Source organism: Cololabis saira, chromosome 18 (assembly GCF_033807715.1).
Source record: "Cololabis saira isolate AMF1-May2022 chromosome 18, fColSai1.1, whole genome shotgun sequence".
In the NCBI taxonomy this organism is placed as follows: domain Eukaryota; kingdom Metazoa; phylum Chordata; class Actinopteri; order Beloniformes; family Belonidae; genus Cololabis; species Cololabis saira.
The window spans coordinates 24,384,795-24,512,896 of record NC_084604.1 but is presented as its reverse complement, the minus strand read 5'-3'; the positions used below and the strand labels follow the sequence as shown (position 1 = coordinate 24,512,896).

The 128,102-nt window shown below is 38.5% G+C and overlaps 5 protein-coding genes across 8 annotated transcripts; 2 read left to right on the top strand and 3 right to left on the bottom strand.

Moving 5' to 3' along the window:
* Window positions 1-21,041: 21,041 nt before the first annotated feature.
* Window positions 21,042-24,460, bottom strand: tmem18 (transmembrane protein 18). The gene is made up of 5 exons (XM_061707142.1): window positions 24,282-24,460; window positions 24,027-24,144; window positions 21,991-22,045; window positions 21,802-21,895; window positions 21,042-21,708 (listed from the first exon to the last, which is right to left on the bottom strand). Exons 1-5 carry the CDS (start codon window positions 24,372-24,374, stop codon window positions 21,613-21,615), a joined length of 456 nt encoding a protein of 151 aa, XP_061563126.1. The 5' UTR covers window positions 24,375-24,460; the 3' UTR covers window positions 21,042-21,612.
* A 1,957-nt stretch (window positions 24,461-26,417) lies between these two features.
* si:dkey-126g1.9 (required for drug-induced death protein 1) lies at window positions 26,418-29,427 on the bottom strand. 2 transcript variants are annotated; one of them, XM_061746956.1, is made up of 3 exons: window positions 29,031-29,427; window positions 28,104-28,150; window positions 26,542-26,647 (listed from the first exon to the last, which is right to left on the bottom strand). In XM_061746956.1, the coding sequence occupies exons 1-3, from the start codon at window positions 29,346-29,348 to the stop codon at window positions 26,608-26,610; spliced, it is 405 nt and encodes a 134-aa protein (XP_061602940.1). In that variant the 5' UTR covers window positions 29,349-29,427; the 3' UTR covers window positions 26,542-26,607. The 2 variants fall into 2 exon arrangements, with proteins under 2 accessions (XP_061602939.1, XP_061602940.1); XM_061746955.1 differs by lacking the exon at window positions 28,104-28,150 and having other exon boundaries at window positions 26,418-26,647.
* Window positions 29,428-31,155: 1,728 nt separating this feature from the next.
* si:dkey-119f1.1 (Structural maintenance of chromosomes protein 6-like) lies at window positions 31,156-49,975 on the bottom strand. 2 transcript variants are annotated; one of them, XM_061747049.1, is made up of 27 exons: window positions 49,922-49,975; window positions 46,869-47,038; window positions 43,179-43,314; window positions 42,372-42,477; window positions 42,057-42,193; window positions 41,813-41,874; window positions 41,317-41,397; window positions 40,751-40,852; window positions 40,446-40,565; window positions 40,215-40,313; window positions 39,856-40,002; window positions 39,354-39,442; window positions 39,052-39,216; window positions 38,432-38,610; window positions 37,913-38,114; window positions 37,293-37,407; window positions 36,452-36,612; window positions 36,125-36,260; window positions 34,237-34,317; window positions 33,914-34,084; window positions 33,235-33,372; window positions 32,919-33,064; window positions 32,693-32,818; window positions 32,478-32,583; window positions 32,099-32,251; window positions 31,812-31,909; window positions 31,156-31,568 (listed from the first exon to the last, which is right to left on the bottom strand). In XM_061747049.1, exons 2-27 carry the CDS (start codon window positions 46,995-46,997, stop codon window positions 31,469-31,471), a joined length of 3,285 nt encoding a protein of 1,094 aa, XP_061603033.1. In that variant the 5' UTR covers window positions 46,998-47,038; window positions 49,922-49,975; the 3' UTR covers window positions 31,156-31,468. The 2 variants fall into 2 exon arrangements, with proteins under 2 accessions (XP_061603033.1, XP_061603034.1); XM_061747050.1 differs by lacking the exon at window positions 49,922-49,975 and adding an exon at window positions 48,722-49,682.
* Window positions 49,976-56,994: 7,019 nt separating this feature from the next.
* fig4a (FIG4 phosphoinositide 5-phosphatase a) lies at window positions 56,995-110,565 on the top strand. Of its 2 annotated transcripts, none has more exons than XM_061746683.1 (24): window positions 56,995-57,173; window positions 57,269-57,377; window positions 58,872-58,970; window positions 61,777-61,900; window positions 64,391-64,547; window positions 67,175-67,225; window positions 67,715-67,878; window positions 68,632-68,760; window positions 75,725-75,825; window positions 76,866-77,028; window positions 81,812-81,909; window positions 84,991-85,124; window positions 85,588-85,704; window positions 86,535-86,580; window positions 87,411-87,559; window positions 88,108-88,274; window positions 92,885-93,023; window positions 94,495-94,553; window positions 94,800-94,947; window positions 95,134-95,217; window positions 95,871-96,066; window positions 102,483-102,571; window positions 105,471-105,545; window positions 109,404-110,565. In XM_061746683.1, exons 2-24 carry the CDS (start codon window positions 57,315-57,317, stop codon window positions 109,579-109,581), a joined length of 2,730 nt encoding a protein of 909 aa, XP_061602667.1. In that variant the 5' UTR covers window positions 56,995-57,173; window positions 57,269-57,314; the 3' UTR covers window positions 109,582-110,565. The 2 variants fall into 2 exon arrangements, with proteins under 2 accessions (XP_061602667.1, XP_061602666.1); XM_061746682.1 differs by having other exon boundaries at window positions 95,868-96,066.
* A 6,496-nt stretch (window positions 110,566-117,061) lies between these two features.
* LOC133418415 (G-protein coupled receptor 6) lies at window positions 117,062-119,190 on the top strand. Its single transcript, XM_061707091.1, has 2 exons — window positions 117,062-117,094; window positions 118,158-119,190. Exon 2 carries the CDS (start codon window positions 118,183-118,185, stop codon window positions 119,188-119,190), a length of 1,008 nt encoding a protein of 335 aa, XP_061563075.1. The 5' UTR covers window positions 117,062-117,094; window positions 118,158-118,182.
* Window positions 119,191-128,102: the final 8,912 nt, after the last annotated feature.

Genomic DNA, 128,102 nt, shown 5'->3' with positions numbered 1-128,102 from the left:
TTTAATAACAGTTCATGTCTGGGAACCGAGGAAAACAGCCGCTGGATCTTTGGGAGGTGTCCAGTTGTGACAGACTGACAACCTGTTTAAAGCTTTACATACGCATTTAGCACGTTGAAAGCTGGGATAGGCTCCAACAGAACCCTGTATGCCGGATTAGGATTGAAGCAGAAATCTAAGGTTTCCCATTCTTGTCCGATATAAGAATCAACTCATCAATCTTGGTTGTGTTTTTCAAATTTTTCTGCAAATTCATGATGTGAAAAGTGTTTTCAAGTAGTGAAAACTCTGGATGCAATGGATGCAGTATGTCGTTAAGCAGGAATGTCTTGCAACTTTCAGCAAGACATTCCCTGAAAAATACATATCTTTAACCTGCATTTATGGATGGTACAGCCAACAATGTTTCTAGACAGTGATTCCTGAAAATGTTCCTGAGCCCATACACTGATTCTTAAAAGCATTGCTGCCTGAGGGCCTGAGGTTCACAGGCCTCCAGGATTGATTGTCAATGTTGAGTCCTCCTTGGCTTGAACCCACCCCAAAAGATAATGTTTTTATTCCATCTATACATCCATTATGGACAGGCTAAAAGTTTATTACAGGGCCAGCAGCCTTACAGGATTTTAGTTGCTCTCATGCACAACTTAGAATCACCAGTTAACCTAATATGCATGATTTTGGACTGTGGAAAGAAGCGGGACAGCTTGGAGCAAACCCATGCTAGCAAAGGGAGAGCCGTGCAGTCTTAGTCTTTTTAGTGACCTGTTTTTTCACAAGGTGGCTTTGCAGGTCAACAAAATGTTAACCTTCAAAAAAAAAAACGTTTGAAATGCACACCCTTCAAGAAGGTACAGAGGTACAGAGCAACACTGAAGTAAATCACATGATCAGCAATAGCTTTATAGTATATTAACATTAGGAAATCACTTTTTTTAGATATTTATGATATGGTGATGCTGAGCTTTTTTTTATTTTACTTTTGTTTCCTTCCAGATGATCAAGACATCCTTTAGTTTTAGTCTGTCTGAGTCATCATATGCCATCGTGGGTCTCAAAATATCAAGATGACTTCTTTGGTTTATTAAATAAGTGATGACGTCTTTCCTGTGTTCAATCATGTGAGTTTTTAAAAATGTTAAGGTCTCCTTTCATCCTCAATTCAATCTTTGAAATCCTATTACAGTGACGTGGGTGAAGCATACAACCAATATTTTTCTTTGACTAAAAGACAAAAAAAACATCAGGTGCAACCAACAAACCTGCAGGCAAGATAGCACTGCTATCAATCAGCCATGTATACTTGTGTGTACCAATGTTCCCATATGTGTGTTTGTGACTGATAAATTGGTAATAACATTTCCTAAACATGAGATATAGCATCTTAGCTTTATTTATCTATTCGACTATTATAACAAAGTCTTACTTTACTGACAAAGGGATTTTGGTATTTTCTGTCTGGCCAGTCAGCGTCCCAGCATCTTGCTTTCATCTTCCCTTTCATCTCCGTCTTCAGAAGAAGCACACCTTTTTCGGCTTTCAGAGGTTGCTGTAGGTTACCAGTGTTTGCAGTCTGTCTTGTTGTAGGAAATTAACCTGCTGACGGAAATGTCTTTGCGGGGGAAACATCAGGAAGGGAAGGTCTCCTCATCCCAGACGGAAACCTTAGCAAACACGGCTGGTGACGCAGAAAGGAAAGGCAGACCTTAACCCTTATTGTTATTCCTAAATTTGAAAAGAAAAAAAATCACTTACCTTTAATTAAATTTCCCTTTGATTGATAGCTGGTTCTTTGTCCAAACATCGTCTTGTATCTGGATTTATAAATCAATTTATAACAAGTCCAACTATCAATATGAATACAATTTTAGAAATAATAATTTTCTCAGTGATATCCCAAAGACAAGCGTGGGTGTGTGATAGCCTGCATTTTTGTATTGGTGATGGAATGGCAGACTACCCACACACACACACACATACAAACCCAATCCTTTTAATACGGTCGGCGCCCACAAAGATTAAGCTGTAAAGAAAGAAAATAAGCATGGTGAGTGATTGGGAGATTCTGAAGTTGCATGGGATTAGTTAAAAGGAAGCAAACAGCTTTTTCTGATTGCAGGATTTATATGTACCATCTATTCTAAATTGTCTGTAGGAGTGAGGGTGCACGGTTGTTTGTCTTCTTTGTCTCCGTGAACCCCCATATGACCCTAATGAAGGTGAAGTGAGTGTATGAAATGGATGGGGTGGGTAGATGTTAGCCAGTTTTTTCTAAGGACCAGACAGAGGTAGAAATTAAGGATTTCCCCCCTCATTTTCTGCAAAAATCAAAAAGAAAACTTTAGAGAAGTACTGAAACTTCTTAAAGGGATAGTTCATTATTTTGGATATACACTCATTACTGACTTATTTACAGGAATAAGATATAAAACCCGTTTCATTACATAACTAAAAATGTTTCTTCCAAGAACACCTTCAGTCTTTAACTCTTTTCCCCCTTTAACTTCCCGAGCTGCACTTGAATGTTGTCTTAGTGGCACTTAGCTGCAATTATAGTGTCTTATCTGCATCTGCTTATGCTTATTACTGATATACTACAGTATGTTGCTGTGGCTTGATTACATTCGTCTGCCGTAAGTCACTTTGGATAAAAGTTAATAATCATTGTTAATTTAAGCACACAAGTACATCCAGGTGGTTATCTTACAGTACGTTAGACAAACTAAGCATTAATTTCATATGACTTAACTAAGATGGCTTTTTCACTCCTTAACCCTATAATGCCAAATTTTGATACATTACATTTCTGAGACCTTTGTAGAATCTTCTTAATCAAAAAGGGAAAAAAGTTTCATACAAACCAAAGAATTAAAATAATCAGAAAATTAGAATAAAAAATACTTACATTTACCTAATTTATTCATAATGATGGAGGAACTTGTTATTTGAAAATAGTTTTAATACAAAATCTGAAGTGAAACAGTTTTGATTCCAATATATAATTAATACTTCAAATAAAAAGAAATTTGGGATTTTTTTGTGTTATTTCATATGTCAGGCTTTAAGGTCTTAAAGGTTCTGTCATAGTCTTGTTGTGTTTTGTTTGAGTTATCAAAGTCTTGTTCCTTGTGGTCCTTGTACCCGTCTGTGTGTCTCAGGTTCATCATTCTGCCCGTCTCTCTGCGCCCTGTGTTTTGTCATTTCTAGTTCCATCTTTTGGTTTGTGTGGTTTATTGGTTTGCTCTCTCTCTGTCGGTCTCTGGTCCATGAGTGTGAAAGAAGGATGGAAAAAGACTGCTCCGACGCCAACTTTTAAGTGTATAAATAAGGTTTATTGCAATAAAAGAAGGTATAAAACGGACTGAAGAATCTGGGATCTTTCTGAGCCAATTGTGAAAAAACCAAAGAACAAAGATGCTTTTATAGAGGTTGAGGCTGAAACCCTGCAGCTGCTGTTACCCATTAAAAACCTTACCAGGTCTACCACCAGTAAACTCAGGTTGTAATCTAACATTTATCTTTATTGTCTTAACAATTGTCATGATAAAAAAATTCCTTAATTTCCTTAGAGGAAAGCATTCATTTGATTAACAAGAGTTCAGACACCACATTTGCTTTTGCATATCTTCATAATTGATCTGTGGCAGTATTTTTCATTAGAATAAAGGACATTGTTTCTTATTCCTGGGAGTTTGCTCAACTTAAGATGCTGCACCATACCTATTCATACCCATAAACAAGATGCTTAATTCACATGGGGCTAATATCGAATCATATGGCACCCGTTTTTCTAGCTTCTTTTATTACCCATAGGTAATTTTTTTCTACAGCACAAGAAAAATGGCCACTATAATTAATTAAGGAGAAATATTTTAAAATCCAAAGACAAAAAACAGTCAACTCAGTTTACAGGATGTAGACAGTATAAAACAAACCCATGGGTCTTCTGAAGAGTCGATTTAAAACCTAAAGTTTCATTTCTTTAGGGCAACATGATGTTGAAGCCTGATATGGCTCTTTCTAACCCCACTTAATTCAAATATGAGCTAATAGGTGAAACGAGTAACCTCAGTTACCACAAGTTGGCTATTTTATCTTGGCTAAGCTAAAGCTTACCTATGATACTTTCATCCTGATTAAATCGGTCCATCATCCCCATTTCCGATGTTGCTACCAAAATGAGTAGTACTGCTAGAGCTGAAGACTGATGTAACACCAAGAATTTTTGTTTTCTTCTATTCAGAAATTAGGTGTTATAGCTATAGCTTTTTGACATGTTTTGATGGAGCTTCCATCTTCCAAAAAAAAGTAATCTGACTTAATTTCTTAATATAAAAACTCAAGAATATGTAAAAAAAAAAAACAATAATAATAATAATAAAAAAATGAAGATTTGATTAGCTTAATTGAACTATGATGTAATGCCAACTGAGCTAAGCTGGAACCTGTGGTCAGTTGATCACGCAGAGTGATAGCTCCGGTTGAGCTACCAGACACGTATTGGCAAGAAAATTAAAGCAGCACAATGTAACTTTCAGCTTTTGTTGAGTTTGGCGGCTCCTTTGGACAAAAGCGGTAGTGCTTTACCAGTAGTGTGGAAGGGTTCCTACCATCCACCTCCAAGTTACATAGTGTCAGTGAAGGTGATACAGACCCCTCAGACCATGACAGAGGTGTCATTAAACCTGTTGTAAGCTGATGTACCATCACAATGACTCTGAAAATACTATATTAAGGTGGAAAAGTTACATAGTGCTGATTTAACCTGGAAAGGTCGAGGATTGGTTGAGGACCATCCAGGCTCTGGTGGAAATTCTTGTCAGAATGGATGGACAGTAGTCGCGTTTCCTTTACATTTTTTTGGAGAAAAGAGTTAATCTCTGAATGTGCAATGACGGTACAACTGCAGGGGGTAAGTGTTTCCATTGAACAGTGTTTTTCTTAACCCTCCTAGTTCTCGCTCCATATCTCCGTAAATCTCTGTATCTCGTCCTATAAGGCTTCTTTTAAAAACAACGACTTTGAAGGCAGACAAAAGCATCTTTAGCCTTTGATAAAGAATTGTAATTGCTGCTACCACTGCTGCAAAATTAGTTAACAGAGGATGAAGCCGGAGAGGATTATTCATATGATTATTCAGAGGCAATTTATGTAATTCATAACAATCAAGTAGTGTTATTGCACAACTCCATTGTATTAATGAGGTCAAAAACAGCTGGAAACCAGATGTTAGTGACTGTAGATTGACAGACCGTGGCCTTTCCAGTGCTTCCAAAGATGTGAGAATGCTGAATTATGGAAAAACCATCTCATGAAAGTATTTAAAGGTTTTTGCAATATTTGACAGTTTTTTTTTTTCAAATTAGAGGCGTTTCCATGGCAGGTTTTTCTTTGTGATATTTAGGTTTTGCTCAAATCAAGGGGTAATGGAACCACAAATACTTACCCCACATTCTGCACCGACTCTTTCATCCCCTGACCTAGTTTATTGCAGGTGTTGAACCATAGGTCCTATCACTCCTGCTCATGTTGCTGCACCACCTTCCACTGCTCCTCATCTTGGGCCTTACTTCCTGTTTTAACTCAATGTGCTGCAGCCTGTTCCCCCTTCAACTGGGTGTGTGGTCCGCCTGACTATTCTGCCCCGCTCCACACATTGATCAGAATCATATGTCGCTCAATCCCAAACTACTGGGGGTGTTCCTCATCACTGACGTTGAACCCAAAACATATAGTAAAGCAGACTTCATAAAGATTGCAGCAGGAAAAATAGAGAAGCTAAACCATATGCTTGAAAAAAAAGTAAATAAATAAATTGAACTGCAATTTAAATATTTTCTTTTGGGTCTGAAGCTGGTCCAAAGAAAAATCATCGGAGACCTGCTCCATGCAAGTGTTTTTGTGCAGAAGTAAAGCATAACTGTAGTTTGAGCCTTCTCTGAACAGGTCATCCAGATCTCTGCGTGACGTTCTAACATGGAGACAGGTTCATCAGTGGGGAGCAGTCAAGTTTAATTCCACAGATTTAGCACTACGCTGACAGAAAAGGGAAAAGCACTGTGGATTTTTCTTTCACTGGGAGAAGACCGTATATCCAGCAGTTACTGCTTATGGTGCAAAAGAGAAGTCATGCAGAGGAAGAGCATCCTGTTTTCATAAATCAACCAATTGAGAGGAGAGTACATGTTAACAAAAAAAAAGAAAGAAAATACAGTGACAGGCTGACGGAAGTGATAGACAGAGTTTAAGCAACTCTGACACTTTTACATCTGTGCTGACTTGCATCATTTTTTAAAAACCCTTATTTTATTAAGTAACTGTAAGGTTAGTAATGCATGATTTATATCTACTGACTTATTGTTGACTTTTTTATTTTATTTTGACAATTATTATTGAATAATTGTGCTTTTCAAAATGTCCTGTCTGCACCTACGTGGTCAATACTTGGAAGAAAAAAAAAGAAGAAAGTCATGGCTTATTATGGCCCCACACAAAGACACCATTATGATATAATGCAAACATTTCTAGAGGATTAGTTTGCAGGGGTTTCTGGCAAAGCTCTTAGCCCTTAAGTTCCCAGTCAACCTAACAATATATAACAGACCTGTCATGGAACTTTTGAAGTCTTTGGGAAGCTGTATTAGTTTGTTGGAAGTTGTAAAACACTATCCAGTAGACGGGGCAAAGTAAGAACCAGATTTGGTCACGTATTCCAGAGAGTCCACTACGACGTATCGATGGAGCAAGGCCTTGTGCTTTGATTTCCACCATGTGGTTCCTCAGCTCTTCTGCATGAGTGAACAGAGACTAAGACCAAGTTCAAATTGGCTCCTGCACCAAACTGAAGGGTTGTAAACAGGATCAAACAACATTTTAATAATGTGTTTAGTTTCTCACACATTTTCCAGAAAATTGCACAAACAAACGAGTACTCCACCGGTCCAACATTTCATTGCAGGTTGTGCTTTTCTTAACAAAACTCTATCCACTTTTTAGACTTCTGACTTCCAGTCTCTATGTGTATTTAAGTATAACCATACGCTTGAACATACGTCCGTGAGATCACAAAACATGGGTGTTTACCATGACTGTGTTAAGAGCTGACTACGTCACCCTCCTTTCGTATAAAATAGAATTCATACTATTTTATTGATCGTTTAACTTTTGATCTATTCTCATGAACCCGGATAATGTTACTTTCATGAGCACATGAAATTAATTTACTAATTACTAACACAGCCAGGGAAGCAAGTATGCGTGTAAACGGTTGTTTTCTTTTGTGGGATTGTAACAATTAATAATTGAATCCAGTCTGCACAGTTGTGTTGATGAATTAAAGGCAACAAACCATTTAACTCTTTCGTTGTGATCAAATATCTTATTTTACTGCAACACTGCACAGAATGAACAGTTCTGGTGAAGAATGACAAGAACTGAGGTCGCCATTAAGATTTGAACTGGTCGTTACCAAATGGAATAATCATTAATTTAAGGTAAATAAATGTGCACTTCCCAGGATATTCTTACCTTAAAATGTAATCTTGTACAGCCAACTAACTTGCTCTTCAAAAAGATCTTGTTGGTGGCTGTTTTTTTGTTGTTTTGTGTTTTCCTATCATAACATTTGATCACAGGATCTGGTGTTTGAGAAGAGTGATTGATATGTGTGTAATTGTTTCTGTTTGTGTGTGTGCGTGCATGCATGTGTGCACACGTGTGCGTGCGTGAGTGTGTGTTTGTGTGTACCTCTCTGTATGTTGTTCCCCCCCCAACCCTCTCCAAATACCATTAAAGTACATTCATCCAAACCGCCAGCCAAAGAACAAACCAGCTCTCATGAATGTGTTGAACCTTGTGAGAGATGAAAAAAGGACTTTTGAATGACTGATTGTGTTTTAAAGGATAACATCTGGTGGAGGAAGATGGAGGATGTAGAAAGACATGCACGGAAGATGACGGTGATAGTGGAACTTGGGGGTGGGGGTCGTCAAAAATTGTATAGTGCTCCACTAAAATGTTGTTTTCTTTTCTACCATCCTTCCTGAGAAACGTCTCCCACGTAAGTCCAGACAAATGAATCTTCATCTTCATCACATGTCCGGGATCTACAAGTGTCACATTAGAGGCTCAACACTTTCACATTTTCACTTGAGCTCAGTAATTCACTCTAATCTTTCATCTGTGGTGACATTCATAGATGTACTCTCTCCTTCTTTGTGTTACAACGGACATAGATGCCAATCTAACACTTTGTGCTTCCTCTTTCCCAGAAAGCTCTTAAAAGGCCTGTCTGCTCACATGTATCTTGAACATTCATGTAGTTGTGAAGAGGAAGCAGATGGGGATGAAGATAGAGGTTTTGGCTGTTCACAGCCATCATCCAACTTGCCAGATGCCCGGCTGTGATTTGTTATGCACATATGTATCTACATTCTGATACTACAGCGCCTCCAGTCACTCAAATAATCCAAAATTTATTCAGTTTCAGCTTTACAGGATTAGAACCAGTCAAAGCCTGCCAACAATTTTTTTAGAATAAAAAGAGGGAAAAAACTATATCAAGACTCCAAGGAGGATACTTACATCCAGGACCAGTTACTCACATAGCTCAATAATGCCTAGATCCAGATGGGTTGTAGAGAAGATGTTGAGCAAGTTGGGCAGGAGTAAAATAGAGAGTAAGGTGGAGGAAACAGAAATTAACTTCAAAAGGAGAGTAAGGGTGCAAGTGCCTCCAGCAGCCCAAAGCGCTTACATGTGGAGACGTCCTGAGCATGTTCTGTTGCGTGGACTAGTACCCTCGTAGTGTGGTTTTTCTTTTGCTTTTGAGCTACTCAATTGTACAATATAGCAATGAATATGCATGTGTCAATAATGCAACTTGCTTGTGAGCATGTTTTATTGCACTCTTCCCGAAAACAATTCCATGGGGTCTGATTTTAAAATCTTTTTTTTTTTACTACGCTCAAGTCCATTTGGGTTACTCACGACTGAGTCATGCAACGAGACCTTCGGATCCTTTGGCTCCCTAAATTCAGAGTAGAAATCTTGCCACTGAAACAGAAACCCACTCTCTTTAACTGCAAATAAATACATCTGTAATTGATAGCAAATGATAGCAAAAAGTTTATTTATAAAGCACTTTAAAATAACAAGAGTTCATTTGATTCATTTAATTTCATTTATTGATTCATTCCAGACATGTCAAAAATCATTGAATAGAGCATAACAACGCTAACAATGGCAATCTATGTATATATATATATATATATATATATATATATATATATATATATATATATATATATATATATATATATATATATATATATATGAATGAAAAACTTTATTTCGAACATGCTAAAAAATATATATTTAAACCAAAGAACAATAGTTAAATAATAATCATGATAAATACAGTATAATACAAATCATAACAATCATAAACAAAAACATGCCTCACTGGCTTTTTTTTTTTTTTTCTTTCTTTTTCTTCCTTTTTTTGCATGCTCGAAATGGAGCAGGGAGAAGTTAAAAAACTTATTTAGCCCTGCCCCGGTTATTTACAACACAAAATATAATTTGTATATATATATATATATATATATATATATATATATATATATATATATATATATATATATATATATATATATATATATATATATATATATATATATATATATATACTATATATATAGTATAGTAGTAGTAGATATTTATATATATATATATATAAAATAAAAAAATATAAAAATATAATAAATAAATGCATAAAACAAATCTATACCAACTGTGCACACACTATATAGACATACACATGCACACGCATAACAAGACACATAATAACACATAGAATGTCAAACCCCCCCATCCCCCACACACACACACACACCTCCCCCAATCCCACCATGCTGCAGTCCGACATCAAAACCACCCAAGCCGAGTCTCCCCCCCAGCCCTCTATGACAGGAGGTCCCCCAACTCGGTTGATCAAAGTGCTAGACAAATGGCACCAATAAAATGCCGCAATATCAAAATAAATGCAAAGCTAGGAACAATAAAGCCTTGGTAATCAAATAGTTAAATAATATTTTTTTTAAACTGTATATCAAGAGTTGAGATCATGTAATAATTGCTTTATGAAATGTTTCAATTAAAGTATTAATATGATTTTGCTTTTGTTTTCTTTTTAAAAGAATGAAGTTTTTCTCTTTTGTTACCCTCACTTACTCACTCACTCACTCACTCACTCACTCACTCACTCACTCACTCACTCACTCACTCACTCACTCACTCACTCACTCACTCACTCACTCACTCACTCACTCACTCATCTTCTTCCGCTTTATCCGTTCCCGGGTCGTGGGAGCAGGGATGCCCAGACTTCCCTCACCCCAGACACTTCCTCCAGCTCTTCCGAGGGGAGTCCGAGGCGTTCCCAGGCCAGCCGAGAGACATAGTCTCTCAAGCGTGTCCTGGGTCTTCCCCGGGGTCTCCTCCCGGTGGGACATGCCTGGAACACCTCCCTAGGGAGGCGTCCGGGAGGCATCCGGTACAGATGCCCAAGCCACCTCAGCTGACTCCTCTCAATGTGAAGGAGCAGCGGCTCGACTCCGAGCTCCTCCCGGGTGACCGAATTCCTCACCCTATCTCTAAGGGAGCGTCCAGCCACCCTGCGGAGGAAACTCATCTCGGCCGCTTGTATCCGCGATCTTGTCCTTTCGGTCACTACCCAAAGTTCATGACCATAGGTGAGGGTAGGGGCGTAGATTGACCGGTAAATCGAGAGCTTCGCCTTTCGACTCAGCTCCCTCTTCACCACGACGGTCCGGTACACCGACCGCATAACTGCGGACGCTGCATCGTTCCCTCACTCGTGAACAAGATCCCGAGATACTTGAACTCCTCCACCTGAGACAGGCATTCTCCACCCACCCGGAGAAGGCACGCCACCCTTTCCCGGTGGAGAACCATGGCCTCGGTCTTTGAGGTGCTGATTCTCATCCCTGCCGCGTCACACTCGGCCTCAAACCGCCCCAGCACATGCTGAAGGTCCCGGTCGGAAGAAGCCAAGAGGAAAACATCATCCGCAAAAAGCAGAGATGATATCCTGAGGCTCCCAAACCGGATCCCCTCCGGCCCCTGGCTGCGCCTCTTTTGTTACCTGCATCAGTTTAAGCATAAGACCATGCAGCAGGCTGGGTGTGTTCAGTTACTGCAGTTTAGCTATTTCAGCTTTGCTCAAGCTTACATTCACCTTTATTCTGATCAAATCAATCAATCCATTCTTACTTCTGATGTTGCTATTGAAACAACATTTAAAATGAATGATATTGGAGTTTGAATTAGGATGAGTGGAAGTCCTATCCACCAGGACCTTGACAAACTGGTGCTAAATGACAACAGCCTTGCAGTCCCCCAGGGTCTCCTCACAGGTGGTGCCATGGTCCTTCAGCAGAAGAGCTGCAGAGCTCTCTGTGGAGGCCAGGAGCATTTCAAGCACCATTTCAGTATTGACATCAATAATGGCCACTGCATTAGTCGATCTGAAAGGATACCCTACCTGGCGAGTGGCTTGGACTCAGCAGAGGTTTGCCAGGCTGTGAAGGTTTAGCTGATCCCTGTTTAGCACAGTATGCCAGCTGCATTTACTCAGGCTTTGTCCTCGGACCCTCCCAGGCCAACCCACAGCCTGTGGGGATGGTTTGTAAGTGCAATTAATAGCACAGCAAAAATATTTTCTTTTTAAAATAGGAATGATTGTACTCTGTTAGGTCTTTATAACAGCTCACAATTGAGACAGTGCTAAGCAGTTCTAATTAGCTAAAGTGATAACAGCTAGATGATGCATTCTTACAGTACTGTTTGAACTAAGCTCTAAATGTTTATTGTCTATTTCTGCCAAAAGCCAATGGAGATGGGAGCACCTATATCAGTCATGCAGCTGCTGTTTTCTCACTTGAGCATTGACTTCAACTCCAAAAAGTGTATTCTGACCCTTATTTCACTTCATGATGGAGAGTGGGATTTAGGAAAAGAAGAGCAGGGTGGATAATTCTAATCTGATATGGGTCTATGACATCAGCACACTGCAAATCTGTGTTTCACAGATTTGGCAGTTTTTGACTTAGTAGTCATTTAAGAGACTTTTAGATACTGTACACTTTTGAGCAGTTTTTGCTCAAATCAATCATGTCATCAGGGGGGATATTTACAGCAAAACAGCAGCTTTCCTTCAAAGTGGTGAAGTGAGAAAGTGATTAAAAAATGCACAAGTAAAAAAAACATTTTTCAGGAAGCACAATTACAACCAAGAACAAGCAATAACCACAAATAAAATATACAGATCTGCCAGTGACAGTCTGAAAATGTAATTGTAACACCATCTCCCTGTCTTACAGGCGTAACTACGCAGTTGCCCTGATGAAATAGGGAAGCATCTCATTCTGACAAAGTTCTATAATTCATCACAATAATGGGCTATGATTCATGCGTTTCAGATGAAGCACCAAATTGGCATAAATGAGAGTGGAGACACTGTCCCTTGAGTGTACACGTTGTCCAGACAAAAGGATATTTTTGAGAATGGACTTTAATAAGCATATTTCATTCAGCAGATCTACCATCCACGGCTCCATTTTAATGCACCCTGATGATATTCTTCTCAAAGACTGTGGGATTAGTTGTGAAATTGACTGTCTTCATATTTTCCTTATTAAATACAAAGTTAATGACGTTTTATATTTATATGTGGATTTTTGACATTATGACATAATGTCAGGATTTTTGACATTATGTTGGGAGTTTAACACACTTGGCAGCATCTTTCTGGAAAGAGATAGAAGAAAACAGCAAATTGGCCTTTTGATAAACTGGGATCAGCAGCAATGTCATGCTCTCTCTCTCTCTCTCTCTCTCTCTCTCTCTCTCTCTCTCTCTCTCTCTATATATATATATATATATATATATATATATATATATATATATATATATATATACCAAAAAAAAAAAATTTTGGTATAACACTGACGATTTACACCTGTACTTTGGGTTATTTGTGTTGTGGAAATTGAAAAGACCAATAAACTAAACTAAACTAAACTAAAACTATAAACTAAACACCACTGGTTCGTTTTCTGGCCGGGTTGGGCTGTCTTCCCCAGCACCTCTTTTGTTCGGGCCTGTGTCCTGGCAAAGGATTGTTCCAGACAGAACAATAAAATCTCCTAAGTCAAATAGAGGAAACTACTGTATAGTTGATAAATTAGGCGAAAGGTGAGGTGTCCCATGGTTTTTGGTGCGGGTAAAAACCTCAGAACTGCCAACACTCATTTATGGTACTATGAAGAGGTAAAATGCAGGTGCAGGCATTAAAGTTTCATTAGATTATAATTTTTTGGGCTTAAAGAAGCATTCATTTTCCTATAAGTTAGTTTCAAAGTTACAGTTATCTTGCTGCTGGGCTGTGTTCGGCCTCCAGTGGGAGATGGGAGTGGTGAGAGAATGAGAATGTCCATGTCTTTGTCAGTGAGTGTATGTTAGTGTATCTGTGTGAATGGGTGTCTAGCCTGGGTTTGGGATTCTTTACTGTGGGGCTTGTGTGGGCGGCTCCTTGTTGGGGGGTTCTCGTGCTCCGTGCCCGTCTTTGCTTCCCCCTGCTGTTCTTGCAGCTGGGCACGCCTTTGGCTCTGTGGTTCCCGCTTTCATCGGAGCAATATATATATATATATATATATGAAAGATTGTGATTTGATATTGATACTACAGAAGATCATTATCATACACACATCTGATTGAAATAAACAGTATGTAATTTTTTTTTTAAAAGCTTAAACTATGATAGCGCTCCACATTACCATCTCTGTGTTACTTTCTTTTACTGTGTTGATGACAAACGGTGTCATTTGTCCTGTTAATCAGACACGATGACGACCCCAATGTTGTGATCTTACCTTAAACATAAATCCAAATATACCAGTTGGTCTGTATTTGAATATACACATCTGTCTGAAGAAATATTTACGTATTTCACCTGAAGCATAAATCCTGACATTTTCAGTTGATGTGGCTGTCCGAAAACTGCAATAAATAGGTTGTCTTTCAAGAATGCACATCTGTTTTGTAAATATGTTTTTGCATTCTTGCAAGAAGTGATCTTTAGAATAGAATGTACTTACACTTTGGAGTAAACCCATAAGACAGTTTCTTATCTCTGACTGAGATGGGAGATTTCAAACCTCAAAGCAAAGCAACCTCACACTTTCTCACAAGAAAAGGGCATCTTTATTTTCTTTGCTTTCTCATGTATTTCTTGAGTTTTGTGTAAAGCTAATAAATCTATATAGTTGCTAAACATGCTGTTTGATCTAAAGACTGATTCATGATCCAGATAAGAAATCCTCAGCACCAGAGGAACTTGTTGAATTTACAAATAGTATTCCAGGGTTTGTGTGTCCCAGTGAGGCATTTATTATGGTTTTCTTTAGTGGAAAATTTTTAAAATATCATTAATAACAGGATCTTCAACATCACTTGAAGTCATCATGGAACGACATTGCTTGTCACTGATTGTGTGTTTTCCAGGAGCCACAATAGAATCAAATGACGATGCAGATCTGATGATTGATCTGTCTGTGGACAATGGTAACTGATCCAAGCTGATCGATGACTCACTGAGCATGAGTTTGTGAGTGACTCATGACTTCCAATCCCTCTTTGGCTTTTATTTTAAAGCCTGGAGACATGCAATATTTGATAAAACCCAGAACACATTTGGACTGATTCAATCTTCTATGTGTCATATTGTGCGATCTTTTTTTAAGTATCTTTTCTCATAAATGGAGGCACATCCTCATGTAAGAACTGGTAATTGTATTTTAATTTTGTGTGGACTGGAGTGTGATTCAAACAGCCACCATGTGCATAATGTGTCCACTAAAATGTTTCTATATAATCATCCATATCACACTGACTTATTCATGGACAGGCACTGAATGACTCATCTGTCCCGCTCTTCTTCCTCTCTTCAAGGCATTACAGAGCATGCTCAGTCACAGTGTGACTCAATCAGCAGAGATGCTGCTCCAGAGTGCTTCCACCACGTTCACCAGAGTAAAGCATGCACTACGTGCCTTGAAGTAGCATTTAACGCTTAATAAAAGTTTATGGCATTCTACAGTCTTCTGGAATATTAAAAGGCCATTGATATATTTGTCGCAGGTCCCTCTTTGTAATGGACTGGGAAAATGATTTGGATGGGAAAGGTGCTTTTTATGTTGATTTTAAAACGATACCACCAAGAGAAGCTCCATGCTAATGCACCGCTAGGTGGTTGATGGTTAGATGTTCAATAATAATACAATAATAATGAAAGGAACATTCCAGACTGAAAACAAGTGTGCAGGTCTGTTATTAGACTACAAGGAGTTTAAACATTTATTAAAGACCAAAACAAAGTGAATCAAAGTAGTGATTCGCTACTGAATTTGATACTGAAATATCGATACTTCCGATACCAGATCTGTATGCTCTAAAATTGATTCTCAAATGAAAATGTCAATGCTTTTGATACTTCAGTCATTTGGTAGGAACTACTTTTTTTCATTTTAATTTTTATAGTAGTCTATTTTAATGGTTTTATTTTATTATTATTGTTTTACTTAGGAGCTTTTTTTAGTGTTGGAAACACCTTTTTCAAACACCCTGGTTTTTCTGTTGTACTACTACTACTTCTACTGTCATTTAGCAGACGCTTTTATCCAAAGCGACTTACATATGAGAGAACAACACAAGCACAGAATTCACATAGGAGAGTACAGCTGGATCAGTGCTGGTCAGACTGCTGAGAGTCCAGTTGGACACAGGTGTTGTCACGCCAGTGCTAGAATATCTAGTCTTTAGCTTGCTCTTAAAAGTGGGTACAGACCCTGCAGATCGGACAGAGTTTGGTAGGTCGTTCCACCATCGGGGAACAATGCAGGAGAAGAGTCTGGCTACTGATTTCACGCCACATTGTGGTGGAAGCACCAGGCGTCTTTCACTGGCTGAGCGGAGCTGTCGAGATGGAGTGTAGCTCTGAATAAAGTAGTGAAGGTATTGAGGAGCCGTTTGGGTAATTGTTTGGTAAGCCAGAAGCAGAGCTTTAAACTTGATGCGTGCTGCAACTGGAAGCCAGTGCAGAGAGATTAGCAGCGGATGAGCTCTCTTGGGTTGACTGAAGACCAGACGTGCTGCTGTATTCTGGATCATCTGTAGAGGTTAACTGAGCACACGGAGGCCGACCAACAATGAATTACAGTAGTCAATACGTGATATGACCAGAGCCTGAACCAAAAGCTGTGTCGTATGTTCTGTCAGGTAGGGTCTGATTTTCCTGGTGTTGTAGAGAGCGAACCGGTAAGACCGGGAAACTGAGGCAACATGCTCCTTAAAGGTCAGCTGGCTGTCTAACATGACACCAAAATTCCTGGCAGAAGATGTGGGCACAAGTGTGGTGGAATCTAGCTGCACGCTTATATGAGGAGGTAAGCAGTGACTGGCTGGACAAACAATGAGCTCAGTTTTGGACAGATTTAGCTGAAGGTAACGGCCCTTCCTCCAAGCAGAGATATCAGAAAGACAGGCCGATATTCGCATTGAGACGGCCGTGTCACCAGGTGAGAAGGAAAGGAAGAGCTGGGTGTCATCAGCATAGTAGTGGTAGGAGAAGCCATGAGAGCTGATGATTTGACCTAGTGAAGTGGTGTATAGTGAAAATAGAAGGGGGCCAAGCACCGATCCCTGTGGCACCCCTGTTGCCAGCTCATGCGATCTGGACACTCATCCTTGCCATGATACTGAATGAAAGATCTTCCTGCGAGGTAAGAAATGAACCATAAGAGGACAGATCCTGAGATGCCAAGTCCAGAGTCAAGTCGAATACCAATGTCGCACAAACTACTGTCAATAAACAAAAAAGGAGGCAAATTAATGGTCTGTGCCTATAAAACTACTTTGTCATGAATATCTAACTGGTACAAGCAGAGGCCATGAACTTCCCTGCTTTTATGTCTATTGATAATAGTATATTGTACTCGACTTCCATTCTCACTCAAAACTGCTTTGATTTACATTTGCTTGGTTCGGTTTCTCACTAATAGTTACAATTGTGTTGTTAAAAAAAAAAGTTAATGAACAAAAAGAGGAAATCCAGAACATCATGCTGCGGCTGCTTTCCTCCAAATATTCTCGCCACGTTTCCTGAGCTGTCATTTTCAACTCACATGACACACTCACAACGCATTTGTTTTACTGCTTCCTGTCTTGAAATCTTTTAAGAACCATAATGAAGCAATGGAGCTCCTGAGTTACAAATGATTTACTCTCAAGGGTGCTCTCAAGAACTGAAGACCCACTCCCACTCTTCTCAAAACTTAGACCACACGCCCCACAGCAAAAAGTAAAAAACTATATCCCTACACAACTAATCATGTTTATACAGCTAAGAATTCAACCATAAGTAGGCTACAGGAAAAAGGAAAAAGGAAAAAAAAAGTATTTTATGACTTTAATCAAGCGTCTACACATCGTATTTTGTCAAATAGCATGTTCCAGAGGGCTGTTGACACATACATCTTAATTTGAACGCTAGAAACTACAATGTGTTGCAACAATTAATTGTTTTCAGATGCAATTTAATTCCTAACTAATCATAAAAATAACTTTACATATAAAGCATGTGAAATGATGTTCCATCCCCAGAGTCACCTTTGTTATTTAAACCTCAAACACAGTGTAGGGGGGAAAAAAAATAATGTAAAGATATGTTTCGCCGTCATACAAGGAAGTACAGTCACAACTTTTGCAAGTTTCCTGGAAAAGTGGGGTGAACTGCTCTTAATGAGCATAACACTGAAATATACACAAAGTCTGTGCCAAATATCTTTATCAGTCTATTATACAACCATAGATGTTGAGATCCACAGTGAGAGCCAATAAAAGCTGTATAGAGAAGGAACATTTTGACAGGCTGTGAAAAAACTGTCCTCCCAATATAACCTCAAAGTGGTCTATACAACATCTGTTTATTCTCTTCCTTTTATATTGAGTACAACATGTTTTTTAAGGCTTGCTGGCACTTGGCCTGACATGCAACAGAATCAAAGAAATCATCAAGAGAAACATCCCTCATGTCTCAGTCATGTCTCAGGAGGTCTCTCTTTATGACTTTAAAATTGAACTTTAGCCAGTGAATTTGGACATCTGTGAATTATATGGAGAGCTGCAGGTGCTTAATTTCAATCTAGCTAAACACCGTATTATAGGATGTGTTATATATGAAAAGTGTATTCAAAGATTAAAAATCAGAGAAGTTCATGTTTATCAAAAAATACAGTTACGTTCAAATTGGACTCATTTGATAAAGTCTTTTCATCACATTATTTTTGAATTTGGGAAATGAATAGGCAATGCATGCCTCTTTATACACTACAGTCTTTTAACATTATCATAATTATAATGGGGGGAAAAAACATATTCTCCATTTTTCATTTGTTGCCTACAATAGTGAAACCTTGCAGCAGATGACTGATGGAACCAGGCAAAAAAACAGAAAAACTGTCCATTAAAAGCACAACTCCACTGACAAATTATACAATGAGCTCCGCTCCACGTGTGTATTCCTTGAACGGCTTGTCAGTAGTGACCACACACTCCCATACATGCCAAGCCAAACATACCTCTGTTCGAGGTCTAACTGAGCCAATTTATTATCAAACGGACCACCAGTGCATCGATCAGATGGAATTAAATTAGCTAATGACAAATGGTGATTTTTTTTGTTTTTTTATAAGTTATATTTGATGTGGGAGCTCATTCATTGGAATGGGATGTCTTTTGAAGTCAGAGATCCTTTGGTGCCAGCTCCCCTAGTGGCGCTCAGTGGTATTGCAGTCAGAAGCACTACAGCCGTCTCCTCCTTCAGACCTCACAGCTGATGTTTGTCATTTATTCAGTCTATCGGGCAAACTAACTTTTATTTGAATAATTGATGTGAAGCAGAGATGCTTTAAAAATGTCTTTAAAGACAGAACAATCTGGGACTTACATGCATGAGGAAATCAGATCTTGGCTGTGAATATTTAATTGTATGTAAATATGATACCCAAGAAATATGTTATAGTGTCATTCAGAGTGTAAAAAAATGATTTTAACAATGTTCCTCTGTGTCAGTGTGCAATTTTCTTGTACTAACAGGACAACATATCAATAATTATCACAATGATTTGATACAATTAGGCAGGTGTAGCACATGGTTTATATATGACCAAATATGTAAAGTGAACCCACATGCCCCAAGATTAAACTTTTATAGGCATGTAGTTTACTCAGCCAGACTTCCTAAACCTTTCAATTCCCTTTTATATTATATGTATTAAGTTTATAAGTTATATACGTTATATGTTACATAAGTTTACCGTATTTAGTGTTTGACTCAAACTGAAAAAAAAAAAAGAGGGGGGGGGGGGGGCGTGGGGTTCACCCCAGGAGTGTCTTTAACAACTAGCAGCCTGGGTGTTCATGAAAAATCCTTAACCTTTCATTGACATACCACACCTGAAATTGGTGCATTTATCGTGCTTTTTGTCTCTTAATGTGGCCAACTTTTCGGAATAAGTACCCAACCAACCACTGTGCATTTCTGGATTAAGTTCAGTGAACCTTGCAGCTCATCTGATTCAAATTGCAGGAAGTCTTGCGCTCTCTGGTGGATTGCCCAATGCTAGGTCATCAATACTGCGGTCGTCTCTGCAGGCCTGATTCTGTCAGGTATTTTCCTTCTTCTAAGTGTTTTCACCCACAGACTGGAAGTTGTGCAATGTTCATCAGAGAGGGAAAGCAGCCAGATTTCTGATTAATGAGCTGGTGAATTTGGCTGCAGTTTTTCTCCAGTCTTTAGGCGACCAGAACAAGAGAGCCCACCTGAATCTGGATTGGGGCTTTTACAAGCTGTATGTCTTTTGTTTCTGGAGAAGTGACGCTGGTTGCATCAATTAAGATGAACCTAAAAAAGTGGCAACACACATACATGTGCGGTAAATGACGCGACACTGTGTGTTTAACACCTGCTCTTGTGCACCAAAGAGAGGTCAGAGTGCAGATCTGTTCTTTCTGTGAAGAAGGACCTTCCAAACACTCACACCACCACCTTCAAATAAACAACACACCCATCCCTCCTTGTTCCTGTCCTGTTTGATAACTTTCAGTGACTACAGTCCATTCTTGAACGTCCACACTTAATGCATCCTGACAGATGGATGTGTGCAAAGCCTGCCAACATCTATCAGCTTCATCTGTAAAAACAAAGAAGGAACATTACAGATAAAAACAGCAGTGCATTTGTGGTTAGCTATCCTGTCAAATCCCAGCAGTGAAAAATGGAGTGTGAGTTAAGGGAAAAGTCTCCTGATGTATAGATAGCTGCACGTCTCAAGTCGTTTAGCTCATGCTGCCGTCTAGTGGTGCACTCACATTCTCATGCAGGAATCTTTCTGAACCCACATTTCATTATGGTAAATTCTGTTTCAGTTTAACACACATATTGTCACTGCTTGAGGTTACTTTCTCACAAAACACAGTAAAAATCTCGTGCCTCAAACTAATATCTGTGTATTATGGCTTGCCCATAACACATAACTACTACTTAGGGTAGTGTGGGGTTATATAAGAGGGAAGGGAAACTGATGCAGCGTTTCATTGTATGTCAAATAGTGTTTTCTGTACAAGCTTTTTTCTGACCTTCTTCTATGAGCTACTGTAATAATTACTCCAGTATGTGAAGAAGACCTGGACAGAAAAACAGAAGAAGAAACATTACTGTTTCTAGTTGTATTGTGGTACATTCAGTCCTGGAGATATCAGATGTTTGGAGTTTATGAAACACTACTGCTACTGCTACTACTGACAGGCTAAATGAGTTATTGTGGAGTACGGGGAATGGCTCCTGGCTTTCCTGTAAGATGCATTGAACTATATATGCACTGCAAAAAGAGCTTAAAAACTGTATTGTATGGTATTTTTATTATGTAAAAGTAAAGTTTCCATTCGTTGGTTTATGTTATGGATATGTCTAAAAAATAGTGATGACTGATGTTGGATACAAAACCTTAATCTGCCATTTTTGAGGGGCTGTAAACGAAACACTGTAATTTTGAAAAAAAAAAAAAAAACATGCTTCTAGCTTTGCTTCCTTGTTTTCCCTGCTGGTCATGTGTTAGAAGAAAACACACAAACATCTCTTTTCTGTATGGTTCATATGCTTAACTCAAGAAAAAGCTATTAAAAAATATTTTTTTAACTTGCATTTTAAAACAGTGAAGACAAAAATAATACAAAACAGTTAATGTCCTTTGGTGTCCATAAATCCAAAACGGCAGCATCATATGTCAATTGACACTGCAGAAAAGGAAAAAAGAAAAGAAAAAAAGACCCCCATTCCTGATATTATTGACATGACCGAACAATCCTTTTAAGTCACAAGAATCTGCTTTCTTTTTCCAAAATTCTGGATTAGCAGAGAAGCTATTCAAAGTTCCACCAAACGAAGCCCATGTACGGACATACGGAGAGGGATCAGTCATTCTTCTCTCTCTTTTGGCGGGCCTTCCTCTTCAGCTGAAGTGTCTTCAGTTCAGTCATGGCGGAAAAGGTCCTGTACACCCACACCATCTGTCAGTGAAAAACAAGAGCAGGTGTTTACGTTGGCAGACAAGCCATAACTCCAATTTCATTCAATGTAATAAAATGCAGTTTAAAACCCACCACAATGATCATTGCATTGAGAAGAAGAGGAATTGAGTAGACCAATGAAATGAACATGCCCTTGGAGTCAAAATACTGGAAATTTGAAAAGGACCTGCAAAAGAATAATGAATACTTTATTTTCAGTATTATTTGTTAACGATACACAATTTCATGCAAAGAAATACAAAAAAAGAGGTGAACTTTTACCTCCAGTTCATAGCTGCCAGCTCATTTAGATATTCAGCACTATAAACCAGTGCAACTGTGGAGAAAGGAATATATCAGGCCATGAACACAAAAAAAACAAACATATTTGTGCAAATGCACTACAATTTTGTCACCTCCATGCTTTCAGAACAGTATCCGTTCATTTATCTGTGAAATTAGCTCTTTTAAACCTACTCCAAACAAGCTATACAGGATTAACCGGCACTTGTTTGGCAAACTGTTGATCTTTGAATTTAAGCTGTATCTTCCCGTTTTAAAACTTAAAGGGGACCTATTATGGCATCTAATACCTATTTTAAACAGGCCTTGAATGTCTTAAAAACAAGCTTTTGATTGTTGATTTGATTGACTGTCCTAACTGGCCGCGAGCGACGCGGCGCGCCGTTTTAGAGCTGAACATTTGTCGGACGCCCTGCTTTTATTTTCTTCCTGTCTGTGGTTGAAAGCGCTGTAGGAAACGGTCACGGATGAGGAACAGCTGATCCAGTTAGTTGAAATGAGAAGTTATCTCTATGATACCTCCTCATTTCACTACAAAAACCTCAATAAAGTGGCAGCTGGCTGGAGAGAGATGGACAGAGAGGGTCCGATGTCACGCAGTGTGACGCGATAGTCGGACGCTCGCATGCAGTTAGGACACGGTGCTTATTTGTGGCCGTGGTTTGCATTTTGGTTACATAACGAAAGGGAGCAGAATCTGAACGGCTCGTAGAAGCCACATCACACTAGATGGCTGATCCGGGCGGCTGTACAGACACTGCAGAATTTGGTTGCTTTCCTCCTTCTCTGAGTTGGCAGGCTGAGGGGAGACCACTTTATATATGTTAAAGCAAGAAGAAACGTGTTTTTCATAATAGGACCCCTTTAACTTGACACCAAAAGAAAAAGAAGAGAAATCAGTATTTGTTTTTTTTTTATTTACTTTACAGAAAAATCCAATAAAACTTTAATGAGCACAATGAATAGTAAGACACCTGAGGAAGAAAATAGGAATTCTAATAAAGCTTTATGATAAGGTTCCCTTTATTATATTGCAAAACATCTACAGTATAAATGTACATCAAATGATGGTATGTATCCATATATATATATATATATATATATATATATATGGATATAAATATAAAGAAATAAAGATAACACTATGTTAAATCAACTTCGGTCTTGAAATGTTTGGGTAATTGTTGTTCCTCATATGGTAAGTATGTATTGTCCATTACCTTCTGGTAATGTTGTTCTGTCCATCACTGACGTGTATGTATGTACTATATGTCCATGTCCATTATGTCCATTACCTTCTGGTATTGTTGTCCTTACCATTGCTGGTATTTATTATAAATATAAGTTAATGGTGTATTATAAATATAAGTTAACGGTTAACTGTCACCCGTGGTGACAATATATATTGTTCCTGGATTTGCGCGCATTGTGGTCATGAAATGCATCTGCATTTCATGACCACAATGTGTGTACATTTAGGTGAGGTGAACTGTAGAATAATTTTTATTATAATTTGATATAGGTCTTTTGTTCATTGTTTTGGTTCAAATGCTGAAACAAGAGGAAGCCTTAAAAAAAATCTGTCAAATTGTTAATGAGAAACAGGGTGGGATTAAATACATTTTCTTTTTCCCACTCTCTTTCGAGTGTTAACGAGTTAATTTGTATTTTGAACCTGCACCTGATAAAGGTATTTGTTTAATTTTCTGTTGCACGTAGGTCACTTATGTTATGTTGCATTGCTCGAAATAAATTATGACTTGAATTGAATTGAATGATCAAGCTATTTTTTTTTTTAATCGTAATTTTTATCGTTATCGGGATAAATGCCAGAAATTATCGTGATACATTTTTTAGTCCATACCGCCCATCCCTATTTGCAATATATCATTTAGACCCTCATACTACGAATATAGTCCATTAATCCCTTTCAAAGAGAATTTTCAGTAGGAAACCTTTCTGCTTCGCATGATAATCTAAACTTGAGATGAAGTGAGACGCCTTTAAACACGTACCAGTGAGCAGGAAGTGGCAGATCTGCGCTCTGTAATACCTGCAGGTCACCGCGGTCACCAGCACACACCCCACATGAAACAGCAGCAGCCCGACCAGCCACGGCTCTGACCACTGAACCTGCAAACACAGACACACGCTGCTCTTAAACACGTGTTTACTGAACTAAACATTCATGCAACGTCCAGTTAGTAGAGGCAGGTCTGGTAGCTGATGGCTAACCGGCCTGCCGGAGAAGGGAGTAAAGGTTTACTCACAGACATGAGGAAAGTCCATATGGACGTTATTTTTAAGTGGCTGAATCCATCAATGGGTATAGAACTGATATTCTCTGGTTTTTGATCCGTCATGTTTTAGAAAACACTAAACAGGACGAATTAAATATATCGTCCGTCTCGGTCTCCCGACTGATGTAAACAAGGCAAGAAATGCGGAAGAAACGTCACAACAGCGTCATATACAGACGACCAATCATCTCCCTTCCAGCCTAAAGTCGCTCAGTGTAGATTTAAAATCACGTATGTATATATATATATATATATATATATATACATATATATATATCTATATATATCTATATATATAGATATATATAGATATATATAGATATAGATAAAGCAGTTATAGAAAATGGATGGATGGATATCAATCAATTAAAATACTTTGAATATATATATATATATATATATATATATATATATATATATATATATATATATATATATATATATATATATATATATATATATATATATATACACACACATAATACACATACACATTTATATGTATATGTTGTTTTTATTTTAAATATATTTTATAAAATATATTTATATAGAATATATATATATATATATATATATATATATATATATATATATATATATATATATATATATATATACACCCATACACATTTATATGTATATGTTGTTTTTATTTTAAAAATATACATATAGTTTTATAAAATATATATATATATATATATATATATATATATATATATATATATATATATATATATATATATATATATATATATATATATATATATTCAAAGTATTTTAATTGATTGATATCCATCCATCCATTTTCCATACCCGCTATATCCTTTGCAGGGTCACGGGGGTCTGCTGGAGCCTATCCCAGCTAATTGCAGGTGAGAGGCAGGGGTTCACCCTGGACAGGTCACCAGTCCATTGCAGGGCCACATATACAGACGAACAACCAGACACACTCACACCTACGGACAATTTATAATCATCAGTTAACCTACTATGCATGTTTTTGGACTGTGGAGTACCCGGAGGGAACCCACGCAGGCACGGGGAGAACATGCAAACTCCACACAAAAAGACTCCCACCGGGCCAGGGAGTCGAACCGGGAACCTTCTTGCAACAGTGCTAACCACTAAGCCACCGTGCTGCCCGATTCATTGATACATACAGTACAGTATATATATATATATATATATATATATATATATATATATATATATATATATATATATATATATATATATATATATATATATATATTGCATAAAATGCACTACACAACCTTTTGCAAAACACACCTATATTTACTGTCACTTAAACATATTATTTATAGTTCTTTGATGTTCAAAACTTAAGAATATATTTATTCTTTTAACAATTGAACAATGTATACATACATAATCAAAAACATTCAAGTTGCTCCACCCTTGGTGGAGTGTTAACCCTTCTTTCTCAATGTCAATGTTTACCTCGCAACAAAGTCTACATTTGCATCTTTTCCACACCTTAATTGCCGATCAGGTTCTTGTTTGGTCTTTGTCCTTCTTCTTTCTGTTGTTTGCCCTGACTTGCTTTATCCACGATATCTACAGTGTGGATGTCTGCATTGTCACAAAACCACACTACCCCACTGCACACATCCAAACCCCAGCTAGATACTTGATTAAAAAAATATTTTTTTTATTCTCTATGTGAAAAGAAGGTGGGATAATGTATTTCATCGGTGTTACTAATGGTTAGTAAGTGCATGAGCAACATATAAAACTTACTAGGTCAGTACAAAAAGCCTTTTCATAGATTACAAATGTAATTTTATGATCTTACATATGAAAAATCCTGTAGGTGTTTTTTTATATAGAAAATATTAAATGGGAGAAAATCTAATGCAAATAAGAAAAAAAATGTGACATGAAAATGATTTGTTTACAAAACACATTATATGTCTCATTGCTAACAGCTGAGCCATACCCACAAAATCATGATGAATCAAAATAAGACAATTTGATATAGGCATAACATTAAAAAATACCTGCCATCAGTGCAGTAAACATACATATCAGTGTACAATTCAATTATTTTGATTGACAATTGATTGAAATAGATACATATTGGTAATGTATTAAAAGTCTTTGGTGAGGGCCCCTGCTTTATGTGCATGGAAATTTGCAAAAAAACTGGAGCAGACAGGTCAGCTCATCAGCTCATCAGCTCAGGTCCTGTTCCCATGGTGAAAGTCAGGGACAAAAGTAGCAGCGACTGTGATCGGAGTGGAGTAGCCGAGGGCAAAATTGTGAAGACCAAGCATTAGACACTTCCAGGTGATGCGAAGCGCTTTTCCAACATTCTGAAAGTAGAGGAAAAGCATTAAATCAATTAGGAAATCAAATTCAAATTGTTTACCAATTAACTTCATAATCATTTTCTTTCTCCCAATATTCCAATGACAAATTATCTTTGGGTTACCAGTGATTATAGCAGATGCACATGAAAATGGCATTCAAGAATTTAAAGCACAGCATGATTTCAAGGTCGTATTTGTGGTGGTACAGAACAATAACACAGTGGGAAGAGAAGCTCCTGCCTGTGAACACTGTGAACACCATTGTCCTGAACACTCTGCACAGGAAAAGGTTGACTGGCGGCAAAGGAAACAGGAAGTCAGATGCCTTACAGAAATAGAAACCCAACTCCCCCAGAGTAATGAATTAAGTGTGTCTACAATTTGAATTTTCTTTAAAATGGTACATCCAAGCCTGCCGTCCTCAGTGTTGAACACATAATACTGTTAACTGTAACACACAATGTGTTTGCCTGACATTCGATGATCACAACTGACACACGAAGATCTACAGATCTTCATTCGCTGCTGTGGCTGTGATCGAAGTCTACAAGGTGTTTTTCAACTGTGAGCATTGGTTACAGAGTAGTTTATCAGTGTACATGCTGCATAAGGGATTCGCCAAATAGTTACTTTGCAGAAGAGGCGGGCAACATAATAATAAAGCACTTTTCTAAACAATGTTACAAAGTGATTTACAAAATAGAATTAAACTCCACGTTAGTCTAATTGATATAGAGCTACTAAAATAACAATAATAGCAATTGCTTCCCTAGGAAAGCAACAGTTTTTGCATCAAAACTATTTTTTGATACAATCCCCCATCCTGAGCAAGCACCAAGCCACTGTGGGGATCTAATAGAAAAAGCCTAATCCCCCTTTGTGACAACCGGTGATCTGGGGGTGGCTAGAAAGGCACAACCTTTGGATCTCAGAGGTCAGGAGGGAAAATAACAGGTCACCAGGTCAGAGATGTGGGTCAAGACCACGTAAGGCTCTAAAGGTCATCAGTAAACTGCAATTGGATGTGACAGAGGGAATGCCGACTGATACAATGAATTACAGTAGTTCAGACGAGAGTCGACAAAAGATTAAAAAACCTTTTAGAAGTAGCCATTGTGTGAAGCTGAAAGAAAGAAGACTGAACAACATGTTTGACCTGAGCATCAAAATTAAAGTTAGGGTCAAATATTACTCCTGGATTTCTAGAGAGATCCCCACGACTAGAAACAACAAAACGAAACGCATTTGGGTTAGCAGAAGAAATGACCTCTGACATTTTGTTATTGAAAAATGACAAAGAAGAAATTTTAGGCCATCCAGGGTTTGAAATGGCAGTATAGATGTAATCTGTCAGTTTTTCATTCACAGCAAAAATCATGAACAAAAAGCATCTTTTTTTTTATCTGTTTCTACTGGTATGAAATTGTAAATAATAAAAGGACCTTTTTTTTCCTCTCACCTCTTAAATCTGAAACTTGAAGCCGATTTTAAAAGCAGTCGAAAAAACTGGAAGGAGAAACAAGGTGAAAGACACTCAATGGCTTTTATGAACTGATGTTAACTTTAAAAAAGATTATTAATGATAATATTTTTTTTTAAAGAGACTTAAAGAAAAATCTATCTAATCTAAAACATTTGACACTGGCTTATCTTATGGAGGAATAATTTCAAATTACTTATGTTGGAAGTAGATGAAGAGACCAACATTTGATTCACTAGACTACTACGGCACACCATCATTACAAATCACCGTACTCCCAAGTTTCTATTTGTTTTCTGTGAACACTTCCATCATATTATTCCTTAATTATTTGTCCTGTAGTTTCAAGAAAAAAGCCTTCTCCCCATATCTATCACAGCAGTTCCCCATAATTAAATAATCAACAGGGAGGAACTTAATAACGAAGTTCCACCCAAGGAATCATTGATCATGGAGGGCAGGGCTCTTTCTGTCTCCTCTGCAGGACATACGACTTCATCACAGGATGATGTCAGTGTAGCCAGGTCAACATGAGCCCAGACTTTAGACCAACACAGGAAAAACCTGCGTCTAATTGTGTGTCCATAGCAACAAGAGTCCCTTTACTTTCTTTTCAAACAACTTGAGATCAGAAATCTCAGGTTGTTTCGAAGGATTGATTAATGAAACAACACAGATTTGTCCTGAGATTGCGGTTCATTTATCGCCTTCTGACATAATCTGAGGCTCTTTGAAGTCATAATGAAAACATATGACCTTAATCATGTAGACACTGCAAAGACGAGCCAAGAAAAAAGAAATGGAGAGAAAAAGGAACTTGATTGGTTTTCTGCAGAAGATTATGAAGACTGATGTAACAATATTAGCAAGTTCAAAACAGGTAAGATTAATAACAGTAACACCAACCTTCTTTACTTTTTTGTAGTTTTCTTTCTTCCTCTTTTTCTTCTCCCGATTTGCCCTGGCTTTTTCTTCATCATCTATCAGTGGCTTGTACCTCTCTGGCAAGAAAGCAAAATGTAATTCTCTATGCCACTTGTCCTTTCGTCCACTGTCATCAGTGGCTTGCAGGCCGTCGTCGTGGGAAGACTGATTCAGAGTTTCTGGGGGGTCCATGCAGTCAACATGCCGTTGATACTTTGCTGCACGACTGGTTGAAGTCTCCTCTGATGCTGCAGCTGAATTCCTGTCAAACAGCCTCGAAGGAAGAGATTTGGGCTTCATGTTCTCCGCTTGTAGATTTCAGAGACGTATAACAAAGGGCACCACTTTCCTCGGGAGGTCAGGTATGTTGTCAACAGGAGTTATGTGCATGAGTGAAAATGCCTCCTGCTGGTCTGACTTGTGTGAGGGATTTGGCACGGACCCCTTAAAGGTACAAATCCTTCCTGCTCACAAGGCTGACCTCAAAAGGTCTCAGGATTTATGGTAAAATGTTGATAATGTCCATGACTGACCGACCGACGTTTATAGCTGAGGCTAGTGTTTGTTTGTCTCAATTATTACACTTGAAGCTGCTACGAGCAGTAACTCTCACTGCCATTTGATAACCTGTACATTACCCACTTTTACTGATCCTGCCCCAAAAAGTAATTCACTTTTCTGCCCCAGGCTCAGATAATTGTTGGCAAAACTGCATAGGCTGGTTTTCTTTCTTATTTGATAATACTAATAAGTTATGGCTGAAGTTTTGTCACATATCAATCTCCTTTCCTTAATAAGAGTTATATGATTCATATTTTATTGTGACATTTTAATCGGAAACCTATTTCAAATCTCTTAAGACAGATGTTTTCCCCAATTACGCCCCTCTTAAAAGGAAATTTCAATATCACCTTTATATTTTTGGAACTGATTCTCATGTGACAACTGTACCCTCAGTACACGGTCTGCTTTCTTAAACCACTGTGCCAGCAGTCCAACAAGTGCAAACTTTAGAACAAAACCAAAGACCAAAGACCAAAACAATGTGAAATTAAGTGTACAGTGGGAACGGAATATACATCTGTAGCAAAATGGCCATTAATGGTTGTTCAGGGGGCAATCTGCGTAATTATAACTTTGTATTTACCATTTAACCATGACACTGGACTTAATGCACTTTACTTTTTTGTACAGGAATGTCTATGCTATGTTGTCATAAGTTTGTACAAGTCGAGTACTGATATTGCTTAGTATTGCTGAAAGTTGAAACAAGCAGAAACAATCAGGACTAAGAGGCCTGTTTCATAAAGGGGGTTTTGCAAAAAACATGACTAAGTTTAACCTGATTGAAGAAAACTCTGGCTTTTTAAGTTTCGTGTAGAAAGGGAGTGAAACCCTTTGCTGAAATGTGCTGCTGCCATCAAATTCAAAATGAGATCATGATTTTCATGAAATGGCAGAATGTCAGTTTCAACATCTTATGTGTTGTTTAGTTCTATTGGGAAGAATACAATATTTATGATTTATGAGCTATGCAAATCAATTCTGGATTCTGTTTTTACTTACATTTTACACCCTATCCCAGTTTTTTCTGGATTAAAAAAAAAGAAAATTGTGACTTTAGTTTCCTTTTTTCATAGTGTAGACAGATAGAATGGGGATGACATGCAGCAAAAGTCCACAGGCTGGGACTTGAACCTGCGACCAGGTCTGCGGGACGACTGCAGCCTCAGTACATGGGCTGCTCGTTTTAACCACTGTGCCACCCAGTGGCCCTTTTTCTGTATTTTAACTCAAATTTTTCTTGAACTTCCTTTATGAAACAGGAAGCAAGACAGGTACTGTAACTATGATGTAGAATAAACCATCAGCAAAGCATACAAAAATTAAGTCAGAATTAAAAATCCTGATTTTGGTGAAGTCACATTCAGATTGATAAAAGTATATTTTAACATCTGTCAGTTTGTTTATTTTTAAAGTTTCGAAAATGAATGTTTTCAAGCCTGTTTTTTGTACCAACATTAATGGAAACAAAATTATATAACAATTATACAGAATCAACAGCACAAATGTACCTTTGTTGTAGCCAAATAAATATTCAAACCAGTCAGTTTATAATTTATTAAAAAGAAAATTGCAAATATTCATTGTTTAAAAAAAAGAAATAAACATATATAAACAAACACTTGGTTTTGTCATCATCCATAATGCTGATGGCTTTTTTCTTTTTTTCTAAAAAGACTGCATTAGGTTTAAAAACGCTAGACATGTAAAACACAACCTTTTTTTTATGAACATTTTATGAAGTTTTAACATGGCACACAACCTCCTGAACAAAACTCAACCATCAGTGTTACACATTCTTACAACTGAACAATTTATTACACAGGGTTGAAACCGTTTTTTGTGCATCCTCAAAACTACTGCTGGTCTGCGTTTGCACTTTTTTGGGAGTCCTTTTGTCCTCGCTCTGGATCTTTGAGACGGTGGATAGTGATGAGTGGGGCCTCTGGAAGGGAACTGAGGAAGAAAAAAAACAAAACAAAGAGTACAATCTGGATGTGTCTTTTATATTATGTGAGCTCTTACTATAAACCAAGCAGGGTACTGAAGTAACACAATCTATCAAAAAAAACATTTATACGATGAAAGCTAATTCATTAAAATGAATATACAGCAATTAACTCAATAAAAGATATCTGGGTGGTCTAACCGATTTAATACACAGGCACATAAACACACAGAGGTTGTGTCAGTGGCTACCTCATGTGCTGTGGGGTCAAGAAAATGAACTGTCGGTACGGCTGACTGGCAGCCACCTTCAGCATCATGTCCATAGATATCCTCCTGTTTACCATGTCCTAGGAGCACAAAGGACCAAGAACGTTAGTTTTAAGCAAAGTGAGCAACTGAACTGTCGTATAAAATAGTTTTTCCCTCCATATCCTGTTTGTTATGACAGATGAATTATCTAAGATCCTAGTTTGGCCATTTGGCACGCTTGAATATATATACAAACTTAAAACATCATCAAAACTGTGTCATGTTACCATGAAAACATCAAACTCATCAAGACAGCGGAAAGGCGCCTCCGTGATGGCCCAAAGAGAGAGAACAAAACAAACAGTGGAGAAGGAGCGTTCCCCTCCAGACAGGGAGCGCATGTCACTCAAGTCTGCCTGGTTTCCTTGGCCCGGCTGCACCTAAACAGGCGTGGTAAAACAGTCCACGTTAGTTCTGTACAAGAAATCTATGCTGGGAAATCATGACTTCTGAGTGCAACCCCATCTGATAAGAAGGGAAATAAATTTAATTTTAGGCAGCTTATGCCCATTCTTTTACACTTCACATAAAGAAGCATCTACTACAAGCAGATGCCATAACAAATAAAAAATAAATGAACATTACTGAGCAATAAAATGATCTTACAGAGATGGACAGGGTTTCATTCTTGTGGTCAAACATCATGCTTCCACTGTAGCCTCTCTGAGCCAGCATGCTCATAAAGTAATATTTACAGCGAGCTGAAAAGAACCTACAACACCAAATACAGCACTTTGTCAACATTGCTATATATAAACTTGCTTAACATTTAGTGCATCACTGCTAAAATAAGCTAAGAAAGTTAAAGAATCGTAACTTGCCTCCTGAGTTCAGTGTAAACCTTCAGTCTGTTGTTTACGACACCTTCCAGGCTCTTGATGAAGCTGTTGAGGTTTTTCATTTGCTGCGACATGTTGTTATACTTCTCTGTGGCTTCATGGTACTGCCTTGATGTAAGAAGAGACCAGTGAAAAACTGAAGCGAACAGCATCAGTTTGGTGTGGTGGAAGTGTTGGGCTTACCCAAAATAATAATTAAGTAATGTACCTCACAATCTCTTCACGATCCCCCTGTTGTTCCTGCTGGGTATTGATCTTCACTTTAATGCGGCTGATCTCGCTGTCCAGACTCTTGCCAGAACGACGGACATCAATCCGTTCTGGACAGATCATAGAGGCCTTTGTCACAGATACCTGAATTAAAAAAAAAAAAAAAAAAATCAAAGTTACCATTAGTGTCCAACTTTAAGACACACAAATAACATGGGTGGTTATACCAAAACATTAAATCAATATTAGACTTGGAAGAAAAAAAGAAAAAGAGTAGGTCGTGTTTGTATTATAAATAGTACATTTCAACACACCTCTATTTCCTTCTCTTGGCTTTTAAGTTGGCCTTCTAGATTCTGGATGTTTTGGAGATGGGCCCTGCGCTTTTCATCGTAATGTTTCTTATGATGTTTGGATTTCATCACTTCATGGTCAGCTTTATTCAGATCCTCCTGCAGAGGGACAAATTTGATAATGACAAAATAAACCGATGAACACATATCTTGGTATATGAATAACTCTAGACAGTCCTAAAAAGTGTGAAAATTTTAAACTATGCCATTATGCAGTTCATTTTGTTGACCTGGTGTTTCCTTCGGGTCAGTGTGTGCAGATGGCTCACTTGTGGGCGTCACTGTTCAATGATCTCTAACTAAAACAACAAAACGTTCAATCTGACTGAATAAAATTCCATAGAAGTATTTAGTAAAATGTTTTTAGTTTTACTTTAGTTTTTTCCCCTCAATATGTCTGAGACTTTATAGTCAGAAATATCCTGGGCCGCTGGGTGGTTAAAGCAAGCGTCACATGTACTGAGGATACAGTCCTCCAGCAGCGGTCGCGGATTCAAGTCCTGGCCCTTTGCTGCATGTTGTCCCCATTTTCTCTCTCTACACCTTGAATAAGAGGCCACTAGAGCTGCAAAAAAATCTTTAGGAAGAAAAAAAAAAAAAAAAAGCATAACAACCTTCACTGTACAAGTGACAGCCTTACCTTGACTGAATCAGCCTCTTCAGTGATGGTGTTGATGCGATCTTTGTGCTGCTTGTATTCCCGCTCTGCGTTTTCGTACTCAGCCTTGAGGATGGCCATCTGTTGTTTTGCTTCTTCATGCTCCGCTTGCTTAGATGAAATCTTTACAACAATCTCCTCAAGCTCTTCCTCCTGGAGTTGACCACATATTACAGACCATCAGAAGACTCCTGTGCTTGCTGACTGAACAGCCCACGTTTCTCTAACATAAATCTACTAAACTGAACACAAGATGGGGTATAGTGTTTGTTTTTTTCGTATAAACACCAGTGAGCTGTACAAACCAGAGGCTTGAGGTCCTCTGACTGTGGCTCCTCCACATTCTGGAGATCTCGCTGCTCAAACTCCAACTTTGTGGCCTTGTCCTGTAACAAAGAGTAATGATTAATAGGGGGTCAAATTAGCATATTAATTGCGGTTAATTAATTACAGGCATATTTAGATCGTTATGTTTTTTTTTTTAAATCGCTTAATCTATTTTGTAATCTCTCACTTTTTCTGTTTGCAAGTTGCCTTTATTTTGAAATCTGTGTTTGTGCGGTGGGCTTCTTGTGCTTGAGCAACGGCCAGTCACACCTTGAAGTGGACATTGATTGGCTGTCACCGTGTTGAAGAGAGTAGTGGAGAAGAGACGTGAAAATGGAGGAGCATGTGAAAGTTGTCGGTCCAGTGAATGGGGAATTTACATTTCTAAAACGCCCCAACGGCACCATTGATAAAAGGTTCTTTGTGGAAAGGACTTTACTCACTATTGAAGCAGCTCAAGTTTAGCCACATAAACGCAAAGCACCCAGTCGCGATGGCAGCCACAGCTAACGTTAGCAGCAACGATGTTGCCACAGCAACGCTCTTCCCCAAACAAAACTCGAGGAGAGCAGCCGCGCATGCACACGTCTGCGACCAAGAGGCTGGCGAAGGTTCTTACCAAGTGGATGTAAATGACTAGGACTGCATCTGTTCAAGTCTGTTAAAAAATGAATAAATTACTTTATACATTTATATATCAGTGTTTTGATCTGCCACAATAATGTACAGGGGTGCACACAAGCTGGTACTCGAGGGCTACGGTAGTCTACTGCATGTTTTAGATGTTTCCCTGTCTTCAACACACCTGATTCTAATCACTGGTCGTCATTAACATGTCATCAAGGTTTACACACTCTGTTGGTGACACAGCCTTGTCTATCAGGGCTGTGTTGAGGCAGGGAAACATCTAAAACGTGCAGTAGACTGGCCCTCGAGTCCCATGTGTGCACCCCTGATAATGTAATGAATTTAAAAGGAAGACACCTCGAGTTGAGGGCTTTTCTCAGCAATTTTTAGGCGAGATTAAAAAATAGATTAATTAATTACAGATCTTCATTAATCAATCTCTCAATTTTTGTAATCACTTAACAGCACTATTAATTAATTAATTTTTGCATAAGAGGTAAACGTTTTGAGATAGAAATAATTTGAAGATTTGGCAACAAATACAGGCACCGTGTCATACATTAACAAAGATGAAACAAGCTCACAGAGCTACAGTAGACATCACGGCTGACATGACTAAAAACACTCAAAAAAATGATGGAAGAGAAAAAAAAAGAATGACCAACAAGACACTGAACAAGCATTATTCTCTGACACTGTAGTAAAACCACCTTAATCTCCATGTCTATAGGTACCTTTGTGTATACAACTTTGTTTTCATTTCACACGTGTAGTACTGTGCTGAGGTCTAAACCACAGCGTTTAATGACAGTTTTAATGACATCCATATGTATTTACAGTTTGGTCAATAACAACATAATTACAGCAATCTAGCTCTCTTAATCGTAATTAATATAGCAAAAAATTGTATGGGACAATCCCCTCGAAGCGTTAAATCTATGCTTCAGTCTGAGGGAGCATAGAAATGCTGACTTTTGCTTGTAAAGTCATTTTGTTCTAAAAAATTGTGCGGTTTCATTTTGTTTACATATTATCTTCAGATCGACCAATATGGATTTGTATATGGTCATTGGAGATTATCTTTAAAAAAAAAAAAAAAAGGGCAAATCTGTTTGCCTCTAATAATGTTGCTACATCGGAATCTTGATAAAGAGACGGAAAAAACAGAATATTAATGACTCTGACTTTGTTAACTTTAAGAGTACTGTAAGTGAATAGTGGTGAAACAGGAGCAGTTACCTTAGTGGACTTCTGCCCCACGTGGGCTTTTCTCAGTAACCCTTCATTCTGTTTTATATCTTCATCCAGTTTCTTCATCTGTTGCAGGAAACGGCCCTCTTGAGCTTTCTGGTTCTCCAGTTCTTTTTGCAGATGCCTGAGAGGAAAGTGAAGAACCAAGAAAAACAGAGAAAAAAAGCACATCTTGAACTGACTGATTCCAGAATATAAAAGGCATTCATGATATTTTTATTTTTTTTCCTAAACATACAGCAGACGTAAGAGTCGTTTTTCTGGCTCAGCTATGCCTACAGTATACCAAAGACTCACACGAAGACGCACACGCACCTGATTTCATCCTCAACGTCTCCTGACAGATAGAGCACTCTGGTCTGATCTGCAGTGTAAGTACGGTTAGTGAAGATCTGATCACCTTCCTTTGAGAAGGCCTGGAGGCAGTTCCGAGGCGGATTTTTGCCCTGCAACAATCTCCGAGCCTGTGTGCGATCCTACGCATGCAAACAGACACGCAACAAAAACAATCCATGTCAGTACATCACAATTTTTGAACACTGATAGGATTTTAAAGATGACATTTACATAATGTAAATGTCAAAGAAGAAATTATGGTTTTTTTTTTTTTTTTTCCAAATCACTACATAATCTTCTCATTGTTACCGTATATTTTACTTGAAATGTTGAGTTGTATCAAGATTCTGCATGAACCTAAATTGCTGACACATTGTGGTGTGATTACATGTTAAAATCAAAGAGATATCATTTTAAGAGTTAACTTAGTTGGAAATCACCAAACCACATCACCATAATAAAATGTTTTACATCAAAAGACATGTTGGATGATTCTTTTCTGAAAATTCTGTTCAGCTTGAATAGCTGTTACAGTACATGCTGTTTGTTCACGCTAAGCCTTTATCCTTTTCCTTATATTTAAGGAATGACATCAATAATAATGGATTAGATTTATATTGCGCTTTTCTGGACACTCAAAGCACTCACTATGGTTCTGTTATTCATTCACTCCATTCATACTCGGTGAACTACATGTGTAGCCACAGCTGCCCTCACTGGAGGCAAGGAGGGTGAAGTGTCTTGCCCAAGGACACGACAGATGACTGGGGAGTCATTGGATGACCCCGCTCTACCACCTGAGCCACTGTTGTATTATTACCTTAATGAGCAGGATGCATTCAATGGCTTTTTGATCAATGAGACAGTTAGCCACAACTGGGTCCTCAATTTCAAGGGCTTGTAGAACAGTGGGATATTCAGGATGATCCACAGCCCTGATGGAAGAAACAATACTAATCAATGTCATATTCTTGTTAGTTACATGCCATACAAATGTATTTATTCCACTCCCTAATTAGTCTCTTGCAATACTGCACATTTTTGGCGACGGGCACCAACACGCACTCCCTGGATACCACATGACAGTTTACAGACATTTTGCTCTATTTTATTAACACGGATCCAGCAATCTCACAAAGTTGAAGCGACCTCAGGTATGCTAGACTAAATCCTGTTTTTCTGTCATTCAAGTATAAAATGTGCACCAAGCTTACACCTCTCTTTTTACGCCCCACGTACAAGATGCTAACTAATTTTCAACATTGCAGGTAGGTCAGAAAACAGGAAAACATAATATGAAGCAGTAATATCAATCTCCTTTAACTGAACCTGACCAAGATTCATGAAAAAGAATGCTTTGAATTCTCTTTTGCAGGACTGTGTACTACTAAAACTGAGAACTGTGTTTGGTTTACTTGGTAAATTCTGAGCTCTTTTCACCTCCTTCTTGTGTCATGGACATGTGGAAGGAAACCGCTGGTTATGATGATAGGCCTGCGGCCTGTAGGGAATATTTTCACCATGAGGCCATGCAGCACCTTCTCATCATCGTGGTTGTCGCAGGTGAAGGCCTGAAGCAGACCTTTAAGACACACTTCCACAGCCAGGGCCAACTCTGGGTCCTTCAGACTAATGAGGTAACCTGCAAAAGGAACAAAACATGACAACCAAAGGCATATTAGAGGCAGTTTTCTGGCACAGGAAGCTGGACGACAGACAAAAAGCAAGTTAGAAAGTTAATCAACACTTGATTAAAGACAAAGTGAAATGAACATTGGTATACCTTTGTTCAGTTTTCAATGGAAGGAAAACAAAACATGTTACTGCATTTTTATGAGACAAACTGTTCTGGATGGTACAAAGCTCTTGAATATCCACTCTTGAGGGAGGAGTCAAAGCTTGTATGCCCCAAAGTATTTACACTCATTAACACTAATGTACAAATATACCAAATCTTACCAAGAGGTCCTCGGGGTTTGTGCCGGAAACGCCCCTTTGTGAAAGCTTCCTGGATGGCATTGAGCAGTGCAGGCATGTGTTCTCCAAAACGGCGAAGTCGATTAGAGCGACTGCTCTCCAGAGTCTTCTGATTCCTTCTGGTGGCTTCAATGGACCTCTGAAGCACCTTGTACTCCGTCCTGGACAAAAGAAAATAGGTCAGTGTTTCACTATGATAAAGGCTATTAGTGTTCTGGATATTTTTTTCCAGGATTTAGTGAGCAGATTAATCAGTCCATTAGTACCGACAAAGAATTAAAGCTTTTATTTTACTTGATCAATTTCTTGGTGCCTGGTAAAAAAAAAAAAAAAAACTTTCAGACTTGAAGAACATTAAACCCATAGTTTTATAATACTTGGATGTACATCAGACCAGGAAAGAAATACCGTAATACTGTAATTTAAAAAACAGATTCCCTCTTGTCCAAATACACCAAGATGTTTACACTGGTTTAACTAAAATCTTTTCTGAACAATAGTAGCAATAGAGTTGGGAAAAACACAAGTTGAAGCCACTAAGGGATCAAGCCTTAATGGTCATGAATGTATGATTTATTTTCCTTTTGTGCCCATTTCCTTACGTCATCTTTCCTTGTTCTTCTTTGGCACGGTGGCATGCAAGCTGAAACTGATCAATCTGCTGGCCAAGAGTGGAAATCTGATGCCTCAGGTTTTCAAGTTCAGTCTGGATCTCCTCCACACGCTCTGCCCTGGCCTGGCTCTCTGCACCTGTGGCCTGATTAATGCTAAAGCGAAGAAGAGATGATTCAAAACAAATAGGTGAAAAATACGTGACAATAAGTGAAAAAAGGGCATAGGAAAGCCTACAAACATCAACATGGAAAAACGGAACACAGGACATAAAAACAAGATGCAATCACACCTGATTTTGAGATCTTTTATCCGTGAAGACAGCTGAACTTTGTCTTTATCTAGGTCCCTAAGGTTGGCCTTGCAGGTGTGGGCGATGACCTGGAGTACACACAAAAGTGAGAGATAAAAATGTTGTCTATTAACAGAATTAAATAGCAAAATGTAAAACTAGACTGCTCTTCATCAATAACATAGTCCCTTTGGAGATTAATACAGTATTACCTGACTTTAAATTATTGAATTATATATTTTTTATTTTAAGTACTCTCTGCCTTAAAATAAAAATTACGGTACACTTATTGAAGGATATTACACTTAAAAATGTGGTTTGGTTCACTTTTCTTAAGCCAGATATTTTATTTATCATGGGGAAATTCCCCAAAACATCTAAAAAGTTGATCATTTTAACACACAATTTTTACATGGCACATATCATCAGAATATTTCTTCTATACAAACATCCAAAAGGAAGGCAACACAAATGTTTGAGCAACGCATTCCTAAATTCGGACCTCACAGCCCTTGAGGAGGTTATTGCGTCTCTGGGCCTCAGTCTTCAGTTCAGCACATTTAGGTTGAAGTTCCTGGACTTGCTGGGTGATGCCCTCCAATTGTTCCTGAATCTGCTTGTATTTCTTCTCAGCTTCCCCAACCTTACTCTACATAATGAAACAAAGAACATTTGGGGAAAAGAAAATGAGAAAAAAAAAAAAACAGGAAGTTGTGATGGTTTTCAAAAAAACAGGTCTGTGCGGACAAAAACCACATTGGGTTAAGAGCCGTCTTACAGAGGAAGCAGTTATTTCATTAGCCATAATTATATTGATAACACACACATTGAGATAGAACATCATTTACAGAAGTGTCATACCTTCCATTCATCCACTTTCTCATCATATTTCTCTGTGGACCGCCTCCCTGCCTCCAGTTTTTCCTTCAGTGGTTCCAACTCTTTCTCCATCTCAGCCACCTGCAACATTTGCTTAATTTAATTTAAAAAATACACTTCCAATAATTCTAGTACAAACTACGTCAAGGAGAATGTGAACCACTACAGACTGTTAAATTCTCAACAACCCTTCAGTGTGTTTGATAATCTCACCAAAACCCAAGCCATTTGCTTCTGTAATTCCTCCAGTTTGGTGCCCATTTCATCAATCGATGCCAGGCTCTTGAAATGGTCCTCTTTCTCCAAAAAATTCCTCTTCAAGTCTTTCAAACACTGTAATAGTACCGTAAACATGCAGGTTCAAATAAAACATGGTTAGAAACCCAAAACATTTGCTAGGTTGTCATACTGGAAAGGGTATGTATTATATCACATGGTCCTCATTATAATCATTATTATCCCCCAGCAATACAGTTATGTAGTATATGTATATCCTTGAAAGTGAAACAAATCTATACCTCACGGTGTTGCTTTACTTTATTTTCTGTGACAAGCTTGGTTTTTTCAATGTGAATGAAGTCTTCTCTCATCTGCTCCAGTTGAGTGGCTTTCATAAAAAACTGCAAGGAAAAACATCTATAAATAAAACTTTATAGAACAGATTCCAACAAAATGACAGGTCTTAAACTTGGGCCAACAACTCTTCAATATCAGTTAGGGAAGGATGTTAAGCTTGGAATCAAGCAAACAGAAGCATGTTAGGAGGAAAACAAACAAGAAAAAGAAAATTGTTGGAGCTCCTGCTAATGACATTAGTTTTGCAGGTCAATGGTTATTAACACAGGTACTAGACTGTTATGGCTTTTATGTAAACTTCACTGCAGCGCTCCAGCAAATCTGGACTGGAACTTAAAGTCTGGACTGCATTGTTTAAAAAAAAGTCGAAATATTTCACTCAAAGCTGAATACTTCATACCTACTCTTGAAGGACTGGAGAACTAATTAAAACAGCAAAGAAATTAGTACGATTCATTAAAGTTTCCCATAAACTGACCATTACGAAATGTCATGCATTTATACATACCTTATACTTGTCTCCCTCTCCTTTTGAGTGTAGGAAGCATTTGCTCATCTCCTGGGTGAGAACTGATACAGGATTGTTGATCTTTGGAAGAAAAAGATAATACAAGATCATTTCAGTAACACAGATGTGTTACTGTGCTGGCAGTCTAACGCTGATAGTTGGATGTCTATCATCGAACCTGAGTCAAATGGGCTCATGACTTGTTAAGTGCTACAGTAAGATTTTTTTGCAGCTCTAGTTGCCTTTATTCAAGGCGTAGACAGGAAGGGGGGTAGAGGGAGAGAGAGAATGGGGACGACATGCAGCAAAGGGCTGCGGGCCGGGACTCAACCTGCGACCGCTGCAGGAGGACGGTAGCCTCAATACATGTGCCGCTTGCTTTAACCACTGTGCCACCCAGCAGCCCTAGTGCTACAGTAAGATTTGATGTTTTCATGTTTGAGGAACACTAAAGTGATGCTTAACTGCTAATGAATAAGTCATGCATGTCCCTTACCTGAATATTAAAATTGTCGAGGATGGAATTGAGCTCCTCCTTTTTGGATGAAATTATATAGCCTATCAGAGGATAAAAAATACATTAATCAAGATTTTTGCCTTTATATATTGTATGAATATCGTTAAAAAAGAAGAAAAAAAGCCAACTAAAAACATACTTTAAATAAGTGAACCAAACTGTAGGGACTTATACAGTTGGTCTACCAAATGATATGTAAAATATACATTTTTATGATCTTTACCTGCTTTACTTTTCAGTTTATAGGTTCTTATTCCATCTCGTGTTATTCTCTGGTCAATAATGATGGCTGGACCGTAGATATCTGGTCTGTAGGCATCTCTACCTTTATTGTGCAGGGTGATTGACACATCAGCAGAACTGGAAAAAACAAATACAGTATATTCAGTATATGATAAATCATGAAATGTTATATTAATGGGATGCAGCTTTCCTATTACAAAAAAGGAATTTCTTGTTTAAAAAACAAACTAAGGTTTTTCATAAGACTACAAGATCAGCCAGAAACTTTTGCGTCACATGATGTAAAAATGTTCACCTCTCTCCTTCTTTCACAAACCCCTTGAGCGATAAGCCTCTATTTGTGGCTTGTGCAGTCCCACCTAAGGCAACTATAAGTGCTGTCAGAATGGCACTCTTTCCACCTGTTACAAAAAGGTTACAGATGAACAGTGTGTCAGATATTGTGTGAAACAGCGGTTTATGGCCAATAAGATATTAACCAATGTTATTAAACAAAGTTTATGTACTTTGACTAATGCAATATTAATTTCTTTATCACAAATGCATCTACTCGACTTAAAACCAGACACCTAAGAAGTCAGACAAAGTACAAATCAGTTAAAGATGGACATTTAAAGATATGTCCAATGTTAATGATAACAAAGTTGAATGTGTTGAGCATACATTGTGAAGCAGAACCTTAAACCTTTATGTTTGAGGACTTGTGTAATAACCAGAACCAAATAATGAGCGGTAATTTAGATTAGATCTTTGTTTAGTCGTTATATAACAACAAAATTTAAAGTGCCCTCAGTCAGTGCTAGTAGCTGTGCAGTGCTGAGTAGATTGAGTTTTGTTACAACTGTAGGACAAGAACTGTCTCTAAAACGGGTTGTTCTTGTTTTAATTGCTCTGTACCGTCTACCTGAGGGCAACAGTGCAAACGGAGTGTCTTTTGTGATCTGTTTTGCCTTTTTAATACAAGTCGTTGTGCAAGTCCTCCAGTGAGGGGACATCTCTATTAAAAATATAATTATACATTTATGTAAACTATTGCATTTACTTGGATAATTGTTGCTAGGGGGTATTCTCTAGGATATTCCAGATATGGAGGTGCACTTACTTCCGTTGTTGCCAACAACAAAGTTGACATTGGAGCCAAAGGCAAAAGGACCGAGGTTGGCGTGGCACATGAAGTTTTTCAGTGTGATGCTCTCCAGAATTCCTGCATCACTCACCACCTCAGCAGCACTCTGTAGCTGAACACAAGAGACGCAGTGGCTGCAATGAATAACTGAGTGAGACACAATGTAGCACATTATCTAAGAATATACTAAGATAACAAGAAATCAATCAGGCAGCTGCAGCTGATCCAGAACGCTGCCGCCAGATTCCTTACAAACACCAGGAAACTGGACCATATTACACCGGTCATGAAATCGCTACAAAGTGATTTGAACGTGGAAAGTTGCGGTCTTTCGTGCACAAATCCAGTCTGGCCTACGCACTTTTCTGAGGTTTTGTCCGTTGCCGACACTCACTGGTGATGCAGTGAAGTCCAGAATATGAGGAGACATGACGTCAACAATAAGTTCACGACCACATGAAGGACACGACAGTCCCCACATCCCCAAATAAGTTACACAAGAGTGGAGCTGCAACAATCTCACTATCAGCCACATGAACATGTAAAAAGGTAGGAGCACAACAATGTCACCCCCAAATCTCGATGGCAGCTTTGGCTCCGTTAGAGGAACCTGCTGATGCAGGATCAGGAGCGAGTCTTCAGGGTCCTCACTGATCTGCTGGTCCAGGACTAAGACTGGACCATCAGCTGGTTTAGGTACCAAGAGGATCTTCTGGATCTGCCCTGAACTGGACCAGCTGCTCCGGTTCAGACCAACATGATGCTGACGGGTCGGACATCTCCCAATCGCCATGACGACCGTATGGGATGACTACTCAAGATAAAAGCCAGATCCTAAAACATCCCATAACTGTGTCTGAACAGACAAACATTAAAACACAATTTGCAGCAAAGAACCAGTTCTGTAAAGTTGTCTTTTTTAAATAAAACTAACATGTCACTGAAAGGTTGGTTAGTACGAACTGATGTGACTCAGAAATATATAAATAATGTTTTTATTTAATGTTTAGGCAACTTCCAGAGTCTGATATCGAGTATGCTGCAGTATAGAAAGTGTTTCTCTGGTGATGGAGTCCGGGACACAGACCGGTCTCTCCTCCTGCGGCTGCAACACTCCGAGTTACAGCAACTTTGTTCTTTATTTCTCACGTTGGCACAACTTGTCTTTTTTTCTGCAGCGGAGGAATCAGATCGTGATGCTTCATGTTTTAAATGTAAGTTTATGTTGTTCACATTGTTATTACTTATGAGAGGTGACCGTGGACATCCACAATGTGTAAGACTCACTACAAGTGTACATTGGGCTTAATTAGGGCTGCAACGATTCGTCGACAAAAATCAATAATCAAAATTGTCGACAATGAATTCCATTGTGGACAATTGTCGCCAGACGTGTCTTTCCAATGGAGTGAGGCATCTCACTTTCAATACAATCTCTGCCGAGAGTCGCGCATGCACGATAGCATCTCAGCACAGCTGTGGGAAATAAAACTTCAAAAGTTTGGGAGCATTTTAGCCTCGATACGGCGAATAAAAAGATGACTTGCGAGGTTTGCAAAGCCGACGTTGCTTTTCACAGGAGCACGTCGGTAATGCATTTGAAGAGAAAGCAGGTCGGAGTGTTGAACCAAACGGACTCGCCTTGGTAAGATATTAAGCCTATTTTCATTTGTTAAATTAATTCCTTTCATTCGTTAACGTTGTTTAATTCATGTTATTTATTAGTATTATTTGAGCCACTCACAGCCTACTCTCGTTGCTATAACCTCAATCATAATTGATGCTGCGCGAAAGCTTGTGTGATGATGACAATGATGGATTTGCATCTAACTTTCAGTCAGATGCCTATGAACTGTCAATTATTCATCAAGCTCCACAATGATCATGTCAACATTAAATCATATAGATTTGTCTGGACATTTCTCTTGCGGTACGGGAGATGACACTAAATCTATTATTGTGCGGCATAAATTCTCAGTTTTTCCAGATGCGGGCGGGAGTGTAACACACACGTTGCGGGCAGTAATGGTCAATTCAGCGGGATCTGGATGAAGAAAACAGTCCCGCGCAGGGCTCTAGTGCCCATCTTTCTTGTGTTTATCATCATTTGCCACGTAATTAAAGCAACCTCATACTAAATTAAATTTTTTTTTTTACTAATTATCCGATTAGTTGACTCATCGTTTCAATAGTTGCTAACTAGTCGACTATTAAAATAGTCGTTAGTTGCAGCCCTAGGCTTAATCCGTTAGTATAAAATACGCGTGACAATAAAGCGGAACGAGGAGCCGCTTTTCGTCCCACCAACTTAAGTTATGTCTGTTCTTAAAATACAAACAAGAAAAGGAGAGTGTAGTGATTCCCTAACGCTAAATATTAACATTCACAAACCCTTACGATCATAATAAACCCACAGCTCTTCTTGGAATGGAACACGGGGCAAATAACAATACTCGGAAGAAATGCCCCCAAATAAATCAATTTTCCAGCCTCAACTTCTGTAAGTGTCTCCAGTTACCAGCTGATGTTTTTTTTTATTTGTTTTCCTTGTTTTTGCAAGTTCCTTGTTAAGATGAGTGGTTTTTAATGGATAATTACCCTCATTATCATATTCAAATGAATCTACTTAAGGGAGGAGACAGGGAGGAGTGTTGTGCTCCCGCATGTGCGCTCAATTCCACGTTGATTGTGATGTTCAAAGAAATGGATTTGGGCGTACACACAGTTTTGAGAATCTGAATTTTCTTTTGCGTACGCAAGAATTCCATGCACGGATTCACGTTGAAATCCACGCACTCTTTGTACATGAGGCCCCTCTGGTTTGTTGTGTGTCCCAAGAACAAGAACCAAGCAAGGTGAGGCAGCGTTCAGTTATTCTGCTCCTCACTGGTGGAACAAACTTCCTGTAGACCTGAGGTCTGCTCCAACTGTCAGCTCCATTAAATCAGGCCTAAAAACATTACTGTTTACTGAAACGTACTCCTAAATTAAATACTTATCTGCTGTACTCTACTGCCCTTACTTTTTAACAACTTGTGTTTTTTATTATTTTACCATTTTATTTGTTGTTTACTGTTTAATTGCTTTTAATATTGATGTGAAGCACTTTGGATTACCTTGTGTTGAATTGTGCTATATAAATAAACTTGCCTTACCTAAGATAAAACAGAAAACAAAAACACATAAAAGCCTGGTGTTCTGCCAATCCTTGCTACATGCCGAGACATGCTACTTTGTGGTTCTGCGCATGCGCATAGTCGATTTTCAAAGTTTGATTGGCACGTCCATCATTTCTTGCACCATGTAAAATTGATAATATGGAGGTTGAGTATTTGATCCTTCAAAATACACTACCCATGACATGAATTGCATTACACTTTGTGAACATTATAGCCTACGATAAAGAGAAAAAAAAAACAATTCTATCACTTTATTTGATATTCATTCAGTCATTGGCCTTGATTAAGCCAGGCAGGTCATTAATAACACATTCTTATTTACAATGACGGCCTGGCAAGAGACATGGACCACTTGGGGGAAAGGAAGTGTTTTAGGGAGTAAAACACAGTAAAATTGTAGCTCTGCAAAAGGTAGAAAACCATTAGGTAGCATTTTTTGGCAAAGCAGCAGAAATTGGCAGAACTTTTTGTATAAGACATTACATACCTGGTCACTGTCAGCTTCTTCCGACTGTGATCGATGTCCTTGATCGTGATCAGGAGAATCGGACCCGTTTTCTCCGGATCTCCTGCGTTTATCCGGGGGTTCGGTGGCCGGGCTACTCCGTTTAGACATCCTGGACACCCGACAACTTCACGTTCGGGGGCGAAACGAAACTGAAAGGAAAGGAAACACTGAGGTCGCTAACAGCGAGTCTAAAGGCTGATTTATAGTCCCAGGTTACACCGATTTAACGCGGAACCATAATTCAGGCTTAAAGGAGCATGACGCTCCTTTTAAGAAATGACTCTCTAGCGCCACCCTTCGCCAATACGGCCGTCGGGGGTACTGCAGCCAACAGTGAAGCCGGCACGGGAGAACGGGGAGAACGCGTATGCTGCGTCATGTGACGTCACATCCGCAGGACAGCGCGGGAAATTTGGGCCCGAATTGCAGCACATTTTGCAGCACACAGCCTGTTCAAGGCAACGGAGAGATATACTAGAGCAGTGGTCCCCAACCTTTACCGCGGACCGGTTTAATGTCTGACAATATTTTCACGGCCCAATCTAAAGGTGTAGCCGATAAAAACTAAATAAAATGACCGGCATTAAAAACTGTGGTATTTTCGCTATAGTAGTAGTAATAATAATAATAATAATAATAATAATAATAAAAAAAAACATCATTTTTGAAGAAATAAAATGAAATAATGGAAATTGTAAATTACCTATAATATCAGTGTTTCTATAAATGTGTTTTTATGTTTGTTTTCTCATTAACGCTATTTAAAGCCAGGCTTTTATTTTATTGTTATATATTAAGTAGACTGATATTTAGTGCTTTTATTTTGAAGGCGTCTCGCCGAGACCTCGTCAACATCTGGCGCTTCGGACTTTAACGGTAAAAGTTTAACGGCAGTAGAAAGTGTGTCTGAAAGACTAAACTAGTGTCAGGAATGCTGAAGTGGAGCCTAACTGACACAAAAAGCACCTGCTGATGAGGATTTGTGCAAATTTTATACCGTATTTATGTCCAGCTTGAGTTTGGTCGCTCATGTATTGTGGTAGCTTTATTGTCAACCGAGCGAGCAGCTGCGTCGGTCTGTATTTAAGTTAAACTTATATGAATGTAGAAAGACTATTTTATTTTATTTTATTCCTTTATAACTCTTACGGTGTGTTTGCAGTGTATTTACATCCAAGGAATAAAAACATTGTGAACCATCAGTTTGAGAGTCATCCATCATCAGTCGGGGATTCTACAGAAATTATTTTTTAATAAAAAAAAATAAAAATATATATATATATATATATATATATATATATATATATATATATTTTTTTATTTTTTATATTTTTTTTTTTCTTCTCTCTGTGCGGCCCGGTACCAAATGACCCACGGCCCGGTACCGGGCCGCGGCCCGGGGGTTGGGGACCACTGTACTAGAGGACTCATTATTTTTGGTTTGGAACGCTTCACCTGACATTATTACTAGAAAACTTGAAACATATACGAATTTTTTTCATAAATCCTGCCTCTATCCTGCCTCATGCTCCTTTAACACTACAAACAGCGCCTTCAGCTGTAAATAATGACAATTTTCCTGTTTGTTTTAAATAAAATTAATCACTCGTTATTACAAGGATTCGCCACAAATCTCCCTTCTTCTGCTTTCCAAGGGCGCTAAATTTGAGCTCAGCCTGCTTCAGTTATCCTCGACACACACACCTCGTAGTGACATTCCTTTCACGAGACATGTAAACAACAAAAAACACGGGGCGAACCACAATAAAATAACCTTTCATTAGTTTAAACACAAAATATGACAAATTAATCATTCGTTTGTATATTTTTACCAACTCTATCAGCGTGAAGATGCTGCCACACTCGGACGGGAACAAGACGTTAAAGCTCGTTAATAACGGACGTAGAGGAAGAACGGTACTCTTCAAAATAAAAGCATAAAATAAAACGTAAAACGACAGAAGTGCTTAATTGACTCTGCACGTAATATGCTGCCATTTACAGTCCCGGTCTCTCACACTGCCGGTGTTCTGCCATTCCATGCTCCCTACCTACAGGCCACCTACAAGAGGCTGATACTCGTAACTGGGAATAATCAAAGCCTCTACTGCACATCCCGCTGTTCCTTCTGATTATTGTTTCTCGTTTTTGTGTTTGTTTTGTTTTGTTTTCTGCTTTTGTTTTGTATTACCTAGCTTATTCTATTTGTCTCATCACCTTTTAGTCTCTCTCGGTGCAAAATAACAGTAATTCCCCCCTTTTCTTTTTTTTTTTTTACAATCTTCCCTACAAAGTACTGCTTCTTACCTGTATGTCATTCAATGTTATACTGTACGAGTTAAAAAAAAGGTCTCCAGTGTAAACAAGTGTAATGCTTTCTTGGAATAATGCCTTTTAATTGACTTTGTATCAGCGAATCTGTACTGTCATGAAACTGTACCTGATCCTATGCAATTCTTCTAATAAATTCTTCAATCAATCAAACCCTGCCAGAAAATGCTACTTTGTGGTTCTGCGCATGCGCACAGTCGATTTCAACGTTTGATTGCGACGCCAATCATTTCTTGCACCATGTAAAAAGGATAATATGGGATGTCGAGTATTTGATCCTTCAAAATACATTACCCATTGCATGAATTGCATTACACTTTGTGAAAATTATACGATAAAGAGAGGAAAAAAAACTATTCTATAGCTTTATTTGATATTCATTCGGCTATTCACCTTTATTTAACCAGGCAGGTCATTAATAACACATTCTTATTTACAATGACGGCCTGGCAAGAGACAAGGACCACTTGGGGGTAAAGGACGTGGTTTAGGGAGTAAAACACAGTAAAATTGTAGCTCTACAAAAGGTAGAAAACCATCAGGTAGCATTTTTTGGCAAAGCAGCAGCGCTAAAACGATAACAAATCCCGCCCGTAGCTTAGCTGGCTAACTAACAACAGAGAGTAAATAGGTTAAAACAGCAGCCCATTGTGTTTTGTTAAAGGACTGGTGTGGTGGTGAGCTGCAGAGTGCATAGTTACCTTCAAGTGTCAGCAGCTGAACTCTGAACACCAGACCTGTACCGCGCTACCGTCTGAAAACTCTCGCGTGAATACACGAGATCTTTCAGCAACCACTCTTTTTTTTTTTTTTTTGAACAGGTTGCTGGGACATTACGCTTCTCTATGTGGTTGCTTTATGAAGCACCACAACTATCTAAAAATGAAATAGAGTAATGCAAAATAAACTGGAGGGATAGGACTGGATGGAGAAGTGGGACAGACTCCCACACTGTCTCTCTCTGTGTGTGTGTGTGTGTGTGTGTGTGTGTGTGTGTGTGTGTGTGTGCATTTACATTTCATGATTCAGCAACACGAAATCATTAATTAAATGTGTCATTAATTAATTAAATGCAGTTTTACATTTCATGATTCACACGCAACACGAAATCATTAATTAAATGTGTCATTAATTAATTAAATGCTGAAATAATAAATATATATTTTTACTTAAAATTAATTGTATTTGAATTAATTAATGACATATTTCATTCTAATTTTAGGGTCAAAGACGTATAAGGTCTTTGAGTAGCCCATTTTTAAAATACTTAAAATAAAGATATTTTTGGCCATTTTCCAAGTTTCCCAAGTTTATTAGTGCGTGTGTGAATGAATAAATGAGACGTAAAACGTAAATTTCTTTGTAGAAAGGTGCCTTATGAAAATACTCATTCACTTGTATTAGTTTGCAGCCCAGTCTTGCCACATCCAATATCTTATGTTTTCAGTCAAATTCAAAGAGCTCTGGAGAAAGTGATTGAGTGGGCCAATGATTGGGGCTTTAATATATTTATAGATAAAACTAAATATATGGTATTTGGATACAAAAAGAAATTGCCAATACATCATCTGCAAATATACAACCAGACTGTTGAAAAAGTGAAAAACTTCAAGTTCCTTGGAATGTGGCTGGATGAAAGACTGACTTGGAAAACTCATATTGAGAAGATTTCTTTGAAGTGTGAGAAAATAATAAATGTTCTAAGGTGTGTGGCAGGATCTGACTGGGGGGCTGATGGAGAATCGCTATTAATGATATACAGAGCGATGATACGATCAGCTATTGATTATGGATCTATGGTATATGGATCAGCAGCCCCTACAGTGGTCAATAAACTTGATATAGTGCAAGCAAAAGCCCTTAGAATTTGTAGTGGGGCATTTCGGACAACTCCAGTACCTGCATTATTCGATAACTATTTTATTTTGAAGTTTGTTGCGCGCACTTCCGGTCCAAAACGGCCTCACGCTGGAGGTAGGCCTATAATACAGTTCTATAGTTCTATAATAGTAGTTCTATAATACATCCATGAGGTAGGCCTATTGCCAGATACTCCTTTATTTAGAGGAAAAGGCAAGCATAAAACTTTTTTTTACTTCTCAGGGAATATCAGTTACGAAGTTCTATTTAATATGCTATACATAAAAACAAAAAATGAAATATAAAATAAATTTATTTTAAAGATATAAATATAAAATAGAATATCTTGTGAATATATCTAGTTTAATTGCAGCAGCTGACCTCCTCATGTGATGTAATTAGGGCCAGAGCACTGACAGTGCGAAGGCCCTATTGTACCTATAGTTTATATTTGACATGTCTACACATTAAATTAGACACATTTGCAATACACTGAAATATACTTGGGTAATTTCATGGTTAGTTTAGGCTATTTAAAACATTATCTGACAAAATATATATTTTTGTATGAACCATTTTTGCAGTAACCCAAAGCAGCATACTAAGCATGACCATTTATAAGCAACTGTATACCTATAGCCTACTTTTGTGCCTTGTAAAGTGATAACAAAATATTACATTTTTAAAAAGACAATACACCAATAACTCTTATTTCTTTATTTGATTTACCAGTATTTTTATTTCAGAACATGAATCCAATGGTGTACTGCCAACTGAACACCACAGTGCCTATCATCAGGCAGTATTTTGATGATCCGGTTGACCTGCGCCCCAACCTCAGACTCTCAAGGCCTCCATCACTGCCTTGATTGCTGCCCTGGAGCTGGAGTCAGCCCATGGTTGGGCCAAGGACATTGAGGTCCTTGTATTTTTGTATTGGCTGGCTCATGCTGCCTCTTACAGGGTTGTGTCAACAGCATTTGACATCCCCAGATCCACCATCCACGACATTGTTCACAGGGTGAGCAGAGCTGTCCTGACCATTCTGGGCAGAGTCATCAACTTCCCCAGAGGTGACCACCAGCTGGAGGAAGTCAGCTCTGGATTCAGTCACTTGGCTGGATCTGACATGTTCAGTTTGGCTGTGGGGGCACACACATGCTCCGAATGCCAGAAGCAGAATGAGCCTCCTGGTGGCTCCGCCTTTTATACCCTCTGTTTTTAACCGTCTTTACCGGCTGTTTTACCCATAGACATATGGTTTTACCAGGAACTTTACACATAAATGATTTATTGTCTTACCCCTTGAATACTATGGAGGATTTTTTGTGCCAAAATTAAATAAATAAATACATCATTAATTAATTAATTAAAATGGGAATGAAATATATCATTAATTAATTAAATGTGTCATTAATTAATTAAAATTAGAATGAAATATGTCATTAATTAATTAAAAAACTATTCATTTTAAGTAAAAAAATATATTTATTATTTCAGCATTTAATTAATTAATGACACATTTAATTAATGATTTCGTGTTACGTGTGAATTATGAAATGTAAAACTGCATTTAATTAATTAATGACGCATTTAATTAATGATTTCGTGTTGCTGAATCATGAAATGTAAATGTAAAACTGTCAGTTTCACTCGTCAAACTCAGTGGGCGGAGCTAACGCAAATCCAGTGGAATCCACTGCTTTGGTCTGAAACTGGAGGTGGAAGAGGAAGCCGTTCTAAACATGACAACTGTGAGTTCGGAGGATTTTCGTGAACTTTGTAGAGAGTTGGTGAGCGATATCTTCGACCTTGCAGAGTATGTGGAAGCAGGACCTGCTGACCCCGAGCATGTAGCGTGAGCGAATCCAGCTCTGCTGGATTCGCGTTAGCCCCGCCCACTGAGTTTGACGAGTGAAACTGACAGTTTTACATTTACATTTCATGATTCAGCAACACGAAATCATTAATTAAATGTGTCATTAATTAATTAAATGCAGTTTTACATTTCATGATTCACACGCAACACGAAATCATTAATTAAATGTGTCATTAATTAATTAAATGCTGAAATAATAAATATATATTTTTACTTAAAATTAATTGTATTTGAATTAATTAATGACATATTTCATTCTAATTTTAGGGTCAAAGACGTATAAGGTCTTTGAGTAGCCCATTTTTAAAATACTTGAAATAAAGATATTTTTGGCCATTTTCCAAACATTTGAAATGTAGTGTACACATACATGTATGTGAAAACTTCAAACAAAGGTATTTTAGTGTTTTTAAACCTTTAAACCGTCATTTGGGGCGACCATTTATCTCAAAATTAATAGATTTCCATAACAAAATGTATATTTTAATAAGTATCAGTAATTAAATTAACTGTTCAAGAAAGATAGACACATTTTTCCTTTCATTTTTTGAAAACCATTTTTAAATACATTCTATCCATAATGGCAGTGTCACCCTCTTACTTACTCTAAAATTCATAAAACTGATTTAAAATGTGTACAAGGTGTATCCACTTATGCATGCTATACCAATAATTTATATTTGAACCAAAACTGATAGACATTCAATTTTGAATTTGATACAGAATTGCCATTTGTTGGTTACCCCACATGACAGGTGGTCACCCCACATGATGCTTTCAAGTTTAATCAAATATAACAGGCTAACAGTTAGCTATATGATCTAAGCTAGCTACTTCTCACCACATATCAGTAACAAATTTACCTTCAAAATATAGATTTGCAAATAAAACGAATTATTTACAGTTTTAGGGTGGTCACCCCACATGATATCAAAATGTGACGTATGACTGCAGCAGTTAGAAAGAGGATTTATTTGTAAAGGAGAGAGAGACTACTGACCTGCAGGTTGTCTCTCTGGGACCCTCATGGAGTAACTGGCTGATGCAACATCCTCTTTGAGATGATTGTCAATATAAAAGTCCCTCAATTGTATTTTTTTCATGGTCATCCCAGATGATAATTCAGACAATGAACATATTCGGACAAGATTAGTTTGTGTATTATGATTGAAATGTGTGTACAAATGTTCCATAACTTTGTCAATAAATCTAAAACAAGTTTGAAAGTATGCCCAATAGGGCAAGCATTATTTTTAAATAGTTTTAATGTGATTTAAAACCAGTTGTCCAAACAGAAGTCAAGGCCGGACGGTCACCCCACATGATGTTTTCACACTTCAGATGGCAGAAAATGACCAATAACCAACATGTTTAAATAAAATAAGAGTGGGCACATGTAGAAGGAACGTATTAGACATACATGTTATATTTTTTATTCATTTTTATGTTTATTATTAGGTAAAAAGTTCCATCGGACAGAAAAAGTAAGCGTCACGTCTTTGACCCTTTAATTAATTAATGACACATTTAATTAATTAATGATATATTTCATTCCCATTTTAATTAATTAATTATGTATTTATTTATTTAATTTTGGCACAAAAAATCCTCCATAGAATACTGAATGAAATATAATAGTTTTATTATTTTAAACCTTTTAAACTTGTTTTTAATAAAATGAATGTAATGTTTACTTTAATTACTTATTTCAAAATAAAGAACTTTCAACCTTGTTTTTTAAATAAGACTAATTAAAAAAATGAATGCCATACCTTTTTAAGATGAATATCTTTTTAATCCTGTTTTTAAATTAAATAAATCTAAGACTGGAATTTTAGACGAATGGGATTAAGGTTAAGGTTAGGAAAAGGAAACTGTCCCCCATAGACAGGAGGCGTACGGTCTGTCCTGGCAGCTCGGAATGACGGTTGTCATTCATCACCATTAGGATTTTTTTATATAATGAAAAAATAATTAGGAAAATGAAAAAAGTGATTAATAATCAATAAAATAAATGTGTGCCTCGACGCAACGTTTTAACTCTTTTACTCCCTGTTATTTATTTCTGAGGTGTACAGGTCCTTATAAAAGGACTTAAATTGATCATTAATACCCTTCTGATCTATAATTTTATTTCCCAGAATATCCCTAATCTCCACTATCCTACCTGTAGCTGCTGATTGTTTCAGTTGGTGGCTCAAGAGTTTGCGGCCTGCGCGTTCGCCATGCTCATAAAGATCCTGTCTTGACCTAATAGGTCCTCCTCATGTTGACTCATCAGTACATCGTATTCAGTTTGGAGCAAAATCTTCTTTCGTGTGTAACTCTTCAGAGGGGGCCATAGAGTGTGCCAGGTCGACTTCCTTTATTGCTTTCATTATATCAGTAGTCCGTTTCATCTTTCTTTTCCTTTCACCTGCACTATATGAAATAATTTGACCTCGTATATAAGCTTTCATGGTTTCCCATAAAGTGCCACAGCTTATCTCAGGGGTATCATTAAGCTCTAAGAAAAAATCTATTTGAGAGTTCATACATTTTGTAAAATTGTCATCCGCCAACAGTCTGGTATTAAGACGCCATGTTTGCTGGGGCGGCGTGTTCTCAGGAAAGTTTCAATATGACTGGACTGTGGTCGGATATTACTATACCAGAATATTCTACCTCTGTCACTATAGGGGTCAATTTATTGTCTAATAAAAAATAGTCAATCCTTGTATATGTCTGATCTGGTGGAGAGTAAAAGGAGTACTGCTTGGAAGTTGGATTTGTGAATCTCCATGGATCAAATATACCGTACGCTTTACAGAAAGAATTAATGCATTGTGCTGATTTACTTAATACCAGTGGAAGTTACTGTTCGTAGCAGCTTCAAGTGTAATAATTGAGACAAACAAACAATAGCCTCAGCTATAAACGTCAGTCGGTCGGTCATGGACATTATCAACATTTTACCATAAATCCTGAGACCTTTTGAGGTCAGCATTGTGAGCAGGAAAGATTTGTACCTTGGGGTCCGTGTAGGCTTGCCACCCGTCCCTTGAAATACGGAATTGTCCTTTATTTGAGAAAAAAATGTTGCGTCCCGTATTGAACCAATACGGACATATATTATGCTCTTATTTATTGATGTCATAATATACAGATGAAGGTCGTAAAATTTGAATATATTGCAAAACGTCATTCGTAGTAAATGTAATGTGCAAAGGGGAAACAAATATATTATTTCCCCACTACATTCAAAGTGAAATATTTCAAGCCTTTATTTTTTTATGATTTTGGTGATTATGGCTCACAGTTTATGAAAACCCCAAATAAAAAATAAATTAAAGAATATTTTATGAAATCAATAAACAATTCCATCATCAAAATTATAACAAATAAGGTTTAACATATCTTGCTTTGCATGTAATAAGACCAGGTAATATATTAGTTTCACCTTTAAATTGAATTATTGAAATAAATTAACTTTTACACCATATTCTAGTTGAATTATTGAAATAAATTCACTTTTACACCATATTCTTCACCTGGCTGATGTGGACATATATAGCATAGGAGGCTATTTCAGTTGCTATATAGTTGGCTGTCAGTCATGCAAGTTCAATGCTATTAAAGCACTTTAAACTTTACATCAAAGCATTTTGTTTTTCCATATAAAATAAACATTTCTATGCAGTTTAGACGTTTTGTGGCTTTTTTTTGTGGCTTTTTTGCTGAAATCAGGGCGTCCCTTATTTCTATTTCTTAAAGGTGGCAACCCTAGGTCCGTGCCAAATCCCAAAAGCAGCAGAAATTGGCAGAACACCGGCAACATGTAAGTAATTCATACTATGACTAACCTTTAGAGATAAAACATTTGAAAATTGTTTATTTCTTGATTACTGAACACTTTTAAATACCCAAGTAAGCTCTAGAGTAAAAGAACACTCAAGAAAAGATTAAAGATCGACCAATTTATTTATCGCGTTTTCATGACGGCGAGCAATTTGACTCTCCGAGCCACCGTATCAGCTGATCAGTCGTTCATGACAGTCACCTGACTTAAACAAATTCACGTTGCATCTTCCTGCATGCTAACCGAAATACATAGACACATTTCATTTAACTGCTGGCCAAAGTGTTCAAAATGGTTATTTAACTGTTGGAGGAGATGCGAATTATCACCAGTCGCGGCGATCTGGAGTTTAAACAGCGAACTGTCTAATTTAATGGTAAGTTTTGGATGTTAGGTTACACCCAAGACTAAGACAAGTATCAACACATCGTATTTGAGTTGTATAATGTTATTTTTGAATTCGCTTTGCAGTCTTTGCGTTGTCTCGTCTACATTGAGACCAATTGAAAAATCAAAGATGCCTCAGACAGCGGCTGTCATCAGTGGGATCCAGAGGATGGTTTTGTATGAAACCAGAGCTGTAAGTCTTATATGATCTTTATATCGTCGTCATGTCTCCCGGAATATCCACTCAGCTTTCTGTTGTTAACATTACATTTCTGTCGTGGTGAGACCAGATTTCCTGCTGCTTGCTGGCTCAGTCTTGTTACTTGCATGAAACAAAAAAGGATCTATTAAGAGAGCAAGGCAAGATAAAATAAAAAGGATTTTTCCAAACTTTTTTTGCCCAAATGACTTGAAAATTGAAGTGTGTGCCCGTTGAAAGCTCCTACTTATGTTTGTAATTAAAATAGATGGTTGGATGATTGAACTGTCATGCCTACTTACTGCATCATGTAGACGGCGGCCACGTTTTATTAGATGTATTAGATTGTTTTTCTAATCATATTACTGTAAACCACACTCGATCTATAGATTTCACATTAAAATAATAATAAAATAAAATCAAGTGTATTATGGAGAACTAAGGGTAACTGTTACGACAGGATTGTGAGCACATTTTTTCCAGCAAACACTGGATGGCAGTAAAAGCTTGCTTATGATAAAGTACAGTGCCAGGAAAAGTTAGTTTTTGCTGACATGAACCCCCCCCTTCAATTTGAAATAAACAGGTTGAAATTCAGATAAGCAGATATGAGTCCTCATCAGTCCTGCTTCATGCATTTGCTTCATGCAATTTTTCACAATGTTAGTAAACTGAGTAAAGCAAGCTTTAAAAAAAAACTATTATTGAAATGAAGGGCACGATTTAAAAGAGGTGACTGAAACATCTAGAAAGTACAGTAGAATAAGTCTTGCTGGAGTTTAGTTAGCATTACAGAGTCTCTGCCAGACCATTTCACTTGGGAGTGGATTTGCAGAGTGTGTAGCTATTGCGGAAAAGAAAAAGGCTCTGTAACATACTGGGAAGTGTGGAACAGGACAAAATGACACTAATGGTTGCAAAATGTACTGATACATGATGTTCCAATTTAACACTCTTTAGAGGACTGAAAATCTTGGTCCATTTTTGCTGCCCAGTATGAAGAAAAGTAATGACTTGAAAGGAAGAGGCATGGGAGATGGATACAACTCTCAATGAGGAATATATTAAAGCATAGCATTGTGGTCAAAGGATTTGCTGAATACAGAGAGAAACATTTTTCCTAATGCATCAAAAAGGTTTAAACACAACTTTAGAAATTGTAATGTAGAAATATGTAGTGACCTTTTAGAGCAGGGGTGTCCAAAGTCTGTCCTCGAGGGCCGGTGCTCTGCATGTTTTAAATGTGTCCCTTTTTTTTATCAAACCGTGATACAAGGAGCTTGGTCATCAACAGAACTATCCAGACTTTGATGACAAGGTGGTGACGACCGTTAATTAGAATCAGATGCGTCGATGCAGGGAAACAACTAAAACATGCAGGACACCGGCCCTCGAGGACCGACTTTGGACACCCTTGCTTAGAGGGCTGTGTCTGCACCATATTCATCATGTCTCATAGTGCATTCATGATTATATCTTTCTTTTCAGAGATATTTTTTGGTGGGGAGCAATCAAGCACAGACCAAACACCGAGTCCTAAAGATTGACCGCACTGAGCCCAAGGACCTCGTCATAATTGATGATAAGGTAAGTGGCAGGTTTTCCTCCAGTACAGTGCCATTGTGTATGCTTATGTAACACAGTGCAGCGTGCCTGAGGGAAAATTGTTCAGTCACTCGGTTTGTCCCAAGTGTATTGTTGATGAGTTCACCCCCTTTTCTTATTGCACTGCTCATTACCAGAATGAATGAACTGCTGGAAGGTGATTTGTTGTTCACGTCGCAGGAGATTATTAGAATGATGTTTGTTATCACGAAGCATCCATAACTAAAGATCCATCACCTCACAATCTCACTCTATCTCAATCTCAATCTCAATATTATTACACTGGCCTCGGGAAACTGGACCCCCCCCCCCCCCTCCAGTTTCACTATAATTGTTTTTTTTTTTCAAAACATTGTCTGAATTCTTGAGAAATTCAGAAGGAAAAAAATTCCCTCATCTTTAAGTTTTTTCCCTCACATTCAAAGAACTGAGAAACATACAAAAGGAGAGGGCTAATAAAGTTATACAGAAAGATGAAAATGCTACAGTGAGGTGCTGCATCTTGTGAAAAACCCTTTTCAAAATACAAAAGAAAAAACTATACCTAAAACGCATAAATACTGTAGCATTGTCTACAAGATACATGACTGCATTTTTGGCATGCATGAGCCTAGACTAAAATGTGTTGTTTAATTCATTTAGTGGTCTTTTGTACCAGTGTGCAATAAAAATGAGCACAGTATTTGAAAACAATTTGGGTAGCAGTCAACCTATTTTATTAATAATTGCCTCATTGAGGATCAGTGTAAATCATCTGGTAGGAAATTTTTGGCTATTGACTAAACGGTAGCCAGTCATTTATTTATTCCCCTATTATTGGACAGACAAGTGCTATATTTGAGAAAAGTTGCTTGCTGTAAAATAAGCTATAAGTCAGAGTTGTCACAACCATCAGTGGCATCTAATCGTTTAAGCTCCATTTTGTCTGTCTTTTAAAAAGAACAACATAATATGAGAAACATATTATAAATATTAATAAATATACATTTTTGTCCAGTGCATGTTGAAGTTACCTGCATTCAATGACTTTGGGTTTAAAGTGGTAACCTTAACCTTTACGTTAACGTAGCGGAAGGGTTTTGGATTTACAGTTTGTTTGTTTTTTTAATTATGTGGAAACATGTTACTTAAGAGCTCACATGTCCCTGGATAGTTTATCCATCAATCCATCAAAGAGGTGGCTATATGTTTAACAGTTAAATCATCAGTTTGGAGCTTTCTGAGAAGTAAATGATGCGTAAAGGTGTAAAAAGGCCTGGACGTTCACAGAACAAAACACGGGTGGATGATCACAGGATCGTTTTTATGGTAAAGCAAAAGAAAATCCATCAGAACATCCAGCCATGTGAAGAATACGCTCAAGCAAGTATTTAACTTTATTGAAGTTTACTGTAAAGAGAACATTTCACAAAAGAAAATACAGTCCACAACAAAGTGCAAACCATCCATAAACTTCAAGAAAACAAAAGGCCAGATTAGACTTTACCTGTAAGAAAATAACAAGGTGAGTCAAGTATGGCAAATGCTTTAAAGGCCTCTGCATCCAAGATATAGAAGGACATGCATGTCTCCCATGTACAGTATGTGGTTCTCCAGTGTTTATCAATGATGTGACAGAAGACAGAAGCATTTAGATGACTTCGTAAATGTAAAGAAATATATTGAATGCTCTTATTCAGCCCAAAGGCAAAAAAGTCCATTGTATGTTTCATAGTGTAGATGGGCAATTATTCAAAGCGTGCTCTAAAAGAGGCACTGGTTGCTGAAAGCAATACCAGAAGGGGGACCCCAAGGGTCGACCAACTTTGAATGGCAACAGAGGGACAATGAGGACAATTTGCAATGACAGTGGTCGCCGGCCGGCCAGCTGATAACCCTCTTAAGGGGCCCCGCCTCTACTTGCCACTTTCGCTGCGTCTTACGTAAAAAACCCTGAAAACCTGCCAAAATGTTCTTATAAACCTAAGAGGGGCCCCTCAGAAAAATTTTGACTGAACATATGACATTAAGACCCAACATTCTATTCATATTAATTTGACATTAAATTAAAGCTGAGAATCTCGGCCCAAAGTTACCTCACTTTAACTTGGATATGTACGGAGCCTGTGAAGGATCATGCAATATATTTTTAATAAAACGTGAGCACATTTAATTAACTCGTGTGCACGTTCTATCAACTCGTGTGCACGTTCTATTAACTCGTGAGCACGTTCTATTAACTTGTGTGCACGAGTTAATATAACGTGCTCACGAGTTGATAAAACGTGCACACGAGAGAGATTTTCCCAATCTTGAAAAAAACTAAGCAAATCTGTGCTGAAAGAAAGAAAGAAACAAACACACAGTTAGATGACATGAAGGGAAATCACTGCGCTGCAGGAGATGATTGCCAAACACTGACCTGTGAAAACACAGTGGTAATATTATTGGAGTTTTAACCCATCGACCAAATTAATCCCTTGAACACAGCAATACTGACAATCAAATATCATTAAACCGTGATCTGATCAGGTGACAATCAGTCCTGTCGGGCGGGGCTGCTCATCTCAGGGCCCCGAGGGTCCGTGTCTGGCACGTTTCAGATGTTTCCCTGCTTCAACATGCAGGGAAACACAGATTCACATGAAGTTTTGGTTACAACAGTCTTGATCACAAGCTGCTGGTGATCCACCCCCCCCCCCCACCCCACCCCCCTCTTCACTTGAGCTCTTACAGGCTCCGTAGATATGTCTAGAGGAAAAAAAAAAGAAATGTCAGAAATGCTGTACATTGTGTTTTCTCTCTGTAGCATGTGTATAATCAGCTTGAAGTACGGGAGTTGCTGGGCCGTCTGGACCTGGGGAACCGTACCAAGATTGGCCAAAAGGGTTCCTCCGGCCTGTCCAGGGCTGTGTCAGCTGTTGGTATTGTGGGTGAGTGCACTTCCTCCTCGCACCGCCTCTGAAGTGTGCAGAGATGTGAACAAGTGGCTCATCTCCAAAGCATTACCTCTATATCTGTACATATTTGCCCAGTTTTGCATTTTACGTGCAGGCATTAGAAAAACATGAAATTAAAAGAAGACCTGGCAGCATGATGCAGTTCTTTAGACAGGAATATTCAGGAGTTAAATCAACCCAAAGACTTTCACTAGATTGTGAAGAGTGTAAACTTTTGTTTGGGAACTAAACGACTTGAATTGAAAAGTGAGAAAAATATAATGGCTTTGATATTTTGATCATTTATATTTTAAGCCTCTGGTCAGACACAAAAACATCATTCCAGTTAAGTGGACGAGGTCCCAACAGATGGACCAAGGTAAATTTAACTTTCTATGCCTATAAATACCAGCATCTTAACTGTGTACCAATCTACATTCTACTGCCATTAAAAGCTAAATGAAGTGGACAGTTCACAGCCACGGCTTCCTTAGAGCAGTCATTCACAGAAACGGAGGTAGAAAAAGGAGAAATGAGACCATTTCTGGATGTGGTGAAAAAGGGACAGTATGGTTTGAAGAAGGAAGATGGAGAAGCCAGTAAGATGTAAATGGACCAGTCCGCCATGGCAGCCCCTAAAGGGGAAGCTGGAAGAAAAAGAGTTTTAAAGTGGCAATTGTGAATGTAGCTCAACTTTGTAGAGCTTGACAGAGGTTTTGCAAAGTAATTTCCTGCCCATGTGTTTCAGCTTAGGCTTCCTTGATATTCAGTTATTAACAAATGTACAGGTGTTGCAGGTGGAGATCTGTATCCCACTTTTGCTTCTCAAAACCCTTTTTGGATGTCACTTTTATACAAAATTATCGATTTAGAATCACCTGTTTGAAATAACATTACTATTTCTTTTTTAAACGTTCCCCTCTTTACTAGCTTTACATTTCCTTGTATGTAGGTTTTTTGTAATTTATCACACACCTTAAATTGGGGAAAAAAGAATAGATGTACTGTATATTAACAATTAAACTATATACAATTATTTATTAATTTTTTGTTCTGTGCCAACTTTTTTCTTATTTGGGGTTATATTTTAACACAAAACACTTCGTTATTCAGTCTGATTTAAAAGTGAGAACAAATTGCTGTGAAAAGGATGTCAGATAATAAAGTTTATTTCCTCTTTCCCTGCATCTTGGCCTACAAACCTGGTTTTTTGCAATTTAGAGTTTTTTTCTTTTTTTTTTGAGCTGTTCCAGCATCTTTTATCTTTTCATTCAGTTCATTGAACATGCGTTGCTCTCATTTTCTCGAGTAAACTTCGTTCTGTTTCTGTGTCTCTCATATTTGAAAGACAAAGCTGTGTTTCATGGGAGGTTGTGTAACTGATCACATGATTAGCCTCTGCCGATGGTTTATATTATATGTAGTCATAGATGTATGATCAGTGCTCAAAAGCACTGAAAAAGCTGGTTGCTTCACCAGTTCTTAACTGGAAATGTCACAATAAAAATGCTGTAAAATATCTTCCTCTAAGTTTAAATGGGGTGCCATAGTGTAATAATGTCCTTTTAAAGATTGAATCCAGCATAATCTTGAGGCTGCGGATAAATTGGTCAAACTGACACAGACAGATTCAGACTTTGACATGAGCTTATAAAAATTAAATTGCTTCTTTCCTAGTTCCGCCCTTGTTCACAAGCCACAAGAAATCAGAGTGGTGTCGCCATATAGAGAACAGTGTCTCTTGAACGACATTTTGCCTGCCACCTTTCTTATTACAGAATATAATGGCTACAATTATTCTAAGTATATTTTTATTCACGTTTGTTCAGTACTTTTGTCAGTCTGACCCATCTTTTCTAGAAAAAAAACCCAAAGTGGGCCGAGAAGTTATCAACATAACAAGTAATCTTTGGCAATGTGGTTTTGCTAAAATTCAAGGCTGTGAACTAATGATAACTTATCAAAAGTTTTTGGGACACCTTAGTTCCTATATGCAAGTCAATAAAATAATTTGAAATTGTAATTACTTAATGTAGATGACTAGTAAAATACGAGCTTAAAGAAAGACTTTTTCAAAGGTGACTAATCTTTTTATGATGCTTTTTTGGCTTTGAAGAGAAATGCTAAAAATATGCATACATTTTCCCTGTTACGCATGTCACAGATAAGAAACTCCAGCAAATGATTAACCATGTTACATGATGCTGTCTGGGTCAGGTTTTAATGATGTAACCATAATTGGTTTAGAAACATAGATGATATTAGGAAAAATGACTCAGAGAGCCTTATGATTGAGCTGCAAATGGAGGGATTTACTGGTTTGTTGTGTCTGCGCTGAATTGAGTCAACAGAGTTATTAACCTACAAATAAACTGTTTTTTTCCCCAACTCATGTTCATCTCATAATGGATTTCAGATTATGTCAGTGGTGACTTGATTTCTCTTATTCAGTCGGTGAAGGTTTTATTTGTTCATTTTTGACAGGGTTTGTACGTTTTCTCGAGGGCTACTACATTGTTCTGATAACCAAGCGCAGAAGGATGGCTGACATTGGTGGACACTCCATCTACAAAATTGAAGACACAACCATGATCTACATCCCTAATGACTCTGTCAGAGTTACACACCCTGATGAAGCAAGGTATTACAGAACTCTCTTCCTAACACCCCTACCCCTTTTAATGTACCATATCCCATGTGCGTGAATTTGTCATGTAGTACATTGGTATGTACTCTGTATTAAAGGAGACATATTAATGTTATTCTTATTTTTTATACATATTTGATGTTAGATTGTTGGATTTTGATATGAAATGTGGCCAATTATCTTGCCATCCTCTATGCTTTGCTGATATCAGCTTTTTATGGATTTCTTTGTATGATCCAGGTACAGCTAGTCCTCAGAGCCAAACTGCTATAGGTGATATGTTTCTTTAAAGCCACTGTATGAAGCAATACATTAATGTGTCATATACACCTCCACTGGAACACATGGGTATCTGCAAGAACAGAGAAATGTCTTCTTACTCCCAGCCCTGGTTTGGGAGTTCTCGCAACTGGTTCTCAACACTTTATCTGAGCAGGAGTTCTTTATCAATCAGTGTGCAAAAAACTACTGTGTGATTGGTCAGAAGTGTGAAGTATGTGTGGTTAATGCAGAAACATCCTCATCCCTGCTCTTCACCTGGTGCTGAAGTTGGTGCCACAACTCTTTTTTTTCTTCTTCTGCCTCCTCAGTAACTGTGAAGAAGTAACAGATCTTCATCCTCTTTCTTCATCCTTGATCAACTCATAATCTGTCATCTTCGCCTTTGTCACTGCGCTGCCGTTGTTTCTATTGCGATGGCTCCCAATATTAGTAATTATAAAGAACTTTGGCCCTGTTTTTTTTTGGTGAGGTCACTTTAAAATATCAGAAGTCGCAGGTTACGTGTTTTTGTTCTTCAGACGTGTGGCTTGTTTTGAGCTTGGACCTGTTTGCTGCCTCTCTTTTATCCTACATAGAATCTCTTTGCTTGGTATTCACCCGTTGTGACCTCGCTCGAAATGCAAGTGGGAAACGTACACAAATTACTGCAGCATGAGGCGGCTCATTGTGTCAGGGCATTTGAATCTCACGCGCTGTACTGTATCTACTGTATACACAATATATACACACCACACCTCTTCCCTTTTAAATAAAACCTGACATTGAATACTGTCTTTCTCTGAGTGGGAAAAATTATATTCTCACTGACTTCCGCCTGCCCCTCCCTGATATGTCGCAGTGATGCATCTTCACTCTTGCAGTTATGTTTGAAACTGCATTGATTTTTACTGATCCCTACTCTTTTAACTATTGTTTTCATCGTTCAAATGACTATCACTTATTTTTCTCCCGATATCTGGCAACCCTATACATGTGCTGCAGTGAGAGGCCCCTGTGAAACCTTCCAGGAGTGTAACACTTGAGTTTCTTGTGAAGTATGAAATGTCCTAGCCAGAATGACTTTTTTTCTTGTTCTTGCCAACTCAAGAAAAAGAACAAATTTGTCTGTTCTTGTGGAGTATGTAGCAACGTTTACGCTCATTTGTTTAGAGAAGGTGGAAGAACATTTTACGCGCTACTTTTCTCTTGGTAATGTCCTTACAGCAAATACTTTCAACTTCTGCCTGCATTTAAATTAATTTACACTTACAGTTTTAAATTGGTAAAATTTGAAGAATAAAGGGGTGCACTGCAACATCTAGAAGCTGTCTGTTTTATGAGGAAAACTTTAAAGGTAGGGTAAGCAATTATATTCCAATTATGTTTTAAAGCTGAATATTCAGGAGGAAACATCCTCTAGCTGCCCATCCCAGGCTCTGTAAACTTGAAACAGACAGTGAGTGCCAGTGGCCTGTCCCCCACAAAGCACACCAGACATTTCTACCGCCATTTACTGCCAGGTGGACGATTAGTAAGATAGCAGCGCCTAATACTTTGTTGATGTTTGTTCACATATCAGCAGATGTTGCATCATCCAGAAAATGCTTAACATTTGTTTTTGTCGTCACATAATTAGATCTAGAAGAACCAAGTCTTGTTGGGTAGTTTTTATTAAGTCTGTCGGAAAGGATAGGATATTCTCAAAAAGTGTTTTTAAAAGCTGCACCTGCTTAAAAAAAAGAAGCTGACTGCTCTCCATTTTGGATTGTACTTGGATCAATAGTGGACTTGATTTGTACTCAACTTGGATTTCTCTTTACTGACCTGTACTTGACCCAGAGTTGAACAGTGGGGAATTGAGACTGGACTCAGACTTGACGTTTGGTGACTTTACTAGTCTCTAGTTTACAGGTCTCATCTGGCTTCTTAAGATAGGTATACCTGAGTATCATCTGCATAGCAATGAGCATTTATGCCATGCATTTAATGAAAAGAGTGATATTCACAGTGCATGTACAGAACCTGTGGGACACCATGACCAACTGTGGTGTCTGAGGAGGACTTCTCCTGTGATTGTGATAGAATGTTGTCATCAACTGTGTAAAACGCCCCACTGAGATCTAACAAGACAAGTCCACTGTCTGAGGCCACAGAGAGATCTTTGTTGACTTTCACCAGAGTTGTTTCTGTACTATCATATGATTTGAATCTTGACTGGAACTCTTCAAACAAAGCCTTTCTATGTACATGTGCAACATGCATTTTTTCAAAACACGGGGAGATTGGATATAGTTCTATAATTGGCTGAACCTCTGTCTCTCATATCAAATGGTCTTACTAATTGTGTTTTCGTCTTACAGATATGTGCGGATTTTCCAGAATGTGGACCTTTCCAGTAACTTCTATTTCAGGTAAGACATATTTTCACTCCATTTTCTCTGCAACTGAAGCAGATTGTGAATTCTTAATCATTTATACATACAGTAATAAACTAAGAGATAGCCTTGTGTTGGGAATCTTTAAAAAGCTGCTTAATTGGATTTTTACCTCGATGAAGGAGGCTGCATTATAGCTCCATTTGCTCACTCACAGAACATTGTTGAATGTCTGAATATCTCCATGACAATTAATAAAGAGCTTTTGATTTATAAAAAGATTATTGTAAAAAAAAAATATGTTGTAGGTCTCATTTTGCTAATCATTTTTCATCACGCTCATTGAGTCTGACAAAAGCACTTTATGATGACGCATCAACCCTTTTCTGATCATAAAATACATTTGTCGACCCTTATTGTACTTGGCCGTGGGTAGTAATTTCTGTGGCGGTACAAGATTGCATGTGCATTGTGGGCAGGACAGCTTGTTCTTGTGTCTTTTGACATTGCTTTTGTGCCCTGCAGCTACAGCTATGACCTGAGCCACTCACTGCAGTACAACCTGACATTGCTGCAGAGACCTTATGAACTATGGTCGTCACCAGCTCCATCCAATGAGGAAGAGGTGCACATGCAGAGCAAGCAAGACAGCTTTGACATCTTTGAAGATGAGGGCTTGCCGACACAAGGTGAGTAGAGGTTAATCAGCGTGACCTTGGCTTCTTCTGTAGAATCTATTGGCTGGCGAAGGCTGGAGGGGGAATTCAGGTCATGTTGGCTGCCACATGCAAGATGAGCAGCACAGCAGAGGGAGGAAATGGCAATTAGATGGATGAGAAGAAAGATGAAGCTAAAACTGCATCAACAGGCTTTTTTTTTTTTTTTAAGATCAGTAGACTCACAAAGGGTATTTCACAGTGCAATGACTTCAGTAGACGTGACAGTGAAGGAAAAGTTGGCCTCACATTTCTTGTACAAGACAGATCATCAAAACGGAACATCAATAATCTATCATTCAACATTTTATAGGAATGTTCTTACAGCTTAATATTTGATATTTAGGTGAAAAAGATACAGCTAGATAAAAGAAAAGACATTTAACTTTATCTTTGCTTTTAGTTAGGGCTGCCAAGGCTTTAGATATAATTTGCTCAACTGGAGGTGTTAGAGCCATAAAACCATAAACTCAGCACCTCCTACTATTCTGTTCTGTCCTTAGATTTGTCTTCATCTTGTTAAATTCACTCATAATTATTAGTCTAAAAGTAGCTTCATTTACCTTCATTAATACACAGAAAAATAACTTTATCAACTAGATTCTGAGTAGGATTGACATTCACTCTTTCTTTTATCATTTGAAGTTGCCGAATGATCATTTGGACAAATCCTGGTTCAGTGAAATCATCCAGACTTTTCTGAGTGCATCTGTTCTTTCCCCGCAGTGGTTTACGGCCTCCACAACGAGCCGTACTACAAGTACGTGTGGAACGGGAAGCTCCTGGAGCGAGTCAAGGACATAGTGCATCCTGACTGGCTCATGTATATAATCCATGGCTTTTGTGGCCAGTCCAGTATCCTTTAAGCAGCGTCTGTGTTGGTGGGAATGCGTCACTTTTGCTTTTGTTCATTAGTTAGGGCCCGAGCACTTGCAGTGCGAAGGCCCTATTGTATTTGCAGGAATTTTTATTATTATTATTATTATTAGGGCCCGAGCACCTTCAGTGCGAAGGCCCTATTGTATCTGTAGGAATTTTTTTTCTTTTTCTTTTTCTTTTTCTTTTTCTTTTTCTTCTGACGAAAGGACGGCCTTTTTGCCCCCCTAAACGTGCCCAAAAAGTCACCAAATTTTGCATGCAAGTCAGGCCTGGCGAAAAATTTGATATTTAATGGTTTACATTAATGGGCGTGGCAAAATGGCTCAACAGCGCCCCCTTGAAAACTTTGTGCCTCAAGCCCCACGATACGGTTTGACGTACATGCACGAAAATCACTACACACCTGTATCAGAACACAACTTAAAGAAAAGTCTCTTGGCGACATGGCCGAAACCGAACAGGAAGTCAGCCATTTTGAATTAATCGTGTCACTTTGGCGCAATTTATGCCATTCCTTCGGCAGTTAATACGGCCCGAACCGTAACGTGCACCCAGGTGTGTTATACATCAAAATGTGCGTCTACATCCTGCGACAACACGCATTACTTTTCTCTTTCAAAAGCATTACCGTGGCGACGCTAGACGCCAAAAAGCGCGCCCACCCTTCATCTGGTTGGTTCAGACCGAAAAAACTTTGCGCCTCAAGCCCCAGAATACGGTGTGACGTACATGAATGAAAATCGGTACACACCTGTATCATTTGGCAACTTAAAGAAAAGTCTCATGGCGCCATGGCCGAAAACGAACAGGAAGTCGGCCATTTTAAACATTCTGAATTAATCGTGTAATTTTGGAGCAATATGAGCCATTCCTTCGAGAATTAATACGGCCCGAACCGTAACGTGCACCCAGGTGTGTTATACATCAAAATGTGCGTCTCTATCCTGCGACTACGCGCATTACTTTTCTCTTTCAAAAGTGTTACCATGGCGACGCTAGACGCGAAAAAGTGCGCGTCCCCTTCATCTGATTGGTCCATATTTGATAGTTCTCCAAAAGTCACCAAATTTTACATGCAAGCCAGGCTTGGCGATAAATTTGATATTTCATGGTTTGCATTAATGGGCGTGGCCTAGCGGCTCAACAGCGCCCCCTAGAATACTTTTTTCTGCCATAACTTTTGAATGGTTTGACATAAAGAGTCGTGGGTGGTGTCATGGGACTCGGTATAGAGTCCTTGACCATAATTGGTGAAAATTAGCCCCGCTCCTTCTTCTGATTGGTTGTCCCTATTTCCTGCTATAACATTTGAATGTTTTGACATAGAGAGTCGTGGGTGGTGTCATGGGACTCTGTAATGAGTCCTTGAGCTTCGTTGGCCTTAATTAGCCCCGCCCCTTCTTCTGATTGGTTGTCCCTTTTTTCTGCTATAACTTTTGAATGGTTTGACATAGGAAGTCGTGGGTGGTGTCATTTCTGATATGCTTATGGGGGGCGGTGGCCGTGAGTGCGAGGGCCCGTTCATCGCTGCTTGCAGCTTTAATTATTATTATTATTATTTTCCTGACAAAGTGAAGGCCTTTTTGCCCCCCTTAACATGCCCAAAAAGTCACCAAATTTTGCACCCTAGTCAGGCCTGGCGAAAAATTTGATATTTAAAGGTTTGCATTAATGGGCGTGGCAAAATGGCTCAACAGCGCCCCCTTGAAAACTTTGTGCCTCAAGCCCCACGATACGGTTTGACGTACATGCACGAAAATCGGTACACACCTGTATCATGGGACAACTTAAACAAAAGTCTCTTGGGGTCATGCCCGAAACCGAACAGGATGTCGGCCATTTTGAATTAGTCGTGTCATTTTGGCGAAATTTATGCCATTCCTTCGAAAGTTAATTCAGCCCGAACCGTAACGTGCCCCCAAGTGTGTTATACATCAAAATGTGCGTCTCCATCCTGCGACAACACGCATTACTTTTCTCTTTCAAAAGTGTTACCGTGGCGACGCTAGACGCCAAAAAGCGCGCCCACCCTTCATCTGATTGGTTCAACAGAAAAAACTTTGTGCCTCAAGCCCCATAATACGGTTTGACGTACATGAACGAAAATCGGTACACACCTGTATCATGTCGCAACTAAAAGAAAAGTCTCTTGGCGCCATGGCCGAAACCGAACAGGAAGTCGGCCATTTTGAACATTCTGAATTAATTGCGTAATTTTGGAGCAATATATGCCATTCCTTCGAGAGTTAATTCAGCCCGAACCGTATCGTGAACCCAGATGTGTTATACATCAAAATGTGCGTCTCCATCCTGCGACTACACGCATTACTTTTCTCTTTCGAAAGTGTTACCGTAGTGACGCTAGACGCCAACAAGCGCACCCCCCCTTCATCTGATTGGTCCATATTTGATAGTTCCCCAAAAGGCACCAAATTTGGCATGCAAGCCAGGCCTGGCGATAAATTTGATATTTCATGGTTTGCATTAATGGGCGTGGCAAAATGGCTCAACAGCGCCCCCCGGAAAACTTTGTGCCTCAAGCCCCACAATACGGTTTGACGTACATGCACGAAAATCGATACACACCTGTATCATGTCGCAACTTAAAGAAAAGTCTCTTGGAGCCATGGCCGAAACCGAACAGGAAGTCAGCCATTTTGAATTAATTGTGTAATTTTGGCGAAATTTATGCCATTCCTTCGGCAGTTAATTCAGCCCGAACCGTAACGTGCACCCAGGTGTGTTATACACCAAAATGTGCGTCTCCATCGTGCGACACCACGCATTACTTTTCTCTTTCAAAAGTGTTACCGTGGCGACGCTAGACGCGAAAAAGCGCACCCACTCTTCATCTGATTGGTCCATATTTGATAGTTCTCCAAAAGTCACCAAAATTTGCATGCAAGCCAGGCCTGGCGATAAATGTGATATTTCATGGTTTCCATTAATGGGCGTGGCCTAACGGCTCAACAGCGCCCCCTAGAATACTTTTCTCTGCCATAACTTTTGAATGGTTTCACATAGAGAGTCGTGGGTGGTGTCATGGGACTCTGTAATGAGTCCTTAAGCTTCGTTGGCCTTAATTAGCCCCGCCCCTTCTTCTGATTGGTTGTCCCGATTTTCTGCTATAACTTTTGAATGGTTTGACATAGAGAGTCGTGGGTGGTGTCATCAGATTCTTTATGGAGTCCTTGACCTTGATTGGCCTGAATTAGCCCCGCCCCTTCTTCTGATTGGTTGTCCTTTTTTTATAATTAAATTGCCGCGAGCCGCCAGTCGCTCTCGCGCTGACTCCCGCTTCCTGATTCAAACGTCTGCCGGCCCCGCCCCCTGACCAATCAGTGGCGAGTAGGGTGATGGCGGCCCCGCCCCCCGACCAATCAGTGGCGAGTAGGGTGATGACGGCGCCGCCCCCCGACCAATCAGTGGCGAGTAGGGTGATGACGGCCCCGCCCCCCGACCAATCAGCTCCCTGTAATGTGGTGACTTCAGAAATATTCCCGGCTCAGCCCGGTTACAACCTTGGCAGAATGGTTACAGAAAAAGTAATAATTTAAATAGTAGGGTTTTACTAATATTTATAACTTACAAATATTTAAAATATTAGGAAAAAAAAAAGTTCCAGACATTCTATCGCTATGTTGGTCTGTCCTAAGCCACTAGGTCAAATGAAAGGAATAGCTGAGACTTAGCTCAGCCAGATTATTGCGGTCTTTGCTGCCAGAGGTCGAGAGTTCAAGCCTGGCTTGATATGCCAAAATTTTTGTCAGCAATTTTTGTGTTTTTTTTACATCAAAATGTTCGTCTCTGTCCTGTGACGACGCACATTACTTTTCTCTTTCCCCTTCTTCTGATTGGTTGTCCCGATTTTCTGCCATAACTTTTGAATTTGAGTGGAGTTTGCGCGCGCAGCTCCCGCGGGGGGAGGGGCTGATGTTCAGCGCGGCCGCCATCTTGGTCGAGGCGCCGCATTGACTGCCTGAGAACGTCGGGCGTGGCCGCCATCTTGGATCGGTATCGCTTTAACTCTAGAGCGTTCACTTCTATTGTGGAAGGAGGTGTCTGCATAAGTAAAATAACTATAACTCACTTGATTTTCAACCGATTTTCACGCGGTTTGCTTTGTTACAAACGGCAGACATGTAGCTATGATACAGGATGCTTGATGTACGTTAAATATGCAAGCTTTCATGCTAAAATACGTTCTGCAGGTAGTCACACTTCAGGTATACACACACACACACACACACACACACACACACACACAATATACACAATACAAAATACAGTATAGCATATTAATGAATGTATTAATATATTTGAATAACAGACATAACAAGCTTAAAAACAAAAAACATAACGGATGACAGCATACAATTGTCATAATGGAGAAAAAAAAGAAACATTTGGAAGGAGTGTGTGTGTGAGGAATTGTATATTAGTGTTATAAATTGAAATTATATAATAATGCAATCGCTATGATATATCATTTTACAATATAATACAGTCAAAAATATATGAAATGAAGCAACATACAATGCAATAATACAATATGCTATATTACTGGGTACGCTAATATGAAATAACAACATGTAATATAATATGGTATAATAGATTAATATAATATCATACATTCTGGACCATGAGATACAGCTGTACTGTATGATCGTCGTTCATTTGAGTGATCAGATTTTTTTTTTCATGGTTTGCATTAATGGGCGTGTCCTCACGGCTCAACAGTGCCCCCTAGAATACTTTTTTCTGACATAACTTTTGAAAGGTTTGACATAGAGAGTCGTGGGTGGTGTCATGGGACTCGGCATTGAGTCCTTGACCATAATTGGTGACAATTAGCCCAGTCCCTTTTTCTGATTGGTTGTCCCTATTTTCTGCTATAACTTTTGAATGTTTTGACATAGAGAGTCGTGGGTGGTGTCATGGGACTCTGTAATGAGTCCTTGATCTTCTTTGCCCTGAATTAGCCCCGCCCCTTCTTCTGACTGGTCGTCCCTTTTTTCTGCTATAACTTTTGAAGGGTTTGACATAGGAAGTCGTGGGTGGTGTCATTTCTGATATGCTTATGGGGGGCGGTTGACGTGAGTGCGAGGGCCCGTTCATTGCTGCTTGCAGCTTTAATTTTTTTTTTTATTCCAGCAGGCACAATCTACTTTCTGCCAAGGTTTAAAAACTTTTTTTTTTTGTTGAAAATGTTCTTGTTAAAAACTAGGGATGCCCCGATACCGATACCAATATCGGGCCGATACTGCTCTCATATACTCGTACTCGCAAAAATTCTCCGATACCACGCACCGATACCACTTACTGGTTAGTTTAATTTCTGTTGCAAATAAATCCTGTCTTCCAATTCATTGCATTTTTAACCTAGTTATTTTTGTGGTAGAAGTATCGTCTCGGTACTCTGTATCGGCAAGTACACAAATTAAAATACTCATACTCGGTGTGAAAAAAATGGTATCGAGGCATCCCTAATAAAAACCAGAGTTCCCCATTTTTTTTTTAATTTTTTTTTCATCTGTCAGCATTGACTGGTATAAGTGAGCCAGAGGACAAGGCTATATATTTTTCTTTTTCCTCCTTTGTTGACACTATTCATCCTTCAGCCTTTTGATCAGTGTTTGAGCTGCACTCGACCGCCACCGCAGCACGTGGATTCCCCTTAACAGCAACATGTGATTCAAACTAGCTGCAACTTTGTAGAGCCTTAGAGAAAACAAATAAGGTTACATTCAGCAATTGTTATCAGGTTTGTGGACTCTGGTATTTGCTTTGAATAATCTCACCATCTGTTATCTGCAGGAAAAATGCAAATTATGTAAGCATTTGTGTGTGTTTTATTATACAAGCCTCTTTTTTTCCTATTTTGTATCAAAGACAAAGCCGAGGCTTCACTTGCATACAGACATTTTATGGTCGTTGTTTAATCCAACTTATCCTATAAAAACTTAAATTCAGTGATTCACTGCCTGCCTTTGCTCTTAAAGTGTTTCTGACTCCATAAAGGTGTATTAGCTCCACATAAATAATTTCCCCAGCATCTTTTTTTTAAAGCATTTATTATTTTCATACATGATTTACTGTTGCAGAGAGAAATGCTTTGATTTATGAGGCTAAAACGTTGCCCTCGGCTCAGGTTTCGGTTTTCAGTCATTTACCAAAATGTCTCCTGAGCACAAATTTAATTAGAATCAGAAAGTAAGTTGCTGTTCAGTGTTGTGCGCCCCTCCCCCTCCCTCCCCAAAAAGCTAATCAGCATTCATATGTTTGGTCTTTTGTATTTGTTTATGCTTCACAGTAAATCGTGCCAGACTGATAAGTTAAGGAGAACTTTACAGTATAGTGTGTTGGCCCAGAAAATACAAGGGAGAGATTCGATGATTCATGGATGGATGAGTGAGGGCCTGTGGGTACGTTGTAACAAGGTTTGGCAGGAAGGTTAAATACAAACGTTTGTGGCCACATATATGATATCTTAAACCTTAATACATCAAACAACTACTGTGTGAAGATATAGCGTTGTATTGATGTACCAGAATCATTTCACAAGACAGAATTTTTGTGTCCTGAGGGATTGTAACTGGCCAGGCTATGCTGGATCCCATCCCAGCAAATATCTATCACTAGGGAAAAGGTGGAAGATCAAATCAATTCAAAAATACCTTTAATAAAAAGGGAAATTGGTTGTTGCGATAGTCATGATTTAAATCCCTTCAAAGATTGTAGAGGTTTATTGCTGTGAGCAAAAAGCATCTCCTGCAACAATCTTGTGCTGCAGTGGATTTGAAGAAGACTTTGACTTAAGACAGCCTGTTGCTTTTTTTTCTTTCAATTTTATGTATTTACAGATGTGCTGTTGTGTTTTTTTTTCTTTTTTTATTATTATTGCTGTTATTGTTGTTGTTCCTTTACCCACCTACCGCAGAACTGCTGATCTACGGCCGACCAGTGCACATCACCCTCATTGCTAGGCGTTCCAGCAAATTTGCTGGGACCCGCTTCCTGAAAAGAGGTGCCAACTGTGAGGTACAGTAGTTGCCAAGGCAACAGGGAAAAATGAGGGAGTGGAGGCAAGACTGAGGGCTACCAGGATGACTGAGATGATTCAGCTTGATTGCGGGGGGGGGCATGAATGTCTGTGTGGGTGTTTGGTAGAAGGCAGGATTTAGGCACAAATACAGTTTTTCTGTTGTACTGGTTTTATTTTATTGGTTGATTAAAAAACAAATTTGACTAAGTTTGTTACAAGAAAAGTGAACGTTTATCCTCCTTTTCCAAAAAGTGGTGGTACTATGTAAAATGCAAAATAACATTTCTTTCCAGTTATTGCTCCTTGAAATATATAGCCTATTTTAATTTTTTTTTCTTGAGCTAGAAACTAGGGCTTCATGGGAAAATAGTTCAACATTAAAAAAATAAAATAAAAAAAGGAATACATCTTGATGTAAAAGTTTTTGATTTAATTATACATAAATGAATGAATGAAACAAGTACGAGAACCTGGGGAGAGATATGTATTAAAAATAAGACTGTTTTTGGAAACCTCCAATAGTGCACCAACAGTTTTTGGTGCACAGTGTTAGTTGCCGTGTCTACAAGTGCAAGTTGAGATTTTTTTTAGACTAAAAATCTTCTAAAACATGATCTCTCTTTGAAACAACCGTATAACATTTTCTGGAGACTTATAACCAACTGCAAAAGTTTTCAGCATTTTTTTAGAAATATGACCCAACCTTATAGATCTTAAAACCTCATATATTGTACTTTATTATTTTCGACCCTGCATCTGTCATTTAAGAGAAATTAATATATAATCTCTTGAAAATGGTGAACTGACTTTCTCAAACCATATGATCGTTGATCTAGATTGAGAAAGAGAAATATGCAAATATGTTGCAACGGGTCTGAATGAACTCTAGAGTTTAGACTTCTGGAACATTTTGGGAAATATCACAGTGACGTACAAAATTCAATCTTCCCTTTCTGACCTGATAAACATAAATCCACACGCTACTACAGAACAGCAACTGAAAAGATATTTCTATTTTCTTTTTTCTTATTTCCAGGGAGATGTAGCTAATGAGGTTGAGACCGAACAGATCGTCCACGATGCTTCAGTCATGTCTTTCGCAGCTGGAAGTTACTCCTCATACGTGCAGGTCCGAGGTTCTGTGCCGCTGTACTGGTCCCAGGACATTTCCACGATGATGCCGAAACCTCCAATAAGATGTAAGACTGCTGTTCTACATTTCATTAAAAAGTCTGCTATCTTTATTCTCCGGCATGAGGGAAAAAATACGGGTGAAACATCCAGCATCACGTGATGAACGTATACCTTCTGGCTTCTGGATATTTTAGGAGTCCAGCGCTATTCTACCGTGTACAACTGAAAGGATAAAGAACTGGTAGAGTGAACTTTCCACATTATGCTGCCAAGGATCGGAAATAACCTTTTTGGCACCAGGAGAAGGGCATAGTCTAATAGGAAAAACTAAATTGAAATAACAGATTAGCTCTGTACCAAGGAGATTTCTTTCAGAAAGACATTTTAAAAAACAGAGGGTGAGGGCAGGATGATCCCTTCTTCTTTGTATTTTACTTTCCAGTCTCGTTATGAGCAAGATAAAAACACAAAACCGGGGCCAGGGGAGGGGATGGCTCTGAGAATGATGACACTGGAGACTGATGTGTGTGCTTCTCTGTCTGGTGTGTGTTTGTCTGTGATGTCTGTGTTAAATGTTGATCTCCGTTCTGACTGATTTGCCCTTTTATTCATCCTCAGATGATATTTACTTGCATGAGATACACTCGGCATGTCCCTAAAATCCCTTTGATTATTAACTTGTATTGTGGTCCTGATGCCCATCAATCCTTACAGAATGTCCTCATTGGACATCTATGAAACCCGCTCAAATCTTGTTTTCACAGTGTGTCTGTGTATATGTACTTTGATATTATGCTGTGAATATTAATATACTTCCCAGTCATATTTTTCCCCTTTTTTTTTCTTTTGTATTTGCCAATTGTGCAACTGACTATATTAAGAAAAACAATTTTCAAATTGTATTTAGATTATTTTCTTGTATGCAGAATTTAAATTTGAGTGGAAAATAATTGCACAGCGAGGACTGGGAGGTGGCGATCATGGGAAACGGCTCAGATAATATTCAAAAGTGCTTATTTGCATATTTGACAGGCTCGATGCAGATTTCACCAAGAAACGGTGATGTCTTACTGGTGATGATGGGTTTGACATAAATAGGAGCTGGAAAGCGGCTGATGACGATAGATTTTATCCCCCCAAAAAAGCTAAGTATAGAAAGCATTGAGGGGGGGCACAGCAGAGGTAGAGAGTTCAGTATCCCGACGGCCTGGTGGATGAGGCTATCTCTCAGTCTGCTGGTCCTGGTCTGCAGTCTTCAGTCTCCTCCCTGGTGGCAGCAGACAGAGGCAGCTGCGTGAGGAGTGGGTGGCATCACCTGCAATGCAGAGAGCTTTGCACGTGAGTCGAGTCTTGTAAATGTCCTGAAGGGATGGGAGAGAGGCATCGATTATCCTTTCAGCTGCTCTCACTGTGCGCTGGAGAGTGGCTCCGTACCGGGGGGGATGCAGGTGCAGGATGCTATCGATGGGGCCTCTGTAGGAGGTGCTCATGATGGTGGCTGGGGCTCGGGCTTTCCTCAGTTTGCAGACAAAGTAGAGGTTGTTGAGCCTTCTTGGCCAGTGATGCTGCTCTCCCTCTCCACGGCAGCGCCATTGATAGAGGGGAGGAGCATTCTGGGTGTGAACTCTCCTGAAGTCCATAATAATCTCTTTTGTCTTGTCCACATTCAGAGAGAAATTGTTGTGTCTGCATCTCACTCTTGTAGTCTGTCTCGTCCCCGATGCTGATGAGACCTACAACAGTCGTCTCATCCGTAGCCTTAATGAGAAGGTTGTAGTTGTGTCTCGCTGTGCAGTCATGGGTCAGCAGGGTGAAGAGCAGGGGGCTCAAAACACATCCTTGCGGGGCCTCCGTGTTCATAGTGATGGTGCTGGATGTGTTGCTGCATAAATCAGCCTTTACCCAGTTGTCGCATCAGAAGTAGCCTTAAAGCAGGAAAGTCATGCTGAGTTTCAGCAGGCTGAAATGATTAAAAACTATCTCCGGGCTGCATGGATGAGGCCTCAAACCTCTCCTTGCTCTCAATCGAGAGGGACATCGACATCGACATATTACTTTTTATGTCATAATTATGACTTACCGTGGGGATATTTTTATTTTTAAGGCTAAGATTTTGTCTTATTTTTTTCTTTTACTGGTGGAAATGGGCTTCCATAGACATCACTGGATGTCATTTGATTTTTATCTCCAGTTTGATACTTATATCTTAAAGTCTGCATTAGGCTTATAATTAGGTTTGACACAATGACTGGCAAAATGCATGGTGCTAGAACCTCATGTGATGGTTCTGACCGTGTGCTGCTGCTGTGGTTGTGTGTCAGAGGCGCTGATCTGTGGCATTTTTTTCTTTTTAGCAATTTATGTTTTAACAGGGATGTTTAGGCCACAAGGGCCCATCAAGAATGCTCCGCCCCTGCACACAGTCTAGGTTTTAGTAGTTGTTCTGAAGCACAAATTAAAACACCTCAAAACGACTTGGTGAATCCATCTGACGTGCGTTTTTTCTTTTCAGTGTCTCTGCTGCTGCATTTACATCTGGACATTTTTGTGATCTTTGACAGCTTAAACTACTAATTTGCTGTTCTTCACCTTAGAATTCAGTATAAACAATTAAAAGAATTCTAAATGATCGTTTTACGTCTCTGGAAAAGAAACCCCTTGCTGTTAAAGCAACACAAAGGACCTTTCTTTTTTTTTTTTTGCAGTTTTTAATGCAGAAATGACGAAGGCTTTACTAGTCCTGTAGTTACTTTTATTACGCCATATTTACCTGTCTCAAGCAATTAGGGAGTTTGAAATTGTTAAAAGATTAAGATTGTATATGTTTGCGGAAAAAAAGCCAGTTGTAGTTGATCATAAAATTGCAGCTGAATACAAACTGAACTGTAAACAACTGTAATATTTATCTGATTCTGGTGCTGAGCACAGTTTAGATAAATCTCAGTGGCTTGGCTGAGACCGGTGAAGCTCACTGACTTTCAGACAACTGTCAATATGACCAGTACTGCCTTGCCATTGCCATGACTGTCAAACTCATTGTTACATAAGTACATTTTTAATGTGTTTTATGGCTGCCCTGAAATTGACAGACGTCATGATTGTGAAGGAGATGACCTGATTTTCATGCCTTTCCTCCTCCATCATCATCATTAAAGGTGCTCCCTCCCAAAACCTCGGAAGCTCTTATCTCACCTTAGATGTGAGCAAAGGCGCAGTGGAAAAAATGATGAGTAGATGTGGTGGGGAGAAGCTGAAAAATGGGAACTTTCAATTCTATTCCCAGTTTTGAAAGGCTGGCACCCATCCATGTGAGCCAAATGGCATTAACAATCTGACCTAGCGCCGTCTGTCTGTCCTACGTCAGCCTCACACGTCCAGTTTTGAGGCAGATGTGGAGCTCTCCATGTAAAGTGGAAGGAGGCAGTAATTCCTGTTTAGAAGTACAAAGACTGAAGATGGGAATTGATTCATGGTTTCATCAGAGAACCTGATGCTTATTTGGGTCCTTGAGCTGAGAGTACTTTAAAGCTGGGAAGTTTGAAGCAACTTTTCAAAATAATGCCATTAACTGTTTATTTATTAATATACAGTGATGTAGGACGGGGGGCATGATGGTGTGAGTGTACCCCTCTTATTGCCCACTAATAGTTGGGGGAAGGTTCCAGCCGGCCAACATGACCCTGAAAAGGCTTAAGTAGATGAAATAAACAGACTTGTGGAAAAATTATATTTCAAACAAATGAATGTAACAATGATTTGGTATGAAAATAATGTTCTAAAAAGATTTCGTCTTTGACGAGCAGAGGATCTCCATTTTGTCAACAAATGTGTGAGAAGATCATTTTAAAAAAAGAAAAAATGTTTCTCACAGACGGATCAGAAAGGGTAATTATTTAAGTCTGTAAAGGGGAAACGGCATCAAAAGAGATTTTTTTTTTAATAACTGATAAATCCACATGGATTACTCTCCAAAAGAGAACAACAATTTACAGTAAGCCATGTCCAGATATGACAGGATGGAAGCTGTCTGGGATGGATCAACACTTTTTTTTTTTTTTTTTTTTTTTTTTTTTTTCTGCTTTTGGAAGAAAGCAGAAATTAAGAGTTAATAAATACATGTAAGTGGGCATGGTTAAATGTTTTCCATTTCCAAAGCAGTAAAAGCTCAGCCGTTGCCCACTTACTGTGTCATTTTGCAGACTTGAAATACAAAAATGCATTTATGTTAGCAAATGAAATTGAATTAATGAGACCACATTAAATATCCCAAGTTTATAAGTAAACGTAAGAATCACTTTTATTTATTTTTTTTTCCATTTTCCACTTTGTCCAAACTGAAAATGACTCGACTCTTTTACACTGCAATGTTCATGTTTCCACTTGTATTGGCTTCATGCTGTCTTTATAGGATATTATCAGCACATGTGCAGTGAGGCAAGGCAAGTTTATTTATATAGCACAATTCAACACAAGGTAATTAAAAGTGCTTTACAACAACATTCAAAGCGCCAAGAAATAATTAGATGGTAAATAACAGATAAAATGAAATAAAATTATGAGAAAAGAAGGTAAAATGATAAGAAGCACAAGTTGTTAAAAAGTAAGGGCAGTAGAGTACAGCAGGTAAGTATTTAATTTAAGAGTACGCTTCAGTAAACAGTAATGTTTTTATCCTGATTTAAAGGAGCTGACGGTTGGAGCAGACCTCAGGTCTACAGGAAGTTTGTTCCACCGGTGAGGAGCAGAATAACTGAACGCTGCCTCACCTTGCAGTAAAGGAATCAAGATGCGCTTTATTCATTAATATCGAAAAGTAATCTCACCTCGTTCTTCCTCTCTTCTTTCCAGTGGACCAGGCAGACCCCTACGCCCACGTGGCTGCCCTCCACTTCGACCAGATGCTGCAGCGGTTTGGCTCTCCTATCATCATCCTCAATCTGGTCAAGGTGACATATTTTCAGACTCTTATTGAATTCCGTCCGATGACTCGATTCTTTCTTGTAAGGTGTAACCACCCCGAATTTCAGAGATTCCCCTCAAACATCTTCACACAATAGTACGACCAGCTTCATTGATGTTTAAACGAGAAAACCAGCCTTTATTAAGCGAAGAGCGCAGTTTATAGACACTGTCTCTTTATGCTATTGACATTCATATACAGAAATCGTATATAATTAAATCAAAATCTGAATTTTAAGGAACCAATTTTATGCTCATTTACAGGTTCATGATGTTATGAGGATGTAAAAGTATAGATTTACATGATTTCTTTTTTGTTCATCACTTCAGAGTACATGGCATTAAGGGCAGCATTAAAAAAAATGCAGACCATTTCTCTCATGGACCTGCAGAAATATGTTTGAGTTGTATGTTCTATGTTTCGACACTCATGTGCATTTTTAAACGTTTTCCACCATGGAAATGTCATGCCATAAGGTTGGGGCTATGGTAATGGTACAGCTGTCATCCTGTCATAGATCACAAAGAATGTGAAATAACGTAAAATAACAGATAAGTAATAAGTATTGCTACACGTGAAATGACTGCTTGCGCTCTGTGGGTTTCACAGGCCAGAGTGGGAAGTGTAATTTACCAAGCACTTAACTGACCCTGAGTGAGTTTCTCAGTGGTTTGTGATTACCAGCTGTTGAAAACATCTGATATTGATCTTTTCTGCACTACACTTCCAAGTCAGCAGCAATGACGGAAAAGAACGATCCTGGCCTTTTTCCCCCCTCTTTGTCATCCCCCAATATGTAGGGGTAATGTTAAACATGAGTCTTGATTTTGAAAAATGTATAAAAAAAAAAGACTTCAATATTGTGTAACTGTAAAATGTGATACTAATCAATACTTTAACCATTTCTGTGTGAAAAGAAAGTGAACAAAAGATTGCTTGAGTTATGATATAATAATTGCTTTCTTGCTGTTTTCGTCCTGGTGTGCATCACATTTAACAGCTTCTGTTGGGCACAGAGCCTTTGTAATTTGTAGCTTGGATTTCAGGCTCACGTTGTCACTCACAAGAGGAGCTGTGCCACGAGGAGCCAATCACAGACCTCAGATGTCCACACAAGCCGCAGCCATGTGAAATTTGCAGACCTTGGAGAATAAAAGGGCGGCGGGTTCCCCCTCCTTTCTCAATATATCCTCGCACTAATCACAGACAGACAGTCAGAGGGAGGCAGAAAAATGGAAATCAGTTCAAAAAAACAAAAAGAGTCCACGTCTCTCCGGTGGAAAGTATGCTCAGCCGGTGCATTGTCATTTCTGGAATATGTACACAATTGTATTCTTTGCAGCACGTTTCCAGGTGTGTAGGAGTAGGAAGGGGAGGGAGAGATGGGGGCACACATGGCCAAGCATGTGAGTGGCTTTTACAATCAGTAAATCTGAATATAGTTATTCCTCAATGCTGGGCTTAGCTTTCATTGTCTCCACAAAGGTAGTTTATGTAAAGTCAAGTTATTTATCCTTTTTTTTTTTTTCTCATTCTGAATGAACGAAGTTTTAATACTTCCAACACAGACCGAAACACAAAATAATAGAGAAAAAAATACGAGAAGAGCAAATGCATAAAACTAACATTTAACCAACGCTTCAGGTGTATAAAACTGTAGGTCAAAATAATTACTACACATATATCCATTGCTTAAAATGTCACATGTCTTTCACCTTCTCACTGGTCTGTATGAATGCTTCATAGTCCCGCCTTTTCACACAATAACCAAGGTTATCACTGTCTTAGTTACCTGTGATCACTACATGCATGCTTTTGTCACTGTGTTTGTTCACGTGTAAGATGCTTGTGGTACCTCATTCATGCTTTGTGAGGGTGCGTGAATGTATGTATTGATTGCCAGACAATGTGACATGGTCTGCAGTGGGGGTTAGGAAATGCACTGGTAATTTGACTGGCTGCTGTGCATTCATGCTGATTATTAACCAGAGTTATGGGTCATAAAGGTACAATGGGGGGAGGGATGAAGAGAACATAATGGTCATTGTGACAACATTACATAGAGAAGGTCTGAGTTCAATGTGTAATGCAAACGGTTTTGCTTATAAGAGGAATCGATATCAATTGAGGAAGTTGACATCTCTGTACAGCCAGTTTATACTTTAGTCTTATGCAGAAGTCAGTGAGCCCTTCTCGTAATCCTGTTTTGCTGATTTTAGCAGGTCTAAGGCAAATCAAACCTCAGATTAATAACGACATATAACTCTTTCTCAATTGGCAATTATTTAGCAAAAGTAAAGCCAAAAAAAAAGGTATTTTCTGGGTAAGACTTCATACCCACAAAAAGCATTTGAGGAAAGACATCAGCAATGGTCTTAGAGAATCAATTGTTGCTGTGCATCAACTTTGGAAGTCTTATTTTACTAAACTATTTCAAAACAATTTAAACTTTAACCTTTTACAACTGGAAACCATTCAAGATACTTCCCAGTCTTCCCAGTAGTGGAAATTGATCCCAAAGTCAGCCTGTGTAAGACTCAGAGAAATATAAATCTAAGTTCAAAACTCTGACCCTGTAGGCCTTGATGACCATGTTACATGTTAAAGTCCATGACGGTACAAGTATAAAAAAACTGAACGTGTAATGTTTGTTTGACTGGATGATGAAGAAAGAGTCTTTTCTCTAAAAAGAGCATGGGAACAGGTTTTTGTTCTGAGCTTTTTTTGTTTTTAGAGTACAGGACAGAAGGCACAGAACAGACAGTAAATATGTCTTTAATTTGTCAAAACAACCCAAAAAAGTATGACTGTGTTCACTCTGTCCATGTTTCGTGCTCAGATTCAACAGGAGCCTTTGAAGTGTTTGTCTTTCTCTGAGGACACTGTGGTTGACTAATTAATCAATGAAACCAAAAAATCTCATTATTGTATATCTTCTCCCATCACCATTGGAACACAAGAAGGACCAGGGGTTATAACGATTCATCAGAATCACCTAAATATAAGCCTTTTCAGGTCTTTCCAGTCATGCACGTGACTAAGCACGCATCTCTTTATTGTTGTATAGAAACGTGAGAAAAGGAAACACGAGAAGATCCTGAGTGAAGAGCTCTTCCCAGCTGTGGTCAACCTCAATCAGTTCCTCCCTCCAGACCACTGGATCGACTACATCGCATGGGACATGGCCCGCTACACCAAGAGGTTGTAACAGTGTAGCAATAAAGGCAGCTAAAACTTCCTTAAACGGTTCAGTTTTTGATTGTATTGTTAACAAGAAAATGTTATGTTTTAAAGAAGGAAAAAAGAAAGAACAAACTTTTGTTCTCTTGTTCTACCACTAGAAAGTAATACTTAAATGAGCAAGTTTTGTCAAAGAGTGAAAACAGTTAAGCTTGCATTCAAAAGTTAAGTTGTAAGTTGGGCCATCTGGTAAAACATTCATGCAAACTCTTCCAGCACTTTCATCGCACGGTATTAATGGTTTTCAGTTAATGCCGATAAGATTTAATAATTTACAACATGGCCTTGCTTGACAAGTTTTAATGTCTTGCAAGTAGAACTTTGAAAGGATAGTATCATATTAGGTTCAGTCAATAAACCTTCATGAAATCTGTAACTGTTTAAAGGCTTATTAATGTCACATTAATGCCTCTTTGTTTTTCAGTAAATTATGCAATGTTCTGGACCGCTTGAGCATGATAGCAGAGAATGTGGTCAAACGAACAGGTTTCTTCATTAATCGCTCAGACTTCTTCTGTCACACCCTCAGACCAGACGACAGGTGAGGCTAAATTACACCACGTTTTTGCTTCTTTCCCCAACGAAAATAGAGGAGGCTGAAACACACGTGATCGGAGTAGATTTAAACGTTGTTAGCCTGCAGTCAAAGATCTCTGCTGACAAGCTTGGTAAATTGTCATCCATATATTAAGACCATGGCTTCTCCCCCGTGTGCATATTTTAATTGCTTTCAGCCACCATCGCAATTTTGTTACATAACCTAACTACTATGCCACAGCCAGCCCAAAATAATTGCCCTTTCTTTTGTAATACACAGAACCCTTGCACTGCACATTCATGCACATAGCCAACGCTCTCGTGTACAAAATAGAAACAGGTTCTTCATAGTCATTTATAATGATGCACTAATGATACAGTAACAGCACCTGTAGCCTTCAACGTGCAGAAATGGCTCGTGCTTATTGCTGTATTCCTTGGGCACATGTTCATGCATACCGTAAATACTTTTGTTCCTTAATCTCAAACCATTTCTATCCTACCAACTACACTTGAAAATAAACCAACATTTCTCTCGTAAAGTTTTTGCAATTGTCTTTGAAACTCTCCTTTTAAATAATAATAGAAACTTAACATGTGGATCGTGATCATTGTTCAAATCATTTAAAAATATTTTATTAATCCCCAAAGGGAAATTAATTACTTTAATTATTTGATAATTTATAATTTAATTTGTTTAATCTAATTATTATCATAAATGTGAAAGACAATTTGTGAAAGAGAATTTAACTGAAGAACAGTTTAATTTATGTATTTTCTTTACATTTTTCTTTTCCTTCCTTCACCCATTTGACTTTTTTGTCATTTTTGCAGGTGGGGAGATTTGGGTGGACAAATTACATTCAGCGGACGACTGCAAGTATGTTAAAAAAAAAAAAGGAAATTAGTGTAATTTATGTTTTATAAATGTGAAGTTTAAAAGAAGGCTGCAGAGTTCTGCTTATCACTTGAGTCAGTTAGTTATGTGATTAAACCCACATATTAATGGGATATTCATGCACCGTTGTTTCTTCGCCAAGGAAATAGCTTTTGTCTCGGCTTACTTGAACAATATTCCACCTTTATTCCAACACTGAGCTAAAACTAGGGTGACGCAATTGCAGCCGGGGCATAATTTCATATTTTAAAATAAATTTTGAAGTTCTATCTTACAAACAGTGACCTTTTTTAATACGTTGTTCTAAGAAGACAATATGACTCCACATAAATGAATAGATTGTTAGGCTACGTGCCAGAAATGAAATATTTTAAAACTCCACAGTGGCTTATAAATCAATTTTACTGACTTAATGGTTAAGTTGACTCTTGTTGAATAGTTCCAGATCCACTGTAGAACCAGTATCTGGAAACCCAAACAAAAATACAAAATATTTGTAATCTAAACCATCAAGAACTGTAAAGGCAAGGTTTAAAACATTTTAATAATTTCTAAAATCCTCAATAAACAAATATAATCTGAGCAAGATGAGCAGTAGAGACATATTGACAAAAACACAATACAACTTTTTTTTTTTTTACCATTTTCTTTAACTGAATCTCTAAATGTCTGCATCTAATATTTTTATAATGTTTTTATAGTGCTGACTCTATTCGTTTCTGATGCTGTAAATCTATTCGTTGTGTTCTAATTTTGATACTTGATATAAAAAAAAAACCACTTGTACGTTAATTAAGTCTTTATCGTTGTAGACTGGTGTGTTGCGGACCAACTGTGTAGATTGTTTGGACCGGACCAATACAGCCCAGTTTATGGTGGGAAAATGTGCCTTGGCCTATCAACTTTATGCACTGGGGATGATTGACAAGCCCAAGCTGCAGTTCGATACTGATTGCGTGAGGTAAAGTTATAAACAATCAAATATGCTTCATTCATATATACCGGTATGTCTGTTTTTGTATTTGTTTTGTGACAAAGTATTTGTGTCCAACCAATTGGTTACTTAAATTTCCAGTTAAATTCAAAAGAAAAAAATTATCTTAGACAGGATTAAAACAATACACTGTTTGCTCCACAAACTCCCAAAAAATCTGCAGTTGTTTCTCAGTACCGTGCCACCTTGGCTCCGTTTAATTCAGATTGGACATTTGGTTTTTCCTCTGAGGTCAGTAGGGAGAATGCCTGAAGGCTGAACTAGATGTGCACTACAGAGAGCAAGGATCTGCCACATGCTTGACCTGCCTGTCTGCTAACAAGCTTCTGACTCATCTAGCAATAAAATTATCTTGAGAAGAAAACTTCCGCTAAAGACACTCCCACTTTTTTTTTGTTTTTCTTTTTTAAACAAATTGCAAATTTCTGTAAAGCCCCAGCTGACAAAAATCAAAACAAAGATTTCCTTGTTTTTGCACCAACCTGCATGTCTTTGCTGTCCCGTGTATGGCTCAGGTTGTTTGAGGAGCTGTACGAGGACCACGGAGATACTTTATCTCTGCAGTACGGCGGCTCTCAGCTGGTCCACAGGGTGAAGACCTACCGCAAGATTGCACCCTGGACGCAGCACTCCAAGGACATCATGCAGACGCTGTCCCGCTATTACAGCAATGCTTTCTCAGGTGTGTGTTACATACACTAACGGGAACATAAACAAATCCTTCATAATTAGTCACAATCATTTTCCCTACCTTTTTTATTCTGAGATCCATCCATATTTAAACCCAGTAAATTTAATCTACTCTCATGTTCCAGGTTGCCTTAGAAACTAGACTCAGCTGTTGAATACACAGATACGGTTCACTGTACGGCTAGATATTGTATAGACAAGTAACCACACACCAACCTTTTCCTACTTGAATGGAAAACAGGATATCAAGCTTGTAATAAAACTAATTATTTGAAATGAGCCGGTATAAGTATTTACAGCTAAAAACATGCTTTCAGATCCATTTTGGTAACGATATATGTTAAGTGCATGCATTTTTCATGGGTTGCTGCATATTTCATCTAACGAAAAAAATACTAGGTGATACGACCAAGTATTAAGAATATAAAATAAAAAAAAGAGAGAATAATATTCCAGTAAAAAGAAAGCCTCTGCTCAGTCTTTTTCAGCACCATATAGGTGAGAAGAGGAGAGTTAGAGTAACACATTTAAATTTGTGAACAAAATTTGAAGCCAAACCTTTAGATTGTCAAACCAAAACTACAGAACAATCTGTAGTTTTGGTTTGAAGAACTGGTGTGCTCTCCTCACTGTCATGTTATGTTTACAGTTCAATCCAAACCTGCAATATAATTATATTATATAATATAAAAGTTAATTGAGGGGGATGTATGGTACTGTAGAAGGTTATAGTAAAAATACTTCCTGAAATATATTTTTTTACTACTTATAAATCCTACTAAATGCAACCCTATACCAAAGAAGAAAAAAAAATGAAGCCTTTGTTTCTGCAGTACTACGTCAGCTATCCTCACTGTAACGTTTGTCAGTGGTTTATGTATTCAAATCCATTGGAAAGATTATTACAGTTTTTTCTAGAAACATTGATTGGGCTCTTGAAGGCTACAAACACATGACTTTTGAGACTATTTGATGTAGTAAATTGTTGCCAGGAGAATTCTTTAAATTACGCAATTTACAGCCTAGATTTTATGTCTAGTCTAAATGGCTGTGTGATCCGAGTCACTGAACAACAGTGTCCACAGGTGTTTTCACAGTGTACTAGTAACTGCCCCAGAAATGAATGGGAATATTATGTTTTAAGCCAGGAAAAACGGAGCTGCGTTGTTTGACCTACTTACTCGACTGCTGCCTCCTTTCTTTGCTTTGTACTCATGCATTACACTTAATTTTGAAAGGAAAAAAAAGAAAAATTGTATCATTGGTTGTTGAGCCACAAAAAGTAGCAGATTGTTTATCCAGAGTGAAATGTCAAGAGGTGCAGGCTTATACAACACACACACACACACACACACACACACACACACACACACACACACACACACACACACACACACACACACACACACACACATGCATGTACACACTTGCAGACACTTTGTTACACAAGTACTTCACTTTTGTTTTCCATGCTTCACCCTCAATTATCCCTTGACCTATATCAGTTCTTATGTTGTAAAGTGGCTGACCGAGATGACTCTTGGTCTGTGACTCTCGAAGGAAAAATGACGAAGGCTCCAAAAGGGAGGGAAAGCAAAATCAAAAACGCCATGTTGTTCTACACAGGTTGGTGTCTGCTGCCAAACTGGCCTCTTACAATGACATATCCTTTATATGGATCCAATTATAATTAACCTACTAGGCTTATTAACTATCACAGCTGTATCAAGAGTCAAATTTAGTTGGGCTTTTTTTTATTTTGCAATTACCAGTAAACCGAATACATTACATTTTAGTAATATATTTTTGATATTCTCGTCCTCAAATAATGCCCAAGGGAAATGATTCATTTTTACCACTAAGATCAAAATTATTGGCCTCCAAGAAACTGCAGCACATTTGCCCAAGTACTGACCAATAACTGCAATATTTAAAACTACATAAGGCAGTATTTAAGTTTCTTTACACATAATGTAGAGAAAATTGAGGTGGAAACTAAATTCAAACCACAGCTCTGCGGTCACAAGTGTCTCGTTTGGACTACTGCAAAAGTTTGTTTGCTTGCTTAAACAAGAAAGAACTGGCTCTTCTTCAGCAAGTCCAAAATTCTGCTGCAAGGCTGCTGACCTGCTCAAATAGAAGGGCTCACATCACCCCAATTTTAAAAACTATTCACTGACTCTCCGTCCCTTTTCGTTTTAACTTTAAAATTTTGGTGCTGACTTTTAGAGCTCTGCGTGGTCAGGCCCCCTCCTACATCAAGGACCTACTACACTCCATCTCAGAGGCTGAGATCATGTGACCAGAGCTCATGGTCCCTCGTACCGGCTTTAAGACACGAGGAGATCGCTCCTTCCAGGCCGTTGCACCGAGGCTCTGGAACCATCTCCCGCTGTCTCTACGTTCTCTGGACTCCATCAACGCTTTTAAGAACAAACTTAAAATAATATATAAAAATGTATATATATTTATAAAATAAATATATATGATATATTAAAATATATATAATGTATATTATATACTTAAAATGCATATATATATGCCTTACGTTTTTACCAACATGGTATTAACCATTAATATATATGCAGAAAAAAAAATATGAACAAACTTAAAACCCACCTGTTTCGCCAAGCTTTTAAACATTAGTAGTGAGAGGGTCGTTTTATGACCACCATGTTGATTTTATGTACTTTTATTCTAGGAGTTTTTATCGGTATTGTCTTGTTTTTATCGTATTTCTACTTTTATTGTCGTATTTTATTTGTGTTATTATTGATCTTGTTTGTTTTTTTTTGTGAAGCACCTTGTGACATTCTGTTGTCTGTGAAAGGTGCTATATAAATAAAATTGACTTACTTACACAAAACCTTTGCACCTGTTGTATTGGAATTATCTGGAAAATTAAGAGACTCAATTGCTGATAGAATTATGAGCCAGGGGCCGGGGTCAGAGGTCAACATTTATTTCCAGGGAAAAGCAGTTAAACAAAAACAAAGTTTAACTTAAAGGGGACCTATTATGAAAAACATGTTTTTTCTTACTTTAACATATATAAAGTGGTCTCCCCTCAGCCTGCCAACTCAGAGAAGGAGGAAAGCAACCAAATTCTGCAGTGTCTGTACAGCCGCCCGGATGAGCCGTCCAGTGTGATGTGGCTTCTACGAGCCGTTCAGATTCTGCTCCCGTCGTGACGTCACGACAGGAGCGATAAGTGAAACCACGCCCACAACTAACTCCGCCGGCCGGAGCTTCCGCTATTTTTTCGTAGCGGTGTATCACGTCATTCAGGCAGCCAATCAGCACAGTGCCTCATTATCATAGCAGCCCGCTCACTCAGATTCCCACATAGAGAAGGAGGTTAGAAACGGGAAAGAGAGCTTGTTTTTAAGACATTCAAGGCCTGTTTAAAATAGGTATTAGATGCCGTAATAGGTCCCCTTTAAACTGCCCCATTGAGTCCTACAACAAAAAGGTAGATGGCAACCACTTGCAGAGGAAAAGATCAAAAACAGAAAAACCAGGATTAAAAATGTTCAGTGCAACAACTAATCTCAGGTGTGGGGTCTTGGCTAATAAAATCAAAGATTCAACGGACTAGCAAGGACTGGAAAACAGGAGAAACTAAGAATCAAAGCAGCAGGGTAGATAGTAATGATGATGAGGGTCAGATGTGTGCCAGCAGTTCAGCCTCTGCCTACCAGGTGTAAGTGGAGCATCAGGCTGAGGTGATAGTGGGAAAGAGGGGGGTGATGTTGAGTTGACATGCTACAATGTAACGAAATCATCCAGAATGCTTTGTCTCATGCTTTTATAGACCACAATTAGATTGTAATTATCTAACGTGGCTGGTGGAGCAGGATGCACACGTGTGGCTCCACACTCAGGTGCTGGGTTGCAGGCTCTCGTAGCCCTAAATGTTTTACAGTGGTGGAAAGGAGAGGGTTTGAATGTTAGTTGCTGATGTGAACAGAATACAAGATAAATTCAGCATAAATGCAGCTTTAACAGTGATTAATAGACATGAACATGTCTTTTGTTTTTTCTTTGCTGTGTGAATAGCAGGGAAAGTGTGCCTTTTGAGTGTATTTTGAGACTGAAGTTGAAGAGAATGAGGGTTTAGTCTGACAATTTTATTAAAGTGCAATATACATTGATTTCTTTTTCTTCAAGATACTCTTCTATGCAGCAGTCGAGCTCCTAAGAACTCCACATGAATACTAATTGTAGCTCACTTTACCTGTCATTGGTTTTAAGGTTATGGCTGATAGGTGTACTATAAGAGTAAATCTCAAAGATTAACAGAAAATGATATCTTTGATACACCTGCATATAACATTTCGTTCATGGAAAAAGAGGTTTAATAGCTTTTAGTTTGGCTTCTGGTAAGCTGTTCCAACGATTTAAAAGTGCAAATCTTCATTGACCGGTAATTTAGTTCTGGTTTTCACTGGTAATAGTCAGTTTTATGTACTTTAGTTCACTGTTTATTCTAAGTTAAACCTGTGATAGCTCACCAAGCTGTTCATGAAGAAAAAAAAGCCAGCAAATAGACATTGAAGATTGTTTTCTTAAAATAAACATAATTTCCCTCACTGTGTCCAGATGCTGACAGACAAGATGCCATCAACTTGTTCCTCCAAGTTTACCAGCCTTCTGAGGGGAAGCCGCACCTGTGGGAGCTGCCCACCGACTTCTACCTGCATCAGAAAAGCACCATGGCCCTCCCCCAAGACAGACGCAGGTAAACATGCAACCCAAACTGGGAAAGAGTTTGGTCTTATAACAAAGGTCTGTCTGTCTGTCTGTCTGTCTGTCTGTCTGTCTGTCTGTCTGTCTGTCTGTCTGTCTGTCTGTCTGTCTGTCTGTCTGTCTTATAACAAAGACATGTCTGTCTGTCTGTCTGTCTTGTAACAAAGACATGCAGTGATTACTTTTATGAATCTGCAGAGTATGAACCCAATACATTTCATGTATGTACACACTTGCCGACAAATACACACTTGATTGCCTTTTAGTACTTGACATGGGTCAAGGAAGTAATCCTTTGGCCATGTTGTTAAATTAGCAGTTGATGCATGTCAGCTCTTGATTCAGTGCCATCTTAGGAATGGGAGAACATTGCAGCTCAGGCTTGCACCCTTGCCCTTTACTGTATGTACCAAATTTCCTGCAGATTACATTTTTTTTAATGCTTTTCATTGTAGAAGGGGAAGAACATTTTCTGTTGCATTTGTTGAAAAAGTGGGGATCCTCTTCCCATCTTTGCTCCTTAAAGACTCAGCCTGTCAAAATAACATTTTTTGGATTGTGTTTGCTCCGGGGTTGAAAAAAAAAAACAAGTAGATGAAACAAATAAATGTTTCACCTCTCACAGCGCAAACACATTTGCACCAGAATCTATAATTGTCACTGTATTCAAAACACCAAAAAAACCTGATTTAGTCCCCGGCAAAACACGCTGTTCACATGAGTGCGTAGGAGGATTATTATTGCTTTTGTGGTCAGTTTAAGTGGATTCAATCAAGCCTTTTCTTCAACCTGACAAAAGTCACAGCGTTTTGACCTCTTTTTAAGATGGATTCCATTGTGAACACACGCATCCATCTTCCCACCCCTCAACTACTGCAACAGCCTCTTTATTAGCTGTACTGCAGGAGGTAGACGCTACCTCCTTTTAAAATAATCAAATATTCCTCAAATCAAATTTTGAACTGATATTTCAACATGAAATCATTGCAGTGTATCTGTACTTTACATGATGTCCTAACTCCTGCTAAAAATCGATTGCATTTCATATCAGGCTTTGTCTCAGGATTGCTCTGTGATTGATGTTGTTTTGTTTATTTCATGCTTTCATTGTTTTGACCCGACTGTCTTTGACAGCCCACTAGTTTTTGCATTCACAATGGTTCCAGGGACCTTTCTCGTTATTCCAAGACATAACCATGACTGAAATAATACTAAATTCAATCTCGGCAGCCACACAGTGCACATTAGTTCTCAAAATTGCCGTAAGTAGCACAACGGACATTAAAGTAAACCACATAATCGCATTTATTCAAATTGAACACATTGAATAAAATCTGATGTATTCAGGTGTACAGTAGGTCAAAATCTAGGTTATATGAAGCCCCAAATGGGTCAGAAAACATATCAATCCGTAACAGGTTTTCTAAAAGGTTTTGTAAGTGTTTGTCTTTTTCCATCTCCAGCTACACACTGTGGTGGTCAGAGGGAATCCTGTCCTACCTTCCTGTTCCCTACGATGAAGGTAGCTGCAAAACTCTCATTTCCACAACAGGTCCATATAATAAAAGTCGATTGTGTTTGACTCATTAGGTTTCAAGGTCGAGGTGTAAATATTGAGGTAACCATTAAGTATTAGTAGCTGCTTTAGCAGGACTGGTCTTTTTATGAGACATCTGTACAATACTAACACGTACGTCTCTGTCTTGTAAAGTTTGTTTTTGAGTTTGTTCACGTACAATAAGGATTCTTTTTTCATGTGCTGATGCAGTTGCCTGTGAGGAAACGATGAAGAAGGTCAAAGTGAAGAGGGTGAACTACTTTGATGAAAATATTGACATCTACACAGAGTTTTTCAAACCTTACGAGCTCACCTCCTTTGATGACACTTTCTGCATTGCCATGACCAATTCTGCAAGGTGGATACACACACACACACACACACACACACACACACACACTCTCACACACGCATGCACAAAAACAACACGAGATGTCTGAGGTTCCCTGTTTAAAAAAACAAACTGTTCTGCAGTGTACCACACAATCTTTTGCTCTTCACTATGTTCAGTATTAAGGTTCCTCTTTAATTGGTTTTCATAAAGGGAATTTATGCCAAAGTCAGTGGGAGTGGATCCAAGTCCATTCACGGTTCGCAAGCCAGAGGAAACGGCGAAATCAGTGCTGGGGTGAGTGCCTCCATCTCTGCACTAGGGATGTTATTGTTTTTTTGAGTAATAAATCCCATGTCACCATGCCCTTACACACACACAGCCTCATTAGTCATCGTGTTCTCAGGTAACCAAAAACAACCCTATTTTTGCTGGGAGATCACACTGATGACTTGTATGCGTATGCATACAATTTTGAAATAATAACTAGTGCACGGAAATTAAATGTAAAGCTTGTACTTGGGCCAGCGACCTCATTTTCTGGTGGTTTTATTGGAAAGCAACATGTCCACTAGTACACTTGATTGCACTTGATTGATGATCAGTTTTATGTTCGTTGCTGATTCTGTTTCATTGTAAGGAGATAAATATGTCTAATAACTTTTTACTAATGATAAAATCCAGTTTTGTGATTGAATAAGTTATTAATGCGATTTGAATTTGCATACAGCATTTTAAAAATTTTCCTTAATCAAAAGAAACCTGCTTCAGATCTCTGTGTTTCACAATCCATACTTTACCATCCCCCCAGAGTCATGTACATTACATTGCCACTGCATTTGATAAATGTAATTATACCAGAATAAAGATTACAAATGTATGTTTTGACCTGATCTCATGTGTTTTAAACAAATACCTATGTGTTTCACCCGTGCGAACACTGACAGCAGCAAAAGCAACAAGGAGGAGACGGTGCTCCAAAGGAAGACTGCAGCCAGCGCACCTCCTCCCCCAAGTGAAGAAGCCATTTCTACTACATCGGAAGACGACTCTGAAGAGGACCGGGACGACGAGGGCTCTGTGTCCCAGCGCTCCACCCCCATCAAGCTGCTGACGGAGTCTGGCGAGGGCAGTCGTACGCAGGAGGTATGAAACCACACAGCGTGCCACGAAACAGGTTTGCACGCTGAAAGCCAAATGTTAACATGAGGGGAAACCTTTTTCTAAATTGTTTTTTAATTGAAACAATCGAATGTGACAGAAATATGTGAATCTTATCTCAATGACTAAGCTCTTCAGAGACCAGGAAAAAAATAAAAATGAATGTATAACTTTAAAGCTTTTGCTGCTTTTTTAAATGAGGATCTCCAATCTAGAATAGATAAGTCATTTCAAGACTTTAGGGAAATACCATGTCAGTTTTCCAAATACTTGTGTTTACGGCCTCAAATGTATTTTAATCTTCCAATTTAAGTATGTCACCCTCATATTGTTTCATCCTGCTCACCTCCCTCGAGTCTACAAACAGAAATGAGTTCTCTTTTTGTTTGCGTCAGTTGGAGGAGATGTCACCTTAATGAGTCTTTTTAATAGAGCAGAGACTCAAATTTGCGTTGGCTTGTGGTTATGCTTGTTTAGTCAGAAATACCCTTATTACATCTTATTGGCATGATTATAATACAACATGCACTTGATTGTTTTTGAGTTTTAAGTAGGTTTGTTTGCTGAGAAATCTTTAGGTTTAAATGCTGGAAACAAAAACATATACAAATAAAACTGTACGTAAGCATTCGTTGTGATGTCTCATAGGAAAATTCTCTGTTGGGCATCATCTTCAGATGACTTTACATCTCTGTCCAGGATCAACTGGCTGGCGTCCCACTTGATTCAAGGAAGAGCTCAGTTTCTTCTCTATAAAAAGAGTTGATCCAGTGTCGCTCATCATTAAAATGACCCTCTGTGCTTTACTCAAAAATCTTCTCTCCCAAACGGTTAATCTGAACAAAATACCAGGTGAGATGTTGAGAATGTGTTAGATGTCACAATACATTTAACATTCCAATTGGATTGTCAAGCTAACCACAGTAGCTACTGCGGGCCAACATGTCGAGCAGTTCATGCACTAACCACCTCAGTGTCTAGGTCGTTTAGTGTACCATATCTGCTTGACTCTTATTTTAATTCAGCATGCCAATCAAGATTCAAGATTCTTTATTTGCCATTGTTCATAAGCTAGCTTTGTCTTGCACATTGCACTTATGTGAACCCCCTCCCTGATTACACTGGATGTCCCTTTGCAGCAAGGACCAGATAATTTCTTGTACTTGGGCACGTGATGATTCAATTTTCCCTCTTATGGATTATTTAGATTCTACAGTGTAGTGGTTAGCAGCCTTGCTGTCACGTTGTGGACTCTTCAGGCTCACGAACAGCTTACAGATTCCTCCAGTAAAGGAACTCTACATATACATGGCTGTCTGTGCTGCTGTGACAGAGAGGAATGACAGAAATGGCACCAACTCACAATTCCAGTACATGGAACGTTTTGATGTTGCAAATCCTGCAGCTGACAATCCAAAATATCCATATGGTGAATGATAGAGATTTAAAAGTAGAAACTTCCTTGCATTTTTCCAATAGGTTGCATAGTTGTGCATAAAGCTGGGAATCATCACAGACCAGTGCCTGCATTCCAACAAGGCTGGTGTCCTAGAAGCACAATTAAGTAAATGACAGCTGAACTCTATTGAAACATTTGAAGAAATTGCTAAACACGCTGGCGTGCGTGTGCGTGTGCGCGTGTGTGTGTGTATACATATATACACACACACAGTACAGACGTGTATATATATATATATATATATATATATATATATATATATGACTTTTCAGGAAATTACTGTAGTTTTAGCCCAGGCATAAGACGTATAGATATGTTTTATCAAGTGCGCAGAAGACAACTGGTTATTAGCCTTTTTTAAAGATTCAGAGACATTGGCAACCGACTACTTCATAGATGTAGATCTAGGTGTTGCCATAAACTCCAAAAGACTGTTTAGATCCAATCCAAATTAATTTCTTACATGAATATTTCTGAATTTCATTTAATTTCTAGCTCACTTCTTCACAGATAATAAAATTACTACGCTCACATATTTATTCATTTGTAGTACTAAATTACATCCTGTTTAAGTATGCTTGGACTAAAAGGTCATTCCATTATACGTATTGCACATGAGAGCATTTCAGAAATGTTGGCATCACTGTTGCTGTGTCAAATGTGCCATATGTTGCCATATTAAAATTACTGTTCCACAACTAGAGGGATCACCACTCAGACTGGTGATATCCTGGTAGGTGATGATAAAAGACCACAGTCTCAGAGGGTGCACAGCCTTTCACAACCGAGTAGAAAGTTTTCTATGTGGTTCACCATATGTTGTATGTGTGTACATAGCAGTTGTGACAGATTGTCCCAACCTGCCATCTCTACATCAGTATTTATTTTACACCCCATGTGCTCTGGTGGCACGTTTACCTCCTCTCTTGACCTAGATTTTATAGAACAGCAGGGACATAAAAGCACATTAATCAGGACAGGTAGGAAGTGAGTGTGTCAGTAAAGTGGAACAAATGCACCAGCGAGGGTCATTTAGTCTCATTTCAATTTCAGTGATGATGGTCCCCAACCTTAATTAATTCCTCAGCTGGTGACTCAACAAAGAAGCCAAACACTGGAAGGAGTGTGTGTGTAAGTATGTGTGTGTATATGTGTGTATATATATATATATATATATATATATATATATATATATATATATATATATATATATATATATATATATATATATATATATATATATATATATATATATATATATATATATATATATATATATATATATATATATATATATATATATATATATATATATGTGTGTGTGTGTATCTGCCAGTTTTTTTTTTTGTTTGTTTTGTGGATCATGTGGTCTTAGCATCTCTACTTCTAAATGGTATCCCTCTTATTTCAAGACAGCTCTGATTAAAAATGTCAGTCAGTGATGCTTTTGCATCCCACTGTCAACCACTGTCCACCTCGTCAAATTCAAGATTTTCAGCATCGTGTAAAAAAACATACTTGCAAAGAAAGATGGAGTTATCAGTTGCCATTTTAGTGGTCCACTCTACCACTTTAGTCTTGGTCAACTGCTGAGTTAAGCTTTCATCTATTTCGTTTTTTGTTTTTTTTTGAGCGAAATTCCTCAACACTTATTAGATAGATTGCGATTAAATGTAGGTGTCCTAGTCAGCTCCAGTAAAAAAGCTTTGTCCCACTTAAAAAAAAAAAAGGCTGAACTTAATTCAACAAATCTAAAGGTTTTGTTTTCTTCATTTTAAATGTGTACACAATCATATATTGGCAATCTAAACTATAGGAGGGAAAGGCTATGTGACAAGTCATGAATACATTATTTTAGCATTATATGTTTATATATTTCAATTGTGTAATTGCTGTTGATGTTTCACAAAATATTAACATATAATATTAACACATTAAATGTACATTTTGTGAAGAACTGTGATTTATTAAACTTCAAGACGGTTCAATGTTATTGTAAGAAACTGGGCTCTGAGCATGGCCTCATCGATGTTATCTCTACAACTAAACAAAGTACACTTTTTGTGTACATTTTTGTTGTGGCAAGGACTGAGAAATTAGTCAGAGTAAAGGTGAACGTGGACATAAATGAATGTGCTCCAAGAAAATGTCTATTAAGGTACTCCTGGAAAAGTCTATGGCTGTACAATTCGGTCCCGCCCATCAATTCTAGTTGAGAAATCATTTTTCTGTCACAAAAAAAAGAGAAACTGTTAAAAGAATCAGTCACGCCTTTTGCGGGATCATTTTTCGTGCTGTCAGTGTTGCAGAAGGTGCTTCAACGAAATAAAAAGTCAAAGGTGTGAACACTTATATGAGTGTGATTTAAATTTTAAGTACAGTAAATTAGTGAAACACTTTTTTTTGTCATAAAATTTGATTGAATGTTTTTAAGATTAGTCTGAAAGATGATAATATGAGGGAAAAAAATCATAAAGTGAAGTCTTAAAATGTTCCTGCAGATGGCAGATAAACATGCTTGGATTTATATATTTATTTTTCACAAATGCATAAAGTATATAAGCAACATTACACCCACATAATTTTCTTAAACTTACTTGTTTTGTATTAACTGAGCACAAAGACTATGCCGCAGAAATCTCAAATCTCTGACCCTGCTTCTTCTTTCTCTCCATCCATCTTTCCCTCCCTCCTGATTTATGATATATTGTCTCTCGCTTCTCTGTCTTGTCAGGGCCTTGAGCAATGAGCCGCTCATGAATATTTGTGTTTCGAGTTGGACATCTAGCTCACGTGTCGGGCTCACATATCCCGTGTTTCTGCTTGCAGGGCTGTCCCTGAGAATGGATTGGGTGGCAGCACAACACACAGCTGCTGAAATATTTAAACATTCGATCATTACTCCGTTTGCCATGAAATTACACACGCTCATTTATTATTCCAGCTCAGTACGGGCATGTGTGTGCTTGTATACACCTGTGGTATATGCAGAAGAGCAGACACATGCTCCGTATGAAGGTGTTTATGGTGGAGCGTGTGTTCACACACAATAAGAACGTGTGTATTTTTCTGATCTTGTTTAATCAGTTGTGTTCACAGCTGTCACTCCTTGGATGTGGTCCTGTAATTCCCCCCTGATCCAGTCTCCCCCACCCTGCAGCTCAGATCAATACACAGTCAGTGAGAATTGAAAGCATCAAATGGAGCATTTAGCTGCAGTGTCATAAACCAGTCAAAGAGAAAAAATGACAAAGCAGGATGCTGTCGGGGGATTCCTGAATGTGCTGTTACATAAAACTTTTATTTTTTGCACTTCCTAAAAGTTTAGAGGAAGAAATTCAAATGAACTTCTTGTCTTAAAGACCTAAACATCTTGCGTAACATGGAGAAAATACTTGTCCAGCTGTTAAAACCCACTCCAGACACCGTTGGGATTAGTGTACATCAAATTTGTTAGATGTTGGATAAAAGGCATTTTAAGGTTGCAAATCGGCCTGCTTCTAAAAGGTTTTTGCATAAATCTGATCAATATCTTTATGGCTGCAGGTGCTTCAATTATATAGTTTACCATAGATAATATGATTGTCTATGTTCATTAGACCACATTAATCTAGACCTGTTATCTTTAACATTTAAAGGTATTGTGACATCATTTTTAACATGCTTTTAACACTATTAAAAGTCTTGGCCAACATCCCTCAAATGTGTCTAAAAGAGTGTAACAAGAAAAACTTCACTCTTGTACTCCATTCCTGGCTTTTTATTACAGTGTTTTTTTGCGCCGTGAAAAATGCTTCCTTTCCCCCCTTTCCTGTCAATCATTGCTCCGCTCCTCCTCCAAACCTCCTCCTCCTCCAGCCATACGCTCACAGCGGCGTCGGAGAGTTAAGCCGGGAGTGACAGGCGAAGCATGCACGGAAAAGCAGCAGGGAGAACCACAGCAAACAATCATAAAAATAAAGGCATGTAAATAAAGTGTCCCCTTATCTTAAGTCCAGTCAGTGGCCGCGGGTCTTTTTAGCAGTTTTCCTCCGCTGATGAGAACAAAAGAGGCTGTAAACAGCTCCGTGTTAAGCCTGATTTATGGTTCCGCGTTAAATCGATGCAGAGCCTACGCCGTAGGGTTCAGCGTATGGTGCGCGTCGCCGCGTAACCCTTCGCCGTAGGCTCTGCGTCGGTGTAACGCGGAACCATAAATCAGCCTTTACGGTGCACTGGAGAGGAGAGGAGGCAGCGAGCTGGGTGGAGGGGGCGGTGATTTAGCGGATCGTTACGTAACGATCCGCCAGCAAACCAGATGAGCCGTTTTTGCACAGTTATGCGGAAAATCCCAGAAAGCACACAATACACCGAATGTTAAAAGTTCGTTGTTTTTTGGGTGTAATTGATGTCAAGACACACAACAAAACACAAAAAATCAAGAAAAATGTGTTTTTCATGTCACAATCCCTTTAAGGTATTTGCTTTCATATGTTGTTCAAACTTAAATATTTTTCTTCTTCTTTCAATGAATTGTCACATCGTGAACCTGTTGTCCTTTTGCCTCCCAGATGTGTCGGCTTTAACCGCTCTGACCTTTTTAATTTGATCTCCTGTTGTTGCGATTAATATATCCGTACAAACGGTGGACTCTGCGTGCGAGAACCCCAGGAGGCCGCTGGCCACCGAGTATGAAAGAACACAAAACCACCTCATCAAACACCGGCAATCAAATTACTGTCAAAGTTGCTTGGATTACACTTCTTCGGCTACCCAAATGACTGAATCAGTTGTGGAGACGCAGCTGAACCTGATGGCCTTGTCCGGGTGGTTGAACCTCCTGACAGGGATCACGCTGTACCACTTTTTTAGAATTAATTTTAAAACGTATGAATAAACCTATTGTCGTTTTTCTGTCTTGTTCGTATTCACATGGACCTACTTGTCTCACATTTCTATTCAGGATAGCCAGTCCCAGCAAATAGTGAAGGAGCCCTATGGACTCAATCTGGCTCAATTCCCTGCTGAGGAAGACCTGTTCATTTACAAGAGGTAACTAACACAGTGCTGCAAAGTTACTGATACAGATGATGGGTCATTATGCTGGAGCTGGCTTCTCTTTGTTTGTCTTCACCGCAGCTCTTTGTGTGTCCGGCATATCTTTATGTTTTAGTTCGGATTCTGCCAAAATAAATGTAAAGTGTTTGTTTTACTGATGGAATTTCTAAAAAGCGATATTCTTTGCAGTTCTCTGATGTCTGCATCACACCTCCAACATCACTGCTCTTTTTCCACATATGTCCCTTTATTCACATTGAACCATGTCCTCTTCATATTTTGTTTTCTTCCCGATTTGCTCCCTGTAATATTCTTCAATAGACATTCAAAGTCTCTAAAAAACGAACATAACTGTCTAACGCACTGTTTGATGGCGGTTGATGCTTTTGATCGAGCTTTGACAGCTTTTTTCTGGTCACTCTCTGTCCGAACAGGGTAACCGGTCTAGTTTAGTGTTTGGATACTTCTTTGAAGCAACATGTGGCATGAATGCATGCATACACTCGCCTCTTCATGAGGTGTACCTAATATAGTGGTCAACTCTGAAGAGAGGGACTCGGACCGCAGCAGGATATAAAGCCTTCAAACGCAGCTCAAAGCTTTGTACAAACTGCTTTATAACCAGAGGACCTCCTCCAAATCACCTCTGACCTCTTCTCTTTTAAAGAGTTACAGACTGAGATTCTCTGAGACACTCCTGGAGACTAATGCATAAACAAGGCTTACACACAAAACACAAATACACACACCCTAAAGAATGTGCAGTGACCATATACTCATGTCTTACGTACTACAGACCAAATATATTTTTGGAGCACTTTAAGCCTGATATGATGAGGGTGAAATGGAAAGAATATGCAGCTGAATTCAGCACAAAGCAGTTCCACTACAATTGTATTAAAGTGATTGTGTTTTCAGTTCATCAGTTGTAGATAAATCATGAGTTGTTGCTCCTCCTCTATCCTTAATGCTTTCAGCTGATGCACTTTTTGGAATCTCATTTGTGATTTAATATTTTTTTTTTGACCTTTTTTAAATCCTTCAGGCTACTTTTACAAAGCCAATTGCTTCCTTTCCCTCCCCATTCAGCAGTTAATTCTCTTTTTTATGGCTTCACAACTGAGACACTAAAATAAAATATTTAGCTGTGCTGCAGATGAAATCTCTGTGTAAATGACAAGGCAGAGAAGTGTACATGCAATCTTGGATAAAAACAGCAATTGAAATCAGAACAAATAAAAATGTATCAAAGAGGATTTTATGTGTGCACGGCTTTAAAAAATGTAGAATAAAAGGCAAATTCACATTTTCTTACACACAGTTTTTATATGTGAAACTTCAGAGTTTTAAAGATACGTTGTCAGGTGTCCACCGTGTTGGGACAGAGCAGGTTAACAGGCGTGAAGTCCACAGAGCTTAAGAGTTGCTGCCACCTAAGCAGAGAGGATGCCTAAAAAATACTAAGATGTTCCAAAATGTGTGTTCCTTTGTTCAAATATTAATGTTTTTCGCTCAACATGTTGGCATATTATTATGATATTCATGAGGTATTGGATTAGATATATGTTCAAAATGGAAGTATTTTGACAAGTGGTCTCAGACTTTGCACCTTCTTGTAGATTACGAGCATATCATGTTGTGGCTTGTAACGAAATGATGCTTTTGCTCTCCCATTAATCCTCTGCATAAACCAGTTGAACAGCAGTTCTGGTAAACAAACCTATTTCCAACATACATTTGACTTTTGATACATATAAAAAGTCATTGCAAGTGATAGAGCGCTGTTGGGGCTTTTTTTAAATGTAGAAATTGCCCATTTTTAAACTTGCATTCCAAATGTATATGATTGAACTAATACAGGGACTATGAGTCTAGGGATTTACTTAAAAAAAAAAAAGTCAAACTTAATTAATTAATTTTGCCATTTGATCATGAGCAAGCAGGAGGTGAAGGACCAACTCATTAATGGGACGAAACTTCCATCAGAACCAGGTTTGTGCAGGGTTTATCAGGAAATTAGATTATTCAGGCCTTTTGAGACATGTTTGTGGCCCAGATCACTGACTGGTGTCACCTGGTTTCACGGACAGTATAGCTGAGTATCATCTGCATAGTAACAAAGATTGATGCTACACTCAAAAACCTTACAGGATCAGTTGTTTTAACGTTGATTAAATGTACAAATGAGACATGTTTGACTCTCAATAATGACTTAGTGTTTCTCTAAAACACTGGGTCATAAGATAACATAAACTCGCATACATAAACTAATACCGATATAGATTCTAACATCTCTCATACAGTAAACGTGATGGTAAGGTACTAAAAGCAGCTCCTTAATATGAATCAAAACAGCATGCACATGCATTAACTGATGGTAATGACGTGAGTGACTAAGATTTTAAAAATGATGAAAAAAAGAAAATGTTATTGTGTTTTGTCAACACCTTCAGTGTGTTTCTTTGTTTCTCATCTGCCTTTGTGGTGGCCACAGAAGTGATTGAAGCGCAGGAATTACCTTCCAAATTCTAATGAAGAATGTTGTTAATATCCTCCCACTGTAGTGACACATAATACGAGTGAAATTGCATTCATTATTGGAGCTGGATGTTGCTACGGCTCCAAAGACGTTAGCCAGAGCTCTGCTAATCAGTGCATTAATATTAAAAATCATAAGCGAGTAGCAGCACCTCTCAGCTACTGCACATGATTGTATCCTTGTGAGAAAGAAATGAACGGCAAGGGAACCTTTTGAAATGCAACAATGATGAGATTGTAACATTGAAGAGCTCAACAGGCATGTTTAGTAGAGACAATATAAAGCTGATGTTGTCTGTCGGGTTTTTCTGTAAGAATATTTTTCAGTATGTATATTTTCTTCTTCTTTCTATAGGTTTGCACATCTTGGGGAGAATCAACACAGAGTGGAGAGAACTGAACGCATAAACTTGGCAAACACCATATGTCTGTGAGTAAAACACGTGACATTTATGTGTGGGAGGGCAGAGAAGAACAAAAAAGGATCCAGAACAACCTTTTCTCACGTTAAGCATTGTCATATTGGTTTGTACTCATTCGGCCCTTCAAAGTACTGTACCTTGCAGGCTTATTTTTTCTTCTTTGTTCGAGTCGCCTTGGGGTAAGAGTTGCAGGAAAGCACTTTGTGCAACTCTAACCCCAAGGCAACTCGAACAAAGAAGAAAAAATAAGCCTGCAAGGTTTCTAGCTGCTGTTTGGCCACGTCTTACGACCAGCAGCACTTTCTTCATCCACGCTTTCACACTTAGTGCAGCCTTCTCCTTCCAGTGTAGTGCAGCCATGACCCAGCACAGAGGGAGGGTTTTTTTCTTTCTTTTAAAGTTTACAAACTTAGAACAGCACGTGAGATGGCAGTGTGCAAACACAATAACACCTTTTCTTTTGTTATAGAATGAACTGAGCTTTAGACAGACAGTCATCTCATACTTTATATTGATATGTGTTCCTCTTCTTGAAGGGGTCATATTTTCTATTAGGCTCATTTTCTTTGTTTGAGTGTATGAATATGCTTACCTGAATTGACCACCAACCCAAAAACATAACTCTTTGGGGGCCTCCTGGGTCGGAAGCAGACGACTGGGGAAATATATTTGAAACGTATTTGAGAATCTGGTGGGTTGACGCTCTTGCTGACGCCTGAAAAGTTAAAGTTTTCTCAACAAAGCAGCAAAGCTTCCACAAACCCTGTGGACGTGGTGGGAGAAATGGAGTGGAGTTGTTCACTGAATCATGTTTTTCTTAACTGAATCATGTTGGAAATGACAAGTTCAGAAATAAAGGTTACGTTATAAGTATACCACTGGCAACGTGTGTTAGGGGGGGAAGTTGTTTTTTTGTTTTTTTTTTATCCTTCTCCCTGACATGCCTGTTGCTTGTTAAAATGTTCACTATTCTTTTTAATAGCTGAAGTAATTCAGGCAATAATATGACCTAACAAGGCACGTAAAGTGGTTTCCAAACCCTTATTCAGACATGAATCTAAGGAAATATGATTGTTTTCTTCCAAGCACTAATTGAGAGGGTTTGTCAACAGTGTCACTGCTATTATTTATTTATTTATTTATTTATTTATTTATTTATTTGACCCCTTTCATATCTGTATGAGACACTATGAGGCTCCGCTTAAGTTCTTCTGTCATGACAAGTGCAGTTGGGAGCTGTACGGAGCCGGATAAAAAAATAAATGGATAAAACAGCGAGAGCTAACAAGCAACTCTCCAGTTATTATTATTCTATCGTTGATTCTTCATGAAGCTGGTGTTTAGTCCAGGAAAGGTTCTGTGTATGTCTGAAAATAAATAAAGAATGCTCATTGCTAATTTTGGGCATTTCAGGAGGGGCTACCGTGAGAAAGTCAAATGTTGGATGAATTTACACAGCATTTTCTTCTTAATCTCATCAAATTATGAAATTGATCTTAAAAGGCACCAGTGGAATAGGGGTATTATTGATCCAGTGTTGATACAAGGTTACTGGAAACATTCAGATTTATTCAGATTTATTCAAAACTATCTCCACTTTGAACAGCATTTAAATCCACCCACCTGCATCAAAAGTAATATTCCACTGATAACAGAAGTCCAACTCTGTTGTAACTTCTATCTGCATTGGAATATTGGTCACCTGAAAATATATCTGTCTATTCCTTGAATTCTTTGTAGAAAAACATGAAAAGAACTTAAACAAATGCTTTAAAAACAAAATATTTATTGTTGTTGTTGTTTTTTTTTGTTGTTTTTTTTTAATCTTATGCTCACATAGCCCGGTGGACTTTGATAGTTTGTCGAGTCCATCGTATCTGGATGCGTGTGATACCTTTCACCGAATGACAAACCAACAGAAGGAGCCCAACAATAACAACGATTTTCGGCCTCCTGCGTTGCACAATTCTACACCATTTCTTTATTGTGTAATAAATGACTTCTTTAAATCATTGATGACTTATTAAAATACATGTTTGGCTCGCTGTCGGCATGAAATACAGTTGATTACACATACATGTTGTGATTTTTTTCCTTGAGACTTTCAAAGGACTCTTTTCTTGTTTTGTAGTCATAAAGGGGATGATATTACTCAGACATCACAGTCATTAATTATTGCCTTGCAATGATTATATCCATAGAACTTGGAAGCTTCAGGAAAGAGATGAAAGGGATGTTTTGAAGCCTCCCTATGTCCATTTAGTGTTCACTATGACATTAGTAGATCAAGCATTTCTATTTGACTCTATTTTATGGTAGTTTTTTTTAAACATGTTGCTCCTTCATTTACTATTTCAAATAGCATAGGTGGCTCTTGATGTAGTGTTCTTTTATTGTGTGTTAGAGAAATATTAGACAGCTTATAACTCCTTTTCACGTGTCTCCACGTGTCATAGGGTCACTGATCCCTCCATCCTCGTGTCAGGTCCACCGGCACCGGCAGGTGTGTCGGCTGTTGTGCAACAGTGCTATTCTAAATTGTTACAGCACCCCAAACATGTGGCCTCCTGTTAGGGACATTTTAGCTTGCCCCCACCATCTGGGTATCTTCCCTATGGATCCATCAGGAATTGCCAAAGCTGACTCAACCGGTGGTCTTTACGCCCAAAAGGATATGAGTGGTTTGGCCAGTTCCTGTTGAGAAGTCGTGCTGAGGTGTAGAGTTGCATTTCCTCCTTCAGGTATCATTGCAGTGCAAAGAAAAGGTTTTTCATATGGTGGACCAAAACTGACATAATTAGAAATAAAAGCAGAAATATACATATTTTGTTTTTGCTTTTCCTTATACGTGCATTTAGTCTTTTTTTCCGCCTGATCCTGCTTCTTCCTGTTTATTGACCAATAGTAGAGGAGCTGGACCATCAGCCCTCCTCATTTGCATAATGAGTAAGAAATGCATAAGGTAAAGTAAAAAGAGGAGACAAGCGGATGTAAAAACAAGGAATGCATTTACAAGAAAAAGGAAAAACAAAATGTATATATATTTCTGCTTTTATTTTTAATTATGTCAATTTTGGTCAAAAGATGTGTTGGAAAAGTAGTTTTTTGATGTTTACAGGCAAATTTATGATTTCTTAACAAACAGTAAAAATAACAAAGTAAAATATAAATGAAATCCGTGAGCAGTTATGGCTCATTGTCTTTAGTTGACTCACGATTTTCGTGACAAACCATTTTGTTTTTAATTGTAATTATTTAAAGCAGAGCAGAAAAAAGAAAAATAGTTGTTCATTAAGTATAATTTGCTTCCACAACTCGGGACTCACATTGAATGAACATGTGCCATTTTACAAGGCAAAACATTTTCTTTCTTTATTTTCTGTGGTGCAGATGTGAAGTGCTCATCACACTCTACTCTTAAATTAAAAACCTGGGTTATGACTCATCTTGGAGCTTCTTCGATCAACCAGCACATCTACTGTGGCTTTCAAACAACCCATTGTCATAGATGTGAAATTCAGCCATGTGTCTGAGCAGGTTCTCGCTGGGGCCTCAGCTGTTGTTGAAGTGGCTGACTGAGCGGCCGACCTGACAAGCACACAGTTGTTAATCCATTCTGAAGATGATGAGACATGCTTTACAGTTTAGCTTCTGAGAAAACATGAGTAATTCCACTGTAAGAGCACCCACCTCCATCCCCGTGTCGTTTCCATTAACATTCTCTTAATCACGCCCTTTCAGCAGCAGCTATTCACACAGATTTGATAGTCAGAATAAAATAGTCTTCAAGGAAGATGTTTAAATTGGCCAATATAGATATTTTTTTTCTTTTCTTAAATACAATACATTTTTCCAATCTGTTTCAGAGAGCCAGTCTCCCGCTTCCCGGAGGACAGCACCTACGCCGTTTCTCCTCCACAGGTGGACAGAGACGGTCACAAGGTGTTTGAAAGCCATGTGATGATTGCTCAAGGCCAGGTGAGGGTGCTGTGCAGAGAAGACATGTTGATGTACAGAGAGTACGTCAAGAACAGATATATGTGAGGCGCATATTTACAGAGATGGCGCTCTGTTACCCGTGTGGAAAGACTTGACGATCAGCTTCATCCCTTCATCATCAACGGATCAAAGAATTTTATGCTTCAGATGCAAATGAGAACAAAACACGTTTTCTTGCATTAGGAAATTCTACAGTTTTCTTTTTGTTAATGATGCTTAAAATAAGGGTCAAGGAAACATATGCAGCTGTATTTGGACTAAATCAAAAACAAAAATCTGATCTATTTTTCGCAATGCAATTTTGTTTTAAAAATCTTCAACTGTTGTTTTGTCAGTATTTATTGAAGCGCGCTTGCCTTAAAAGTCTACCTGTACGGTACTTTACATTTGTTTTTCCACATCAGTTTTATTTTAATCCCTGCATATTTTTTTTAAAACACACAAAAACGAATACACACTGTTTATGCTAATTACAAAAATGTAAATCGATAGAAAATAATGTTGCCTCTTTGCAGTGTGTGTGTGTGTACTATTTCATAGTGTAACTATTTTACTTTGAAAGGAACTTGAAAGACAGCCTTGACTTTGAATATTTTCTTTTAAGAATTTTTTTAGAGAAATCTTTACTTTAAAAACTGAGTTTTACAGAATTGTTGTCATTTGAGTCATCGCCTGATTTTTTTTTTTTCTACAATTTTTCTTTCATTTCGCCTCATTTCCTCTTGCTCTCCTTCAGCTCGGATGAAATACATAGCATTCACACGAGGCAAATGATGCTTCAAAAAATAATATCAGGACTTTTGTAACTACGTCAGAAATTACAGCAGTTCCCATAGAAACAAACAGGCAAACAGACATGATTGCACAGAAGCAGGTGGAAACGAGGCGTTGGGATGTCTGAAATTTAATTTGTCCAAGTGTCTTGTTAAATTTGTCATATTTTTAAACCATGGAAATATAATTTGCAATGTTAATCACGGATTTTATTTTGTAAAATACATTCCTGAGGTGTCAACTAATGAATGTGTACAGAACTAAATTAAACTTGTATTTATGAATACAGAGAGTCTGTGTTTTCTGTAGGCTGTTTCCTTCATTTTCTCCACTTGCAAAAATGAAATATTACTCCTTTCATGCAGCCTGAGTAATTGTTTCTTACCAAGCATCTTTCCCACTCTTTTCTACTGTCAGTTCTTGTATTATTTGTCTTTCACCCGTCACTTTTCTTCACTTTCTCCTGGCTCACACGTTCTCTTTTTCTCACCACCTGACGGACTTACAATGCTCTGCTTTCAACCACAGGTGTCAGGAAATGTGGATGTGATGAATGCCACCTTCCGAATAACACGCACACATTCAGTCGGCATACTGTCTGACCACTGGTCTCGCTATTAGTGCCGCGTGAGTGCGAGAGTGGAGGGCTGGTGAGGGGGGTGTTCAACATGTGATGTGATGGAAAAAGGCTCTGGGAATTAATGAAAGGAGGTTGTTGTTTTTTTTATAAAAGAATAATCATTTATGTAAAAGAAGGAAGAGTTGAGAATAGGAAATGAGTTTCGTCCATGCAGACTTGTCATGATAATTAGGATTTGTAAAGATTTCTGTGCAGACATGCAGAATCCCGTAATGACATATTTCACCTGAGGTGACAAGAAGGTCTGAGCTGAAGGTTTTATCCTGCACGTCTGCATTTTTGGCAGCTCCCTTGATGAGAGCAGTAGAGATTTTTGAATGATGTCAGGAGGCTTCAGCATCACATGTTTCTCACAGTTATTGTTTGAGGGGGGATGCTGAGAAGTAGTGAGCTCACTACTTCTCAGCTCATGCTCACTTTAATGATTGTACATTTACTAGGTCATGTCATACGAGTTTATGAATTAGACGAAACAACAAAGGAGCAATATTTTAGATGACAAAGGACATCTCTGCTCCTTAAATTCAATAAGCATCTGACTTGTTAACTAGGTAGATGTAAAGCAGATGTAGATGAATTTACTTCACCATCTTTTCATCCGCTTGCCTGAAAGTAAATACACTGCAAGGAGTAAACTTGTGCACGATGTGACTTAAATGTAAAATGATGCAAGAGTATTTCCTGTTAAAAGGGGCATGTTAAAGAGAAAGTGAGGGAACAAAAACATATTTTGTGCTAGAGATTGTGTGTGGGTGTCTGAAGTAACTTCCACCCCAAAGCGTTTGAGATGATGTTGTCACCTTGTTTGGGGCCAGCTACTGTAAGTATCAACATACATACTGGGCTGTTCAGATTTTCAGTATACTGTGACATCACAGACCGGGATCAGATCAGAATTCATGAAACTCCTCATCTTTGTCTTTAAGCAGTTTAACATGTTAAAAATAGCGGTTCAAAATTAGAATTCCACTTTCCACATGCTATTTTGTATGGCAGTCTACTTTTGCTGTGTTTTCTAATATAATGGCATAAAAAATAAACATATGTATATGACTACCATGCTGCTTTGGTGTCCAAATCACGAGGCCTGTCAGGTAAACAATTATATGATATTGTTGCTATATAGAGAAGATCTTTAATTTATACCTTCAAAGTAAGCCAACGCTGCCACTGATTGGCCAAGCACACATATCTCGACATCTATAATTACCTATAACTCGGACTATGAGTCCCACCTTGTTCATGTTCATGTTCATGTTCTGTATCTCTGGAAAGTCTAGAGACAACATCTGTTGTATTAGACGCTATATAAATAAAATTGAATTGAATTGAACCTTAATTTCGAGGAAGAAATCGAAAACACAAACAGCTTTTAGCCGTCATACAGCTTGTGTTTCCCCCTATAGTTTTACAGTATTTGTTTTCTACCAAAGGGGTGTGATCATCCTGGAGACAGGAACATGACTTAGAACTGTTGAAAAAAGTGGGTGAAGCTGAGTCAAGTATCTGACTCCACCCCCTAAAAATGGCTGTTCAGAAAAATGCTACAAAGACGAGGTAGAAAATTGAGCTTTTGTATAACATCCCAGTTATATATACACATATACACATACACACCACGGTCTGTGTGAATACTCGATTCTGATTGGCTGGCAGGTGTCGGTTATCACTTATAACCTACACCTAGAAAACAAGTTTGGTCAAATTGCCTGATAACTTTAATATCATTGCACTGAATCAACTGCCAGGTGGTAACCACGGCAACAGAGACGAAGAGCCGGCTACCGCAGGACGGCGACATGAGTGATTTTTGGAATTTCTTTTAATTTATTTGGTGAATTTAACAATTTTGATGACTGGGATGCAGAAGAGGAGAGAAAAGAAAATAGCCGAGCTGAGCTGAGCGGACTAGAATATCTCCCGTTACCAAGGAAACTGAGTTATGGCTTGTTAAAAAACTTTGTAACTTACCAGCAATGGCTGCAGACGAGAGATTAAATAGTCTGCTCAGCTGTGGCTTGTTATAAAACTAATGATTTCAACTGAAAACACATTAAAGCATGAATAACTGATTTAATATTTATGTTTTTTGGTAAGTGACCGTGGTATAATGCCCTTTGAGGTGTACATTATCAGAAATATATGCACCTCGTCGGGCATTATCCCTTACATACACACACACACACACACACATATATATATATATATATATATATATATATATATATATATATATATATATATTTTTTTTTTTTTTTTTATATTTTTATCCCCGATGTTTTTTTTCCCATTTTTATCACCCAGTGCTCCTACCTAAGTCAGTCCTGGACATTGCTCCCTCTACCAACCCCCGGGAGGGCCCTACGCTGAGCTCAGGTCTCCTCCTTAACCTGAGGAGTGAGCAGGCCGCTTCTTTTCACCAGACAGGGTGGGGCTTCTCCGGCCGGACGTAGCGCGTGGAAGGATCACGTTATTCCGGCCAGATCCTCCACTCCCCGGACTGCTGCATGTTTTTGTGAGGGTAGCTCACATTAGCTCCCCAAGGGAACACGGGGAGAACATGCAAACTCCACACAGAAAGGCCCTTTCACCAACCCCACCCAGGGTGTGGGCACTGAAGTCATGGGGGAACTTAACACGCACTCAGTAATATTTTTGACCAGACCATGTCACAGATGTTTCACCACTACCTCAGGAAAGTGGGACATCTTTTGAAACATCAGAATATTTCTCCTTTTTAAAAATGCATTCTTTTTAAAATGTCATCCTGAAACGTGGGATCCAGGTCATGATTCAAACAGTTGGTCAGACACATTCATTCTTTTGTGACTAATCTACCTATTTTGTGCGACAGTACCAGTAGGTACATAAAGTGTGTCAGAATTTATGGATGGATAAAAGAGCTTTCCATGCAGAAAGTAGGTCAATTTATGAGTAAATTGCAGTGTTATGTCCTTGTGTCTTGCCTCAGCTCTCACAGGCAAGATCTATTTGTTTTTCCCTCCCCCTCCTCTTCTACATTGACCTGTCTTTTGTAATGTTTCCTCTGAAACTGTTGAACCATAACCATTTAAAAATCCATCCATCACACCTATGTTTGTTACTATGTATTATTTAAACTTTCCTGGCCTGTTGTCCCTTGTTAATGACCTTTTCTCAGCCTATTGGAGACATGCTCTGATTATGTTCCTGCTAAATACCGCAATAAGGGGTTCTCTTATTGAGGATTGAGTCACCGCATGTGTTTATGTAGAGACGTGTGAAAACAGGTGGGTGCTCATGTGCAGACCTCGCTGTCAACAGTTTGTTTGCCGAAAGTAGATGTTTTGAAGAAATAGGTGAGGGGTTTTATGTATAGTGTGTTTTTCCTCATGTTTTTATATCTCTAATGGCTGGTGCCTCATTACAATGGTACCTCTCAACAAACATGGGTGTGGGTGAATAAATGCATCTGATATTTTCGAGCAGTTTGTTCCTGGTAGTCCTAACAAAAATAGAACAGAGGTTGAATATTTTCATTTGGCTCCAGCAATCCTATGGCTCTGTTTTGTTGCCATTTTTATTAGTTTTGTTGAGTCATAGAAGAAAATCGGAAATTAGTTTGAAATGTGTGTTTTTGCATTCGGTTAGATATCTGCGGAGCTCTTTGATATGAGTCACTAGGCACTTCATGTGACTGCTTAGCTTATGAATGAAGAGAAACCCTTCTCCAGCCCGGGTCCACTGACAAAGGGTGACCAAACAGCTGTTGCCTGGAAACCAGAACTGGTTACCATATTGCTTTGCTGCTTTGAATCTTCTAGAATCTCATCTATTGTCGGTTGACATTTACTTGATGTTTAAAACATCCCAGAGTCCATGAAAATATCAGCCTAAAAAAAAAAAAAAAAGCACTGATGAAAATCCTACAGCTCTGCAGAAAAAAGATTTTTTTTTTTTTGTTTTTTAAAATCACCACTTCCTAACCTTTTTTTTGTTTGTTTGGGCATCATGTTCACTCTCATATCTGATCAGAATGAGAAACTAGTTTATCTATAGCTGTCTGCTGTGGTTTAGATATGTATAACGGCAAACAACAAATTATATTTTGACACCATTTCCACACATTTTCCTGAATTGTTTGAATCTGAGATGCAGTAACTAGAGTTACCGGTAGATAAAAAACCATACTCACAGAGACTGATCAGACTGAGCTCTTTCACCACACACATAGCAGTACTATATAAAAAATCTACCATACATACACTTGCATAATATGTTGGTTGGATACTTTATTGGATATTTAAATTAAACTTCCCTTCTGCGCATCTGATAAACTTTTTAATATGTTTCTCCACCTGGTTATGCTTTCTAGATTGATTTGCTTGTTCCCTATGTCTTTGATTCTACTGTTTATCACCCCCACCTTTTTGCCACAGCAAAATAAGAGGTTAAATGTTGTCAGTGTATCAGTCGCATGCCCCCATGTTTTTTTGTGCTTTATTATCACAAGATCTTGACTCAAAATAAAAAGAAATTGGGGGTTTAAATGAATCTAATTTGATTTTATTTTCATTTTTAATTACATATTAAAATGTGTATATATATTTAATTTATCTGGGAATAAGATACATGAAGGGGGTGGCAGGGCGGTGGGGTTACAGTGGACATTGTTTCCCTCAGCAAAAAGAGGAGAGAGACCATCCAGTGTGTTGTTAGAGCACAATTTTAAGTCAAGACACCTTAAGTTTTGGAAATACATTTGTTGCCACCTACTCTTTTTAAGGGATGATCTTGCTCATTTCAGCAAGACAGTACCAAACCATCATAACTTGAAATGAATCCAAACAAATTATTTATTTGTAAATAATGGTTTGACATGCTTTTTAAAAAGTAATTTAAAAAAAAAGAAAGAAAGAAAGTCCTCAGACCATTTGGCCAAGTAAAAGTAGCAGGTAGACCAGGATCCTGGGCTAATTTACTGCATAAACAACGGGGTGCAATCAGAATTTCAGAATTTATTAAAGGATAGCCCCTTGAGATGTGCCATCTCATTTTCAAGGGGTCCCAAGAAAACGTACAACATTACAATACATCACATTACAGTATAGACATACATGACACAAAACAAACACAGACATCTTGCTCACCCCCTCCCACACACAACCCCTAACCACATAAGTCTAGTGACAAAATAGACAAATAACCGGAACAATAAAATGAATATAACATAACAGAGACAAAAAATAGAAAAAAATGAAAAAAGAAATACATAAATAAATTTTAAAAAAAGGGAATTTGTTTTAAGATGAGAGTATAATGAGTCCTCAGACCATTTGCCCAAGTAAAAGTAGCAGGTAGACCAGGATCCTGGGCTAATTTACTGCATAAACAGGGTGCAATCTTGAAATGAAATTACAGACCAAAATATTTTCTCCAGGAAAATATGATATGAATATAGTGGAGGACTTCCTCCAAACTAGTATTAGGGTTTGCTTTTTTTTTTTTAATCAATTTTATTTAAAAAGGGACGGTGTACAGTTAAAACAATGTTGCCACCTGATGCACTGTACCAGATTATGGCTTTAAACTAATTTGCATCTGCAGTCCCTTGGCAGGTCACAATAAAAAAAATACAGTAACAAGTAATATAATAACAAGAGAAATACACTGATGTTTAAAACACAATTTAAAACAACAATGGCTGCACCTTCCTCGGGTTCTTTAGGCAGCGTTCAGGATAACGTGGAGGGAACCTTTGGAGACCGTTTCATTTTCACAGTTTGATTACTGGAAGGGAGGGAGGGACGAGAGTCTGGTTTGAAGCATCTATCTCTCCCTCTCTCAGCCGTGACGTTACGGGGCTTTAAAGCTCCAGTCGCGTGTCTCCGATCTCTCCCGTCCGGTATCCTCCTCCTCCTCCTCCTCCTCCTCCTCTCCACCTTCACCTTTCTCATCGAGCTGAACAGCAGCCAATGCTTTGCAGCACTCCTGCCCTGGCTGTGTGTCCCATGCCTGGGAAGCACAACAAAATCAAAGGCTTCACTTGATCGGGACCGAGACAGACAATTGTATTATCAATCTGTTGTGATTTTCCACATGTTCTCCTCGCGCAACGGGCTCTGATTTAAGAAAAAACTCATCTCATGACGTTTTGCGAAAGAGGTATGTGTTCTTTACTTTTTAGAAGTAATATTTGTTGAAGTGAGATGCGAGAAAAACTTATTTGTGTTGGCTGCAAATGGTTTATTTCACTTTACTTTTACTCTGCAATAGCAGAGGAGGAATTGTAAGTGAAATAACGTAGAAAACATGCAAGTTAGAGTAGACTGGCAGTTCTAAAGTGTATTTTTGTTGTTTAATGGATTTATCATATCAATAGAACTTTATTGGTACTGAGAGTCATTATAACGACGTTACTTATTATCAAAATGTTTGAAATGTATTCTATTTAACTTGGAAACAGACTCCATGGTCTGTGATTGATTCATCAGCCTGTAACAGCTGCTGATATTTCAGCACCAAGGACAGATCCTCCATCATAGAAGCTACTTTATAAAGAAAATCAGAAAAAGAAATGTGATTCACTAGCAGTAATTAATTAATTCTTTTTATGTGGTTTATTCTTTCTCTTTTCCAAATAGTTACCTCTTTGCATTCCAAATCAGGACAATTAAAATTAATTGCTAGTGATAGTTTCACTGATGTAAGCTATTTTTTTCTTATCAGAATGAGGGGATTTCATGTGGGAAATACAAATAGAAAATATTTAATTGAACTATTTCTATCTGTCCTTATGGTGCAGACTTCTGTACTAGCCTACACAATCAAATCAGCAAAAGTGAGCATAAAAATATAACAATTAGTTTTAGAGTGGTTTTTCTTTGCTATTGCATGTCTAACCTCAAAGAGTCGAGCTACAAATGATGCTAGAAATTAACTTAAACTGTTCCCCACACATTTTTTATATATATATATATATATATATATATATATATATATATATATATATATATATATATATATATTTATAATCTGCTAGAACGCTAACTCTTTTGAGTTTAAGCCTTTATACACTGGCAAGTAAGACTGCTAAAGACTTTAAACTCCAACAGCTGTGTCTTTTCACCTCCTCAGAAAGTGTTTAAAAAAGGGGGGGATGAGGTTGTCCTTCAAACAGTCCATTGTCTTTAGTTGATTAAAGTGTTTGCTCTCCTTCTACCCATAGGACAGAGGGAAGACAGTGAGGAGCTATGAACGAGTCGCTGGTGGTCAACGACTCCTCTGCAACTCCCGTTGCTGGAGAAACTCTCCCATGGATGGAGGCTGAGCCTTCAGACCACAATGGCAGCCTGGAGTTCTCCACCTCCCCATTAGAATTTGCTGTCAACCCATGGGACATTATGCTGTGCATGTCAGGCACTGTCATAGCCTGTGAAAATGCCATTGTGGTAGCAATCATCTTCTACACGCCCACTTTAAGGACTCCCATGTTTGTGCTGATAGGGAGCCTGGCCACAGCAGACCTGCTGGCTGGCATGGGATTAATCCTGAACTTTGTGTTTCAGTATGTCATCTCCTCTGAGACCATCAGCCTCATCACCGTAGGCTTTTTGGTGGCATCCTTCACTGCGTCCATCAGTAGTCTTTTAGCCATCACCGTGGACCGTTACTTCTCCCTCTACAATGCTCTGACATACTTCTCAGAGAAGACTGTGCAGTATGTACACTTAATGTTAATGGGGACCTGGGGGGTGTCTCTGTTACTGGGACTGCTGCCAGTGCTCGGATGGAACTGCCTTGACGAGCCGGCCTCCTGCAGCATCGTACGTCCTTTGACACGAAGCAACGTCACCCTCTTGGCCATCTCTTTCTTTGCTATCTTTGCACTCATGCTTACTCTGTACTTCAAGATCTGCAAGATCGTTTGCCACCATGCCCACCAGATTGCCCTTCAGCAGCACTTTTTTGCCACATCGCATTACGTTGCCACCAAGAAAGGGGTGTCCACATTAGCCATCATCTTGGGGACTTTTGGTGCCAGCTGGCTTCCCTTTGCCATCTACTGTCTAGTAGGGCAAAGGGGGTATCCGGCCGTGTACACCTATGCTACACTGCTGCCAGCGACGTATAACTCCATGATCAACCCCATCATCTACGCCTACAGGAACTCAGAGATCCAGCGCTCCATTTACATTCTTCTCTGTGGCTGCTTTCAACCCAATGCCGCCTACCGGTCCAGATCTCCAAGTGAAGTTTAAAAGGGTGCTCTTTGTGTGTACGTGTGAGTGGAGAAAGACTGAGCAAAAACAGGAACCATCTCTTGACTACTGACAATCCGCTTACTGTTGACAATGAATGCTTTACAGACACAAAGGGGGCATGCATACTGTACCTGCACTTTAATGAGTCTCAACATGAGTTTGGATGAGAGTTTGAAAATGCTGTGAACAAAACTTTTTGTTATTAAAAAGACATAAAGAAACCTTTGAATGTATTTTGATTAGAAAAAAAATGAATGGAGAATAAATCTTGCACTTTATTCAGTGTTGTTTTTTCAAATGCCAAAGCAAGATTGTACAGCTTTGATGTGTTTACGGGTTTGAACTTGTGTGTACCATTTTTCTATTTTGTATTGTATTGTCTTTGATGTTCATTTGTTACAAGATAAATAAAAGTACAAAATCCACCTACTGTATAACTGTCAAGTGTCTTTACTGTTTCTTTGAATGGATGTGCCCCCAATGAATTTTCTTCTTTTTCTGCATCCTATTTAGTCTCATGTCAGCCTCTTCCTTTGGGGGCACAAGTGGGTCTTTTTTGAAGAGATCTGTTTCAATTTGCAGACACATTTGCATTTTGTCTGGTTAGTCTGTGTCTGTGGACAGTAGTTGGAGAGACAAACATAATAAGATAGTGGAAATATGCTTTGGTAGGATCAGCATTGCTGAGCACTTGATTATTCCCCTTAGGGTTAAGAAGATAAAATATAACCTTATGAAGTAAAAGCTACATAACTTAACTGACCCCAGTATGCTGTTGCATTGATAAGACACAATGCACTGGGAAATTAAATGATATGAAAAAAGCTGTTCAAACTGTTACCCAGCTCCTCTCATCTCTTCTGCGTTTCCACTTATTACTCAGGAGCAAAGCAGCCACAGGCACGTGTATCTGTGTGTGACACAGCCAGTTGAGTGATGATAATAAGCCCACTCTCCCTGTCGGCTGCTCTGTAAAGACTCTGCTGCCACAAAAACAGCAGTTTATCTACCAGGCTGTTTAAACAGACAGCAATTGGCATAAGTGTTCAAACAGGGATGAGGATATTGTAGACTTGGAGACTTGAAGGCATGTTTGGATAAACAGACACATTTCTGTTATTTGTAAATGTAATGTAGCATCTGCAACTACAATGTGATGTAGTCTGCAACTCCCACCATGTGTGGGTGCTAATTACTTTCCTAACTGCGGTGCACGTTTTAACAACTTGGGTTGGTTTCAATGCATGACTCAGAACAAGACTGTACCCAAAAGATGGCTCAGTACCAGCTATTTGTGTCCAAACTGCAGACAAGGGAAATGAATTTGAGAATAAAATTACCAGTAATGGTTTTCACTTTGGTGTTTGGTTGTGTGAGCTCAGTTTTGTTCTGCAGGTGTAAACACTCAGGCTTGGCATGTTTTACTCTCCCTCATATGATAACATATTTGAGGGGGTTATCGAGTGTCCTAATTTACATTTGTATAGTCACACAAAACTGATTTTGAATAAGGAATAGCCCATAGAAAGGAAGGGTGGAGGTGAGTGGATTGGCCCTGTGCACAGCAAGACCAGTTTCTATGAAGTGTAAAGATAAAGGATCTCTCAGAAATCTCATCAAAATATGAGGAAATGGTCCTGGCTTTCAAATAAATGCATATCCTTTAGTGAAGAATCCTCATATAGGATATCTTTACATGCATGCATGTTTTAATGAGCATTTCAACCTTTCTGCTGTCAAACTTTAGGCTAACCTTCAAATAGATTCAGTTATTGCTTTCCCACATTGATCTACACAATATTCCACTGTAACAGAAGACAAACAAGTCTTTACAGTCTACTGGGGACAGAAGACTGAACTATTCTATTAACATGAGTGTTGTTGAGAAGGTTCACTCGGTAATAAAAGTACATAATTAAATCACTTTTGACATTTACATTTGCCATCACCTTACCTTTAAGAACCTCCCACGTTCTTCTTGTCCAAAGCATTCAAACTCAATGAAGTTTAATGGGGGAATGAGTACGCAGCTACTTCCAAGTCTCTAAACAGGGCGTAGGTCCATCCTGGATTAACACGAGTGCATAAAACTGTGTGTAGTGTCACGACTAAAAATGTGCATGCCCATCTAAATATGTTTTTCTTCTGGCAACTGTTCCAAACAAACCGTACCTGTTGGGTTTTCCTTTGATTGTGCTATCATGGAATTTAAGATGTTATGTGCTCATCATCTCTTGAGTTTTTTCTGAATTTCTCTGAGCATTTGCATGGTCTGATTTAGGGCTGGGCGATATGGACCAAAAGTCATATCTCGATATTTTCTAGCTGAATGGCGATACTCAATATATATCGATATTTTTTCTGTGCCATAATTGGGGTTTCCCCCAGAGCATTATAGCATAGCATCTCTGTTAGCTTCATTTTTTTCTGAGGCAAACCCTTAAAAAAACAGTCAGTTTTAATACAAAGCCACGTGCCAAATGTCACACAGGTACCTTTATTAACAGAGGTCTGCACAATATCAAAATGTATAAAACAAATGAAATAAAAATAAACTGCCTGCATATATAGAATAAAAATGCTTCTTGAATAAAACAAATATCCCTTTCCTGCATAACAATTAAATTAAAATACACTGTGCAATTAATACAATGTAGACAGTAACAGGCAGACTTTTCCACTGAGGTTGACAGTTGTGCAAATTACAAAACATTTGTGCAAATCTCAACTAAAACATTAAAGTCAATTTGTCACAAAATAAGCTATATCAAAATCATTAAAAAAAAAAAAAAATTGTAATCGATATAAACAATATTGTCTCGTACCATATCGCATTTGAAAATATATCGATATATATTAAAATCTCAATATATCGCCCAGCCCTAGTCTGATTTTAAGGTAAATGTGCTGGGGTATCTACTCCAGGGAGGGTTGGCAATTGTCTCAAATGCTTTGGACAAGTGAATAATCTTTCACATCACCAAACATTGTAGTAATTGAAGCCCAATTTGTTCAGACGTAGTTTGCTCATGGTTGCTCACCATCGCTTTCAAACAGAATGTTTGTTTGTTTTTTCTATAATAACTTTTGTCTTTTTGTGATGGATCCCACTCACAGCTCAACAATAGATCTCACACAACATCAGAACAGGGGTCAGTGCATGGGGTCCTTGTGTACAGTATCAACTCCCACCGTCTCCAGTGTGAAACCAGCCTGAGGACAAAGTGGGGTAAAGGTAAAGGATGCTCGAGGCCACTAATGGACCAAACACTGAGGCCTGTCCACTCTGAGAGCAGGAGATGTTTGTTCACCCTGTTTTTTTCTCTCCACCTCAACAGATGTTGCTACTGATCACCCACCAAATCAAGCAAAACCGGTTTCTTTACAGGGCTATAAAGTCAACCAGAGGGAAATGCTGCAATGCACACACACTTTTTAGGGCTTAAAATCATAAATGGTTTTATTTGAAGTATTATTGGGAGGTTGTTTTGATTGATTATTGCGTTTTACATAATTGTAAATATAATCGTTCTAAAATAAAAGTGATTAGCTGTTTTGGTTATTTTTCTTTTGGGGGTTGAAACTTTCTACTTTCTTTTCCAAAAGAACATTGCTTTATTCTTACTTTATTATTACATTAATGTGCCAGAATAAAATACCTTCTACTGAGGCTTTAAGACTAGTTTAAGCCTCATCGCTCCAGTTAAACTGTTAATCGCATCTATTTTGATAAATAAATTACTTTCATGAGTGTCATGAGACTTCAGTTTTCAGTTGAACTATATTTAAATGTATTATTGTTACTTATAGGTTAGATCACACAGCACACATAAGAAATGGCTAACATGTAGCGAAATAGAAAGAAATGATCAAAACCCTTTGTAGTGACCTAACTGCTTGTTCCTGGTTCACGCCTTTGATATCTGTAAGCAGCTACTGAAGCAATTTAAAGCAGCACAAAGGAACATTTACTTTCGGTTCCTTTCTCTGTTACTCGGTTCGGAAATTGAAACTGCTCTTTAAACATAAACAAAAGTCTTTTTTTCTGCTTGAAGACGTGAATTAAAACCTGTGGTGCATCATGTTCTCCTCACCATTTAATAACATTATATTCCCCTGTTCTCAAATGATGTAGGCTAAAATGTGGTTGATGGAGCATCTACTAAGCAGAGTAAACTAAATGAATAAGAGGAATCCTGAATGTGGGGCACCCTGACATCATTAGAAATATAAATGTATCCGGTGACTCATTTCATACTATTTGTATTTGTTGTTGTAGATTAACAGTTCCAGCGCAGGCTAAAATGCGCTTGATGGTGCATCTACTAAGCAGAGTAAAATTAAGCCCGCTAAATGAAGAAGAGGAATCCTAAATGTGGGTTACCATGATATCATTAAAAAGATACATTTATTTCGTACTTGTATTTCCTAGTTGAACAGTTCGAGCGGTATTCATCTTTTTATTGGTTCTATTGACTGTTTAGGGTCAAATTTGTGAAGCAGGTTTCTGAAAAATGAATGCTGCAGAGCTGGATCTTCTGATTTTTTTTTTTAATGAATTCCTTTTCTGAGATGTGGCACAAGGGTTTTTGTATGTATATATTTAGTCAATGCATCAGCTGGATTTCTTTGGCATTATTACGTGGAATGCTGTATTTTACAGCAAATTCTGTGAAGCCACAGTCATGTAACACATTTGCTTCAGTGATCTGTTCTAAGATGAAACCATAATCATTCATCGGTCCAGAGTTAAACGTTGACACTGAAATCCACCCTTAGTCCTTCTCACTGATATTATATCCATCACATCAAATAGAGGCTCATAGCCATCTTTGAATTATGTAATGGTTGATCAGCGCAGACCTGCGTGGCTCTTTGGGCAATTACTTAAGTACACAGTTGAACGATTCCCTCATTAATAACATTAATTACAGTGGCATAGCAAATGCTCCTTAGGAACATTACTATTACTGAGCTGGCTATTAGTTTGATGGAAAATGCTTTGGTGTTACTTATTGTGTAATCAGACAAACAGCTGGTTTTTACTCCCCTCCTGCATGGGGCCTCTTTTCATATTCATATGAAGAGGTCACAGAAAGTTTGAAATACAAGGGATACAAAAAAAGGCAGCTGAGAAGGAAAAATCGAACTCCTCTGTGGCTTACAGAGGAAAACCTCATAATAACCACCTACTGAGTGATTATAACACGTTTGATTTTACACGCATCGCCCTATAATGTGATGCTTTACATCATAAGAACTTGCTTTTTGTGGCCCAGAATGATAAGTCATCTTCGTGTGAGTGTCTAAACAGATTTTGGTTCCAACAACATGAGTAACACACGACCACATACATGAAGATTACAAAAGCTTTTATTGCAAGGCAGATTTCACGCATCTGGCAGCGTGTCTGAATCTGCTAGGAGATACAGTGTGTGTGCGTGCGTGAGTGTGTGTAGGCACGTACTGGCAGAAGACTACCGTATGTCTCATGAGTGTGCCTGTTAGCAGTATTGCACCTTTGTCATGGGTGAATTGTCGGACTAAAGGTCGATGTGACGTGTGTATGCTGCCTGTAATGTGTGTGTAGCACACAAAAAGGTGTGTGAACATGAGTGAGTGTGTCTAGAACAGAGTGAGAGTGCAGCCATGAACTCAGATCCTCTCCCCTGCTTTCTTAGAAAAACACTACGTGACGTGATGAGTGAGGAGGGACATTTTTTCAAGGTACATGGGGCATAATAAGTGTTGTGGACGCTCATGCTGTTTAAGCCTAGTACTCCCGGTTCCTAACTATGTTTACTTTAGAAGTTAAACAGCACATAAGAGGCTAGAATGTTCTCTATGAATAGTTCGTACTCTGGGTTCAGGTGCGCTGTCATTACATAAGGTTTCAATAAAATTGTCATTGCTTCAAAGAGGAATATTATTTCATATATTCAGCTGAACCATATGGACAACTTCATTAGCATGTTCTCATCTTCTGAGATGACAGGAAAGGGAGACCAACAAACACAAAGAGATCAGTGTCTTCCAATGAGAGAACAATGTTAATTACAATAATAATGACATTTGCATCCAAAAAGAGTAAAGAGAACAGAGTGAGGAAAGGGAGCTCCCTGGTAGCAAAATATGAGTGAATAAACGTTAAAATAATAATAATAAAATAATAATAATAATAATAAATAACTTTATTTATCCGTTAGGAACTTCATTTGTGGAAAAGCATCAGCATCATTGCGTGTACAGATAACATATGCAACAGGACAGTACAGAAACAAACCAAACAATCAATAAAGCAACATACATTGGGCAATCACAAATACTGCTGGACTTAGATGCTGTAAACCATAGCATAGATAAAATACGAGAGAGAGAGAGATAAAAAAATATAAGTCCCCCGTTAAGTGCGTGATAAATACAATGATTTTTAAAAAATATGTATAAAAGCGGGTAAAAAAGTGAATAGGTAAGATCAGCTGTTTATGAGTCTGATTGATGAGGGCACAAAGCTTGACATGGCTCTGTTTGTCCTGAATTGTAGTGATCTGTATCTGTGACCTGAAGGGAGGAGCTTATACTGACTGTAGAGTGAGTGTGTGATGTCTGAGGCTATTTGTTGTCCCTTTCGTTTAGTCCTTCTGTTATAGATGCTGATCAGTGATTCCTGATTCTGTCCAATGATTTTGCTGCTCAATGTAATAATTTTATTTAATGGATTACGGTGAATGTTAGATAAGGATCCGAACCAAGCTGTTATGTTGAAGGTTAAAACTGATTCAATAAAACACTTATAAAATGCTGTCAGAACTGATTGGTGGACTTGAAGTTTACGGAGTTTCCTAAGAAAAAAGAGGCGTTGCTGGCACTTTGAAAAAATGGATTGAGTGTTAGGTTGGAAGTTGAGCTTGTGGTCGATTACTGTCCCCAAATACCTATATGAGTCAACCCTCTCTATAGGCTGATTGTTGACAGACAGAGTGGGGATGCTGGATGGACCTCTCCGAAAGTCAACAACCAGTTCCTTAGTTTTAGTAATGTTGAGGTCCAGACAGTTCTGCCTGCACCACTCTGTAAAAATGTTCATCTCAGCCTGCAGCTGACCCTCTGAGTTGGTAGTGTCCACAATAACAGTATCATCAGAGTATTTCATGTATGTTATACCAGGGCTCGTACTCCTACAGTCATTTGTGTATAGAGTGTAAAGTACCGGTGAGATAACAGAACCCTGAGGGGCTCCTGTGGAAAGTAACTTTGATGAGCTGAGGTGACCATTGACCCGAACCCTTTGATGTCTGTCTGTTAAAAATGAGAGGACCCAGAGGATCAGATGTGGATTGGTGTCCAGTTGCAACAGTTTCCTGCCCATCAAGTGGGGTTGCACGGTATTGAATGCACTAGAAAAATCCACAAAGACCAGTCTGATTAAGGACTTGGGCTTCTCCAGATGAGTGAAAGTTTCATGCAGCAAGGTGAGAACCGCATCATCCACACCCCTGTGCCGCTTGTAGGCAAACTGAAGAGGGTCAGCACGCATACTGAGCTCTTCCTGAAGCTGAGAAAGAACAAGCTTCTCCAAGCTCTTCATAACCAGTGATGTTAATGCCACAGGTCGATAATCATTATTACAAGTTGGATTGGTCTTTTTGGCTACTGGACAGACAATGGCAGATTTCCAGAGTGATGGGACAGAGTGTTCGGCCAGGGAGCGGTTAAAGAGAGAGCAGAAAACACCAGACAACTGACTGCAGCAGACTTTCAGCAAGCGTCCACTGATCTGATCAGGTCCTGGTGCTTTATTTGTCTTAATCTTTCTAAAAACCTTTTCAACATCCGCCTGCTGCAGCTCCAGGTTTCCATTGGAGAGAGTCAGTGGAGTGAGTTCAGTTATTAGCTCCTGCCGCTCCTGTGAGTAGTCCAACTGGTCGAATCTACAGAAAAACTGATTCAGACTCTCTGCCATTTCGACATTGTCTTTTTCCCCATCCTTGTGGTGTGATGTGGTAGGATTTCTGTTGGGAAGGCCTGCCAGTGTTTTCACGCCTGCCCAGGCATCCCTGGCTTTGCCTTCAAGAAAAAGCTTCTCAACTTTATCCTTGTAAGCTCTCTTGGCAGATTTTATTTGTTTGTTCAATTTATTTTGAATAATTTTTGACTCAGTCCTGTTTCCTGAGATGAATGCTATTTTCTTTTCATTTAGAGTGGTTTTCAAGGCTTTTGTGATCCACGGCTTATTATTAGGGAATACTTTTACAATTTTGGTTGGGACAATTATTTCCTCACAGAAGGTAATGTAGTGAGAAACCACCTCAGTCGCTTCCTCAAGACTATTCCCACTAATTAACAGGTCCCAGTCTGTGCAATCAAAGCAGCCTTGAAGTGTTTCAGCCACGTTTCCATCCCAATTTTTCACAGTCTTCTTAGCCACGCCCTCTCTTTGCAATTTTGTGCGATATGCAGGCATAAGATGTACAACGTTATGATCAGCGGTACTAAGTGGGGGTTTTTTGTACGCTTTATATGCATTCTTTACATTACCGTAGCAGAGATCAATTGTTTTATCACCTCTGGTGGGGCAAGTAACATACTGCTGATATGTTGAAAGAGTTTTGTCTAGCCTACAACTGTTAAAATCCCCCAAGATGAAAACAGGGGAGTCTGGTGATGTGTTTTCAATCTGATGGACACACGCCGTGACGGCCTCTGACGCGCGTGTGACGTTTCCAGAGGGAGGGACGTAAACAAGCACTAGAGCCAGCTGACCAAACTCCCGGGGGAGATACTTCGGTCTAAACGACACAGCAAGGATCTCTACGTCAGGTGTGCAGCAGGAGTATTTCACATCAGCAGATCTACTCCATTGTTTGTTAAAATACACACACAGCCCCCCGCCATGTTTCTTCAGACTA

Coding starts and splice junctions, on each gene's coding strand:
- tmem18 (XM_061707142.1), bottom strand. CDS start 24,374: ATGACGGATCAAAAACCAGAGAATATCAGTTCTATACCCATTGATGGA. Junction 24,145..24,281: donor TATGGACTTTCCTCATGTCT/GTGAGTAAACCT, acceptor CTGTGTTTGCAG/GTTCAGTGGTCAGAGCCGTG. Junction 21,896..21,990: donor CTGGCAGCTATGAACTGGAG/GTAAAAGTTCAC, acceptor ATTCTTTTGCAG/GTCCTTTTCAAATTTCCAGT.
- si:dkey-126g1.9 (XM_061746955.1), bottom strand. CDS start 29,348: ATGAAGCCCAAATCTCTTCCTTCGAGGCTGTTTGACAGGAATTCAGCT. Junction 26,648..29,030: donor ACTACAAAAAAGTAAAGAAG/GTTGGTGTTACT, acceptor CTCTACTTTCAG/AATGTTGGAAAAGCGCTTCG.
- si:dkey-119f1.1 (XM_061747049.1), bottom strand. CDS start 46,997: ATGTCTAAACGGAGTAGCCCGGCCACCGAACCCCCGGATAAACGCAGG. Junction 40,003..40,214: donor AGAAAGTGGATGAATGGAAG/GTATGACACTTC, acceptor TTCATTATGTAG/AGTAAGGTTGGGGAAGCTGA. Junction 31,910..32,098: donor ATGAGTTTGATGTTTTCATG/GTAACATGACAC, acceptor TTGTGCTCCTAG/GACATGGTAAACAGGAGGAT.
- fig4a (XM_061746682.1), top strand. CDS start 57,315: ATGCCTCAGACAGCGGCTGTCATCAGTGGGATCCAGAGGATGGTTTTG. Junction 88,275..92,884: donor TTACAGCAATGCTTTCTCAG/GTGTGTGTTACA, acceptor CACTGTGTCCAG/ATGCTGACAGACAAGATGCC. Junction 95,218..95,867: donor ACGGCGAAATCAGTGCTGGG/GTGAGTGCCTCC, acceptor GAACACTGACAG/CAGCAAAAGCAACAAGGAGG.
- LOC133418415 (XM_061707091.1), top strand. CDS start 118,183: ATGAACGAGTCGCTGGTGGTCAACGACTCCTCTGCAACTCCCGTTGCT.